The sequence below is a fragment of the Netta rufina genome, assembly GCF_964035555.1.
Source record: "Netta rufina genome assembly, chromosome: 11".
Taxonomy (NCBI): Eukaryota; Metazoa; Chordata; class Aves; order Anseriformes; family Anatidae; genus Netta; species Netta rufina.
The window spans coordinates 6,568,893-6,700,249 of NC_140134.1; the positions used below are offsets into that span (position 1 = coordinate 6,568,893).

At 39.7% G+C, this 131,357-nt stretch overlaps 1 protein-coding gene across 1 annotated transcript; it reads right to left on the reverse strand.

Moving 5' to 3' along the window:
* Positions 1 to 7,169: 7,169 nt before the first annotated feature.
* TRPM1 (transient receptor potential cation channel subfamily M member 1) lies at positions 7,170 to 82,733 on the reverse strand (the record flags this gene model as incomplete). The annotated part of the gene is made up of 26 exons (XM_084293513.1): positions 7,170 to 8,445; positions 10,109 to 10,241; positions 11,258 to 11,457; positions 13,614 to 13,758; positions 16,597 to 16,771; positions 17,422 to 17,673; positions 18,133 to 18,261; positions 19,395 to 19,526; positions 19,878 to 20,000; positions 21,500 to 21,728; positions 22,280 to 22,569; positions 25,088 to 25,117; positions 26,273 to 26,413; positions 27,946 to 27,996; positions 28,792 to 28,926; positions 30,093 to 30,266; positions 32,468 to 32,568; positions 33,410 to 33,482; positions 37,262 to 37,385; positions 39,561 to 39,735; positions 42,648 to 42,819; positions 43,545 to 43,669; positions 45,328 to 45,541; positions 46,708 to 46,903; positions 47,294 to 47,373; positions 82,677 to 82,733. 26 exons carry the CDS (start codon positions 82,731 to 82,733, stop codon positions 7,170 to 7,172), a joined length of 4,932 nt encoding a protein of 1,643 aa, XP_084149639.1.
* Positions 82,734 to 131,357: the final 48,624 nt, after the last annotated feature.

Here is a 131,357-nt window from a genome sequence, read left to right on the forward strand (position 1 = left end):
AAGCAACGGTGGGGGTGGGGGGAGGCAGAATCAGTACAAATCAGCTAGGCTTGAAATTACATATACCAAATTTGCCTGTGTCATTAAAAATGACTATTTATGTCACATCAGAATTACAAGAGTGATTCTGCATCAGCACAGAGCCTTCTGAGAAGTCGCTGCAAATGCAATCTGAATCTTGAGGGAATGAGCAAGGGATAGCACGAATTTCCATTAGGACTGGACTGACATTCAAATTGCAATGCTGTTCTGAAAATGAACAAACAAAAACTCAGTGAACACAGGGTCACAAGATTTGTGAGGGTGTTTGTTGGAAACGGTCACAAGTTGCCAATGGAAGAGTTTTATGCCAGTGGGAGGAGAAAGCTGGTTTCACAAAAGTGAGCATTTCAGAGGAGCAACTTAATTCTGTCACAACTTGCAGCGCAATAGAAGCTGGCAGGACAGGGCAAGGCAGGCAGAGCCAAGCAGGGCAGACAGGCAGAGCAGGTAGGGCAGGCTGGGCTGGCAGGGCAAAGCAGGCAGATGAAGTGGTCAGGGAGGGCAGGGCAAGCAGGACAGGAGGGAAGACCCCTGAATCCTGCTGTTTGGCAATGCATTAAAGTGCCTGCCCATCTCCAACCACCCCAGCTTGACTCACTTGCTCGCTATTTTCAAGCAGTTCTACTAAGCCAGTGGTTTCTGAAAACGCCTTTGTTTTATATAAACAACCCCGAAAGAAAAGTGGGAAGCCAGCATAACTAAAAGGAAACAACAGCCCTTCTTTATTCTCGTATCATTATTTTTTTTAAAAGTTGTTTCTGACTCAGTGCAGATATTTTCACTGCTTAAACATTAAGATATCCACAGATCTCTCCTGTGGGCTAGACTGACTGTACCCTTGCACTCGTCCAGCATCCTGGCCCTCCCAGACCTGCCTGGCCAGCTCTCCTGGCGGTATCGGACCCCACATGCTGAGTGGCAGTTTCCTGAGGCTTCTTATCTCATACAGTGTAAGTTGTTTGTAACAGTGAGATACTTATCTGCTTACCTCTGGCTATGGTGCATAACCTGCTGTATTACCAGCACGTCAGATTAGGTACCTTCCTTCAAATTCTGGTGGAGCCTCACAAGACAGCTCTGTGGTTGGGGAAGTACTCTGGCTTGTGCAGTGCTGGAGGTCTAGGGTTAAATCAGAACAGATTTTCATAATGATCCCTTTTGATCTCAGCAGATTAGAGAATGGCTTTCATTAGACACATTCAAGAACAGGTTAGACTACCAGCTGCCACTGATGCTATCGTCACTGCTGAACTCACTTCACTGTTAATGATCTCTCTCTTCCAGGCCTGTATTTCTATGGCAGCTTGTGTGTTTTCATAGCTTTATGAAGAATGCTTCAGTTATGGATTTGAACTCCAGGACACAAAGATGTGTGTTGTGTGATTTCACAGCTTAGCTACATGGTCAGAGCTACAGCAAGTATGTGGCAAGTCTGCTAAGTCAGGGATTCACTGATCAAAGTTTAGTCTATTTTTCATTGAACACATTATGGTTTGTTACTTCAACCTGGACCTGTGCACTCAACAGTTTGCATACCCGAGCTGCCATAGTTTGCATGTAGAAGTGTGGGACTTCTGCTGGGGGCTTGTGACAAAGCCAGCTCTACAGGGCTGTATTAACTCTTGTGGAAGATCACCATTACACCTTAATTTACTTTTTTTTAAGCAGCTGAAATAAAATCTCTTTCCTCAGTATCATTGACGAAGATCCAGCAGAAGAATATAAATGTGATTATTTACACAAAACAGCCACGTTGATAGTCTTGGCTAAGATATGCAAAATACATAAAAACCATGAAGGTTTTAGATTCTTGAAGTACCCCAGGGGGAAGAAAAAAATAAAAAAAGCATCTCCTTCTAAAGGCACATATGCAAATAGGGATAGTATTCTTAGTGTGGGAATTTAATGATGCTGAATTTTGCTCCGTTACATAAACGTACTTTCCTTGTTAATCATTACATAGATATTACTTGCCTAGAGTTATTTGGAGCTATTCTTTGCTACAATGTTCCACCTCTGCTTGCGCTATTTTACATAGGTAATGTGATCATGACTCTCAGATTACCAGTGCTTCCAAACTAGAAGCCAGCCTTTTCTCCATGGTCATTTTTGAAGTCTGCTGGTCTGATCAGATAATAGCATGTCCATCCAGTTAGTGCTAGAGAAGGGAGATGCTGGCATCTCGAATCATGCAGGATGATGCACTGCAGTTTCAGAGGGGTTTTAATGTTGTAGAGACAAATGAGGAGCGGAGCAGGCAGACGAAATTATGCAATTCCTTTTTCATTAAATTTCACACCAAGCAAATGGTGGATATGGACGATTAATTATTTTGGCTGAGGAACTGCAAATATGACTTTATTTAAAGCCTGTTTTGAAGACTTACCTTACATCCATTGTGAAGATACAGGGCATCAACCATAAAGTACCACTTCACCATATCAAATTTCTCCTCATTAGGCTCAAAGTTGAAAGAAGCCAAAGAAGACTGCAGTTTTAAGAGAATTTGTAGTTTGTGTCTCATTTCTCCTAAGGTCTGTGTTTTGTCAGCCTGCAATGCAAAGTACTGCTGCCTACTGGTTTTTGACTGCCCAACCGCTCTGTCCCTGGCACCAGATGAAACGGGCATTAAATAGCCCAGGCAGCCCACCTGCTCCTTATACCTGTTTTGCTTTTCTGTTTGATGCTGGATCCCATTGGTTTATCAAAATCCACAACAGGCTGAAATAACCAGCTGAGGTGACCACTTCGTTCAGTGAAATGTTTATCTGCAATGCCTGTAGGGAGAGGAAAGCACCTCCTGGACTAGAGTTGTCTGGCAGCCCAGTTTCTAGAAAGTATTGTCACTGCTAGTAACAGGCCACAGGCTTTATGCTGACTTTGCAAGGCCTCAGGACTGAGGCTTGTCAGGACTGCTTTGTCTGAACTTGTCTCAACCTGCCCGGAGCTGTGCCTTGGCTTGTTTGTTTATCTGAGAAAGCAATTCTTACAGTGACTAGAAAACTCGGGTGTAATACAGAGTAGTAGGCCAGCGAAGAAAAATGGAGATGTTAAGTTTTTTTAGCAAACATAAAAATGTCTCCAAGAAAGCAAACAGTAAAGAAAAAGACACCATCAACATCATGCTCATCCTAGCAAAGGAACTGGGATCCTGACACCTGGCAATGTTTCCTCCCTGCCCTCACTGCAGCCTGAAGCCACTGACTCAGAGGATCAGCGCAATTGTGAGCATAACACCCGAGAAAAAGGGGTGGATACTAGGAAGTGCATATATATAAATTTTACCTTATTTTTTCCCTGTAGTAGTGTAGTAGTATTCTTTTCTCTCCTCTCATCTCTCCTCTTTTTTTCTTTCCTCCTCAGTAATAATTACATCTAGACTAATAATAATTCATATATTAGACTGCTAGTACTTCTGTTATGCTAACAATAAATTCATGACTTTTTATATAAGGTAAATCTCCTTTTTGCTTGTAACAACTTTTTGAGTGTAACATGAGTACAACCAGAGTGACCAGTGGTACAGAAGTAATAAGCTGACAACGATGTTAGCAGGTGAGACCCCTGCAATGTGTCCAAGTGCTGCTGTTCCCTCTGAAAACTCACCTCTCCCATGACAAGTGCTCAGCAGCAAACTGGCTTTGTGTCAGTGTATTAACTGTCCAGAGCACCCAGTGCAGCGCAGTCCCGGGGATCATGCGGATCTAGTCCTGTTGACATCCTTGGTCATGTGCCCTCCTTGCTTTCCTTGTTTTCTGACAAGGCTTTGCAGATCCTTGTAATTCTTTTAATTTTTATTTAGAAAGACAGATAGATATACATCTTGCCAAATATGACAGTCAAGCCCAGAACCTAGAAAAGGGTCCAAAGAAGCAGTATGAAGAGACCATGCCTGGACGGATTCAGTGATTATTTGAATTCACTACTTAATATTATGGACTTTTGATTTTCTTGGTTCCCAGGTATCTAAATCCAACATTTCAAATGGAAATGGTGATGCGTTGGTGCAATAGAATAGGGCTTGCAAGAGCAAAGTCAGGCTAGTCCCAGAATGATGCAATGTAAAATGGAGGAATTGGACTCAGCCATTATAGTTAAGAACCTGCTTACATTAATGTAACAATTGGTCACCATGTTTGAAATACTTGCCTTGAGGGAAGAGGGAAATGTCTGTATTGCAAGATACTAGAAGGTGAATTCACCCCAATTACCTCAGTGTAATGCCTCTGCATACAACACAGCCTTAGACTGCACACTCTTTAGGACTTGACCTGGTTCAGTACAGGTCAAGTACAGAATAAAACAAACAGTAAGCAGAATTCACTATGACACTGCTGTGGAGTCGCCACATCCTTCGTAGCGGGAGGGATGCATCTTCTTAAAAGGCAACATTAAGCATGTATCTTCAGAAATACCAGTTCTGCACTTTCGTCCTTTCACCCAGTATTCAAGAAAGAAGGAAGGCAGGCATGCAGACATGTTGCTCATTATTCTATTTAGTATGTTCCGATTCTAGTATCAGTCTTTTATGTACATACAGAGCCATATTTAAATCTTACTAAAATGGCCATACGTCTAAACTAATTCTGCCGAAGGTCAGTGTAGTTAGATCATATTTAATGGCAGAGGAGTTATCATCACATATTTGTGCTATCCAAGAGCACAGAAAGCATCCAAGCCTTATGAAGTCATAAATGGATACAGAACTTTATGGAAAATTACTGACAAATGTTAAAAAAGAAACTTCACTTAGAAAATGTTCAGCCCACTCACTGCGTAAGAAGAAACAGGTAAATAAAGAATTGATATCCTTATCGTGGCCACTTTGGTATACTGAATTCATTTCACATCTTTTTCATAAGATTTCTTTATAAATGATTTACACAAAGTAAGAAAATAAATACAAAGGTAAAATGTTTTTGTTTGAAAACTACATGTCACCTAGTAACTTTGTAATGCAAATGCTAAAAAAAAGACTGGTTAAGCACAGCATGATTTAACTCAAATTTTATAAACACAATGTAACAAGAGACATGCAACACACTGTACTGTGTTCCACAATGCATACTGCTTGGTTAGCAAAGTGCTGAAAAGCTGCATCCCTTTGTTTGATGATGAATCAGTTCCCGGTGAGTGTGCAGGCAAACAATAAAAGGCATTGGCAAATTGCAGGATACTTGAACCACGCATACAAAATGGCTGTGTAGTTGCATAGAAAGGTAACACAGAAGTAAACAAGGAAGTGAAACGATTTCAAATGTCATTCTGTTTTTACAGAATGTCATGTTCCCTAAAGCTGGATAAAAAAGAAGCCCTCATGAAAAGCAAAATGTCAACACTGTTCTGCAACAGTGAAACCAGTAAACATGCTCATAAGACCAAGCTGGCAAAAAGCTATAGTAAATGATGACTGAACCTTCAGCAATATCTATGCAGTTACCATGATTGTGCAGTATGGTAACAATACTTCACAGTGTAATTGTGGAGTGTGAAAATATAATACAAATAGTAAAAAATGATGCCATCAATGCATTCTAAAGTCTTCCATCAATCTCTGTGTTTCAAAACAGAAAAGCATTACCAAAGAGCAGACAGAGACGTACACACCGAGGAGCTGATGGTGGGGGACAAAAAGAAATTCTGTTTTTTCAAAGTAGTGTACGAGTAAGTACTAACTGTTAATGAATTAAGCATAAACTTTGGACTAGTATTCTGTGAACAGGTAACATAGCCTTAACTCATTTTCTTTCCTGTCTGTTCAACGGCATGCCTCCCCTGAAGAAAGAGGTGCTGAGTATTTGGGAAAATGAAATTCCTAAAAGGTAACAGAGAAGAATGAGGCAAGTAAAAAATCATGCTATTATGAAGAAAACTATCAAAACCTAGTAAGTAGGTTTTTCAACCTACTGTTGAAACTGTAACTACAGATGTGGATTTCCACTCCTAGTTGTTGACGGATAGAAAACGCTCTGCAGAGAGAGCTATTTCCTTTGAACTTTCTTTTTGAAATTGACTCAAGAAAATATATGGAATTTCTCTTCTCATCTGTAGAATTTATTTTTTGTTTAGACTGACCCCTAGGAACTCTTGTTCTTCGTGCACTTTCATATTGAATTTGCAAAATTAAATACTAATTTGTCACAGTAGATTTGCTTCCAACATAGATTGGCTACATTTTGATGTCACCTAATCAGACTACCTTTCCTGTTTTTTCTCCAGTGCAGGCATTTTAACAAAGTCACTTTTTTCTCTACATGGGATGCCATTGTAATCCCTGCTTATACAAAACACTAATGCAGATCTTGGATTCACATTAATAAAATCTCCCTACACTTTTTATACTTAAAATCTCCCCAAACATTTTGAAACAATAATCACTGTTTTTCAACAGTTTAAGGCTGCCAGCATGCTTTGGGGCAGGGACAGATATGATCCTGAAAGCAGACCATGGCAACTGAAGTTCAAAGATGGGTCAAGAATATGTTTACACATAGCTTTCCAGGTCAGGTTTTTCAAAACACGACTGTATTTTTCCATTCAGCTCTATTTTATCGGATAGAAACTGCTATGTTTTGCCTTTCTGAAAGAGTTGCTAAGAAGCATGCAAGAAATCAGAAGTGAAAGGGAACTGCATAATATTTCCATGCAGTCAACAATTTTGTTTTGATCTGGAAAACATAATGGCCAGAAAGAAACCAGCTGCATAAATCAGGATAAAAACTAAGGCTGGTTAAAAATTTGTGCAATTTAAGAAGTCTTCTGATAAAGAAGAAAAAATATTTTCTACATTATTTCATGATAGTATTGTCCTTTCAAGAGCTTTTATAAAAAGTCTATCAGCAAATAAGCTTATGAGGGAAGTAGAAATGGAAAAAAGGAAGATCTAAGCTGTCAGCATCTGTGGACTGTGCCTACTTTTACATCTGCCCCTGAGAGAGTACGTATCTCCCCTTCACCTGACCCAGTGCACTTACTTAAGAACAGAACATGTATCAAGCAAGTCTAAAATGAAAAGAAACAAACATATGCAAAATTCTTCTGTAAAAATTCATTAAAAAAAATCATAATTTGTTCAATTAGCCATACTCCTTTCTTGACTGTCAATAAAACAGGGGCCATAAACCATTTCAACACTCAGTTTCTGTGGATGCATTTTCTTGCCTAGCTTTCTGTTCTTCTGTTGCACTGCCAAATGCTACCACTAAGTTAGTTACGCTACTGGCATGTCCTGGTCTGTTTAATTTGTCCTTTACAGACTTGGCTTTCCGAGAATGGCTGTGCAAACTCTTGGACCGTACTGATGGGAACCCCGAAGTCCTGTCCGGCTTTACTGATAGTAAGTTCTCCTTCTGAGCCTTGACAGTGGCAGGTGCAGACGTGTAAGAGGCACTAATACCTGCTTCACCAACATCACTGTCATCATCCGTGTCCATCTGTAACTGTTTCTGCTCTGCGTGCCTTTCTGCTTCAGAGACAAAACCAGGGTACTCTGGAGGATGTTCTTGAGAAAGTTGCTGCTCAACTTCATATTTCCATTCTGTGGCCCACTGCTCAATTGTAGATGGGCACACCTGATCCATGATGGTACTATACTCAGTGGTCCAGTTGTTAACTCCTCCAACCACCTTTCCGCCTTTTGCAAATATAAAGCTCCTCGACTTCATCATAGTGGTTTGACAAGCACTGAACGTTTCAGGAGGAAAATAGCGCATTGCTTTTGATTTGTCTAAGGGATAAGAGATTGTTGCTTCTAACTTAGTCCGTTCTACTTTTAACTGAGTGTTCTGAAAATCTGGTTTGGGTACCGACTGTCTGCTGATAACATCCATCTGGTTTATACTTCGAGGAACCATTTCATCATTCTTGAAAATCCCTTGGTTTTCATCCTCCAAAATACCCGAACCAGAATGGGGTCTGGAAACATTTTGTTCAGTTTCTAATGTAGATCTACTGTAATCTGACGGGTTGACTGCATTAGGATTAGAGGTGTAATGGAGACTGGTCTGGTTCTCTGGAACCAGCATCCTTGGGTCTGCTCCATCTTCTTTTGTACCAATGGAATGGGCTTTTTTACGCAAACCTATGGCTGGTGACATCGGAGTGGTACTGTCATCGTAAGTTAACTCATCCCCACCAACGTGGTATCTATACATGCTGTAGCCGTCAGAGCTGTTGACACTGCTTTGCCTCAGGAGATACGCAGCATCACACTCAGATGAAGCCCGTGAACGCGTATATGTCAGCTCAGACTTGTCAATACCTGCCAGCTTCTCCAGAGCATTCACCATCCGACCAGAGAGTTCTTCCAGTTGAGAGAGTCGAAGGTCAACTGTTTGAAGAGAGGCTTTCATAAAATGTTCTCTTTCATTCACTTCTTCTAGCCTCATAGACATGTTTTCAACTCTGTTGGGTACAAAAGAGGAAGCATAAAATAGAAAGGGTGGGATAGTGCAGTAACCTGTTATAGGCCCCCAGATACTGATTTTTTCCTAAGACAGAATTTTGTGCTACGTATCATTATACATCATTATTTTTTCCTGTGTGTAGCATAGTACTTGTTCATTTTCTTTTTATCCATGCTTTCCTTATACCGTATTAGAGGGCTACTTGAATTTTCCCTTATTTACATGCCAGGAGAGTACAAGAGTTGCAGCCCTTTTGGGAGAGACTACCATTATATTCCTCTTTGAGTGTGCCATCCTCTTCACATTCAGTTGTGAATGCATCAATTAATTATATGAAAAATACCTTCTAATAACATGTTCACAGAATGACTTAAAACAGCATCAAGGCATGTTGTAAAACTGGTTTTGTGGCTGTGGAAGAGGGAACATGCACTAGTGTTTATGGGGTTACTTTCTTTCTTGAAATACCTTTCACTTACGTATCAGTGCAGAAGGGAGTAGAATTACTGTCTAGCTCAATTTAAAAATTTCAATTAAAAAAAACACATTTTTTTCCATTTTCTTTTATCATTTATATCGTAATGGAAATTACGGTTCCAGAAGAATTAATAAAAAAGCCAGGTGTTAGAATGTGACTTAGAGATCATATACTAGTAAATCAACTGTGGAAATGAAATTAACATTCTTTTGCTCTTACACACAAAAGATGATGAAGCATCTGGAGCAAGAAGCCATGAGAAATACACAAATCTGCTTTGTGACTATACACCATAGTGAATCAGTGAGGCTTAGCAACCACGCTTTATTCTCTGGTACAATACCTAGGATTTTGACAAATTGCCATGGAGAAATAGTGCAACAGAAATGACTTGATAACACGTAGCAGATTTCATTTACTTCTCTATTCTCAAACTTCACAAATAATATTGCAAGATATAAATTGCCTCCCTTCAACAAAAAGATATTTAGCCGTTAGGGAATTAAACGTCTCAGAGATCACTTAGGAAGCATGGACAGCAGGTTGAGGGAGGTGATTCTGCCTCTCAATTCTGCTCTCATGAGACCCCATTCAGAGTACTGCATTCAGCTCTGGGGCCCCCAGCACAAGAAAGACATGAATGTATTAGATCAAGTCCAAAGGAACACCACAAAGATGATCAAAGGGCTGGAACTCCTCTCCTATGAAGACAGGCTGAGAGAGCTGGGGATGTTCAGCCTGGAGAAGAGAAAGCTCCAGGGAAACCTCATTGCAGCCTTCCAGTACCTAAAGAGGGCCTACAGGAAAGCAGGAGAAGGTTCTCACCGTCAGGGAACGTAGCGTAGAAAGTTTAACAAGTACTGATTTTCTCAAGTGGAATCTGAGGTGTAACTGTGATCTTCAGATGGGTAAGAGGGAAAAAAACACCTTGGACAGAAACGTTCTTACAACGAAGCTAACCAAACCAGCAGCCTTAGTGACACGCCATCAGAACAACAAAAAACTTGTTCTTGTGAGAGATGCATCTGCATTGACATTTACCTAGGATTCAGATCAGCTTCTGAATGGCGGGGGTTTCTCCAAGATCGTAAGTCTACTTTATCTAAACTTCAGTTATAATGAGGACACAAAAAGCAATACATTGTTCCAGGTAAGTGGTTTGGTTTCTTTTCTTAATAGGTACCTTTCAGAGGTAACTCTGATGCGTTCATCATTAGATGACTGCTGCTCATCCTCTTTTTCCTGGAAGTATTCTTCTACGCACTGCTCTTCAAACTCATACAGTTTTTTTAGCTCTTCATCATTCAGAAATAACTCTGCATAAAACAGAAGAAAGAAATGTGTTTTTAACACCTTTAACTTTTCCTCTACTAAAAGAGCAGATGACTTTGTAAACAGGGAATGAGCACTTCGCCAAGGATGGCTATAGCCCTGAAGGCAACGTAATGCATTGTGACTATTATCTGCTTCTACAACCATCCACTAAGGGCTGAATTTTCTTAGTGACCTTTACCCTTTCTAATAATAGTGCTACATGTTAAACAAAGTCAACAGATTTTACAGGCTGAGACTAGAGCAATCTCTGCCAGTTTGACTGTTCCTTAATTCAAGTATCATTCATAAAGAATGACAGTTAAAGGCAACAGGTAACGTGACATAACATTGTTTTCCAAACATTCTTTGGATAAGAGCTTCAAAAACTTAAAATCATGTAGGAAAATCCAATGGAAACATAAGTTTGTGGGAACATTTTATCCTTTATTCAGATTTGTTTCTTTTTATCTGTAGTGACTGTTACGTTTACTCTTTTTTCTGCCCTTATTTCCTTTCTTTTAAATCAAAAGCATACTGTGCAAAAGATAATTACTTAATAATTGCAGAGTGAGTTAGTAGAAGAATCCTCACTGTTCTCCTGTGAAATAGCAGGTACGTAACATGGAGAAAGTGGGTATGCTCTTGGACACAGATTGCTCACAGTCACGAAGTTGACACTACAGATGACATTTGAAACTGTAATCCCTTTCTCTCAGTTTCCTATTTCCCCTTTCCATTGTATGAACTTTACTAGAACTTGGTAAAACCAGATTAAGTGGATGCCAGATATGCTGAAGTATGTTAAAGAAAGCATTCATTACCAGCATAGCATCTAATAATCTTAAAAGCCCAAGGAACTCAACGGCTGTTAACCTCATATCAATTTTGTCCCATGCTGTCCTCTGCAAATACACTGGACAGTCAATGTGAACAAAATTAATAGGTCAGCATTGGAAAAGCTACTGCTTTCTGTTAATATGGTGCTAAGAGCTAAATTTAGAGAAGATTCTTCGCATACTCAGTCCCCTGTCACGCTCATCCTGGTCTCCTTCACGCTTCTTGCAGCGACAGCAGACTCTCTTGATGATTATGTAGAGGTGGCTGAAGATAATCATCGGCGGTGGGAGGACAGGTCTGTCATGGAATGTCATAATCAGCTGGTACCGCTGGAACTTCCAGACTTGGTTGGATATTGATTTTACCTCAAAGAAGGTATTGCTGAAAGGGAACGTAGGTACGTTTTCTATTAGGCCCCTAAGTTTACTTATCATTAAGCAAGAATAACAATGAAAAATAAATAACAACATGAGACCACATGACTTGCTTGGTTCACTTCTTAGTTGATGCAACTGAACTTGCTGAACTAATGATGAACCTGAACTCATGATTTTATTACTCCTTTGGTAGCAGAACAGAAGGTGCTCTGTAACTCTTATGCACCACCCAAAATAGTCATCATCTTAGACAGACTATTTGCTTCTACTGTAAAGTGCTTTATCTGTCAGTGAAAATAAACTTACACAATTTTATTAGCAATTTTATTTATTAATGTGTTAATTCTATTAACACATTCCAGTATTTGATATTGTACGAAGTATTAAAACCATGAAAGGTATTTTGTATGCTAAACCCAAAGAACCACAGTTTTCTTTTAACATGCTAATCAGCTTGACCTACATAGAACACTTCTCAAGTTTTCACAAAATGTTCTAAATTCAAACTTTGTTCATTCAGACTTCTGATTTGAAAACACTGTGCATATTCTTTTAAAGCATGTTGTTCTTGGAAGCTACAGCTTCATCATTTCTACACGAAAATGGGGTGCATTATAAAGACATTCTGTTTTGTAATTCAGGGGATATGAAGGAGTAGAAAGTGGACACTGTTCAATCCAGAGACAACAACATTAAAGGTTATAAAATGCCAACTACGAGAGAGAAGATTTGGATGTTCTGTGTCTTACACAAAGCTTTTCAAGGTATTTTAGAATATACTAGGACAGTTCACATCTATGAGGATGATATTGACGCTTCCTATTTTTATGTGTTCGTCCAATTCTTTTCTTTCTGTGCTTTAGAAAATTTACCTTCACAAAAACAGTTAAAAAATCTCTTCAAAAACAGAGAATTCTTGAGTACACGTAGCTCCTAGTTTCTTTTGGCTAAGAATACATGAGATTACTTACACTGGTAATTGACAACCTGACTTCATTCTGTCTCTCTAGCATAGCAGGAATTCCCCAGTTAGGTCTCACCCCCCTGTAACCATGCTAGGATGGCAGGAGTTAACAGCATGACCTACTTCCCAAACTGCTGATTCCTTGGTCTCTTCAGCCAATAATAGCTACCATTGTAAGATACTTCCCCTTCCCCCTAGCAATGTGACTGGCATTTCAGCACTTTAAAATTCATGACCTTTTAAGCTACATACATCAAATGAAAGACGGGCTTTGTGAGCTGTAGATTTCTGAGCACAAAATTAACTATTTTTGTGATTGTGACACCCATCACCTACGCCAGCAAGCCCTGCAACACTGCGTATTTATGGACATCCAAATGGAATCACCTGCTTTTCTCAGTTGGTGTTATGGGAAAACGTTAGTAGCAAGTACATGTTTCAATTGTTCCTATTTTTTTTAATCCCTAGATGATGATAGGAAAAGCATGCAACATAACTGTTGGCAGAAAGCACAGGCTGTAGAAACGCATTTAGTTTTACTCCTGCAAATTCTAAGTATGGATTTTATGGATTCATGGAATAATATTAAGAATTTGCACAGTTGCATGTTGCTTGTACTGGCCACACATGTAGCCACAGATCTTGGTAATGTGTAGCCATCTTTTTTCTCTTGGTTCAAGGCAATATACACTGCAGTCATGGGTGGTACAGGAACTCTGCAAAACCCTCTCTTCTTTTTGTTCCTAAGTTACAAGAAGCAAAGCAAGCAGAAAAAAGAAGGCAGATGATGCAGTGATAGTAGAAATGCCTTCTGCTTTTGATACTTGCATTTTCATTCTGCAGAACTATGGTAGAATCATGTTTGCTAATGGTTGTATGGGCTTCCATCACAGATGTAGCAGGTTTCATGGATTCAGTTTTCATCTTTACTAAGCAATCTTGAGGCCTGACATTATCCATTAGGCAGTGACTGATGATAGCCAGACTCTTGCATATCGACTACTGCAGTTGCTGGCAAATTTGCAGTAACCTGTCCTGTGCTCTTTCCTAGTGTATGAACCATTCCGAACATTTGCCAGTCATGTTCATAGATTCTGAGTGCAAATGCAAACCCTTGCAAAATCAGTTGATGGACTCCCACTGAAATTTGACCTTGGCAATAAGAAAGTAAAGATAGTACATGATCATTTACATACTTGAAGACAGCAATCAGCAGGTTTACCAGGAGGATATTTGCCACCAAGAGGTAACAGGCCATAATAGCTGGAGTGAGCCAGGCCCCTGGTATGCATGGAGGGAGGCGTTTACCATCCTCATCGTAAAGATTGTCTCCACAAGGAGCTGAATTAAAAACAGGAAAGATATTTAAATTGCCTGACAGTTGAGAAAATAATTCACATTTATTTAATAATGACACACACATAAAATTTACCAAACTAAATAAATTTTGCCAATTTATTTCCAGTAGAAAGTATGTATAATTTCTATTCCAAAGTCTGCTTCTAACTACACCATGCAAAAAAAAAAGTCCTGTAATAGTGAACATGGGAGTGACCTCAAGTTTACTGTGTAGCGTTGCTTCCTTTCCAAATGGATATTTTTTCCTCACAAAATACATAGACTCTCTGGAGTAAGGGCTTTTTTTTTTAGAGTTTGGGTAAATGCAGCAAGTTTGTTCTGTCTTTAAGTGCAGGGGCAGCCTATCTAATTTCAAATGCAAGGCTAAACTCTTTTTTGGAACCATTTTGTATTAGGTAGAGTGTTTATCAACCACAGGTTCCTTAGCTGAAATCCGTTAATGGATACTAAGTCTGACAGTAAGTTCATTACACTTTTTATTTATGTGACTAGGCAAAAACAGCTTTTTGAAGCTTTCTGAAAGTGGAAAAAAAAAATCCAACGTCCCCTGAAAAATACTTTCAAATATTTGACAACAGTTTATTCTTACTTACTGTGGAAGAAAATAGATATTTAGTCTATGATTAATCCCAACATATTTTACTTGCTTTTCAAAGATCAGACCTACATTTTTCCTGTTTATCACAAGGAAAGTATAAAAGGGAAGTCAAATGAACCATAGTATTATTTACATGGATCAGTGAAAGAGCTGCTAAAGAAACACTAATATATAGGTAATCAAAAGTAATTATTTATAACATGATATTAATTACAAAAGCTTGGCCAAAACTTCTGATCTGCAACATATATTAAAATATTTTTCCTCTGCTTCTTTTCAGATGAAACTATTTCAGTAGAAAAACAATTGACATGTGAATATTGGGTAAGCCCTATAATTATGATATCTACTGAATACCTAGGATCTAGTGAAGAAAAAGATTAATGAACGTGTTCTGCTAAATGAGATCATCAGCTCTCCACAGAGACTTACGATTGATTTCCATGGCATAGACTGAATGGCATTCCAAAGGAACGAAATAAGAAAGGAGGCAGGGAGAGAAGGAAAGAGAACAATAGAATAATATAAGGAAAACAGAAACCAAGAAAGATGATTGAAAATACAGTTTTGTCACCAAGAAAAGATAAACAACTTAGATGTTGTAACAGTGGAGACACATGGTTAGAAACAATGTCTTAGTTAAAACTGCACGGCATTCTGCCATTTCCTTTTCACTTTGTGTTCTCCAAATGTTACACAAGGCAGCAAATCCATGATATTAAAATAAATCACAAAATGCTGATGGCAGATGATCATGCAAACTTACAAGATATTTCAGGCAACTAACAAAACTGGCGGTCACCACAAACACAAAACAACTCAAAGTTACCACACAAGATCATTCTTTCAGCTATTATGGAACATTTCCTCCTGATTTTTTATTATTATTTTAAGAATCACCCTGGCTTTGAGTCTGCCAGCTGTTTCTGTTGAATAGCTCTCTTTCCATTAATAGCCACGATACTGCTGTTATTAAAGTACAGTATTACTAAAGCCCATTTTAATGGCTGTATAGATACCTGCTCGCCAACCCCTAAATGGTGAGCATAAGAAAAATCACACTTTTGAAAGAAACTCAGCCAGTCTTTCCTATTGCTAAAGAATATGTTGCTGTTGAATACCACTGATTTCTTGCCCATGGGCATCTTCTAAATGGAGCGAACCAGACTGAAAAGCTTCCTGGGCTGCATTAGGAAAAGAGTTACCAGCAAGTTGAGGAAGGTAGTTGTTCTCCTCTATTCAGCCCTGGTGGAAGCACATCTGGACTGGTGTGTCAAGTTCCAGGCTCCCCAGAACTGGAAAGTATCCAGCAAAGGGCCACAGAAATGTTTAAGGTGACTGGAGCACTTGACAAATGAAGCAAGGCTGGGAACTGGAACTATTCAGCCTGGAGAAGAGAAGGCTCAGGAGAGATCTTACGAAGGAGAGATTACACCCAGCAGTGGTGGGGAGTAAAGAAGACAGCCAAACTCTTCTAATATATACTAAAGGAAGCCAGCTCCATGTTTAACCATCTGTACAAATTTTGAATATTAACAAAAAACTATCAGTAACATGACAGTGTCCATCTCCTCTAAGACAGATTTTATTTTCATCTGTGCAGCTTTTGTGTAAGAAATGCTATTTCCACACCCAAAGCCAATCAAGCAGCTTTTCTTTATTGTTTCATTTTTCCAAAGATGTAGAAAAGAACATGAGTGATTTATGAAAGTGAAAGATTTCTGGAAAGTAGATATATGTATCAGTATTAGTAAAAATGTATTAGCTCGTTGTTTGTGCTGTGAGCTGGAGATAAAAAGGCATGTATACTTTTGTCTCCTGTAAAAGGTATTTATTTTTTTTTCTTCTTCTGTTGGAATTGTCTATTAGTAAAACATTGGTTCAAAGAAAAGATTAAGAATGATCTCTGCTGATTCCTGAAAGTAAACAGAACATTTAATGCTGTTATACTCTCTGACAGGTGAGTATTCCAGACTATATCGCTCTCACTGTTAACTGAATTGAGTCATACAATGAGACACAGGACATGCAGGCAGGGAACAGGAAGTTCCTAGTCTCCTGAGTTTGTCACAAGAAAACCCTCAAGACAAGAATAATTTATCATACAGACAGAACCACTCTAACTCCAAATTAAAAAAAATAAGAAACAACAACATTAATTTGGATCTGATCATCTGCCTCATAAACAGGAAACAGAATCTTACTATGAATTCTACTCTTACGGTCTATCTGGTCTGCGAACACCTCTCCATAGATCATCCAGTAGGGCATATAGAAGATGTTGCGAGCTAGTCTCCAAGAAGGTTCTTCATCTGGATGCAGGATAGCTTGGCGGGCTACTCCAAAACTCATTAGAACCACAAGCATGATCACCACAAAGTAGAGCATGTCAATCATCTGCAGAGAGACCACACAGAGGGGTTCTTATCATCACAAGCTAGGACAGGGCCATCGGCATGTCTGTTTGCCAACATGCAGTAAAATGATCAAGTCTCACACATTTTCCTAGATAATCTTCCTAATATTATTCTTTAACTACTCCTCACGAATGAACATACATAAAAATACAGGAAAAAGTCTGAATTTATATTTAAAAAAGACTTAAAACAGTAAAAGGTTTGTTATCCCTATTCTCTTTTGTATCATGTATCACGGCATTACTATGCTGTGCTTCCAACACAGAGTTTTTCTGTGGTCGCAAAGAGATGACAATCATTGTTGTATCATTTGTCCGCAACTGATGGTTTTGTGGATGATTCCTATGTATCAGCAATCTGTTATTGCTATGCCTTTGGAAGGCAGAAGGCAGGCAAAGTGAACAAGCTTCTGAATTTTTTTGAACCAATTTCAAAAGTATCTCCCTCTTGAATCAAGCAATTATTAGCGAGAGTATTCAATCTCATGTGTGTGCAAAATTTACAAGGCAATTTTTTTCACAGCCCTTACTCAGAGTCCTACACAGATAGAAAAACTTCGTCAGGGTTGTTATTTAAAATCAGAACTGAATTTTGTTCCCTACAAAGTTCTGAAATATGTAACTTACTAACCATCTTTCCAATCATCATGACGTAAGGTCCCAGATACTTGTTCACACCAAAGATATCCAGTACTCTAATGTACCAGAAAATTATATCTACACAGTAAATCACTCTTCCATAACCCATGTAAGGCTGGTTCTGTAGGCGAAGAATTGCTCCTATCATAAATACTGAAATGGCCACCAGGTCAGTAATATTCCAGTATTCCTGGAGCCAAACTTTCACTTTTTGGCTCAGCTTTCCTGGCTCTGACATCAGAATCTAAAATAAAAAATTAACAAAGACATAATTAGGAGAAATGCCAAACTACATTTCTGAAGTAACAGTCATGAAAAAAGAACAACCTTTCCACATTTAATATGTGGCTGGGACCCCCTCCCATTGGCAGCACAATTTCTCTTAGGCAGCAATATTTTAAGTGCCTAGCTGCAACATTTTCTTTTAATCTTTCTTTCTATTTTGGCTTAATTAAGCCTTTGTTGCTGTTGTTGAAATTTATCAATAACATTCAAACTAGAAGATTTACCCAGCAAGGGAAAGATTTAGGATATGGGTCATAAATGAAACTCTCTCCAATGATGGGCATTTTGGGACTCTGTGGATAAGACAATCTTCTCTCATGCACGGCTTCTCACATTCTGCATAAGTCAATGCCATTATTACCTCTACAAAAGAGCTTCGTTTTGAAGATTATGTGATGTTAGTATGATCAGACTTTACCTCTCTTACTTTCTCTAAAGCCAGTGTCACAATGTAGGAGATGACAATCCATTCCTGGACTGACGGCCACCGTTCCATCCGCACCAAGATGATATAATTAAATAGCATTAAGTAACCCAGGTATGATATCTACAAAAAGGAAATCCTTTATGGACTTTTGTGACATTCATATTAACACATATGAACACATATTTTGAGGCTGTGTGTGACAGATTCAGGTGCTGAAGACTTACTTGTGCAAGGAAAAAGCTTTTATTTTGTGAAGGAAGTGTGCTTGCTCTTGCTACTACAGCTGTTGCACACAGTGGCAGAGGCCATGGGCCTCCAGCAGATGGATATGATCCACACAGCTAAATTATCTCATTTGTTGAAATAAGCAGGACAATGCCAAAGCATTTTAAATCAGGTCCTTTGTGCCTGTGGCTTTTTTAATCTACAACAATGTAACTCCTTTACACTATGAAACCATGTTGAATACTTATATTTGAAATTAAATGGGACTTTTCCTTTTAAATTACTATTACAGGCAGCAGAAAGATCAGATCAGTATAGTGCTTTGTGATGATGTGCTGAAACTAAAAACCTACATAATATTATAGCATCCTAACTCAGAATAAAAAAGAAACCAGTATCCTTCATGCAGGGAACGCATGAAATTCATGAGCAGCAGCATGAATATTTCTTTCCATTTTATTAAAGTAGAGTTTGGCACCAGATAATTCTTGATGCACTAAAGAGAAAATGAGATAGCTGTAGTTTAGATTGTTTTTAATTATTTAAAAAGTAAAAAAAAGCATCCATTAAGTCTTAGGGATCTGTGCTTCTGTTGAGGTTGCACTCACCTGAGCCTAACTTGACACAGTGAATGGCAAGCACTCATACTGCAGCATTTCTTGTTTGGTATTAAAGTGCATTTCAAAGCAGAACACGATCCAGATGGCTTTAAAAAGCAAGGGAATCCAGTCTAGCACAGACTGAGTGACTGGACTATGCAGCTCGCATGGTCTGGCATATGTTTAGCTAGCCAGAGCCTCCTTCAAAGTGTGTAGGAGCTTTAGAGGGTGACAGCATAAGCTACAGTTGCTTGTTCTGTTTCACTGTCTAAGCATTTTTCTCTGAATAAAAAGAGTGCTTTACTCATCAGATTCCATGAAAATCACTATTATGTATGTATTATGTAGTTATTATTTTTACATGACAATCCTTCAAGTTTCATAGGCGTGAGAAAAACAATCACTGTCAGCTTAATCACCATGACTTACTGTGTAGAACCAAAATTTGACAATAGGTGCATTATAGAACTCGTAGATCTTTGTTCCAATTGGAAGGCTGTTTTGTTTTTTATTTCCATTCTCTTCATCTCCTTTTCGGGAGCCTGTATCCGCATTTGCATCCTGAAAAAAATGAAGTTGTCAGTTTTCACTGATACACACATAAAAAATAGTAGCTTTTCTCATTTATAATCCCAGCCAACTGTTAGCTTCAAAATGCCTCCTCTGAGCAACAGAGGAGTCTTTTGCTCAGTTGTCTTTTCTTAAAACACAAAATCTCAGCTATAGTAAATCTATACATCTCTACAGACAATTTACATGCCCTGAGAATACAGCCTGTATACTTCCAAAACCCTTCACTGATTCTTCACAGAGGCAGTTGCGATTTTAACCTCAATGACCTACAGCACAGAGAACTTAGAATACTGAGCACTTTTGAAGTGTTAGAACTTCCTGATAAGCTCCAGTACTGACCACATTTTCATCCTCTTTTTCTTTGCCTTCTTCATTTTCTCTTGATGTCTGGTAAGAATAATCGTCGTAACTGCGAAACTCTAGGAAAAGGATGGTAGGAGGGAAGAGAATCCCCATTATAACCTGTACAACAAAAAAGAATTCAATTCAGACTGCAATACTTGTTTAAACTAATAGTTTTCATAAAAAAGGCTAATCCCATAAAAAAGCCTTTTCTTTTGCATAATATTCAAGATACTCTGCTATCCTTAGGCCTAGTAATAAATGTATAGCACTTAAATATTTTCAATAAGCTATTTTATGAAAGGATGACACTGGAAGACTTTCCATCTCTATGAATATACAGCATTTAAAAAAAACACCTGTGCTCCAGAATTAGAGTGGAGCAGAGAAATTCCATGGAATGACATGGTGGCAGTGGGAGGAGGGCTTTAGATTTCTTATTGGACTTTATAGTTACTTTACTCAACCACTGTAATTAGTTTTTAATAGTTAAAAAAAATGTGAAAGATAAAGGAAATGTTTCAGACAGTACCTGGGGAATTCTTTTACTGTACGAGAATACAGAGATACAGCAACACAGTCATGAGTTGCCAAAGCACAGAAAAAGAGTAAAACAAGAGAGGAATGCAGGTAACAAAACTAGAACTTTAGCAGGTTGATTAATGCTTTGGAGAAAAGAAGGGAAATCAGTGAACAGATTTAGAAATCACCATGATGAAATCTGAAAGGCAGATGCAGGCCTGAAGATTTTAAATGGCTTTAAGTGGCAGATGGGGGAAAGCAGAAAGAAGTTGAAAATGACAGAGGGAGTGCAACGTGTGTGAGTGACCTCAGGAGCATGACCTGGGAAGGGTGGCAAGGCACTTTGACATGGGGGGATTAAGAAAATAAGGAGGTAAGAATGAAGGCGACATCATCATGATGGGCCTTCACATGGAGGACAGCATCTGCATTATATAACGAAGAAAAGATTATATTCACCTAAAAACAGAAAAAAAAAAAGCACAACACAAACACTGCTCTGTTTCCTTATGATTGGCTCACTCATGTTTCTCTTTGTGGCAGCTTCCTCACATTGCTTTTGTGTGTTTTTTTTTTCAAACCCAATAATCAGGAAATATAAAAATCAGTACAAGGGATACAAGCATCAAATTGTAGAAGAAAGGAATAAAGATCACATTATTTTACACAATACAATTGCACAGATTTCAATCTTGACTCTGCGTCTTCCGGTGCAACACTAATAAGAATCTGTCCAAGATTCCTTTTCTATCTGTCTTCGTTGTGTGGACCCCTGGAGACCTTTTTGCTTTTATCCAATTGATTTTTAATCTCATGTTTTACATGAACAGATCTCAATATGTATTGAAAGCCACAACTTTGCTCTCAGGTTCCAATCACATCAAGCCTTTTATAGGTCATTGTCATGTCATTTTCCTTTGTCACGGGATAATGTTCCTTAGACTTCCTGAGTTTAGAAACAAAAAATAGGATATTCCAAACAGGTATGTTCTGAAACCATCTTTAATTAGCATGCTAATTTGTTCTATGTATACACTATATGTAATGTAGTACTATTTGCAACCATATATTTGAAAGTAAATGCAGAACAGAAATACCTTAAGACCTGGGTTTTTCCGCATACGTAGTCGCCCCATCCACATATCTGTTAAGAGCATCTGACTGCATGTGTGAGCAATGAAGTCCCTGTGTTTAGCTGCCACAGCCAATTTCAAGCAGGTAGAATTACTCCAATTTTTCAGTTCATAGGTCAGCAGTTTCATGGCAATCTGCTCATCATGTTTGTAGGACTGATCCAAGAGCTCAACTGCCAGTTGGCCAAAATCTCTGGAAGATACAAGGTATGTCTAGTGAAGTTTGATTTAGTAATCAGTATTTGCTTGCATTTGGGATTTTCATTCTATTCATATGGGGTTATATCTTCCCATGCACAAAAATAAGAACAACCGAGTCTTGAACTTGAATTGGGACAGTCTACAAAAACTCCAATCAAATTTTTAATGTCTGCAGACTATTGGTATAAGCTTATACCAATAACATCTTTAGACCAGTTTAACTATATCATCAGATAGCCCTTAATTTATGCGATCATATCTTGAAAATAACATTGTGAAATACAACTAGCTGGTTTACAGAGAAAAAAGCTGAAGAAAGAATGTGCGCCATCAGAAAAAATGCAAGTCTTCTCCTTGCTAGCACTGCCTTTGGACTCTGAGAACAAATTTTGGCTTGTTTACGGTTGATAACTAGGCTCCAAGTCATACTCAATGAACCTACAGTCTAGAAATGAATTGTACTCTACTAAAAATCTAGCTTTTCAGCAGGTCCAACAACCCTCTCTATCAGGTAGACACATACTTTGCACCAGGTCTACTAACTTTGAGTTGTTGTCCAGATCCTGAGAGATGTCATCCACTAGTTCACTCTCAGAAGACTCATGGGCCATAGATTTGTAGAGCTTACAGGCAACAAGTGCCTTGGCCATGGTTTCCTCTCCTCGTTGCCAAAGGAAGAGTGCCATCTTTTGCCGTTTCATCAGCACGGCCCATATCATAAGTTCATGAAATGGATACTGAAAGCGGCTGACTTCTGGGTCATCCACATCAATATCAATCTCTTCCTCCTTTTTCTTCTTCTTCTTCTTCCCTTTTGTGGGAGGCTCATCATCCTGGGAAGAAAAGAGAAATTCTTCCTATCAATCTTTAACAGCTAATCTGACAATGGCACCATGCACAGGACACATATTGAGAGGATATGATATTGTTACTTTTTTTTTTTTCTTTTTGCTAAAGCAAATGATAAAAAAAAACCTACGGAGAACATGCGAAAGAGCATGCACTGGGCTAGCACACGTGTTAATGCTTTATTCAGAGAACCATTTCTTGCATGCTTAACTACAAGTCATGGTTAATGTTTTATTCAGAGAACCATTTCTTGCATGCTTAACTACAAGTCACCATTTTGGATAAGTACAGTAGAATCCTGTTGTTCTGAAGCCATCACTTTACACTGCATTGTAAGTGGATCTCTACCATATGTGTAATTGCACCAGTTGATTTGCAGTGAATTAATATTTAATACATTGTACTGCAGTGTAAATGGAGCTTTAGCAAACCTGACTTCGCTGTGAACGTTCCACTCTAAGTTTATTTGCTACGTCTGTATCTATTCCGGAAGAACAGTGCTGCATATCTTACAGGTGTCAAAGCAGTCTGCAGGTTGACATACAGGTGGAGAGAGTGGTTAACATGCAAACAGAAAAGACAGGCAGATAGTGTCCTTAAGAACAGCAAGATACTAAAGGGAGTGTTCACCTTTGAATAAGCAATCTCCTCTTATGTATGCTGGGCAAACGGAAGGTTTAAGTATGCCGTTTCTTAAAGGGATAGAGAGGATAGGCCATTACTACAGGAACCAACATGGAAGTAACTGAAGGGAAGTACTGACAATGAAGCAGGATCCTGAAGGGAAAAAAGCCATGATTGGGTAAATTAAGGTTTAAATAATGGAGGAAGAACATTGCATATATAGGTGTAGACAGAGATTATCATCATTGTAGGCTTTGATTCCAATCTCAGAATAGGATTGCAAGTAAAAGCAGTTACCATCCTACAGAATCAACTTCTGTTCATACAAGCAGTCTCAGCCTAAAGCACCTCTTTATGACAATTACAAAATTAAACCCAAATTCAGGGTTCAGCCTTACACCCCAGGTTTCCAAAAAACCTTCTTCAGTTCAACAATGAAGCATGCATTTCTCTTTCAGCGGTTCTAAGAACTGCAAGTGGTGACCTTGGTCTCCTACAGAAAATTTGGGGGTCCTTAACTGCGTGAATAAATTGCACGTGAATAAATTGTAGAGAATCTTTGAAGCACAAAGCATAAAATCTCAGATGGAGAAACAAAAATCAGGTACTCCTCACACTCTGAAAGGCAAATTAAAACAAAACCCTGGGTAGGAAAGAAAGTGCCAAGGAGCCTAAACTTCTTGTTTTAAAGCTGCTAACACTGGAAGTGAAAATAAAAATTGGAGATGCATCAAATTACTGACCACTTCAGTAAATGAAAAGATCATTTTTCATTTCAACATTTTCTTTTAGAAAGGAGTGAGCTACACCCACTATCAAGTGCAGAGAACGCTTCAGTTTGTGCCACATAAACCACTTCCCACTGGAAGAAAGAGGAAAAATCAAAATTTACATTTGGAGAAGCATTAAGTAACCTACATGTGATCAAAACTGATCAAACAAGGCTGCACCTCTGAGTGGCTGAGCTTTTGGCTTTGATCCATCAGAAAATATGAAGCTGAGCACAGAAATTAAATTCAACTTGAACTTTTCTTTGTGGAGAAGAAAGCTGCTTATCTGCTGGGGGAAACAGAAGCTTTCGTGTGTGGGTAGAGTTCACATCAAATTTAACACTAGCAAAAGGTACATATATAGTGTTCAAATACTATCACAGCACTAATAAAGGCACACTTCATAGAGAAATGTCCTTAACCTCTTTAGGTAAATGCTCTCCTGCTGTGTATAAACATATTTTTCAGAAACAAAAGCAACTGCCTCTAGAACAGAGTGAGCACTTAGGCACCATCCCAGACTTGATCTTGATCAACTCGAAATTTCTGCAGACTGACAGGTAATTGAGGCAGGTTTTGGACTGAAATTCTGGTTCAGTTCCATCTCATATTTACAAAGCATGGCGTCATCAATGGTAGCAAGCATCTTTTGTAGTGGAAGACAGCACTTAACATGCCATAAAACCTTGTTTTCTCACTCCACTTAAATGTTTTGTCTATGATAAAACCTCATTTTTGCATTAATTGTTACTTCATGGTTTAAAGAGATTTGACTATAAGTAGCACTGTTGGACTACACTTCCTCTTCAACATCATCGGTGTTCACATCTGAATGATTTAATCTACAGTACATTCCAGCATGAAATGTGTTATTACATAACAATGCTGAAAACTGCCCGTGGATTACTATGCAAAGCTTTAAGCAGCTCTCAAGACCCTACCCATGAAAAAGTCAGAAGTATTTCATAGGCTGTTCGCAAAACACAAGATCCTCTCTAGTTACAATTTACTTTAAGCCACAATAATAGTGAAAAAGCTAAGAGCAAGAGCAGATTTGTACCAAGAAATGCACTGATAAAACCAGTATTTTACAATAAATCCAACTTACCTCCATCCCTAGTAGTTTAAGAGCTTTCGGCTGAATATTAAAATAGAAAAGAAAATTAGTTAGATAGGAGGAAAAATTCAAATACCAAAAAATACCAAGGAAAAACACATTTTTGTTAGAATTACTCTTCTAAATAATTGTATCAATAATGGCGCAATTAATTAATCTCCCACTTAATTGTATTTGCAGGAAGGCAATGGGTTAGAAAATGTTTTCCATCCTGCACCCCAGTGAAATCTTTTGATTCAGACAAAATAGTTAAATATAATTCAATAACCAACTACTTTGAGAATTAAAATCATAACACGTTCATGTTCACAAAAAAAAAAATGTCTAAGCAGACAAAGGGTAATGAACTGACAGCAAACAGTAAAAAGAAAAACAGGTCTTAATATAAAACAGGTCCCATAACAATATTCCCTCTATTGTATTATGAAATATCTCTGTTTTACATTTTCTGTAAAAGGCTTATTTGTAAGTTCAATCAGATAGTACTACACTATACATATGTACACACTATATCTTGGCTACGGTATAGTTTACTTGGGGTATGAGTGGCCTTCTGACCATCTGAAGCAATTGCTTTTTGTAATTACTTTAGGAAGCTTCACTTGATCTTCAAACCTGAACCAAACAAACAAATAAGTTAACAAAAAGAGTTATTCTACTTGCTCAGAACAGAATTTTAACAAAGCAAGGCCTGTGCTTGATATTCTCAAAATTGATCCGTAACTACAAAATGCTTTACAGAGACTATGTTGGTTTCTGCAGGGTAAGATTTATGCTCAGAGCAGTTCCTTAGAGGACTCATTTAATTACTTGGCAAACAGACCTGAAAGTTTATTTTATATAGTTTACAGTTCAAGCTAAAAGGTCAAGCTACATCTTAAAGTAAGAGTAAGTACATATGCAGACAGGACAGATAGAAATCCGTGGATTGTAAACTACTGAAATAGGAGGAAATTTACCTTCAGGTCAATTTATTTATCACCTTTTGGGCCTTCCTATCCTTTAATGTGGATGTGTTATAGGATCCTTACATAGCTTCACTATCAGAGTTTCAACATCACTCTTACAGCATTTTTTAGCATTGGACGTGCAATGTTTCACAATGATAAAGGAACAAAGTACTACCTATTTTTACCATCAGCACAACAGCCACATCCAGAATTAACTCATTCTTACCCTTTTTGGTCCAAATAAATTATTATAAAGAGTCCGAAAACTTTTTCGAGTATAGTTGCAGCGATAAGCTCCACCCATGAGATATTCAAGTACAAGACCAATATCTATTAGGCTGATATGATAATCTGGTGGAAGATTTCCCTACCAAAAACAAGCAAAATAAAATAAAAAAACAAAAACAAAATAAGGACTTGGGATAAGAAAAGATAATGTACATTAAATTGCCTGACTAGACATATCATTTCATGTTTATACTGGTACAGTGGTAATATTTATAGCCACTGGTCTCAATCTCTCAATATTTGTACAAAATTGATGATAACCAATTCACATCATGAAAATTTTGGGGGCCAGATTTTTTTTTTTTTTTTCTGGCAGTATTTACAGTTGAGGACAAATTTTCATTTGTGATTTACTTGTACAACTTGTCAGTGTCCATATAAGCACAAGTGGTTTGCAAGAATTAAATTGGTGAATTTAAATAACTTTGTACTGACCATTATTAATCCAGTATAAAAGCATGACTCACTTATTTTCATAGTGAATATCAGGCACACACTATATTTTACAGAAACTTGTATTTTGAAGTAATATTATCTACAGAGTTGACTACAATGCAGAATGATTTAGATTAATATGTAGCCCAGAATCAAAGAAAAAGGCTATAATTTCCACCATTGCACTTAAGAACTGTATAGTTGTATTAATTCTCCTAGAACCACAAGCTGAAAACTTTGTTGCTCAAGCTATATCCTACAACATTAAATGCTTCTACAATGCCACTGAGTAGCTGCTACAATGAAAGGACTATAACCTAAGCAAACACATCACCTCCATGTTAACCCAACTGAATCCCCGAGACTGTCGCTGAATGAGTGAGCCACGACAATGCAATGAGAAGGAGAGACAGACAGAAAGCAGAATGCAGAAGAGCATTAGTGACACTCAAAAAGACAAACACTGAATGAGATAAAGTAAACTAGGAAGCAGATCACTACAAATTACACAGTAAGCCAGTACTGCGTAATTCCCACACTCAAGCCTCCCCAGAATAAATGGGAGTTTTCCTTCCAAAAAGGAAGACCATTCATTGTAGTTACATTTTACTGAATAAAAACTCCAGAATCTCAAAGAGAGTAAATAAGTAACAACAGATTTTATAATTACCCTGTTAATGAACTAATTTGTGTGTAATGGAAAAATATAACATGTTTAGGACTTGTAGCACTTAGAAACAGAACAGATTTTCTCCCAAGGACTACTTGTGAGAAAAATAACTGTGTAACATACAGTGAAACAAACAAAAGGGAAGAAGTTATGTTCTGGGAAGTGGGGCTTTCAGTAAACTTGGCAAGCCTTTCCTTTCACTCCTCCTTTGTAACACCCTATTGGGAGCTTCTTGTGGAGAAGAAACAGTATCAAACCTCAAATGATACAATATTAGGAGCTTTACTTTTACTTTCCTCTCCATTGTTTTTAAGTTACTAGTAATGCAATACAGCCATATCCAAATTAGACTGACACCATTATTTGCCCCAAGAAATTATCTGACTTTCCTTAACAGCTACCATCTCAATTTTAAATGTCTGTTTTCCCCCATGCTGTGGTTGCTTTTACAGTTGACTCATATTGTTAATGTAATCATGCAAACGTAGTGCAGCTGTTAAGCTTACCTTTTTCACATCTCTAACTAGCAAATGCAGCGTATTTGGAGGCCCCAATCTCTGAAACAAAAATTATTCACTATCCATTAGAGCTTTAATAATTCATATTTTTCACAAACACAAATAGCCCTGTAAGAAGAACTTTAGGCAATTATGTTCATCACATTTTACAGGGGTGAAAAGAAGGAACTGGGCTACAGTGACAAACACAGTATTAACTAAGAGTTGTATAGTCCCTTTCTCATAATACTTTATGTGGTAGTTCAATGATCTTGATTCAAGTCACAGCAGTTTTTGGTACTGTCTGAACTTATGCTTTCCAACAGGAGCCATAAGGGATTAGAGGACTAGACTTAAGTTGTATGTTGTATGAGTGCTGCCCTGGACTACCTGCCACTTAAACAACAGCGAGAAAAACGCTCTAGAAGTAGTCATGTTCTTGCAGAATTTGCTGTGGTTTGGGTAGGGGAGAATTTAAATAAAGAAGCATGAAGTCCTACAGTTTAGGGAAAAACATTCTGTTTTTCTGGGCCACAAAGAAAAATGATACTGACTTATTGTTTCTTTAAAAGTTCTTAACATGCACTTTAAACACGTCATTACATAACAAAGTATAACAGCTTCTAAAAGCTGCTACAAGCTCAGGCATCAGGAATGCGTATATATAGGGAAACCTCAGGACACTGTGTAAGAGCAATGGCTCCCTCTACTGCTATCCAACTTCTCTGTACTGTTACGGCTCAGCTTTTTAGAGACCAATTTTTGGATCATATATCACAAGGAGAAGAGGAAAAAGGACATCCCTATACAGTAGCAAAGATACCACATGGCATTTTGTTACTTCTGCTCACTCACAGTATTATAAAGTTCTTCCAGTCGAGGAATAGTGAGGAAGTGTTGCATGTTCACTCCATTCTCAATCAGCAGTTTCACAAAGTCCACTCGATCCAGAACCAGTGCATCCAGCATAGCCTGCTCCAGAGAATTCACCTGAATTGCAGAATGGAAAACATGGGACTATACAGGCACAGATGATGTGGCTGGCCAACAACCACAAACATTTTCATTACTTAGGAGATCCCCAAGTTCCCAAATACACTGATTAATCTCTAAGTGAGAAGGAATTTAGAAAGTGACATTTACCCTTGCACAAGTCAATACAGATGGTACAGCTTACAGGTGATTTTTTGAGAGACAAGACAGCAGTGAAACGAACCTCTGGCAAATAAGGCTATAACTTTCCAGTCATCTATTTTAGTATTTTTATCTAAACCAGGCTTGCCATACTGGATATATTATGTGAAAGACAGATTTACTTGCTTTAACATGGTAGGAAGAAGTTAAAATAAAAAAAATAAAATGATAGTATAGACATTTAGTAAGAGGTTGACATAATTTACCTGGTAACTCACTTATGTATCATCCACTCACTGTCACTCACAGAAAAAAGGCAACATTTAATGCTTGAGAGGCTCAAATCATTCAGGAAGAAGCACTTCCTTTTCCTTCAACAACTCAACTTTGGGCTTTGGAAAATGGTCAGAAAGTCTAAAGGATCTTCTCTTAGCGCGGTCTAAAGGCTTAGAACCCACTGGGAGAGGGGAAAAGCCCTTGAGCAGCAATCCTTTAGACACATGAACTTGAATTTAGACAACAAAATGCTTTAACCTGCTGCAAATGGAAAATAAAGCACTTAGAAAAGGCAACGTTTAAGCTGCCTTCATTTGATAAATAATGTATACAGAGGAGGATGAAGTTGTTCACTGATGTCCTCATTTCCTTCTGACAAGTGCAGGGAAGAAGATTCAGTAGACAGGCACTGCCTTGTACTGTTGTGGTGTGGTTGTATGTAGTGCACACTGGATGAGAAATGTTCCTGTCTCCAAGACTGAACAGCACCCCTGCACAATTCTATTGCTGATCCTACAGAAACGTGCAAATGAGTGTTCTGTAGAATAAAAGTGTTTATTTGCCCTCTCTCTTTGTTCCTGAGAATGGCTTAAGCACTTTAAAAACTAGTAGTCTGGATTATTCAGTCTCTCATACAGTTTTACAAACGGTTAAGTCCCACCTGCATAAACTAATAGAAAGGCATACAAAGAGGTTAAAAAAAATAATACTCTTGAACAGTTTTAATACAAGTACTTCCACCTCACCCAGTTCAGGAGTTCAAGCTTTCTTGGATCTGTTTCTTCTTCTGGCTCTTCTTTTGCTTTTCCTCCTTTTTTCTTCCCTTTTCCTTTCCCCCTGGCTGCTTTAGTCTGAGCTGCTGGAGATTTCTTTTCCTTCTCAGGGGCTGTACCCTCAGTAGCTGTTAGGCTTCCCAAAGGCTGGATTTAAAAATGCACAAGTATTAGAAATCTAATTGTTCGTGCAGTGATTATGTCACTGAATATACTCCTATTGAACTCGCTTGCCAGTCACCTCTTTTCCTATGCAGTCAACTTAAAATTATCATTTCCTGAAGTACAAAGAACTTTTGCTTTACTTTTTTATTAAAACTATTATCTCTAATGCAGTCAGTAATACTGCAAGTCAAAGTAGTGAAGTAGATAGCCTGTGGTGGGATTTAACATAGATTTTTCTCTCAAAGCAAAATCAGTGTGAGGGGACTGGGAATAGACAGTACTCAATCAGGGGACCCTTCAGCTTCTCTGCTCTCATGTAAAGCACTGGTTTTTGAAATAAATAGCAGCAAGCAGGGCAGGAGCTGGATAGAAAGACAACGAAGATGTTGCATGATGCCATAAAGTATCCATACTGCAGAGGCTGAAAAGGGGATGAAATATAGTCCTAACTAGTTAATTTATGTTCTGCAAATAATATTTATGCTTATGCCTTTTCAGACACATCTACTCTTTGCTAATGGTTTCCTCTTTCTAACCTGCCTACCCAAGACAGTTAAGGACACATGCAAGTATTTTGACACTACTTGTCTGTGACTTGGAGGCTTAAATTGCTCCAGCTAATGCTTAGGTTACATAACCTCTATGTACATGAAAACCAGATTAAAACAATCCGTGCTGTGCAGAGAAAACTAGAAAACCAAGCCTATTTTTTTGTTGCTGTTGCTTTTTAACAAGGCTTGTTTCCTGTGTTTTTGTTCATCTTAAAAAATCTTCTCTGCTTGGCTACCATGAAACCATTTGTGAGTCTGGATAAAATTGCATCTGTCACCTCACAGCATGCAAAAGCTGAATCTTCATGACTGAAAGCAATCTTCATGAATTAGAAATTACAATGCATCAAAATTGGCTAGCAGTTTCCACAAATTGTTGCACAGTATGATTATGAAATAGGACAAACAATAACTGGATTCAGTTCCTACATGGTAGTTCTGAATCTAAGTGCAATAATTGGGAGATTGGGGCATTCCCTCCAAAAAATGTTTTATAGTAATAACACTTTATAATATTTAGGATCATTAAATCTTCTCTGTATAAGCATTTTAATGAACCTTGAACACTAGAAACAACGCATTACTATAAGTAAAGGAATAAAACAGCATGTACAGTTAGAGCTTTAATGATACAGGCTTCTAAATTAAATAATTGTCAACATTATATATAGCATCTACATGAATAGTGTTCCTTTGAGAACCACTTTATTGTATAGTTTCTGGAAAGACATCTAATTAACAAACAAACCACCTTGTACTTCACTCCATCTCTTTCTTTCATGCTGTTTCCTCATGACACTTTATAGTAATTTGATAAAAGGTGGTTCAAGCAGTAGAGTAAAAAGCATCAATGCAGTGTAACATAAAAGTGGCTTAAATAGAAAATTTTAGTAACACCAATAAACAAGGGCACCACACTGATTCACCATTAACTTCAACCAGTGCAACACCAGTTCTAATATTGTGAGAGAGACCTAAATTTCAGGACCTGAAGTTTTACTAAGGGTCTGCTTCTTAGTTCATTTGGCACAGCACTACCTACCAGAGGCCTGTTTTCAGCAATGATTTATTTTGGTCATCAGCATTAATCCAATTTGAGATTTTCACAGCTGTTAATGAACTGAGACACACAATTCCTTCTAAGCAGCTCCATGAATTTCAGCTTTGCTGCACATTCTAACAGTTAGCTGGGGACTCTGACAACTGCTAGCACATATCATCAAGACAGTCTGAAGTCCAAAAAATGCCTTTTTTTATTTTTTTCCCCTTTTCTTTCAAATCTCACATGGAATCTAACTTAAGGTTATTCTTCTCCTTGTTAGTAAACTGTTTTTCTTTTTTTTCACAGAGTTTAAATTATTACTATTTTATTCAAGTGGCAATGCAAAGAAGTTTCAAAACAAACAGATGATTCTTAATGAACGAGATGTCTTACATCAGCATCAGCTTGTCATAAACCAGAATTCAATACTCTTCCTTCTGCCAATAAAATTCAGGGAGTGAATATGTGGCTACTTATCTTCAATTGTTAGCAAATAGGGTTAATGGTTGGACTTGATGATATTAGAGGTCTTTTCCAACCAAAACGATTCTTGATTTTACGATAATATGGTGAGGAAAACTTTGTCTTACTGGCCAGTGGTGTCCGAAGACAAAGATTTGGCTGCGTGCAATGTCAACGCGATTCCAGGCCAAAGCCAAGCTGAGCTGGTCTGGAGCGGATGCATTGGTACCTAAAGAGAAACACGCACCAATGTTTGGCATTTCATGCACAATGAAACAATGTTGGATAACATTCTGCAATTCACTTCCTCAAGAATTAGAAAACAACAGGCCTGACTCCATAGCCTATTACCATAAGAATGATTCTACTAGAAAGTAGTAAATGCATCAAACCAATTTACAACATTTGACCCCATAATCCTAATTTCAAAAGGATTAACCAGACCATCCCCCTGTTTCCATTACAGCTCCAATTTTGACTTTGTATTTTGTTGCTAAAGATAGACATTAAACTCTTCTAATAGACTCCTCCTCTCAGCTCCACTGGCTGATGCTGTATATATTAGTAAAATAATTCTTGTTTCATCTCTCACTTAGCATTAGTGTTCCCATAATGAGACTGTTATCAACTACTATAAATATGCAGACAGAAAACAGATGCTGTTTCTTCAAACATAACAGGCTCAAAATAAATTGGGAGCTAATCCTAAATTTGCCCTAAGGCTTAAAGAGCACAATCTGAGGTCTGAAAAAACCCACACTGTCTTTTAATCTTCCCACCATTTCTTCTAGCCTTATTAATATACGCCAGACTTGCACTACGATGTGTTGAAATATCAATACAGCTGTTGCAGCATTCCCATTCCAGGCCTTCAAGTGAGGGAAGCCACACAAAAATTTCTATCTAGATTTTATACTTTGAGCTAATCTGAATTTTCAGTCAAGGATTTTCAAGTTAGTACTTTGAGCCCAAGCAAATAAATCAGTCTTCAATATTAAGAGTGAACCTCAGGCAGTGCATAGGAGTGTCTCTAGGGAATCAAATTGTGCATCGTTCCTTGCAAAACCCACCTTTGAGGAGAGCAGTTAAGATAGACATCTCAATGTCCTGTTGCCCTTCAGACCCCATACGGAACACAGTGATCTAAAGGACAGCACCAAACACACAGAATTACAACACATAGAAGAGAGACACTAAACATGTAAATACAAAAAAAAAGAGCAGAATGCTGAAGCTTTATTTTCTAAGGCTTGAAAATTTTCAAAATATACAGTTCCACTCATTTTTTCTTTGAAATCGCAATTTTACAGAAACAGCGAATTAAACTTTTTCAATAAAGTTATTGTAAAAAATTCTTATATTGGTAAATGTGGCAAGCATGATGAAATTCTTCACCAAATCCCTGATTTTTCACAAGTGGAGACAAAACTGTCATACTCAACTGATCATTTTCTGAAAGTTCTACTACTTTTCAGTAGAACTGGAAATGCCAGCTTGGAAATGGAAACACTACTTATACGAGAAAACTATCATAGCATTAATTTTATTGACTATAATACTCAAGTATTTCTGAGTTCTGTGATATGCTGCACATTGACAAACAAAAATCCAGAAACAATAAGAAAAAGCTCCTCTTGGGTGGCCTAGAGAACAAGTCCTACGAGGAGTGGCTGAAGGAGCTGGGCTTGTTCAGCCTGGAGAAAAGGAGGCTCAGGGGCGACCTTATCGCTCTCTACAGGTACCTTAAAGGAGGCTGTAGCGAGGTGGGGGTTGGCCTGTTCTCCCACGTGCCTGGTGCCAGGACGAGGGGGAATGGGCTGAAGTTGTGCCAGGGGAGTTTTAGGTTGGATGTTAGGAAGAACTTCTTTACCAAAAGTGTTGTTAGGCATTGGAATGGGCTGCCCAGGGAGGTGGTGGAGTCACCATCCCTGGAAGTCTTTAAAAGACGTTTAGATGTAGAGCTTAGGGATATGGTTTAGTGGGGACTGTTAGTGTTAGGTCAGAGGTTGGACTCGATGATCTTGAGGTCTCTTCCAACCTAGAAATTCTGTGTGATTCTGTGATTCTGTGTGATTCTATGTTTGCTTAGATGAGTGCATTACAGTTCACTGCCTTTAAAAACAGTAATTCATATAAAACTTAGCCATTGAAGGAACTAAATATTAAACAATCATAAATGCCAAAGCAGAATAACCTAATATTCTATGTTAATTTAATTAATTCTAAATACAGGCAAAAAGTAAAAAAATATTCATTTTCAAAAAACGTTGGTTCAGAGTAGATGCCAGTATTAAATAGTGGGACTGGCAATCTTCTTGAAACTTTGAATAGATTTGGCACACACATGAAGATAAACGTTTGCCACAGTGACATCAAGAGAGAAAAGAACTAAAGTAAAAGTTATATCAATGAGCAAAAAAAAATCAGACTATATTTTGAAAGGTAAATCATAAGCCTGCTTCAGTCGGTGTCTGAATTTTGCTGAGTAGACCAGGCCTGCTCTAAAGAACATTTTAAAATTTGAAGCAGTTTGGCTAAGGCAGCTATCGGCTCTCCTTCCTCAATCAATTCTTCTAAAAAGGCTGGCTCTTACAGTCAGCTTAGCATAATCATGCCTACTACCAACGTGACTTCTGATGAAGGCATAAGTAGGGAAGCAATCTTGGCACCATATAAATATAAATATATCAATAGTATATTTACATTACTCAGACAATCTAAAGACTTCATATTTGGAGCCCTTAAGAAAGACTTCATGTAATAATCAGCTGAGCTAATCAATGCTAATCAAACTTCTGAATGCATAAGTAAAATATGAACAGATGGGCATCTATTTGATTGTAGCACAGAGTTACATTACTAGAAAAGATGGTATTTGTCATATTCTATTCCAAGTAGCATTTGCAGCTAGATTAATCCTTAGAGAATTTAGTTTTGACAAAGGTATTTAAATGTATCCTGCAAAATTGCATGATCTGGCTTTTACGAACCCAAGAATTAAGTAGTATCAAAGTATGACAAAATCAAGGAAAAGATATATAACTCAAATGGACCTTCTCTTCTTCCAAAAATTCCCCCCATGCTGAAGAGAATACAGCATCAGATGTAATGAACCTTGGCGAGAAAAGCATTGGGGAGAATGGGGGAAGAAGGGAAGCACAATTAGAACAGACTGCTATGACGCTGTACAGGATATGGGAAATCACTCGTTGGCATTTCAGAGTTTTGTTACCTTGAAATGTATAGATATCTAAGCAAGTATCCCTTGGCAGCTGAAATGAACATTACAAAGAAAAGCTGGAGAGCATGAGACAATACCAAGCATAATCTCAGGAGAAATGACAGCTTTATGAAGAGAGCGGAGAACATGAAACTGGTAGAAAGTCTGCAAAGCACCTGGTGATTGCTTGATGAAAATTCCCACCCCAATCCTACATCATTTCAGTTGTCATAGAACAGCTTCCTGAAAGGGGTCAAGAATGGCTTTGTAGATTAATCCTGAGAGAACCTGATCATGTTTTTTTCATGTGTTTCTTGACTCAGCTAACAGACACCCCACTGAAAAGATTATGAACTATAAGGAATGCTGCATTCAGTTTACTGGTTTATTGAAGATTGTAAAGAAAAAAATTCACATTATCTTTAGGGACAGTATTAAACTTGGAAAGACGTGAGGAGTTAATGGTTTGTCTGTGAGCTGACCAGAGATAAAAAGCATGGGCTCTGTGGAAGGAAAACATACTTAGATATAAGGGAGCATGAAATACCATTTCCCAGAGAAGTTAGAAAAATATTTTCTCAGCTTCATGAAAAAAGTTATATTACTTAATTCTAATATTTTTTTTTATAGTTGCTTGTGCTATAGGCATCACTCCTCAGTGACAGAATTAGGCATCTCAAAGAATAAAACTGCCCCACATTTCATGCTTAAATTCAATAGCAGGTTGTTTGATTCCTGAAACATCTGAGTCTGAGAAGGCTGTGGTAATTCTGTTGTATCTACAGAAATATGCAACTTTTTTTTTTTTTTTTTTTTCAAAAGAAAAAAATACCAGCTATACCAGTTCTAATTGTAATAAAAAAAAATCCATTATACTATTCACGTGCTATTAAAGCACTTGCTTAAGGTTTGTATAAAGGCATGAAATGGAATTCTACCAGGACTCGAGGGAAAGGTCATATTGACATTTATTCACCAATTAGTCAAAGGAAAACACTCAAAGACCTACTTCGCCTGTAAAGGCACAGGCACAGTGAACACTATTTCAAGGCACTGTTCACAGATGACAGATGTGAATACTGAAGATTTTCTTTTCCTGAGCGCACTTTTTTTCTGCAGCTGGGTTACTGGCAGGAGTCTGAGTGGTACAGTACATAGAACAGGCCTTGTAGCAAACCAGGATCAAGCACAGCTGGGATCTTCAGGAACACTTCATGTTTCAGTTGTTTTTAAAGACTCGAATAGCCCATTTTATTGGCATGAAATGCTTTTAAAAAGTAACTACAGTTGAGGACCAAAGCTGTGCTGATGTACCCTGAATGCTTATTGCTCCTAGGAATCCTTTTTTCAATGATCTTTCCTCTACTTTCTGAAGTTGATGCTTTTTTAATGCATTTATCTAAGTGTTGTAGTCTGCCTTTTGGATGTCTATACTTGGTCTCATAGAAAAAGACTCCTATCACCTTACACAGGAGAAGAATCTGAAATTGGTTTCAGATTCTGGTTTCAGAGGCTTTCCAGAAGATAAAATCCCTTTCTAAGTCCAGGTGTCTAGATTTATGGATGAGTGATTGTGTATATTTATGAGCCTATATGAAGGAAAAAAAAACCAAACTGTAGCCCTGTGAGAATGACACTTGAAAGTACTTTACAAAAATTGGTCAAGGAAATTATCTCTGTGAACTACTTTTGTAACACTTACAAGTTCCTTTTTTTTCATGCATTCCATAAGAATGACAAACAGCTGATGAGCTTGATTCCTGCTGTAGTTGAAGGTTTTCTGGATTGTAACTAGTAGCTGGTCCCTGAGGGATTCACTTATTACCCTAAATGAAAAAGGAGGCATAAAACATTGACAGAATTAATATACATGTATGTTATGAAGGTCTATGCTTGAGAAATATTTTTTCATGCACCAGTGCAGTGACTTCATTTTGAAAATAAATGAAAATACACAGGATCTCTGCATTCAGTACGGGTAAGGCTGATGATTTCATGAAAAATTAACAGTAATCAGGAGATTTATACCCAGCCTGGCACTTATGCATCCCAGCACCTCAATATTGATTGAAAAATCAGCAGGGAACTTGAACTATCATTTTGCCCTTGAATATTGTATCTGTATTACAAGGTAGCTATTATTCTTCCTGTTTATGTATATATACACTTTCGTTAAGAAGTTCGGCCTTCAGAATTTCAGCAGTACACTTAACTGGACCCCTACCTTTGTCTCTAAACACTTCAAGGCCCTTTGAGTATAGCCAGAAAACCCAAACTATTTCAACACTACTGGTATGTCACCTTGGTTATTCTTTATTTCTTAAACATAGAATTTATTTGCTAGAGTATGTGAAACCTTGTAATATCAATTGGGAAACATATAAACCAAAGGTGATTAAAAAAGATAGATTGAAAACATTCCAGAAAAGGTCAGAAACGATTGATCTCATAAAACAGTCTGAAATAGAGCTCTTCAATTTCACTCATTTCCTAATAAAACACACATATTTTCAGATGATAGCAAACAACACCAGAAGGCATTCAAAACAATGACACAGCTGAGCCTGCCAAGTGCAGAAAAATTCAAAGTTTATTGTTAAAAATGATTTTTTGTAATTTGACAGAAGGGATGCCAGAAATTTCTCATTATAGACTTGCCTTACCAGGTGAACACATTTATCTCATCATCATTATTGGAAAGGAAAACTGGACACTGCATTATGTGTACTGGGAAATAAAGTCATGCAGTGAGCAGATCTTGTACAGATTGATCCTAATAATCTCTTTCAATTACCTGTGAGCTGATGGGAAAGATGGACGAGAAAGAAAAAAAAAAAAAAGGCAAATTTGATCTAAGCTAAGGAGGCTTGTTCAATAGAAAGAAAGGTGCTGAATCATAAATAGCTGGTAGGATTAAAGCTGTACTATATGCGTACATCCAGCAGAACTGTTTTTCCAATTCAGCACATGACATCTGCACTGCTCGACAGTAATAGTTGTCTGCTTAATATTTCATCCAATCTAAGTTTCAGTGAAAAAAATTGAAAGTATGTCTCTGTCAAAGAAACAGAGACTGTTTCTTCAGTGTAAGGAGGGTGTGCTGTACCCTAGGGAAGAAAATACATTACATTTTTCCCTGAATCTTAATATCAGGATTCTATCTTCAGTAGCAACAGTGGAAACGGGGAACGTGTTCATTTGACTGGAAGAAGCAATACTGAAATAAGAAAATGCAATACTCTGCTTCTGCTTGGAGTATTTGTCAGGAGAGATCTTTTACTCTGCAATGCAATGAGCTTTCTGCTGCAAATACAGGTTTCAAATCTTCTTTAAACAAACTGTATTCTACCAACCAAAAGGACAAACAGCCAATCATAAAAATTACAGCTTCCAGAAAACACTGCATTAGAAGCAACTGTTACAGCAGACAGGAGGGCTGTGAAGCAGAATGTTCCAGACAGCACCCTCCACTCTGTGGCACCAAGCAGCACTAACTGCCATGAGCAGCTGTCAAAGAAGCAAGAAACAAAGGAAGAAAGCCCAACATCTGGTCAGTTGGTCTGGCAATCTTGGAGCATCAATGTCATTCATACAACACGCTAGGCGCCGGCAGTACACATTTTGAAAAGATGTGAACTAATTAATCACAGTCCCGGCCTGAGAAAAGGAATAATTCTTGGGAACCGCTTGTTTCTCACTTTTAAAGCACCCAACCCAGCAGCAAGGACAGTGCAGCAAACTTTGGTGGAGCTTGTATGACAGTGTACTGCACTGAGACCAAGCTTATTTTAATGGACCACCAAATACATTCCAAGTGCTAACAACTTCCACTCATTAACACCAGGACTAAGAGCAAACAGGCATCAAAAGCTGACTAATAGCAGAATACTTCTGTTAGAAGCATTTTGTCCCTGAGCTTTGTTTTTACGAAGCTTTTAGAAGAGCAAGGCATTGCGCCCCCTGAGCAAGATGTAGCTTTGGTGAAGATCTCACAATCTTACCCTCCTTCTTCTGAATACTTGTGTGCAAATGACAGAATATCAGATGCTCGTCCACTACCATCACATATCACAACAGGAAGAGGAGGTTCTTCTCGTAGACACTCCAGGACAATGGAGATAACATTAGGACCACCTTCCACGATAAGTCCAACTACAGGAACACCTTGTCCCAGCCCTGAAAAAACAGAACAGAAACAAAAAAGAAGTGTCGATAAAACCAAGGTTAAGAGGTTGATATGTTATGAAGGGATGTGATTTGGAGATACCCTTACAGAAAGATGTCCGTACACTGTTTCATAACCCCAAATAGAAAAGTCTAAGATATCTCTTTGCCCTTGTAGTTTAACCTGGCAGGCAGCTAAGTACCATGTAGCCATTTGCTCACTTCCTGCCAGTGGCATGGGGGAGAGAACTGGGGGAAAAAAAAAAAAAAAAAAAAAAAAAAAAAAAAAAAAAGTAGAACTCATGAGTTGAGATAAAGACAATTTAATAGGAATGAAAATGGAAAAAAAAAATACAAAAAACAAGTGATGGACAACGGTTGCTCACCACCAGCCAGTCCCCAAACAACAGCAGCTCCTCTGGCCAACTCCCCCAGTTTTATGGTCGAACAGAACATCATATGGTATGGAAAATCCCTTTGGACAACTTGGGTCAGCTGTCCTGGCTCTGTCCCCTCCCACCTTCTTGTGAACCCCCAGCCTCCTTGCTGGCAGGGCAGTATGAGAAGCTGAAAAGTCCTTGACTTAGTGTCTGAAATGTCATTGTGTTATCAACATTATTTTCTTCCTAAATCCAAAACATGGAACCATACCAGCCACTATGAAGAAAATTCACTCTATCCCAGATGACGCAGGACACCTTGCTTTTCCGTCAGGTTCATATTGTTCATTTGTTCACTCAGTGATGGTGAAATGTTTGTAATCTCTTTCAACAGACACCATGCAGAGATAAAACAGCTAAACATGATTCTGCTATTACTTCATTATCTTCACTATGACTTAGATGGCTCCTAAACCACTGTGCCTTTGATGCTTTAAGTCTTCATTGGTTACCTACAGGAAGTCTTCAGTAAGGTGACATACACCTATGCTTTCTCATAAGATAAAGAATAGGAATTTAGTCTCTTTATCATGAAGCTGAAATGGCTGGCCGATGGAAGAGACGACAGCTGAGCATCCCTTTGCTGTCCCTGCCTCACTGTGATCTCCAGGCATAGGATGACAAAGGGAAGCCCACAGGTCACAGGGTCTCAGTAGCCTCGGTCACAAGATCACTTGGGGAAATGAGGGACAAAACATTACCTGAAGGCTCACTAATCCCACTATTATAAGCATTTGAATTCAGTTCTTAATCTGTGAAATGACCAGTGTTTTGTAAAGATGTACTTTTTTGTACTGCTGAGTTCGCAGTTTTAGCCTTCATTCCTTTCCGAAGAACAGGAACATCATGGACAGTAACAGCAGAAGCTTCCTGACATCCTCCTGTCAATATACCCCAGCTCTGATAAGGAGTCACAGAGCCTGGGCCGGCCTCTGTGTCCATGAAATCCTTAGTGATTGCTGCTGAGATTTCCAGAAGAGGTGCCTGTGCTTGAAGCGACTAAAAAGAAACAAAACAACTCCCTGTATGTTGTTACTGGCAAGTGTACTGCAAAGCTTCACAGAACTCAAAATTTCTACACGTATTCCCAAGTAAGCCCCTTTTGTGACAAGAATCACCAAACAAACACTATTTAAATTAGAACCAATACTCCCAGCCCCAAGTGGTATTAGAAGAAATTATACAGAATATCTTGCCTCTGGGCCCTGACTTCCTTATCTTCCAAGCCAGTGCTCTCTTTTATAATGTTACAACTCTCCCAGCATTTCTGCAGATGACAAAGATGAAAAAAGCAAAGCCATGTTAGCCATTTCCAATGTCTGTCCATGGGCAACAGTGCGTGACGCTGTCTCCATGCTTGAAGGCAATAGGCATTATTTTAGTGAGTTTAGTTTCTTAAGCCAACTGTAAGCAAAAAGCAGTATTTGAAGACTTTCGAGAATGCTTCAATATCTTTTGGCAGATCTCTTAATGCATCTTTAGTCTGTAAACCAGGTCTTTACTTCACTTTTCTGCTCTACTGTAAAGGGCACTTAAACCCTATTGAAGACTATTATACAGTCCAAATGCAATTGGCATTCTGAATGTTTTGTTTTTCTTATTTTTATAGGCATGCACAGCTTCTAAGGACATCTCTCAGAAGTCGGAAGGCTAGCTGGCAGAACTGATGTCTATTTTCCTGCACTTTTTAATTGAAGTCGAGAATCCAAGACTAATATATTTTTTGACTGTTTCTAATTATTTGTTTAACTTGCTGGAAAGCCACAGCTATTAGCACTTCTTATTTATTTAACATTTTTTTTTAAGTATCTATTTTAAAGTATCTATTTTTAAAGTATCTATTAGATTAGTATTTTAAAGTATCAATTAGATTTTAAAGTATCTATTTTTTTTTCTAAATAGTGACAAAAACAAATCTAGAAAGTTGCTTTAGAGAGGATGTAACAACTAGCAAAAAATTTAAAACTGCGTGGAACTCTAAATATAGAGGCACTGATGAGAAATTATCTTAGTAACTGCTTCGATAAAAATCAAAATTCAAACTGAGTTTATCCGGAAGACCACAGACTTTTGAGTGTGGTGTTTTAAAAGAAAAATTCATATAAAAGAGAAAAAAAAGTTAGTATAAACATAAAGTTAGTATAACATCGCCCCATTCTGTGTATTTACAGATGCTTAAAATTCTTGCTAGAACTGCAAAAATACTTTGCATTGTCTTTTCCTTAAATTCTTACAGCTTTGAACCTTCACCTCACTTATTTTTCAACTTTTCTTCTTTTTTTACGTGATCCTTACTTTTCTGGGTTTTCTATGATGTTAGATGTGGGCTCTTTCATCTAGTTTAGTCACATAGTCCTGATCAAATTCCTGCTAGGAAGAGTTAGAAGAAACGTTTAATTCCAATACCCTGAAGTATTTCAAGTATTTCCCTCTACCCTCCCTTCTTTAACACATTATTTTTACAGTTTGCCCCACTGTACTTACGTGTATTAATTTTCTGGAGGGATATGTGTTTTTCCAACTGACGTCGTAGCTTTACTTCAGCTCCGTATTTACCTAGTGTACCATTGTCTGCCAGAATGAAATGGGTATGGGAACTGTTGAGCACAGAGAGCTTACTTAGAGGGTTTGACATTGTTTGGTAAACACGTGTTACCTGTCAAAAGGAGAGGTGCACCTACATTAGAGCTACCAAATAAACACGAAAATCCTCCACAACATTCAACAGAAGCACACACTTTATGAGGAAAGAAATCAACCAGATGTTTGTAACTGAAAACAGAGGAGAATTAGAAAAGGAGCTAGCCTTTACACTCAAAACTTGAACTCTTCACAGCAGTGTTTTCACTGGAGAATCAGTAATATCTGTGCATTCTCCTGCATGTTCACCTACGCTCATTGATGTACTCTGCTTGATCACATACTGTCTTATGTATGTATTCCTATCACTGCATTAGAAAATACATTCTCACTTGGAGTCACTACTGGTTAATAAGCCACTCCTGAGTACCCACCTACGATGAAGTTCTAGAAGCAAAAAGGCACTTCCATGATTTATAAAACTCGGCACTTCCATGATTTATAAAACTCAGCATAACCGCGCTGAAGGTAGAACCTAAAACCAGCTCACACCAGAGAGGTCTCTACTAGTGAAAGTAATGGAAACCTAACTAGCTCCTTACGCACTCTGTGGTCATACATGACATCCTGTCGTATTTAAACAACAGCCTTTTTTCAATAAATTGTCCAATTTCAGCTCTTAAGCAATGCTTTAGAAACAGTGAAAATAGTGAAAATACTAATACTACAAATAGATGAACTGTGTATTTTGCTACAGAACGAACATTACTAATTACAAAGGAATTTCCTTAAAACACTTACATCTTTTCCTATCAGATCTTCCTTGTTTTCTACAATGCCCCATGGTGCAATTCCTATGGCACAGATTCGTCCTCTGGATTTTGAAGAATGATCTTTCAAGGCATCTCCCACATGACGAATGACACCTATAGATACAAATCATTGAATTAATTCTTGGCACTTTTAAGAGATTACCAAATAACAGAATTTTCTTCTTGCTTCTCACTGAACTCCCTAATTTTCTGCATTACTTTCACTACCTAAACTGTTCTTTATGATAAAATATGCAATGCAGACAAACACATGCTTATATTTTGTTTAAATCTTATTTTTTTTTCACATCCTTGTTCTGAATTCACTCAAGCATTTGGAAAACTTATCCAGTTACTTAACTTACCACAGTGTAATCTGTACCAGTAAATGGAATTACACCATTCATTGCACACAATGCTGAACACATATGGAATGCTATCAGTTTACAAACTTGGGGTCTAAGCAAGCAAAAAGCATGCGGGTTATCTAATAGATGTTTTTCCACTCCAAAATTACTCTGATCAACAGTCATTACCTTCCCTTAAAGACATATCTTTCTTGTAAAAGTAAAGTCAAAGGAGCTCACTTTTATCTTGCGTAGCTTTCTGAGAGGTAATACCAAGATTTATTTCATGAGGATAATGGCCTAGAAATATTATAATGAAAATCTGCACCTGATTGTTCTTTGAAGGTCACTTTCAATCCATATTAAAGAGAAATGAATTAGAAACCAACTGGTCTCCAAACATAATAGTATATAACGAGTCAGCTATCTTTCAACACATCTTTCAAATTCTGGACATCAAATCAACGCCACATTTTTCAGAGACTCCATGAGAAATACTAAAAACCTCCGGTGGGGTTATCTGGAGTTACGCTACACATGATGTTTAAGATATGGTCAAAAAGGAAACAAAGACACAGAACTTTTTCAGGTGGCCTGAAGACTGGAAGAAAACACAAACAGGAGATCACAGTGTCTCCAACTACTGTGGCATCATTTACACCCAACTTACAGATTTGTGTTTCAAGATCATTAATTTACAGTAATTCCTTTAAGAATAAATACCTCATATAATTACAAGTCAGAGTGTAGGTATTCATAGCAATAGGTGATCCAGGGAGACAGTGACTCAGGGACAGGGCATTTAGGATGGATAATCAGCTGATCACTAACTCTCAGACAGATCACACAGCCTAACGGCTCAGTCCTTGGCTGCATGAACAAGGAAGTGTCAAATGGAAGATGACAGTGTGTTAAGCATGTTTCACTCCAGAGATTAAAAGCTTCATCAAGCACTGTACCAAAAATTGCAGCATTTAAAATTTAAGAAAACTGTTAAATAAATAAATAAAAGGAGAGTTCAAGGCAGAGGTGTGATAAAGACTGAAGGACTGGAAAAATGTGACAGTCTTAAGGAACTCAGCCTTTGTAGTTTGATAAAAACACTGTGTATAAAAACAGGCACAGGAAATAGACTTCTAGTAAGAGAAAAACCTATGCAAAAATAATAATAATAATTAAAAAAAAAAAAAACAGTGAAAGAAGTTAAAACTAGGCCAATTCAAAGTTGAAGATTTCTTAACTATGAGGAGAATTGACAAAATATCACATCTAGTCGTAGATTCCTTGCTACAGCGTTCCTTTTTTTGGTCTAGTGGCTAATAACTCATTCATGTAGACTTAAATCTTCTGCCTTTGGGAAAGAATAGTAGCTGAAAATGAATGAATGAATTCTTAAGTAAACTAAAAGTTCTGGGAATAGTTTACCTGTACTAACACCTCCAGTGAAAATCCAGGCTCCAGTGGTCATGGCAGCCTTTATCAGACCTTTTCCAAACACTTGCTTCAGTTTTGGTTGCATTTCAAAGTTCTGGAGCCCCCCATGGACAGAGATTAAGAGTTTGGGCAATTCTAGTTGCCAGTCTTTCACCATGAGATGCAGCAGAGAATCTGGTTTGGTGTCATATGACACACGGATATACTGCAAAGACCAACACATAATATTATCCCCCTGTCAGCCGCATAAACTGTCCATTGACTAAGCACAGAATGGTTACATTAAGCCACCCATCCTGACAAAGAGTTTTACAATTATTAAGCAGCACCTTAAACTTACCTACTGCTTATGATTAAAAGAAATAGGTTGAAAACTTTCATTTTGCTATTCAGAATTTACCATTCACTTCATGATTTAAAAGCACCACTTTCCTCTCCCTCCCTTCAAAACTGACTGCAAGTGAGTGATCCTAAGCTCTTACTACAAATCTGCCCTGTTGGAAGTTACCAATTTAAAATGTCTGGAAGGTGTCATTCCTAAAATCTTGGTTTGACTGCCAAAGAGAAGCAATGATCTTCATAAGAATAGGAAACCTATGCTACATTTATCCCATTCACTGCTGACATCCATTTCCATGTCTGCAGCAATGATTTTTAGTCTCAGTTTAGTTCTGCCTTTCTGATTTCCTTTCAAACTACTACTCTATGAAACAAAGCTATGAAACAGACTTGGGCTTATTTCTGTTTTAAAAATAACTACTACCAAAAATCATCAAGCTCTCCCATATATTTTAGATAAGCTCTTGCGGTATGACTGTTTCAACTGGCAGTCTCAGTAGAGATATAAGAAAGCAAATAGGCAAAGGAACAAATCCAGGTTTGGATCTGAGATGCAAAACAGGAAGATATTTTTTGTAAAAGCTTGAATTGCTGTTACCCATTGCTAAGGAAACTGAGAAGTCCATTTTCCAGCTCCATGAAGCCTCTTCTCTCAGGAAAGCTAAATTAACTTCTGATTTTATTAGACCTCAAACCTTAAAACAACTTCTATATCCATTCTGGGTTATTTGGCCCACAAGCTAACAAATCTAACACAAACAGATAGAACCTTGGGCACTAAGGTGCATCCCCAGCTGATATTTACTGACAGTAACTTCAGTGACAGTGTTTCCCCAAGACACTATAAGGTGCTTTCTAGAACAGTATTATTTTTCTTCCCTCTTCTCTTTTTCTCTTTTTGAGCATCCTCTCCACACCTTTCTTGGGCAATAGAGACTCCCTCTGTTTTCAACGAAGTATGTACTATGTGAGCTGAAATCTTATTAAGCTAGCATATGAAATGAGTATCTTAGAGTAGCCTGTGCTCCTTACCATGGCCTTATTTGAATGTCCTCCTCCCTGGAATTCAAGGTTTCCATAGGCATCAGTTGGGTATGTCTGGGTGTGTTTGCTGACAGACCATTTCTCTGGTTGAGCTTCCACTTGCTTTGTTTCTTCTCCATTTTTATTAGCTGCTATACTTGGAGGAGGTGGAATATGCTGGTTAATGAGTTGTCCACAGCAGCACCTGAAAGTTACAATTTGAAGCAAATTTGAACACAGTATCCACACTACAGGTTTGTGACTAAAAAGCAAATAAATCAGAAATGGCATTTTCAGTTTATCATGCCTTGCTCTACTTGACTCACAGAAACAGGTCTAGGTCATATCTTCAATGCTAGGAACTAACAACTCACTGCCTCCCCTTACTGCACAGCCTTATCTTGTCTGTACAGTACATCCCGTAGCTCTGTGCTGACCGGAACGCAATCACGTCTTGCACTTCTGTTGCCCTTTAACATGTCCTTAAGGGCAATGAGTAAACCTGGTCTCACTTTCACCTGTATCAACCCAAACAGAGCCCAGTTTCCTTAGTATTAACTTCTCTGTTGGCTATTGCAAAAACTTCAAAGGTTACCTGCTAATGTCTTTGCTGTTGGCAATTACATAGATGCATTCTCTTTTTGAAAAGGTTTTCTCTATCCAAGCCTTTTGACCCTTAAAGGGAAAAAATAAGAAACATAATGAAACAGTTCTGGGGCAAATATAGTAATATTTTCATCCTGTTCTGAAATACAAGCATTTAATTCAATAAATCACCTTAAAACACCATATATATCTACCCACAAAGCAATTAAGTGATGTGAATTTTCTATGATTTGGGTAAAAATCAAAGCTAGAATATATGTAAAAACCTTTATGTACAAACACGTTGGTCTTGCAAGTACAATGCTCATCTAAAGCTCTACCGAAAATACATTTGCTTCTTATTTTAGCAAATAGCAAGTGGACACCAAGTAGTACAGAAAAACAGCATAAGTTGTGACATAAACAGATCAACAGTATTTAATCCAAACAACGCTTTAATACTGTTCCTTGTATGAAGAAATTACTTCCTAAAAAACTTTCCCAGTTTGATGATTTATCTTCTCAAACTCATTTTGTCCTGTTTTAAATCACGTTCCAATCATTCCAAAGGCATTTAACTCTGAAATGAGACATGTCTAGAGGAGAAAAGTGAAAGAACATTTAGCAGAAAAAGGACAAACTCTTCAGGCATGGTGTTACCTGTGAAATGGGAAAATGACCTTGAAGACAAAATAGGATCATATTGGCTGGGTCTGCAAACCAGATTTAATTAGACCAAGCTCACAACCGTTAAAAAAAAAAAAAAAAAAAAAAAAAGAAAGAAAACAAGCTGTAGGCAAGCTAGAACAGAACCACGGATCTGCAATGCTGTTAGAAAGCTTATTCTGAAAGCGCAGTCCACTTAGGCCTGGGAATGCTGAAGGGAGTGAGTTCAGAAACGGCTACAAGCCAATGTTTCCCATACTTTCTTACTTGCAAACTCTAGGGCTTGTCCTTGCAATCATCAACAAGGCAAAGTATCATCATGATGGCAATACTAAACAATATTTAGTAGTGAATTTGAAAAAATAAACTCAAAAGCAGCTCCCCTTACATTTTAAAGGAATAAAAAATGTTAAAGTACACTCACAATTTGATGGCATGGATAACTTTGCCTTGATGATGAAAGATGCTTCTTCTAAGTTTGGATTAGGGAATTAGAGTCTGAATTCATTTTTCAAGGAGCAAGCAAATGCCAAGTGCATTGCTTTAGTTTCCTCTATGAAAGTGAAATGAAACTTTTGCAGAGGCAAAAGCTAAAAATGCCATGTAAACTTTAAAGTCATCTGCAGATTTCTGTCAGCAGAAAACTCCGTCAGGCTGTCTGGTAATAGAGGGCCACTCCATCCCTGGACTAACTGCTGCACAGACTACAGCGTGATGAATAGAGGGGTGTGGCAGTTTCTCATTTTTTCTTGTCTGAGGCTGTCTCTGAAGTTCCTTTGTTCGCTGACTTGTTGGGTCCTGTCCGGCTTCTTCATTTCCTCCATTATGTCTGAAATAATAGATTATTGAAGTTCCCTCACTGTAAATAAGTTGCAAACCCAATTCCATGATTGCTGATAAAAGCTTTTGCTCCACGAAAAAGCTGCCCATAATGTGTCCAGGTAAGCTAATATTTGCCTCTCTCAGGTGCCTCTCAGCCTGAATGCCTCAACAGCCAGTGGTCTAGGAGATCTTGCACTTCTGCTCTCCACTTGAAATAGTTACTGATTTACCAAGACAGAACTGCCTCGTTTCACGTGAAAAGGAATTGTTCACCCGAGAGGAAAGAGTTAAGAACTTATTAGAAAAAAAATAAAAATATGTAGCTTACAACGTTACTTGTTTCCTAAATGACGAGGCATATATTTCAGGCATTTAGCATAAAGATCTTGATCACAAGCAAATTTTGAAGCCAAGAGGATATTAGATTTAGTATCTAAAGGCAGCGTGACATGGTCAGCTGTCTTGACTCAATCCAATCTCTCTTCAAATGAGCCTAAAAAGCCTTTGTTCCCAAAAATATTTCAAAGGTTCTTTTTACACACTTTCTGGACAGGTTCGTACAAGATGACAAATTTTAGTGATAACATTATTAGAAACAGCTGAGAAAACATTTTAATTTTATAGCATTAGAGTCAAGTTATCAAGGTGCAGTTCTAGCAAGGCAGAGAAGTAAGCACCCAAGAGAGGGAGATCCACGAGGCTCTGTGATAGCAGGAGGTGGATGGCTAGAGCAAACACTTGCAGTTTTCCTCTCTGGAACCAGATTTGGCTAATTCACAGGCATTCGGGCAATTCAAAATATTCAGACGGCCCAAACCACTTTGTATGACAGGAATTACATTAGTTTTTAAAAATGGATCCCAAACCACACAGTATCCAAATTCACTGCCCTTTTACAACTCTGCCCAAGGATGTCACATGTGCTTACGCCCACTGTACTAGCTTATGGTCTTTAACGTTATAAAATGAGCTTAGCAGGATCCTGTTACAGAGGTCGCATCATTTATCTCCCTTTTTTTTGCCTTGTTAAATATATTCATTTTTTGTCTGAATAAAATTTTAGACTTCTGTGTGGTCTTTATTAACTCCTTGACTGAGGGACACAAATGCCCAAAGCAATCCCACCTTGGGAGAAGCACTCTTCAGTATACCACTCGTCACAGATTGATTTAACCGGTTTGTGCAGAATACTGGAAAATGTAAGCTAGAAATACCAAAACAACTTGGATTTTTACACCACGTCATTGATTATCATTTTACCTCACAGCTTGTCAAAGAACAAACTTTCCTATTTCATGTGTTTCATGTAAAAACAATTCATTAGCCACTGGATTAAATCACAGACTTAATACGTGTTTGGAAAGGAGCTTTCGCATCTTGGTATCAAAAATGAGCTCTACAGTACAGCTGAGCATTCATTGTTAAAAACCCTGCCACAGGAAGTCTATTATCTATGGCTACACTGAAAAAAAAACAACACATTTTATTCTCACACCTAAAAACCCCGTTAAGCTCAGTCACTATAGGCTCTCCAGTTGGACAATACACTATGCTCCACTGGCTTATTTTTTCAGTGCTAATGAGAAGTAGGCAAAAGCAGGCATTACAGATCAGGGGAAATAAAAACTCAGCACATTTGGTCAGCCTTTGAAGTTTCACTGCCTTTGTCTGTTTAATCTGCTTAACCAAAGCTTGATTATAATCCGATGCAAATACTTGAGCAGACATTCAGCGTCAGAAAACGGGCAATTTCCCCACTTGTTTGATACAGATTCTGTACTTTTTTTTTCTCTGGAATGAAATTTGTTTGTTTGCTTGAGGGAAAATGTAATTACACATACTGTCTCTTGTGAGCTTGAAAAAACTAGAGCATTTTTTTAACAGCCTTGGAATGGATGAATTCTGAAAGGGCTACGGCAGATCAGCTACAGTTTTCAGGCCAGTGGGAGTATTAGGCTGGCAGACAAATGGGTGCTGCCAGCAAGATAATGGCACCAACAATACTGCGGGTTTTCCACTAACCTCTAAGAAACACAAAAAAAGCAAGATCCCAAGTTGCTGATAGTAGCGAAGTTCAAACCTGCTTATTACTGCAAATCCTGAATGTATTTATCAGGGTACCTGATCTTGAAAAAATGCGTACTTCAGATGTTCAGTGGCATGTTTGTTCTCCTTTATGAAAACTGACAACAGGTCTCCTAAAACAAAAAACAAACCACTGCTAATTCTTCGTCGTCAGCCTAGAAATCAATATATTGCCAGGAAACAGTATTAAATAATTCTGTGTTTTATTACCCTCCTCATGGATTCTTTTGGTCCTCTTAGCGTTAAAAGAGGGCATTTGTCTCCTGTAGAAGAGACTGGAAATTATTGTTAGTTTGTAAATAAGTTAATAAATGAGTTAATAAAAATCAAGACCCTAAACAAACAATCTCCTTTCAAGCACTGCCATTAATAAACAAAATAATTAGTTCCACTACGACCAGCTGTCCTGGGAATACCACAAACAAACTGTTTGGTGAGAAACATGCATACATCAGGTTGCAGACACACAGGAACTCAACTGAGGGAAATAATCTTTACCACCACATACAGACAACTCCAGTTTGCTGCTGAAGTAACACGGAATTGTGTGTATTTGGCTTCGTATATAAGCAGCCATTCAATGAACCAGCAGTGGGCCTGAATTTCAGGCTACACTGAGGCAGAGCTGCAGGCTCTGTTTCACTGCGGCTTCATGCAAGAGCACAGGGCGGGCTCTGGACCAATGCCCCTCCGGAAAAAATGCAGGGTGGGAATTAATACAGGAGAGCAAACTCACTGGAAATGGTGTGAGACAAATGTATGCTCCATTGGGACACCAGAACCTGTGAAGCTCATTTGCCACGTAAACCTGCAGGACAGCAGGAGTATTTAGGGTCTCTGCAAAATCAGAACGATAACATTATTATCGCAGGAAGTAGAAGAATTTGTGGACCTGAACGTGGTCAGGGATGAGAGCTGTAGTGTCGCTGGAGCACATCCAAAGCCTAAACCCAACCAGACCTGAAACCAAACTGGTCAGACCTCTCATCTGTCATGTTCCCCAAAAAGCAAAGCTCCTTGCAACAGGGACATGCCCTTGCTGGACAGGCTGACATGACTGAATTGCTGCTCACAGCACAGGGTGGGACTTTGGCCCTATCTGGCCGTTAGAGAGCACTTGTAGGAAAGCTCCTTGGCAGCTGGGGCCCTATTAAAGAGCACACGCTCCCCAGCTGCTGCACACCAGAGAGGCTTTGCCTGTACCAGGCACAGCTGGGCAGCAGACAAGGAGGCAGGCCGACAGCAGTGCGTGCTGCGCAGCGCCACGGGCACAGATGCAATGGGGGAGTAGGCAGGGGAACCAAATGTGTTCTGCATAATATGGGGCAGGCTAAATCAAGCACAGAATAATACAAAACTGGAGCTGGCTGGGCAGCAGCATTCACATCTGCTGCAGCAATACAAATTATTTTCACCAATGTTTCGTTATGATGTGGACTGATGACTGCCAGTTATAGGAACACACAGCTGTAACCCTTTTCACATCACCTTACCAACATTTTTTGGTAATCCAGCTTGCAGCATGCTGCAAAAGGTGGCACCACCAGGGAAGTCAAATCTCAACTCTGTTCCCCAATTATTTAATTAGAACGACCTACAGAATTAAACTGGAATATTCATGCTGCATTTCAGCAGAGATGTTTGCGTTGGTGAGACAGTGAGAAAGAAATAACTGGAGATGGAATGAAATTCATGCTGTGAGCACGTGTAAGCACAATTCTACGCATGGTGGAAACAACTCCTTTTGTAAATGCCATTCAGGTAATCACATTCAGTTGCCTTTACTTGAGAAAAAACAAAACAAAACAAAACAAAACAAAAACCCAACAACAATAACAAATGAGAACTCCCCCAAATAAACAATTAGGAAAAAAAAGGAAAATAAACCACTATCAGCAGAGACTCTGTTACCTAGGCCTTAGAAATTGATCCTAGAAAGGTTTCTACTTTAAGCTTCTGTAAACTGCAACCTGTCAATTATGCTATCCATCATTTTTTTTCACTTTGAAGGGATACTTTTCCCAAGTACCCAACTAGTCACCCTTTAAAGTGATCGGGTTATCCTGTGATGGCAGCTCCACTCTTCTGGGGACACAGGTCCTTTTCAGGGGGTCATAAATGGGAATTCTGAAAGCACCAGCCCTTCACTAGCTTATATGCAGTGCCACGTACACACAGCTTCTCAGCTTCCAAGGCAGACTTGACTCATGTCTGGCCAGCAGTACTTGCATTTGTTCTCATTTACATATATTGATGCATCACCCCTAGATTGATTCTTCTGTAGTTCTCCCTTTTGCCAGAAATAAACATCTTGATTTCTTTGTAGCTGAAGAAATCTTCAAGTTGGTGTATCTGTGGTGTATTTCCAAAGCCTACAAACCATCCTTCCATTTCAGATCCATCTCAGAAATCTGTGAGGGCTCTCCTATGCAGCCAGTCTGCACAGGATCCTGACAAATTTGCACCAGACTCTGCTCTCCAAGGCTGTTGGCGTCAGTTTCTTTTCTTACCATATCTCTTCATTGCTCATTAGGATGTTACTGGTGGGCCAAAAACTGTTAAAAACGTGGGTTGGTATCACATTCTGGAACTGGACTCCAATCACAAATGAGGGAAATAAAAATGTTATGGGAGATACCCTTCCTGTTCTAGGAAAAGTGTGAAATAAATGCAGCCCTACCCAGAAGAGCTGTCTTTCCAGTAACAATGCTCTTGCTTGGAGAAATATACTGCAAATTATGTGATGAATGCCAATAGCCAATGTTGTAGATATACACAAACTGATAAACCTTCACTGAAAAGTTGATCATTGCTGAGAAAAGACAGGACATAAAACCACAATAATGTTCTTAATTTGTCGTATGTCACTAGGGAACCAGACATAAATAATGTGCCCAACTGTGAAACAGTTACGGCCTGAGAAACAAAGCTAAGTTTCCAAAACCCTGCTCTGCATGAATTCTATCAAAAGCAGTGACAAATACAACAAACCAGAGTTTTAGCAGTTACTGAGTAACTGCTGAATGTGAAGTAACAAACAATATTCTGCAACAAAGAGGATTCCCTATCTTGTTTGCTAATAAGCAAAGCATTAAAAAAGGAGTTATGACAGTTTTAAGATTCTTTCAAAGGAATGACTATTTCCTTTGTCAGGATTCTTATTCTCATCCCACTCACCCATGCTCTTCCAGCAGCCTTGTCAGGGAACCCACTGATTGCTCTGTGGATAAGACAAACACAGCACAGGCAGGACGGCAAAGCCACTTAGCCATATGGTATTTCAAACTCAGGCCAGAAAACACTCCTGCTGCTGATGTGGAAAGCAGTAAACAGTGCTTCGTGTCTTCATTATGCTTTGTGGTCCTGACCCGCTGGTGAGGCAGGCAGCAAACGTTTGCTGGAACAAGAGCAATCATTTTCTCTCCCCTTGGATTAGCTTAGGGATACAGACTACAAAAGGAAGTAACAAGCTCTCTTTTCCCAAAGTTACACAATTCTGCCACGTCTCCTACAGATGCAGCTCCTTCCCAGAGGCTTGAAATGAGTAACGACTACAGCCTCACCATCACCGCAGACCTGGGTTGCTCTGACACGACTGGATACACCCAACTCTGGCACAACGTCCACAGAGGCACATCAGAGCAATGTGCTGGCTGAGCACTGGTGCCCTACTGCGAGACAGACGCAGCTGCTCGGGCACAAAACCATACAGCCAGCACAGCTAGCACCAAGCGACCAACCAACCATTTGGAGAACAAAGCTGGAAGGCTCAGCTCAGTGCTTGCCTGCAGAGAACATACCTCATATAGTTGTTTTTTTTAAATTTCCTTTGCAAAATGCAACAAAAGTCTCAGTGACCAGGTTACACACCATACCTACCACATTGTAAGACAGCAAAAGAATTCCTGCAACAGCTCTGTCCTACCCTGTACTGTGACACATCTCAAGGACGAGATTTTCTAGGAAATGGTACCTATAGTACTCAATTTATTACCTACTGCAGTTCCTTCACTAACTTGTGAAGTCCTCCTGTTCTAGATGCTGGGGAGATGAGGAACACTTGTACCTGTACTTAACTGCCTTTCTGAGATCTGGTTTGGATTTTTCTGTTCCCAAAAAACCTTCAGGCTGAGGCAGACACTCCAGTTTTACTCCAAGCACCTCAGTAGCAGAACTATAAGGAACACAAACCAAGATGCTAGTCTGTGGGAAGAGGAGTCAGCCCTGTCTACAAAAAAACATTCTGAAGAGGCCCCATATAGCTCAGTGGATGAGTAAGGAGAGAGGGCAAGCAGCCTCTGACATTACACAAGCCTAAGTAGCCTGGCAATTACTATTTTCCACTATAATTCTTCAGTAATCCTTGTTTGAAGATAAAAGACAACACTGGTATTTAGATTTGCAGAGGCTCAGGAATTGCTTCTGTACAGCAGTACTTACCTGCCCTAACATAAAGACTCTTTGCTAGGCATATTTTTAAAGAAAGTTAGGACACACAACGGATATGTATGTGGGACATGGTAAAGAGGTTAAAAATACAATTATTCCTTTGCTCTTTGTAAGAGTTTACAGGTTACTAATTCAAAGAGAACTTCTGTAAAATTTCTGATAAACCAGTTAAGAGTGCTGATTTTTCACACGTGATGTAATGGTATGGTTTGAAATCCTTTTATTGTTCTCAGTTAAATACTGGAAACCATGAGAAGAAAAAATATTTTCAGGAGAACGACTTCCTGAAGTGTGAGATCCTTCTGTATCTCACTGCGTGTCTCTGAAGAGCGTGTTCTAAGTGCCCCGTCCCAATCAGCGCTACTTCAAATGCACAGCGCACTAAACGTGTAGACTTGGAGACTTTATTATATTAACATTTTTCAGATGTGGTAAAATAAAGCCATTGTTTAAGGCATACTGCTAAGCATGTTAATAAAATACTTTAAAATGACTACTACGTAAAATTTCTATAATTGCAATATAACACAATATATGCATATCCCAGATGTCCCTAAAATCTGGACATGCTGGTAACAAATATTTACCTCCACCTTTTGCTTTCTGTGAATATGCACACTCTTATATATGTAATAGAATAAAAAAAAAAACAACAGTCCATCCATTAAGAAATTAATACCATTTTGCAGCACATAAGGCTTTCCTGAAAGCAAGATTCCACAGGTAGAAATTTGTTAAATAGTTTGAACTGTTGAAAATGTTCGACTTGCTGTGGGCAATTTTACACTCAGTGAAGCAATTACTTTCCAGGCACTGGCTAGCATGGAAGCTTTAACAGAATATGCCACAGCGCAATCAGCCACATTTTGCACCCTGTTGCTTTCTGTAATTTTCAAAAAGAAAGTATTTCCAACTACTGTAACTCTTGGGCTGCAGGATCTGTACAGAATTATTCTTTGTAATCTTTTAGAAATCATTACGGAAAAACTGGAACTCAAAGGTTGAATTCTTCCTAGAGAGGATAAATACGTATGTTTCAAACACTTGCTGTATTATATACACCCGAGAGTTGCCAAGATTCACCAGGAACTTTCTGAAAACTTGAGTACTCTAGGACTGAAAAAAATCACAAAAGGCAAGAGAGCAAAAGGAGATCTCAAATGAGTCTGTAGCTGTTTATAGATAAGAACAGTTTTCTGAAAATGGGGTCAACTTTCTGTCCAGTCCTTATACCATGTAAAACCACCAAACCTGGGAGTGAAAAGAATTCAGTGGTACAACAGAACCAGAGAGCAGTATCTCCAGTGATGTTCCTCGATGGTTTTGTACGGTATGTAACACAGAGTTTGTCTCTAAAGAGAGAGAAGATCACACTTCAACAGCTACGATCCAGCAAACACAGGAGATACTCTGCCTTTACGGATACACAGTGTCATTTATGGATCTCAAATATTACGTGTAACTCAGCAATGGATTTGTCTTTAGAGCATTAACTGCAACGTACCATTTGAATTAATCTCAAACTATTACCATCAAATTTCAAACATGATAATAAATGGATTTATTTTCTTCCAGAAATACATCTTAAAATTTTGTAGTTCATGCCTAAAACTTCTAAAAGGACTCCTACATTTCAAATTTTCTCTGAGAGCAACTGATAAACATATGCACCTACATGTCCTTACACCACGCACAGATTTTGACTGGTGTCAAGAAATAAGCCAGACAGCGGTTTCTTAGCTTGGGTGATACAAAATGCACGGGGTAAAGATTCCTCTATATGCAGAGTTAAATTTGATTCTCTGATTCTGAGGTAAAGAGCCAAGCCAAGTCCACATCATGTGAATGTACCAGAATTGTAAAGCCTGAATTGGGTGCGTTAAAGGAGACTCAGACAGGCCAGGACCTCTGTTCATAGCTGCTTCTGGTTCCACAGGGGACTAGGAGGATACATCTTCTTGGAGCTCCTGCTACCCTGAGAGGTCCCTCCCCAAGCACCCCAGTGCCCTCCAGCAAAAGGGCTGGAATGCCAGAAGGGCAGGTGGGAGCAGCCTTCTTCGGGATTGGGATTTGAAGAGCTAGGCTTACACGGGCCAGGACTTCTCAGGCTCCTCGGTCATTTGAACAATTGGGATGTGAAGAGCAAGGGAGAACGTGTAGGTTGGATCTTGGTGAGGAAGTTCGGAGACTTCTGCTTTCAGAGCCCAACATGCTTTACAGCCAAAAAGCCTGACTTCAAATGAAAGCAGCAGCATTGCTGATACAAACATGATGTTGCTGCTGATAAATGTATGGTAAATACTTTTCACTGGGTGCCCTTACTGGTGTAAGAAAAAACACCAAAACCCATTCCCTCTTCTGTTCGAAGACTTTCGTAATACCTGACCTAACATCAGCCCCTGAGAAATCAAATTAGAAACAAACACACACAGAAAGAAGCTTATCAGAAGGCTTGTTGCCAACTGGGAGCTCCAAAGAGCATTACTGGCAAATTTTGATATCTGAAGAATACAAAAACAAATCAAAGACTCAACCTACAAAACAAGTAAACCAGAACTCCATCCCATTTGCTGCAGAGTAGCTCTAAGGCACCAAAATATGTAAGATGTTTCCACCCAATCTCTCTTTTCCGGCATTTCTACTTCTTATTACAGTCATACCAAAGCAATTTCCTACTTTTAAAATGTTATGAAACACCTTTCTTTGAACCTGAAAACTCGTTTTGCCTTCTTGCCATTAGTAGTTCAGCTTCTATGTCTTTCAAAACAATGAGAAATCTACGAAGTAGTCTAGTCAGAGTACTATTATTTCAACTGAGTTATCTTCCTCCAATCAATCACAGCTTGCTATATACAGTTCTTCAGCGCAAAATTAAATTATGCACAATGATGCTAAAAAGGTAGCAAGGCAGAAAATGATCAGGAATGAAACAAAAAAAAACATTTTAAATTACGTCCTACCTGCTTGCCACTGGAAGTGCTTCAGAGTTTGGAAAGATGATTCACATCTAGAATAAATAAATTGCATTTATCTCTGAGCTTGTCCCATCTTTCTGTTTATTGTTCAGACTCCTCACTCATCTCACTGGTAGGACTTCCAGTCTCTCTGAAGTTCATGAGAATTCCCAAGGAGATGGGTTTCCACCACTTTAAGAAGAGAATCTCATATGATAAGCATGTGAGCAGCTTCTTTGTTCAAACCAATCTCATGACTCCCTTTGAAGGTAATCCTTTAGAAGTCTCATGACCCATCTCCCTGCCCAGAGGGTATTTTCATCTCATGGTGGAACAAGGCACAACAAATCTACTTTGATAGTGCCCAAATCTCCAATTTGTTAAACCTCCTTTCCTCTCTTCAAACATTGGATATACTCACTGTAAAAATGCCAGCACTGCAGAAAGGCTAAAGCAGGAGCCGAAACTTTTAATTTGAAGTATCCCCTCCCTTCTGCTAAAATATCAATGTTATTTGCATAATTGAGACAATTGGACATAATAGTCCTTTCAGGGGTCCTCATTAGATGTACAGCTCTACATTCTTTGAAAAAAAAAAAGAAAAAAGAAAAAAGGAGGTCATACAGCATTAATTATACCTAATCCTTTTTAGAACAATTTGAAGTTAGGAAAAATGTTGTACTAAACCAGCTGAAGTTGTAAATAACCCATTCATTTTGTAACTTTACATATCACATGCATTTTCATACTCTGTTGCTTTTGTCAATTTAATTAATTCCTTTGCTGCAAAGGACTTCTGCAACTTCTACTTTAAAACTATCAATGGCAAAGGACATAATGCATTGCAGGTAGTTATTTATTCTGCTCTAACTTTCCAATATCCACCTTGCTGTGCAGAGTGCCAACACTGCAAATAGATGAGCACTGCACCTAGGACCGCATGTAAGAATTACACTGTTTAGACCCAAATGCAGTTTCACTCCTTGTTCTGCTGCACTGCATTGTGCAGCCGGAAAGTCTGCTTGACTGATCTTACTTCACTGTTCCTACATCCAATCACCACACTAACCATAAATCCCGTTGTGACTGACAAATAAGTATTTTAGAGATACAACTTCAACTTCTGCCCTGCCCCAAGCACCAAAGCATGCAGCTGTAACAGCTTTGTTTTAGGACCAGATCCTGCTCTTCCTAACGAGACAAAATTCCTTCTGACTTCATGAGGGACAACAATGTCAGTACAGAAGAGTTAGACAAACCTCTGGAAAACCACAATGCAAATCAATTTTGCATTCATTTCTGTTTAAGGAACTGATACATTTTGGAGAAGGCAACAGACATGATTAGCAGCATGAAGTCAAAAAAGGCAAGCATAAATCCGTGTGGGATACAGCACTCCACAAATAATGGAAGTACAGATTATTCCTTTAGTTAGGGAATTTCCTACTTAAAGCCTTCATCCAGAAGACTGGATCAGACTCTGTCACTGTTGTTCAACAGGCACCTAACCAGGGCATATCACAGCTATACTCTGCAGCTACTTAAGTTTCCTTTTCTACAGTTTCAAAATCAAGTTGAAATTGCTAGCTCTCATCTCTGAAATTGCATTGAGCTTAAATTCCTGTTGTACCAGCAGCTGTCTGGTATCCTGTTCAAGCGAAGGAGGGGGCTCAAAGCCATTGCCCACAATCCTTAAAAGCTGAGCACAGACATGGAGGATAAGTCAACAGATGTTCTTTCAGTGAAAACCACATTTCAGACATCCTGGCTTTATGGATGACCCTTCTGTCTGGAGCACATTGTCCTCTGTGAGAGGGAAAAAGTTGACCTACTGGACTAACAGCAAGAAATATTTATTATCAAAAATATCTAAGTCAGAAAACATAGTAAAAACAGTAACTGGGCACTTGAACTCCCTTCTAGAAGTGGAGTTCAGACACACAGCACAGTAAGTTTCTCTGCCTGGGTTCTCTATAGCGATGGAGGATAAAAAGGAACAAATTCCTTTTTGCTAATGAACGAGTTCTCCTTAGAGAACTGCAAAAATGTGAGTTATATCTATACAAATAAAATGCTTTGTCTTCAAAATGCGGTTAAGAATTAATATTCAAGACATCACACCTGTACCTTTTGTTCTTCCACATGTTAAGCTCAAGCAGAAGTGATAGAAATGTACACCTAAGAAAGTGCAGTATTTTTAAAAATCAAAATACAATGTTCACTGAATCTTCACATAACGCCAATTCAATAGTTTTACAGCACCGTAACTGCCCTGGCACTGCAGTTTAAGTAATGAGACTGATGAAAACAAGTAAGCAAGCCATGTCCACTGAGACAAAAGAAAAAAACTGCAGCTGTTACCGTGTTCAGATTAAGGTGACTGACATCAAGGACACCTTCTAAGGGCAGTACGAATATTTTCCTCACTTGCTATTGAGAAGAGAAAACAATTCATGTAAATTTTGAAGCACAAATTTTAGATTGATTCTTTTAAGCAGAGCCAAAGCTTGACAGGATGCCTACCGTCTAATGAGAATGTTCTGAACAGTATTTCAGGTAACACAAGATGTGATTATATATATATATACATACATACAGCACAATAGTATTATAATAATTATATTAGTTAATTCCTCTTATGTGTTGCATGTGTGTATGCATGGAAAACTGCCACTTAAAGCAAAGGAACTTGTACACTGTAAAATAAAGCACCAAGTCTGCTAAAATCTAATAAAAGTGCACTTCCAGTGTGAAGAGCAAACAGCCTACCGTTTGCTGTGCTTCCTGTCTCAAAGGCCTACGAGCACATTCTGCATGGGAAGAGGAAGAACTCACGGGCATTTAATTTCTCATATATAATACTGTCAACTTCAGCCAAAGTGTTCATTCAGATTTCAAAGGAATAACACACATGAGTGAAAAAAATGACATTCTCAGAGAAAACGCCACTACACAAAAGATCATTTTCATGGATGCCTGCACTCATACTATGGGAAGGCTTACAGCCCTTGGAGTTTGTTTTGTGGCATGGCTTGATATAAATGCACTGTGAAGGAAAGGGATAAAGATATGCATCTCTCTGCTGTCCTCACTGTGACTGTCTCAGAAAAAAGTACCCTTGGTTTCCAGTGGTACTGGGTAACCACATGCTTTCAGAGAAGAAGTAAGAATGTCAAACAGATGAGTTTGTTTTTATCCTTTTAAACAGTATCTTCACATAAGCTATAGAGGCATTAGTCCATGCCAAAAAAACAGTTTGATTTACATCCTTCACTGTCAACATATGTTCTTATTACCACCCCCAAAATAAAATATATTTGCTCCACTGATAGCAAACAACCTATTTATCTTCAAAGAGCACTGAGTTCTTACGGTTTTATTTCAACCGATGTCAATCTAGATCTATCAGGGTAATCAATTACATTTATGCATGAATAATTGAGACCACAGTAAAAATAAACATTTTTCTCAGTTATAAACATAGGCTGGCATAATTAATTGCTCATTTAATGAATGTAGCTAATAGTATTTTCTTACAAAAAGGTAAAAAATAAAATACATTACCCTTTTCTCAGATCTGATGTGCCTGCTGGTAACTCCCAAAGGCGTCTGTATCAGTGGAATCAACAGGCAGATGGACAACATAACAAGTTTCACTGACTGCATTTCATATCGGATGCTTACTGGTCTTGAAATACTCCTCTAATAAAAGCAAATTAATACATCTAGTACAAGAGAAATATTTTTCCCCTTGTTTTCTTCTTCTGTATTTCTTGGAAGCATTCTGTAAGCTCTAACAGATTTTTTAAAAGTTTCAGGTAGTGACTAGTGCATTCATATATCAAAATGAAATTTACAGATAGGAAATGTGGGAACTGGACTTAGAAATGCCAAAATGCATTGTAAAATGATGTAACATTTCAGATTTTTTCCACAAAACATTAATATAAAGGGGTACATAGACAGGAACTGAGCAAAACTACAGGCAAAATGCCTGAAGATTATCATCTTCCTCACAGTCCGGCAGACCAAATACAACTCTGAAAAGTTCCAGTAAACTATAAACGTTAAAGTCATAAAGGAATGAACAATAATTACAATGCAACATAACTAAGAAAACTTTGAAGGAATAAAGAAAAGAAAAGCAATATCAAAATCTCCTCAGGACCTGAATTTTGAGCTTTGAGAGGAACCAAATGCTATTTACCAGCCCAGCCTGTTATCATAACCTAGACAAACTGCAGCTCAGAGGAGCCTGTATTTTTTCACAGCTGAATTAAATCCTGAACCAATGACTAGTATTTCACAGGATGTGACACCATTGAACCACTGAAACTTGGGATGAGCATTAATACAAATGTCACAGATACAGATGTCAGCACAGATGAGAAATGACACGATAGCAATCTGCCCGCGAGGAAACAGAAGCTCACTGAGACTCGGTCAGGAATGGACAAAGAAGAAAGGATGGATTACTCATGACAAGCTTGTTCACATGAAAACAGAATAGTTTTTTTTTTATAACCTGCCTAATAATTCTGTTCTGTAGCCACAAAATTCATGACCACTCACTGCAAGGCTTCGATTGACCACATAAAACTCATCCTGCGAAGCAGCAGCACTTACAAAAAGACAAAAATCAACCCTGGAAACACAGGTCTCTTACTTATTCAAAAATGTAATCATTTTAAAAAGTGTATTTCCCAAGAGACTCTGATCCAACAGATACCACCTGATGCCACTATCACATCTGCAACTAAGTGGACTATTTGACGCCCTCCCCCCAAGGCAAAACAAACAGAAGAGCAGAGGATTTGAGTGTCTTGGCCTCAGAGCACTGTGCAGGACTGAAGGGGTGAACTAGATTTGAAGTAGCCTTAGGTCTATTTATTTTTTCTTGGAGGCAGGGGTAGCATTTGGTCCAGATATATGCTACCTGGCACAGCTGAAAGGCATAAATGACATGATCTGATAAGCTCAAATACACAGCTGCAGTCAGTGACTAAATCCCCAAGACAGAACACCATCCTCACCCGAAGCAACAAGGATTTTCATGTACTGAGGAGAAGAGCTCCAGAGGAACACTTGGCTTCTTTCCCCTTCCAAGCCCATGGCCTTGCTGCAATAGGGAACGTGCTGGTGCACGGAAGGCAGGGCAAAGCCCTGACCGTAGCCTCTAGAGCTCCAATAACACCTGAGTTCATATAAGCAAAAAACAACCACCCCTAAAAGGAAAGAAATGGCGTGACTACAAAGCGACCAGAAATCCTCTCGATACCAGGGAAGAATTACCCAGGTATTGCGGTGTCAAGCAGCGAATACAAACAACTCGAAAGGTAATTTACAATCAATTAGCCCAGGAACAGCAGTGATGGGGAACGGCTTAGTTCTCAGCCTAATTCCTATAAAGCAAGCTACAGGTTTTGAAATGCAATAATCCCTGCACAAAATAGGTCTGGATGTGCAACGGAGTTACCTGCCTAATCTGCAGTACAGCCTATTACCCCCAGTATTTATTTATTATAACCTTGAGTAGGATCTGATGAAATCATGCAGTACAGCAGTAAGAAGCATTCCCCTTAACTCCCTCCTGTGTAGAAATTCCCAATCTGCACTCCACTGAAAACGCAGAGCTCCTGTTAAAAGAATATACTGCCAGGGAACGAATGCTTTTATATGGGCAGGACTGTAAAATCTATTTGATAGCTTCTTTCAACTTTGGTGTATTACCACAGCACTTTCTCTCTGGATGACACACATGTACACCTCCGATAACAGCCTGCTTTACTTCATCTCTGAACTCATCTGCAGCATCCCTCTAGAGCTTGTCAAGTGGTTAGAATTTAAAAGAGTATTTTTAAAGTGGAACACAGGCAAACTGACACAGCTTCTTTTATCCGACGCTAATGCCACATCTGCTGCATCCTGTGAGAAGCGTGAGGGAAATGAGTTATTTTTGGCAAGATTTCACTGATAAGTGTTTTTGTAATTCAGTCAAGTGCCATAAGTACAACTCCTCCCTCATGGAAACTCTTTTAGACTTCGCATAGCAACAGTGGCAATGGTGTATGTTGCACAGTTCTCTCTCCCTCCTTTGTGTGTGTATGTTTGAAGGGGCTTTGCACAGCAAAACCAGCAATGAATCGTGTGTTCTACTGAAGCACAACTGACATCAAAGGCGAGTAGAACAATGAAGAAAAAAGTGCTGACCGCTGGAAGCAGCAACGTACCAGCACCAGCTCCGGGCCAGCCCTGCTGCAAGGTACCGAGCTGCTGAATTCCTCTCCTGCCTGGACTACTCACAGCCAGGTTTTACCATGAAGAAGTCTGCTTAACTCCTGATTCTGCAACCTCTTAGGTACACGCGTAAGTTTATAGCCATCAACAGCCCCACTGACTGCCATGAAACAGCAGCATCCACACAAAGCTGTTCAAATGAAGTCAACAGGACTGAAACTCGGTGTACACACTTAGCACACAACTGAGAGTTTTAAAATGGTGTAAAACAGCGTCTTCTGCAATAAACAGAGTGATCATTCTGTGTTTCTCTGGCAGTGTTTGTCTGAATAGTTTAATACATAGACACAGATTAGTCTTACGGTTAGTAAGACTTACATTTCAGTCCTATTTAGTCTTACACAGCAAACAGCTATTTTACCTGCTCATAAAAAGTTTTGTGAAGTCTGTATTACTCCCAAGCCACGCAGCTCGTACGCGTTCATTTGGATGGAGATCTACTGTCAGAAATGTGGGTCCTGCTGATCAATCCAGGGGTTAAAAGAAATTAAAAGCACAGTAAGTTGCTGAAACAGTATGAGGCACTGCAGCTTTCAGCTTTGTCAAACTCATTATGTTCCTCCCACTAATTAAAACAGAAATGCAAGCAAGCAGTAAATACATGTTAGAGTGATTCTGAAGTTAATAATTCTAAGAACTACTGGGGAAAAAAAAAAACTCCAAATCGTATTTACTTTCAGTAATCTTCAGCTGTACAACTGCTAAAACACAGTTTAGGAATTTTCTCCCCAGTATATTTAAAGTTTTATGCAAATATTTTCTACACTAACAACAGCATGGTAGTGACTGAAGAAACACAAGCATTTCTTAATAAACATTCTATTTTGTTATATTTCATGAGACATATGTGAATAATTCATCCTTTAAACTTGCACTTCTAACCACCTCCTAACACTTAGATAAAAGAAACACAGGCTATAACGTCATTATTTCACCTTGAAAAGTTGTAGAGTTTGAAAGTCATTATGAAAATGTATATAGGGGACCTTCTGTTTTTCTATTCAAGACGTTCTTATATAAAGTTCTCTATCACAGAGGGGAGTTCATGTTTTGAATATGGCAGCCCCAAGTTTTATTCATTTCTTCTTTTTGGAAAGACTGGGGAAACTTAATGTATTTGGTGATTCTGTACATCATCAGAAACACAGAGTAACAACCCAAGCCTAACTGTTACCAACAGTCTAAGCATGTAATAATACTCTAAGCTTAACCTTCACTACCAGTCTGTCACAGAAGTGTGCAGGAGAACCATACAGCCCCAGGCAACATCACAAAAGTAGCTGAAAATGAACTGTAGGTTGGTGGCAAACAGAGCAGCAGCACAAGCTCCAAGCTGCTTCAGGAGAAGGCACTGAGAATACGGTGTCAGACAGCCTCTGCAGCACGGAAACCTACACAGCCAGACTCCAGTTAGGAGCAGGACAAAGGAGAAAGAATGTGTCGATGTGTTTGTTTGTTATCACCTCCACCTCCAAATGAGAAAGCCGGGTCTCATTCCAGCAGTGACAGTGAAGTCTTTGTGTGACTGTGAGTGTGGAGAAAGCATGTAAAGGGTCGGGGCAGGAGGTCCTGCTGGAACAGAGCACAACGTGCAGTCATTACTGAGACCTTCAGGGTCAGGCACACAAACAGCACATTCCTTCAAACAGGTCTGGTACTGGTTTTGGCACAAAATGCAACCAAACTGTGCTCTACAAAGCACCTGTCAGAAGCAGCAACGTCAATAAACAGCGATCACCTCCATTTCCTTCACGTTTGTGATGGGACACTTGTACAGCCAACCACGTCAGCCTTTATCTGGATTCTTCAGAAGGGAAATTCAAAACCTAGTAATTAAGCAGCAGCAGCTGAGAATAATGGCAAAGTTTTCCAAGTAACCCTTTTGTGGTCTGCAGAAAATCAGCACGTGTTCAGTTGTGGTTTATTTACAAAGGATAGGGTCAAAGCACCTGAGGTTTGTTGGAAGATATCCCTCACCTCACCAACACTCTTAGGATACGAACTGAGGATTACATTTACATTTCTATTTTGATAGTTGTGTGCCATTACAGCAGCTACTAAAAGATTTACCTACTATTCAGGCACAGTGCAATAGTTGTTTTCTTAACAGGTACAAATCAAAATTGGAACTGGATTTTTTTGTGTGTGTTTGTAAAGCACAAAGCATAAATATGGACCACATATATGTATGTACATGTACATATATATATATGAAATAAAGTGCATGTGCAATATATTATACAGACCTTTTAAAAACATTAAAAATCCTCTGCTAATCTAGCTGTAGCAATCACATCTATGCTGCTTTCATGTGGCAGACTGAAAGCTAGGGCATTACCTCCTTTCCAAGACCTGTTCTGTAATAATCCTGCTGGAATGTACAGCATGTATTGACCTTCTTAGTCCACCTTATGAGAGTGAGTGTTGCTCATATTTCACCAAAGTTACCTCACAACAAGTTACACTTACAGAATTGCAGTGCTCTGATTAATCAATTTATTTGGAGCACATTTCTCTCGTGTAACTGTATTCTTTTGCTAGAACTCACAGAAAAGTCTGCCAAATGTCTTTCCTGCTTATTTCACTTTCATTCGGGAGCTTGTAGGTGCGCTCCATTTGGACCAGTTCTTGTTAATGCAGTTATATTAACTGCTGTGCTACTTGTTCATACAATGAAGATTTGTAACATTCCTGCTAGTTGTTACTTTTTCCCTCCCTTTTCTTTAGAAGTAAAAAAGAAATGAGGAAAAGCCTAATACTGATCTAAACTTTCTGGTACCTGAGCCTGCTTAGAACTCATCTCTTCTTTGACAGAGCATGACATTGGTTGTCTTTTACTGAAAGTCATGCAGAAGTTCTGTACATCAGGTTCTTGTTAGACTCGATACATGCAGGAAGGCTTCAGCATGAGCTTTCTTAGCTTGGAGCTATGAGAAACAAAAAGAATTTTAAGTGTACTTCTATACATCCTGCTGCATTTATCTCAGTGTCCTCTAAAGAGCCTGCCACTGTTTTCCTACCTTGTCTGGCATTAAGACAGTGGCTTGGGAGATACAGGCTCATGTCCTTTCTTGTCTTGAATCCTTCTTCTAGCCCCAAACTACCTATCATAGTTCTGAAAAATCATGAAATGATACACTCTTTTACTTCTTGAATGGGTTGCTGAATAGGGCCGAGAGAATACTAGATCATGGAGGGACATGCAGTGTGTGCGTCTCTCCACACACTGCAGAGTTTAACAAAAGTCAGTGTAAATGAAGGCACTGTGATACTGGCAAATCTTAGTGCATACAGCAGAGCCATCATCAGCCAATCCATGGCTAGATACAATACAGGCATTCCTTATCAGCTTTACTTGCAGTAACTTAAGTTTTTATTTATGTCAGTATTTTACTGTAAAGGAAAGACACTCATGGCTAAGTATTTAAAGACAGAGTTTTAAAAACAAAAATCAAACAAAAAAATTAAAAACAAAACCCCATTTATAGATGCATTCTGTTGCAATCAATCACCACATGCTCTTCCTTCATCATGTCTTATCATCTGCTCTGCACAGAATGCCTTGCCTACTGTTTTAGTTCATAAAGGCATTATTTACCACACAGATTGATTCAGATTCTTCCTCATGTTGTGTACCTCTCTTTGCTATATGTATTATTTTGTTCACACTTATGAGAGACACATCAATATAAAATTATACAGTTATACACTTTAAACTATGCCAAAGGGAAAAAAAAAAAAAAGAAAAGCCCTTCTCGTTAGAAAGCATCAGTATACGCATTTGATTGGCTTTGAATGCTGGACATTCCCATGAGCGATTAGGTAAAATGATTTGCCTTTTAGCTGAAAAGCTCAAGCTAAGCTGGACGCTCTCAAGATACATTCTCAGCACTGTTCAACTTTGCTGAATGTGCAGTTCCACGAAGCTCTGATTACTGCAGAATTACAGCTCACTGGCATAAAGCATTAGCATGAGATTTTACATTTCTACCCCCCAGCAGTCACTTGAGAAGCACAGAGGGGAAAGAAAACAGTATTCTGAAACAAATACAATATAGAAAATAGGCACATGTTATTTAAAACACTGCCAGTAATCTTCATTTTATTTTGTCATAATGCTATTTCAGGCCTATCAGTGAACAAACTTGTGCACAACAGTGTGGGTTTGTTTTGACAAGGAAAAGACCATGAAACATCCAGGACTTTTTTTTTTTTTTTTCCTTTTTTTCTCTCTCTTTTTTTTTTTTTAAACAGGAAAACAAGATATGCTTGATTTAGTTACCTGCTGCAGTTTACATGAGTTCTTCAAAAAGAAGTGGAGTACGAACAATGTTTCCAAGCACTGAAATGCAAGACCTTAAAAACCTTATAAAACAAAAGTAGATGCAAAGCTACAAGCAAGAGTTGATGAAAGTGCACTGTAACTCAACACACTCTGATAAACAGCTAAGTTATAGAGATCAGACACCTCCTTTACTTTTCCAAGGCTAAAAGGTGGGACTTGTAATGCTTCTTTTCAGTTTTTGCCTTTGAATAGCTTTACTGTCTAAGCCATTATGTGCTTCTGTAGCATGTTGTTTGCCTTCAAGACTGCCAGTTACTGGTCTGTATTGCTGCAGATGTCAAGAGGAATAAAAGTTATCTATGGAATGAACAATCAGTTGAACGTGATACAAGATTCACTAGTGGAGGGTAGGCTTCCTACAGGGAAAATTTACAGATAAAATCAGAGTACCAAAATGAGCAATATACTGTAATAAATTATCTGCCTATCGGCTCAAATTATTGCATTTTTAAGCATTACCAAGCAAACCTTTCAAGAAACGTAAATGTTTGTGACAGAGCAAAAATACTCAAACCAGTATAAAGTAAATCATACAACTAAGTATTGTTGTTCTGAGTTTTTGCTTTGGAAACTGATGAAACACCACTTTTAAGTGATTTCTGATATGAGGATACATGAATTATGAACTATAGCTTACAATACAATATTTCCTTGTAGATTCAAAGACTGAAAAGCAGGGGAATCACATGTTAACTGCAAGGAAAGCCATTTCATTGTGCATGCTGAGCTGCGATATGGGACACGAAAATGGAGTAACTAAGCAGGTGATAATCGTGCTGCCTTGACGGCTTTTCACCTACAGCGCCCAGGAGAGTTTACAAAGCTTTCCAGTCATTTGCCAGCCTCTCATATTTTGGTCCGATCAACACTGTAGGTCTCAGTAGCTCAAGGGTTCAACTCTTCCTCATGCAAGCCTCTTTATATCACTCCCCTTGTCAATTTTTAGCTGACTTATTTCCTGAAGAAATGAGTTTCTTCTGACAGGTTTTACATTCCTCTTCTTTAGGTACCAGGCCATTTAAGCTTCAAATCAAGAACTGAGACAGCAGGTGGTATCCTATAAGCCAAACATCAATGATCCTATCTCATATTAACAGCAAAAATATAAAAATAAAATAATAAAGGGGTGTTTTTTGTTAAATGATCAATAAAATAGTTATCACCGAAAGAAGGTGGGATGTATGTGCTGAATGTTCTCCAAAATTCACAGTAGCTGCCAGTGCTTATCTAAATAAATATCAATTTGCAAATAATCCCAAATAGCCCAAGACCTACTTATACCAGGGATCATCTAACCTTTGCTGAACACTATCTCAAATGTCTTCAGACAGAAAGATTAGTTCGCTGCCCCAGAGACGAGTGCTGAGGCCACTAAGGAAGACCGATATAGTGGGATGCTCCCTAAGAGAATCTTTTCTCTCTCAGATGCCCTGCACAGTTAAGATGCAGCCCCAGACTGGTATCCAGCCTGACAATGAACTACCATGTCTCAGGAGATGTGCTTTTTGATAGAAGTTGCGTGCAAGTATCTGAATAAAAATGCCCCAGTTTCCAGACCTGCAGAGCCTTTTAAACTAACACTCCCCGCTCTGAGAGAAAGAAGGATTCACACCTTCTAAAAAGAAGTTTTTTTAATAGGGTCCTCCACAGGGATTTCAAAGTTTAGATGCAAGAACCTGTTTTGTAAATTGTAGGTGTTAAAATTTCTGAGTCATTAAAGGCACAATGTAGCCATGTAGTCATATGCTGTATACTGTAAACTTTATGGTTACCTGCATTTCAACAACCTGCTAGTGCAAAGATCAGGAGCATTTCACTGATAGCTTAAAAACCAGCTTCACTCTAGTGAGTTGGACTCCTTAAACATGAACAAGCTGTAATTTGGAAAACTAAGAACATCTCTTTAATTTTTTTTATTTTTTTTTTTATTTTTTTTTTTGTAAAGAGCCATTTGAACTATGCTTGTTTGCTCAGACTCATTAACAAAACTTGGTGACAGATGAAGTTCACTATTGAACAAGAACAAATTCCCAGAAAAAGGGGAGAAAAAGTAGGATTTATTTAGAGAAGGACATCAAAAATGGAAAAAAAAAAAAAAAAAAAAAAAAAAAGTGCCAAAACCACTTGGCATGAAGAACATACCAGCTGTACCTCACTAATCCATGGCTGATCCTCGGAGAGAATCGCAAATCCACTCAACCGAGAGGCTGAGTGCCATTTTACTGGCAAGAAGCAAGAACAAAATGGAATCAAATACTCATAATACTGGCTATTTAAAAGTTTGCTTGGGTCTGATAAAACAGAAGTCTTAATACATATTTCAACATTACAGAAAATGAAAAAGTGAAAACAGAAAAACTAAACGTAGGAATTTTCTAGAAAAATATTTCATTACTATGGCCTCATTTTTGTAAGACACACACCCGCTGTACTGGACTCGAGTACTGCACATTGCAACTGTTTCTATGAGAGCTAAGAACTGAACATGTCGCTAAGAAATCTGCAGAAGTACTTGTTTCTGTTCCTTGCCAGAATGGAATAATCCATACTGTCACTGTCTGTGCCATGCCTGTACCTGCTGAAAGCCACACGATATCACCGATATCACTGATAGCCACTTGGGGGAATTTTCTGGGGGGTGAGGTGGGGTGGGATAGGGTAGGGTGGTGGTGTTTTTGTCCTTTTCCTGCAGCAGGATTTATTGCCAGATCCACACATTTTGCACCCCCCTGTAACTTCTGCACATCTCTGTCTGAATCACACTGTATTCTGCAGCATCATGGATTTAGTGTAGCTTTTGTACCAGCTCAGTACAACTCTTGCGAACAAAATCCTAGACAGTCAAAAGATCCCATCATTAGCTGTTTTACTAGCGAGATTTTATAATAAACCTCTCCAGCTCTAAGTCAAAAGTAAATTTACCGCTATAAATGAGATGAGCTGTAAAAAAAAAAATAATCCAGAAATCATTAAATAGAACAATCTTGTGTTGGTACAGAGGTATGTTAGATACTAACATAGATACTACAGATACAATACGTAATTCCTTTTTCTTATGGTTATGAACCTTTGATCAATATGTGAGCAATGTTCAGCACCAGAACGATGAAATAAAAGAGAACACAAGGTAATAAGACTTTTACTTTCAAGGTTCCCATCTACAGTGATGATAAAGTAGCTCTATGATGACTGCTTGATTAAAAATTAATTGGTGTGGTAATTTAAAAAATACAGCTTATTTAATAATTAATGTATAGGAATTATATTGGACTATTCACTGAAGACTTTCTTTAAGGTATACTCAGAAAAAGATCCATGATTTTTGCTGTATTATTAAAAGGGGGTGAGATTTTATAATATCTTGAAGAAAACTCTTCTTCATCATACCTGTCCTGTGCAATAACTGGTCCTTACTTTGGTTTAGGACTAGGGAAAACATCATCTTCAGCATAAAACTATATAGCAAGGTCCTTTCTGTTTAGCATAGCTCTATCTAGTGGTTGATTAATCCAAGTGCATCTGACGATTTAGAGAAAACTAAATCACGAGTTTGATGAAAACCAACAAAGCCTCAGGAAGGTGACGCATTTTCTGATGTACATACTGTCATTCGTCTTGTGTAAATCTGGAAATACACTAGGAAAGGTTGTATTACCAATTAAATCCTACCTTTACACACATGGGTGAATGTGATTCCATAGACATGAGCACTTTTTTCCCCCAGTATAATCTGCAGGAACAAACCAGGTGTCCCAATCCTTATTCAAGGATACCTATATATCAGTGTGATGGCTAATCCCATCAAAGTAAGCTGGGCAGCTCCCATGTTTAATATATACATGCTTTTCCCCACCAATGGGTATCTGAAGTTGTTGTGGGTGCATTTGAGCTATATGGAGTATGTGGCTGGGAAGCTTCTCCCTGATACTTCAACCACGGCAGGAGACAGAAAGGCTTACAGCTAACCACACAGTGCTGAGGCTGGGGAACAGAAACACTGCCCCGAATGCTAAGAGTGAAACAACTGCCTTGATTATTTTGGAAGCAGCATGATCTCCATGCATCCCATGGGGCTAATTCAGTGTTTTGTCGCAGTACTGAGCTGGGTACCGCCCCGTACACTCAGTGCTGGGCAGGAGATGTGCTATGGGAGAAATGCCTTGGTGCAGAAGACTTCACAGATCAAGCTGGCATGCTGAATCCCCAAACACCATGAACCTTTGAAACCTGATTCAAAAAAATACAAATGGCTGCTCCATTTTTTCCTAATCCCATCCTCCATCCAGGGGATATAGGAGATTCTGATCTCTGTCAGCTTCTTATGGAACATAGCAGGGGAGAGCTGGTAAATTCTGGCCCACATAACTGAGCAATGGATTTCATGAGCGCAGGGAAAGGTCACTAGTTTTTGCTGGTAATCCCAAAAGCTCCACAGAAGTTTAGTTTTTGTGCTTGCATTTCTCCCAAGCTTATTGCAGCCCTTTATTCAAGAGAGGCTTAATGAAACAAAGGGCATTCAGATAGAAGTTACTTGATTAATGCTCTAATAAATGACAATTTTGGTAAATACTTGTATAAATAATACATTGTTAATTAAACTATAACGATCCTGCTACACATCTCAGGATAGTAAAATTAAAAGAATGACGTAGAAGCAACGCAACCGGTGAAAAAACCTGCCTGCTGCATATGGCCAACACCAAAACATAATGTGTAATTTTAAAGACAGCTTAAGGTTATGCCAACAGAATGCTTCTAGGAAATTAGCTTTGAATGTTATATAACTTCTTTCTCGAAAGCCTGGAAACCACCTCTCCTTTAGCACAATTAGGGCACATGAATAGGGGGCCTGTTAAGACTCCTGGCACTGAGATCAGGTCACTGATCACTAAAAGCTTCCACCACAAACAGTCCCTCTCATTCAAGCTCCATCAGCACACATCGTTCCAGAACGCAACTTGAACTTCACTGTTTTGTGCAAAAGAACAAAACAGGTTCACAGCCCAATTTCCCCATCCTTTTCAACTCCTGTTTTCTCTTGCATTCCTGTAACAATTACACAGATGATACAGACAACTTTTACTACTTATGTTTTCATCATAAAATACTTAAAACTGCTCTAACGTATCTTGTATCCTAGCAAATCAGTAAAACACATTGATGTTTGTGTGTGCCTGCACACAGAAAACAAAAGCACCTCCCTTTTTAACACTTTGAAGAGCAGTAACGAGTAGTTTCATACTGACACATTAACTAACAAAATATGTTAGTAGAATACTTTACCTTAGCATGACAATTATTTGAAATCCAAAGCAAAATGATTTAACCATGCAAACCAGCTCCACCTCCCAATTCTCAAGCCATGAAAATTTCACGGCTTCTGTTCTGCTTTCAGAGAAGAAATTCATGCTGACAGCTACCTCCACTGACTTGCCCTTGTTCTTGATGCAAGCACAGTTTGTTAATGAACTAGGCCCATATGACTACCAGAGGCTACTATGGATCATTTCACATTGGTTTCTACTGAATAAGGGATGAAACCATTCAGTTTTCTAAACGCCCAATGATATTGAAAATGAAGTCAGGTGCCTGAACACAAGACTCTGGCACCAATTCAAGTGCATGGTGCATCAAAGGCATCCTCCCAGGACAAGCAACCCTCAAGCCTAACATCCCCCAGGCTCTGCAGAAGACCTTCTCTGGAGCTAGAGACCAGATGGGCCTGGAAATGGCACCAACTGGTTAAGTTCAGGTACCTTATTTGTGTCCTTGTGCGTTCCCAATAATACTGCTTTTTTCTTAGAGGAAAAGACTCAGTTACAGAAAACAGAGACAACATAGCTCTTCCTCAGTGCTAGGGAAAAGAAAAGGAAAAAAAAAAACCTTCAGAACATAATAACTGAAAATGTAAAATATTTTAAAATGCTACTAAGTGACACAGGTAGGCAAATGTCAGAAAGGTCAGGGACTGCATTAGGGCTTTTGCTTTTTCCATCTACTGAAGTCTTACCACCAGCAAAGTGTCAATACCGTAGGATTTATTTGGGGAAGGCAATTAATCATAATTAATCATAATTAATTAGGCCACAGACTGGAGTTGGGCACTAGTGACCACTGTAGCGAAGCAGCCACTTTTAACAGTCCTTTATTTCCCTGCACCAGAAGATGCTTTGCAAATGCAACACTGATGCAGCGCACCTAAAGACAGCCGCTCCCCTGCTCTACTCCCCGTGCTGCCTCTTGCCATGGGTTTGTGTTCCCAAATGCCCATGTGCACCAGGTCCCGTGTACACTTAAGGCTCAATCTCCATTCAGAAAGTCCCTCGGCAGCTCACAACCCGCAGTCATGCAGATAACAAGAGGAAAGACCAAGTGTCTGACCATACACAAGATAAGGCCTTCTGGGCCACCGGAACCATGGCTGCGTGCACGTGCAGGAAAACAACAAGAAAACCACTTTCAGATAAGATTACAGAGCCTGGCCACCCCTGGGTCATGCTACAGGGCTTTCCTCCTCCCACTCTTCTGATTTACTAGAAGAAGATCTACGAGCAGAAACTAGTTAATTGCAACACCACATTTCAAACTGAATAAGAAGTACTGTTACTTGATGGCAAGATCCTGCTGAGATGGTGGAGGCACTTTTCAGGAAAATTACCTATTTTGAAGACAGAAAGCTGATAAAAGAGTTTGGGATTCTCTGTGATGAGAAATTCTCCTGAAGACACAGATTTGTTATTGTTTGGTGAAGTCATGCCATAATGACAGTGTTTTGACACCAGTACCAGGAAAACAAACTGACCTTCCACCATTTCATCCCTCTGTTCAGACCTGGGCCTGACAAATACGCAAATATGTCTCATGCAGTTCTGGGAACCAGGGGAAAAAGGATTTTTTTTAAAGAAGGCTCAAAAATGTTTAAGTGAAATGAGAACCAAATACCAAAATGAGGACAAAATTCAATGGTAAAATTAAAAGATTCTCAGCCTTGGATGCTAGTTATCAGGTTGAAGAACACTTCTCCAAACATCAAAGACTGTTTTCCAGAACAAATGAGCTCAAGCTGCCATACAACTTGCAGATAAGCTGCAGAACCGCTGGTGTAAGGTGCTGTGGATACTGAAAGGCAGCAGCAGCATTTCACAGCATCACCTCTGGTCTAGGCAATCCCTACCTTTCAGATCACTGGCGCAAGGAACACGCTGTTGGACAGTAACTGCTGCATGTCCTCTGCTTACAGCACTCCCCAGACTGCGCTCCTCCTGCAGTGAGCAACCCAGCTTTCTGCTCTGACCCAGCTGGTGCAGCTGCTCTTACAGCTTGTACTTTACCTCTGGATTTAACAGGGCATTAAACAGAAAAGGCTTACCAGCTTGCAAGCAGTATTCTTGATTCTCACCTGTATTGTTGATCAGTTTTAGGAGCAAGTTCATCTCCATAGTAGGAAAATATATGGGGGAAATCGAACTTTGATAGAACTGAAGTCAGATTTAAGTCAATGACTCAGATATAATTTCCAAACAGCACACGCTGCACCATGAGCACTGATCCAGCTAATCGCATGCTGAGCCAATCTTTTAAAAAGCTTTGGAATTTAACTTCTGCTCTTCAGTTTCAAACTGATGAAGTTTTTGCTTTTGTACAACATAATATAAAACAAATACAAAAATCACTACCAAAAATGCAGCACTGGAAGAAGATATTTACTATACTTAATGTGAACATCAAGACAGAAACCCAATGCATTGCTGTTCACCCATCAATCTCTGTATAAAGCCTCAATAAATGAACCAACATAGTTTTGGGTACTGTGAATCAGAAATGAGAGGACAAACCCTTGGACAAATAAACATTTGTAATACGTGACTTGTGACAGAAAAATTGGGAAGGGGGAAATAAAAAACACCTAGGACCTCTGGAAACAAAAAAGAAAACACGTAACTTTTAAATGTCTGTTCTGTTTAAAAAAAATCACAACCAGTACATTTAGGAGAGCTTAGTAACCACTGTTTGCTTTCCGCTGGTAGAGGCTTAAGCCATACAGCTATTAATCACATCAAAGCAGATATTAAGGAATATTAATCCATACCAGCTGTTACATCTTTTACTGTGCTATTATTAGAGATTAATCTTTATACCACAAGGCTGCCTTTTCATGTCATTTCCAAGAGGACATCATTAAAGCTGATACTGTTTCACAACACATCTGCATAAAGAGGTAGAAAAAAGCTGGATATAATGGTGAAATTACATTCATCTTCATCCTTCAAATCTGAGGCACTTACATTAAGAAATGACACTGTCTATTAAGGTACTCAGTTGATTAGTTCATTTTTATTATGACTGTAATAATGCTTTTATAGCTTGCTATTTACTTCAAAAGAAAAAGGACATTCTCTTAGTGGTACTGGGTGTAGGCCATGTCATTTCTTTCCTCTTGCAACAGAGATTGAACCCAGTTAAAAACAGTAAATATGATCTAATTGATGGAATGCAAGTGAGGAATTTTTAGGATTGTAACAGCATTTTAACAAACCAGAATCAACACGGAACAGAACATTTGCCAGTGCAGTATAAAAACGCCGTTAAGTGAGCCAGGAATTTAGAGAACACTTGTTTTCGCTGTTGCATATACTTCATAGCCAACTACAACTGCAGGCTCTAGAAAGTCCTGCTGGATCGCATGTCAGAGGAATGCTATTAAAATCACAGAAAGTATCACCCTGTTCAGAAATAGTAAGATTACTGAAAAAAAAGCCACTGTTACCCATTAAAGATTATGAAATTACCATTAAAAATAAGCTTCTAATCAGTTTCTTGAGTTTTGGATGAGACTCTGGATGCACTAGGGAAATCAGTTGTCATAGTTACAAAAAAAAAATCTACATTCTCTATACCTGCAGTCTCCTCATTTTGCTAAATGTGACGTTAATTCAGCTTCGTCTCTAATCACGTTGCAACTGTTCATCAGGGTTCCTTTGTTTTTTACTCATTTGGACACCAGTTAAACTTTAGAGATTATATATGCACTAGTTTTACAGCCTAAATGGTGGGGAAGAAGCTTTTTAGTCCAGGGTTGCACGACTCACTGTCCTCCCACTCTTCCTTGCAATTCACATATCTTTTCAGCAGCCCCTGCCTTTTTACTTTCCCCAAATTTGCAAGTTTTTCAGTGGCTTCCTTCTCCACAGTCTGCCTGCACTCCATCTGGGCAACCTGACCTGTTTCAGCTGGAGATGCTGCTAAGCTAGGACTGTCAAGTGTAGCGTGAACCAAACATCCAGGGCAGGATTATTATTTTAAAACAGAGTAGGAGTGATTGCTGCTGGGAAACTCTCAGTGAAGCACATTTACGAGAGACAGATGCATGTGAATCCTACAGTTGCCAGGACTGTATATAAACAGCTGGTCAGAAGAGCATCAAATTGCTAAAAAGCAAACAACGTTACTCTGTAAGTGACGAGGAGATTCTGACATTCAGTACGCGACATGACTTCTGGGGAAGGATTTTGTTCTCTCCACTTCTGAAGTGCCACTCTTATTTTCATCATTGCCGTAAGTTCAAGTCAAACATTAAGGAACATTTCAAACACGCCACCCCTTAAAAGTAGCTCCTCTGTACACATAATTTGTACACTGTTTCAATGTAAAAGGAGGGTGAAAGGTGTTAGGTATGAACACAATTCTTAGGTGCTAGACACCAGGCCAAGCCTACCATGACACTTGCGATTCACAAGACATGTACATGTTCTGCTGGACAGTCTGTATTTGCCATACATTGTGGGGTTCACACAGTATTTGGCCAGACATACCGGTGTTTTGACACAGGAACATTTCTTAAGTAACAGCTAGCATCAGTTTTTAAAATGTGCCAAAGCTTTAGGCTCAAACACACTGAACACTGCCAAAAACCTCCAGCAAAGCCCATGGCGTTTCCAGTGCTGGATGTCGTAATGGCACAATGGTTGTACATGGGCATGGTTGTGGGCAGAGGCACACAGAGCTTTACCAGCTAATGCAGGGCAAGAAGTGCTGTCTCTGACTCCATGCTGGCACCCTATCCTGAACAGCAGAACAAACAGTAAGCTGCCATGCCTTTGTGGTAACCTTTCCTTCATGCTACGGATCACACATTACTCACCGTATGCACACACCATCTGCTCCTGCTGGATGTCTGCAGGGTACTGACTTGTAGAGAAGGGGCTTACTGCAATGCTGCACGCCCAGCCATGCCGTGACTCAGGCCTGCAGAGCACAGCCACCTCCTTACCAACAATTCCTGACAACAAATAAGAGAGACTCCTAAAAGCTGTACCTAACAGTATTGGTCTGGAGAAGAAATGTACAGGACATCAGGAAACACGCCTAGAGGAACCCTTTTGTCCTGTATTTCAAACTGCATAAATCCTCTACTCTAGTGATATTCTTCCATTGGACTGCGGGTCATAGCGAAACAAAAGCCTTATAATTCCCTTGGCCAACTGTGCATCCTGCTTAGAGGGTTAAAAGATTTATTTCCAACTCTTGTTGAGATGAGCTGGTACTGATCTCACATCTCTAACACATACTCTATTACAGACTATGTTTTACAATGCTCTCATCCAATTTGGAGAAGAACATTAAGACAACAAATCAACTCTAAATTGATTCAGTGCTGGTTCAGCAAGGCAGTTCAGTAAAAGAGCCAGCAGACTCCCCTCTGTAAAACAGCATAAGAATGAATCAAAAATTTCACAGAATCAGACTCAAACATTGCATTTTTTTAGTTTCTTCTAAGAACACAGATACAGTATTGATACTGTGATAGCTGTAGATTATTCTAATTTTACATTTCCTTCTTTCGTGGGACTGAAGAGTACAGGACGTGCTGCTGCCTCTGAGTTCACGAGTCTGTCCCAGCGATCACGTACGGCTAAGTACACATTTGGATACTTTGAGAAGGAGCAACTGATGGCCTGTTCTCCATACACAAGCCTGCCTATATTATTCTCTAGGGCCATAAAAGTCTACCCGAAATAAATTATTATACCTAAACATTTTCTTACTTCCCTCACTCATCTGACTCCCCAAACTGAAAAAAAAAAAAAACCACAGCAGTTACTTCTTGAGTCATTGAGACACTGGCCAGAATGTTTGTGGAAAGAGCAGTTCTTATTCACAGCAGAATTTTTTTTTGGGGGAAAAAAAAAAAAAAAAAAAAAGAAGAGGTTTGAAATACTCTAAAGGAGTGCAAATGAAACCAATTCCACTCTTACCAAGCGGTCTGTCTAATCAGAACTGTCAAGTTAAACAGTTGCACATCACTGTTCCAAATAAACCCATGATGCTTTATTTTTATTTTTAAAAAGACCTGTCAATAGGTATGGTAATTTGAAGGAAATAACAGTTTCTTGGTGAACAGTTTAGGAGCAGAAAATAAATTCATCCCACTAATCCTTTTTTTTTTTCCTGTTGGAAGTTTACTATTACCGTAACAAGCACACAAAACATATACTTTAAGATTAACAAAGTACTACATTCCTGCAAAACACACACATTCAAGACTATTTTCAATTCCTCTTTTCAGCTGTACCATTAGCAAAAGTTTACATTCAATGCAAAACCTTCTCCCCAAAGCACAAAATCATTCAAATTTCCTTCAAGGTGTCAGCTCCTGAAGATGACGACTTTGTCTTGCATTTATGCTGATATCATACCATTAATCTCAGAGACAACATCCATCATTTCTCAGAAGTACACTCCCAGCCTACTACATACACATAAAATATTCTTCTCACAAAAGTTATTTTTTTATTCCTAAAATGAGCTCTAAAGCAACAGGCACCAAAAGATTTAGGAAGACTACAGCAAGTAAGACATGAAGATTTTTCACCTTTTTAAACATTCCTTTTTAAAAAAATCACAAATCAAACCTCATTATGAAAATGAAAATCTGCATTGTGTTCTTCCACCTTCCTTTTCTTGCCTTTCCTATGTGAATGATGGGAAAAGATTAAACAAGTTTAATCACGTATTTCACTCTGACTTACTCCATTCAGGAGGTAGAATTCTATCTTCTTGCAGTATCAAGATAGGATTGTGGACAGAAAAAAAGCTGCCTGCACCTGGGGCACTACACATGTGTTACAGACTTCCTATTCTGCCCTGTCATATTCAAGTGATGCTGCATATAGAAAACAACATTTTGAAGGAGAAACCCTGACATTCCTTATCACTATTTCTTTGTATTCCTCAATAAAGTTAACATTGCCAGTCTAAGAAACTACTGCTGACATCTGAAGTCTTCTGGTTGGCAAAGCAAGCACTAAGCAGCTGTTTGTGAGAATGGGAGTGCCTTGGAGGACAGCCTGTTTGTCCACACTCTTTGCACACAGCCATGAGGTATTTTAAGAATTCACTGTGCAAGTAATGGGAAGTGTAACACACAGTGACTCTGTTACTAGGTATTAGCTGACGTTCTAATATGCCACTATGCTCTTACGCCTCTCAGCAGAGAAAAAAGCTGAGCCCATTAAAATGGTTAGAACATTTTCTTGTTCTGATTGTTCCAGGGGCCTGGGAACATGGCCATTATAGCTGAAATATGCACTTTTTTTTCTGCTAGCACTCAACATTTGTAATATGGCTTATATTATGGCATCACATGCAACTTGATGTCAATCTCTTTAGCAGACAAAGAAGCCAGGTTCCCTAGTTACTTTATATAAGACACTGCTGTAAATGACTTTATCCGTACACGGTGCCTACTATTCATCTGGTGATGCCCATGACCATCAATCTCTGTTGAAGTCCCCCAAAACTAGACACAGTCATTCTTGCTTTCACAGATGACCATGGCTAATACTTCATATAGTATAGAACAGATTATTTTTTAAGGAAACATTTTAATAGATTCTACTTGCCTCTGTATCAATAAACAATTTCCTCCATGATACTGCCAGATGTTTTTTTCTCTCAATTTTGTTCTTTTAGACTCACTTTTATTATAATCTGACACTTGAACGTTATGAATACCAACAGCAGTTAGAGGCAAGAGGGCTGGCGGGTAAGAAGAGAAGAGAAATCTATTTCGCATTATTTGAATGGAGTCAGTTTGAGAACGGTCAGTGGAGATAAAATTTACATAATCCTGAGTTGAAGTCTGTATATTGTTACAAATGGACAATCCGTAAGATATATTCAAAATCATTTCACATTTAAAATCTAATAGTTCATTGGTTACTAAAAAGCCTTAACTTGCATCTACAACTTGCGAGCTTGTGACAACCGCGTGAGTTTACACGTTAGAAAGCAATCTCCTGTCTTCTTTCTCCCTCACTTACTTTTTCATTCGTATATTGCACAGCACACGAACTAACCACAAAGTGTACTTCTCATAAAATGTGCCTGCTGCAGACGTTCAGTGAATCACGTCAGAACCTGTTACAGATCCTATCAGTCTTCTCATTGATTGCATCTGAATTTCGCATGAACACTAAGTATCAACAGTCATCAAAATACGATTTTAACTACGTACAGGATTACAGTCTAGCCCTGTTTGGTGATATTTATCCGAAGACAGCGTGCGTGTGAAAGAACTCCCCAAACAGGGCTAAGATTCATTGTCAGAACCAGTGCAATGAACACAGCCAATACCCTCGGGATTTAACAGAGCACAAAAGGAAATAGAATCACTTTCATTTAAATTAGTACCAGCTATTAAAAATACAAAGGGCAAACAGACAGCCTCCATCTGCTTCCTTCACGTCGTGTTATTTGGGTAACTGCAGACTTACCTTTTGTGATCCAGATGCAGAGCCCTTAAATGAAGTGCGTTTGAAGGAGCCGCTCATCCTCCGTAAGGAACCTGTGAACTTTCCTCCTCTTCCTTTCATAGTTCCCTGGCCCTTACCCTCCATAAGGAACCTAGTACCCCACCACCAAAGAAAACTCTGATTTTAGTCATACAGTCTGAGCCTGAAACCAACAATCATTGAAGTACAGCTTAAATAAAGTCTCACAGATGCATAAAACAAATTCAGAGCCAAGTAATGAGACCCCTGTTCTGATATGCACCCTGTCACAAGTGTTACCAGCCAGCGAGGCAAGTAGAAAAACAAGGCAATGCACTGATACAAACTGCTGTCCCCCTCCCTCTCCTCTCTACCGACTCTATAATCAGGCTTAATGCACACAGCTTCTGCAAGCTATGGTTTTTAATGGACAGAGATTTAATAAATGGTGATTGAAGGTAAATCTACTTTAGAAGCGGCAGCCCGAAAGGTTTTTATTCGTGCAAAGCACAGGGCAGTCAGATGGAAATTATTTTGGTATCAGTAGAAAGGCACATGAGAAGAGCAGATGGTCCTCAGCAGACTATGGGTTAGAGGCTTGGTGGGACACTAAAAGGTAACTGCTGATGGAGAACGTGATGACAGTAGACCTAAGGATGAACGAGGCGAGGTTTTAAAAGCAAGCCACCCATAAGAACACAAGTTAGATTCTAATTAATTAGGGCATATGGGTTGTAACAAACAAGGTGTGGCATGTATTATTTTCATAAATGCCTATGGATATCCCAATTCACCTATCTTGTACTATTCAGCCTAAATATGCAGAGTGAAAGCAAAAGGAGGTAATTAGGAAAGATTAAAGAAGGAACAAGGATGGGACAAGGTACTTTAAAAGGCCAGTGAAATTCTTATTGACTAGGAAATCCCTAGCCAGCTCCAGAAAGACTTGCCTTCTCAGACATGAGCGAGGGATCTGTCAGAGAGTATGGTTTGAGAAAGATGAGAGATGAGAGCACAGAGCAACAAGAGAGGCATTTCAGAAACACACAAGGACTGCTGATCTGGCGGTTGTGTCTGTGAACTAAGTAGGAAATATCCATAACCTACAGGAGTTAGTCAAACAGTTACACTAGTGATTTATTCTGTTTTTCTAGGTTTAAGTCCTTTGTCTCTCTATAAAGATGAAATGGGTACCAGACAATGCCTCCAGCTGGTTAGAGGAGACAAAGAAAATTGTGTTGAAAACGTAAACCAAAACTAAGTAAAACTGGAAGAGGATGACGGACTGAGATGCATCAATTTTTCCTGTTCTTGTCAGTTCTGCCATAATCAGGAATCTGAAATGGGATGTCCCAGGCCAGGAAAAAAAAAGTAGCTGTGTTGGGAAATGGGAGAGTGCAAGTTCCATTCTTTGCACGTAGATTACATTAGTGCAAATAGTTTGGGGGATCTGATTGGTGGAATGTTGAGTTGAAGGCATGGATGCTAAAAAGGAAGACCTCTTTTGTTATCCTTTAACAATTCTTTAAACTATGCAAAAACAAGGAAGGTAAAATGAGTATTTTCAATAAGACTTTTGTCAGCAGCTTGTACATGTCATTGTTTTAAGACACAGCTTGGCTTAAGCAAACAAGACAGGCGTAGAAGCTGACACATGGAATATAAAAACCTGGTAAGGACAGTAAACTGACAGAGCATAGACCAAAGAACCTTACAGGAAGTAGTGATCAGAGAAGCTACTTTACAAAATAATGCCTTGTAAGTTCCATGTACACCTGCTCTCCAAAATGGCCTCTCCATTATATCTGGTCACTTAGCAGCAAAGCGTTGAAATCACCTTAAGTTCTATCAAATCTGACAGGTTTCATGAGCTGACAATATGCCCCTCTTGGATCTAGCATCTCACTCGATGATTATAAACAAAACTGAAAGACATTCAGGTAATAGCTCATGCTTGAAGTCATGGTAGAGAGCACATTTTTATTTTGCATTGTAGTTTCAACAATTCCATCATGAATGGTGTCATGGAACACACACACAAAAAATAAAATAGTATTTCCTTACAAGTAGCAAGAAGATCTGTCCTGGGATAGGCAACATCTTGTCACACACAGGAACGCGACCCCACTGCTGTTTGGAGCACAAGGACAGTGCTCCGTTTTGTCTTCCTCACTTGGAAAAGCAGGATTTGAAGTTGTTGGAGCAATTCATTTCAGACTGAATTCTACAAGTTCCTGGGTATACCAGCTTGATTGTGTACAAACATTACCTTCAAATCCTACTGAAAATGTATTTCAGGGAGCTACCAGTTCTCAAACAATCCTTTTATACTCAGAAATCTCAGAAGTGTAGATCTCTCAGCCTCTCCTCATTCTGTCTTATTTTCATGAGCTTAGCATAATTGCATTCCATTTTAAGAAGTCCCTAAGTGCTGGAAGTTAAAATTCACTGGACATTTTTTGCTATAAGTAGACATCATCAGTGTCAAAATAATTTGTAACCCTTCTACTTAGTTTCTTAATGTTCTTCCATTTTCTCACACACTTTTCAGGAAGCAGAAAATCAGAATACGATCCTGTTCTCCCAGATACAATGTAGAATGAAAATAGAGAATTCATTCATTCATTCATTTGGCTGTATTGGATCTGTGATTCTAAGACTTGTCTGAGCTCCCTGTATACTGTTCGTGGTTTATTTTAAGGACCACACTGGATTTTCACATGTTATCAGTACCCAGGAGACCTCCCAAGAGCCTGGTGAAAGCCTACCAACAATCAGTGCAATGCAAGCTGCTGAATACTAACCCCAGCAGAAAAATCAGGCAACTAAGTTCTGCTGATGTTCTTGTCCCTGCTGTGCTTATGTAACTCTTTGGGGGCTGATCCCACTATACTAAGGGAAGAGAAACACGCACCATGCTGGCATTTTCATCAACTCCCGTATTTTAGAAGCACAAGTTTAATTGATTTTCCAAAACAGCTAAGGAAGGCAGTCGCACATCAGGGATCCTGCTAAACACTGTTACCAAAGGTTCCCGTTTCTCCTTGGAGTTTTCCACTTCATCAGTTGAGCTGATTTAATGGTTTGCGTAGTCTAAATCAGATCTGTGTAATGATCTGGTTTAAATTAGCACTGAGGGAGGAAAGAGTGTTAATCTCTTGCAACAGGATGTGGCTGGCAACGAATGAGAATCTGGCACAGTGGGGAAGTGAAAGACCCTTAAACTGGCTCTGTATCTGAACAATCCATGACAGGAAAGCACGCATTTGTCTGTCACCATCAATCTGTCTTTTGAAAAAAAATGGCAAAAAGATTATGAAAAATCCTAAATCGTATGTTCTCACAAGAGAAAAAATTGAGTGCAGGCACTCACAATTTGCAAGACCCTTCACCTTCAAGGTCCTTGGCAGCCTGCTCCCTGGCAAGAGCAGTATGCATCCACTCTAAGTACACAAAAGTAACACTCTGTTAAGACATGTACCTACATATCCTACAGATACTGCACCATGGAAATTTAACCTGTGTACTCATGGATCAAGATCCATCCTTCAAATTCCCTATCACCACGTGTTTTTAAAAACGTGAATGGTTTGGTTAAAGAGACCTGCGATTGTCTCAGCCTACAGAAAATCTGTAAGGGACTAAAACATTCCCAGTCAGAGTTCATCTATGACATCACATCTGAGAGACGGTTTAAAGAAATGTGATAGATGTAAGGCTTTGACCCACAGTCTACCATAGCAGCTGAAATGTTTCCACTGACTTTGGTAGTCCAACTCTTAATACGGAAAGCAGTAGTGCATAATCCGATGAATGTTATTTACATAAACAGACTGGGGTAAGATAGATTGATACAGATTATATCTGTATCAAGACTTAAATGTAAAAGGACTAATAGAATTAGGCCTTGATTTTGTATTTAATACGAGTATTAAAGTAAACGTAAGCTTCTTCCACAGACAATGGGTTCTAAAACAAAACCTAAAAGGATGCCTACTTTTTTTTTTGGCATGTGAAATCTTAGGAGTATTCTCTGAAAATAAAAAAGAAAAGGTACTGGTATCCTTTGACATGACTGATACAATGAGAAAATTCAAACAGTCATCTTGAACTAAAAACCAAAACCAAAACCTACATTCCATTAAGGATGTTCAGTAATTAGGCTAAGAACAAGAGCTGCCGGTATTATGCTCATTGCTGCATAAACGCTGTTTCAAAAGTGTTTACTCCAGGATAGTCATAATTAGTTGCGTCTTTCTACCAAAACCTCCAGACATGGGTCCCCACAAGCAAATCCATTTTCTACTTCAACAGGAGTTTTCCTGCAAAAGGACATGAGCACATGCCAGGATTGTCTGAAATCACACTGTGGTGCTGCAAGCTACCTATTATTATTTTGAAGCCTTTCAGGGTCTCAGAAGCCCACCTGTTATTCTGTTACAAGGAAGATAAACCTGCTACTCTCCCAATCTGAAAACAAATGGAAACATCAAAATTACTCTTCAAGATGATTTAATTCTGTTAATCCATTTATATATTCCCTGAAAGTTGTCTGGCTTCAGAGAGACAATTCAGTCATTTAAAGTATTTTTGACTTTAAAATTCAGCCTCTTCCAATCTGTTGTTGTTTGTGTGTTCCCCTCCATCACCTCCCTCATCGTAGTACATAAAAAAGCTGCCCAGAAATCAGACTAGCTTCTCAGAGTTTTGCACAATGAACTCCAAAGCAGATGATGGAGAGCCCATTTGGGAAGAGCTGAGCAGAATGAAAGTGGAAAATACTTTATAGCCAAGCTAAAGGAAAGAAGCAAGAAGTTTCTTGGATACTAATGAAGCGCTTTGCTTTCCAAATCAGACATCTTTGCCCCTGCAGATTCACTTTTGAAGGACAAACATGAAAACAAAACTGTAAGTAATAAACACACCTTGTTCTGGAGCCTTGCATACTTCAAACAGTAACAAAATGTTTAAAATTTGAAAAACCATTATTGCTTAGTTACTCAGGTTTCTCAGTGGACTACTACTGAGACCACATCGCACTACTTTCCCCCACCCCCCCTACACATTCAGATGCACTGGCTGGGTGGAAACCACACAGACCAAAGAAGTAGTACATTACTTTCATGTCATGAAGGGAAAGCTGTGGAACAACTTCTAGGTCTCATTATCAGCCAAAAGAAAAAACATATCCCACTACAACATCATGGTCCATTATAAAATCCACTGGTTTTAGAAAAAACACATTTTCTTCTCCTAAGATTTTTTTTTACCTTTCCTCTCTCTCTTCATTAAAAACTAAAGAATTTGCTTAAAAAATATTACTTCTTCTTTTGAGAAATGCAGAATCTAATGATCGTAAATGCAGCATTGTCCAACATAAATGCAGAACAGGCAGCAGTAACACTCCATAGTAGGGTACAACAAATTAATACCAAACTAAATAGAAATATTTTGAAGTCCAAATGTGAGAGAGATGCTAGGAGATCAAAAATAAATAAATAAATCTTGAACAACTGCTTTTATCATAGAGCAACTGGTGTCATTCAGTTTCAAAATCTTTTTCTTTTTTCTTTTTAAACAAAAATCGTCTTTGGACAGTCGATAACATCAGGTGCAGAATATAAAGGTGTTTTTCCCCACTATATTCAGGGATATAATTTCTTGTCTTACTATAAAACTGAGCAAGACCTAAATGAGGGGTGAGTTTGCAGAGTTGAGGGGCAGGTGGAAACTAAATATCAAAGAAGCCAAACAAAAAATTCCACAGATGTACATTTCTATAGATAAGGGACAAAATACAAAGGTTCTACATTTTCAAGTTCTGAAGAAATTTCAACAATTCATGAAATTATGATGTTTTTGCTTGGAAGCATAATTTTTTTCTAGGCAAAGTGCATTTCTTATTTACAACAAAAACAATCATTATTTCGCAAAACAGAGCTTGACATCTTTCTTAGATCAGGGTAACTCCAGCTCAAATAATGAGGAGCATATAGAGAACTATACATGGTTTTTAATTTGTTTTTATAATTTTTTTTACAGAACTCTAAAACTTTCTGTGCACAACATAAGCCATAGTGGGAGCACACTGTCTTTGATTCCTTTTGACAGTTCCCACTCTAGTTATATACTGAGATACCTAATTATTTTATCTCATTTATAGTTCTTATCTGTTACGCACTTGATTACTACTCTTGATGCTTTTGTTTCTATCCCTGAAATGAAGCACAGACAGAGCATTACTGTTCAGTACTGGTTACCTACCATGAGAATGAGCACACTGTAGGTTCCTGGGGGCTCTTATCTGCTGGGTGAAGAAAATTCAACGTCTTTTTCTGTGAACTACATCTCCTCATAGAAATGCTGTAGTAACCTAGGCAAAAACATATTTGGTTTTAAAATGTCACAATTTACACAATAAAATTCAGACAGCATGTAACTGACACGTGACATACATAGCCCAGAAGTTCCATTCAGTCATTTCCATACTTCAAAAGCTCAGAGGAAGACTGTGAGCTACTTTGTAGCATTCTTCCTTCAGCTTTGTCTTATTACCCATTCCAAGAGTCCTTGTTATTTATCAGCTCCATCCTCCTCCTCTTGCAAGAAGAAACCATGTTTAAGGTGAAATGAAGGAGATCATGGGACATGTGGAGGAAAGGTAAAGAGACAACCTCTTCCTGTGCCTGCAACATGGTACCTGCATTACCACCCTATTGCTCACAAATTAGAAATAGCCTAAGAACAGACCATCTAAACAACCAAATATATTTCAGTAACCTCACTTCCATAATCTGCCTAGGGAGTAAAACCCACAGAAACCTACCAGTTCTCTTTGTCATGCCGCCCTTGGGCACTGACTCATAGAATCACAGAATGGTTTGGGTTAGAAGGAACCTTAAAGAACATGAAGTTCCAACTTACCTACCCGCCAAAAAAAAAAGATTTATGACGCAACAGGTGAATATTCTGATAAGGAAAAAATATGAACACAAAATAAATTCCATAAAAGTTTCTGTAACAGCAACATTTCTGGTAAAACTACAGGGTTTAACTTTTGTGAGGAAAATAGGAATGTTTTCAAAAAGAGGTTTCAACAGATATGGAAGCTCTTTCTGTGGAAAAAAAATAAAAATAAAAAAGTGCACTTACATACAATACTTCTCTATCTAGTACACCACCTTCTTCAATGCTATGCTGTGGTCTCAAAGAAAGCTAGCGACGTAAATCTGCAACGTTTCACTGCCCACCAGCACCTAAAGTAAAGGCTGAAAAAGAGATTTTTTCTCACCTAATAACGGAGCACTCAAAAAGATAGACGAAGAAAATAAACCATAAAACTAAGGAAATTAAATACAAGTAAGCTTTGAAGCCTTGAACCTGCATCACTAGGTAGTAGCCCACAAAACTCCACTGATCTGAGGACTGAACAAATAAGCCCGTAACCCAGGCAGGAAGAAGCGTACTGCTTCCCACCTCAAGACGGTACCTATAGCTGGTGACAAAAGCCCACTCCTTGCCCAGGTAAGCAAGGAGGGTCTGCACAGCAGGCAAGCTGGAAATCTGCTCATCTGCAACATACTACCTGATGAAACAAGGCTTTCTAATGTGCTCCATCATTCCTGTGATGAAGGAAGCAATGCCATCAGTTCTACAAAGAGGAAAGGACAGACTGTCATTAGATGCTAATGTTCTCTCATTTGCATTTGGCATTCACTGTGGAATGCCAAAGAACTATTTAAAAGTGCCACATCCATTTGGTACCTTTAATGGTAAATATTTCTCAGAGCTCCATCACTGGCAAGCAACACTTTTTTTTTTTTTTTTTTTTTTAAAAGTTACCATCAGCTCCATCTGGTGGGTATTCTGCAGAGTATGTTTTCCTGAACAGAAAGCATAGCATTTTCTGGTATTTTGTGTGTCCTCCCTTTGGAAAGCATTAAAATGTCTAATATTTAATGAATTATATGTTACATTAGCATGGGAAAAAAGTCACAGATCTTCTGAAACTTCCATCTTTATTTGATGTAACACCGTAAGAAAAGGAATTTAATTGGAAACCATAATGTACTGGTATACATAATGAGGTTGGCTGTGATTGTGAAAATCGCTTTTCAAATAAGAAAAATAAATGGAATACATAAGATATATTTGGACTAAATAACAATGGAAACTAATCTAGAGAAGACCTGAAATCTGGATATGCAAAACGGTTTGATATAAAAATAATAAGAATATGAAATAGAGCTTAGCTGCGCAATAGGAGCAAATATAAAATACAGAATAGCTTTAGAAGTTATCTGATTCTCAGTTCCTCTCTTCCTGGCCCTGGCCCCAATCTTCTACGGGACTGATGCCCCAGTTTCTCCATCTGAATAAAAGAAGCAATCATATAAATCTATGCAAAAGCTCCTAACTCCGTGATATCTGTAAAATTATTTGGAGTTCTTGGATAAAGTATGATTCGTGTATGCAAAATGCTTGAGCAAACAGTCCATACACTTTCACAAGAACATTCTCAACTATACTGACAAGTCTACAGTTCTTCACAGTAATGAGTTTTAAAATGGTGATAAATTTGATCAGAAGTACCTAGCCAACATTAATGAGACTTACTGAAGGGGAAAAAAAAGTGGTGGTGGGGAACCTCAGTTGAATTGTCAAGGGTGCTTACTTAAGAGAGTCAGCAGTAGTCTATACAAACCAAATGTTTCATTTCAGAATTCATCTAGCACCAGAGGTAAGAACAACAACAGAAGATGAATACAAATACAACAGAATCCATCCTACCTCTGCGTTCTAACTCTAGCACTTAAAGGTCTCTACTGCTGCTAAATTTACAGCTGATACAGTTAGGTAGCACAGCTCTGTAATCTCTCACACGTCAGTGAGCAGTGAATCAGCATCTCCTAGACAGTCTTGTCTGGCAGAGCTTAGCACCTCTCATTTATTGCTGATCCTCATTTATTCTCATTGCTTAACCCACTGAAGCCTGTGACATTGGCCTCAAAGCTCCCAAGTTGCAGCTTTACCCTGGGCATTTTCTGACTGTGGTGTTTTACCTTCTGCTGACAGAAATTTGTTAGGAAAAGAAACGTACTTCAAAGTAGTGGAATCTAATAAAGAGAGATTGCACAAAGCTACGCAGGAAAAAATCCATTGCTCTCATCTGCCTGCCAAGTGCGAGATAATAAATGTGGCCGTGCTCTTTGCTGTCAATCTGTGGAGAATAATGGGGCAAAATCCGTAAGGTTTTTCCCGATTTCCTGGGATAGGCAACGGGAGTCAGTGTAATGCAAACACTGGAGGAAGACAGAATCAGGCATTCTCACAGGCACCTCATCCCTTTTATCTGCTGCTTAGGACATTAGATCCCGTTCCTTCTCCACAGCGAGTGGTGCCAGGCTAATCACTGGAAACAAAAAACTTCTGGACAGCAACCAACCACTACCAGTAGCATCTGGACCTAACAGCCACCAGCCTGCTATGCCCTCTTACGGTGAGAGACAAATGCAAGTTAGGTGTGACAAATCCACGTCCTGTCTCTCTGGTCAGCAGCAATTACAGAGTTCCCACCTTTACCAGCTCCTTCAGGTTCATGTTCTCTGTCTCTACTAGGAACACTTCTCACAGTCATATATTCCATCTGAACAACTCACGTCACAGGTATCTCCAGAAATCTAACAGAAGAAGGTGGATTTTCATTGCTACTTCCTGAATTTCAATGTTACGTTTGTAAGGGGATACATAATGGAGAGGGGACTTCTCTTTTTTATCTTCCCCTTTCATTGTCAATCTCCTAACATTTTTGTGGTTGGGATCACGAGTTAGTCATCTCTTTTTCTCCTGACTACAAAGCCTCAGAGACAGACAAAGACAAAAACTGCTCCGAAAGACATGTGCTAGAGTCAAATGAGCAAACCTAGAAAATCAAAAACTAACAAAATCCAACCTGACCTTGCAGTAATAGGATCACATCAGGATTAGTCTATGTCATAGATTAAGCCCACTGAAGTAAACTAATCTTTCTCCAGTCAGCTAAGACTGTATGTTTACTCGCTAAGCTGGGAAAAACTCATGAGTGCAAAAAGCATATCTGTTGGAATAGACCATCGAGACTGTGCCTACATCAACAATTAGTGCACTTACTGCTGCACCACTGAACTGACCTTAAAGTGGCTTCAGAGAGCAAGATCTCTTTACACAGTTGCTAAACTACATTGTGTGCATTCACCAAAAAAGCATATCCAAGTCAGCAGAGCACTGTTATATTGAAGGCTCTTACAGACTCTACGAATTCACATTTCAGCAGTCAAACTTTCTGAGCAAAGCAAGCGATTCTGTCCGTCAGCACAAAGCTGTCTTGCAGGCAGTGGAACATCTTCCCTTTGGCTGGCAGAGAAATATTCCATTCAGCCTGCAAGCAACAGGAAGCTCTGAACTGGGGCAGCTCTGAGAAGGAACAGTACACCCACTGTGCTTCTCTGCCCATGAATACAGCAGCTGGTGGCTCTGCTTACATGTAACTGCAGATGTACTAGCCCACTCCTCTCCTGCCATTAGTCCCTTTGCACTGAGATCCCCAGAGCACCACACCACAAAATGGGCATTTGTTCCCTGCTCGGTGTCATCAAACTACTTCGTTCCCAGTCAGTAAGAGTAATGGCTTTTGTGTGTCTGGGGAATCAGGTACCTCTTCCTCACAGGAATGCCTTTTTCAGTGCATGCACCGCTTCTCCAGAAGTCTCTACACATCTTTGGGAGCTGTCCACTTATCATCTCAGTCCAGGCTGCTTACCATCCTTTTGAATACTTCCTTTTCTCCTTCACTTCTGCTAATTAAAATATTTTCCAGGATCTTTATTTTGAATTCTCATCAAAACATCAACATCCGACTGAAAGTGGGCACGGGGAATTAAGACAGAAAGTAAATCCTTTTTTTTTTTTTTTTTTTTTTTTGGGGGGGGGGCAGTATTTCCTCACATGCCTATGGTTTCCTTCTTGTAGGAATGATCACAGCCCGATGCCTCCACATAATATGGCTAGCAGAGTTGTGCCTGTGAAAACACACTAACCAAGATGCTGATCTGACATCAGAGATACTGTTTCACTGAAGATAAACTCTAAGTGGGAGCAAAACAAGATTGTGCAAACCACTGGACAGTCACTACCACAGAAGCACCAGACTGGGTCCCTGCATGGGAGAGTAACCAACTGCCTTTGTGGCGGCACCACCCTACTGCTGCCTGCTTACCCTACACAGCTGGTCTACTTTAACATCCAATTGTTAAAGAGCTCCTGACTCAGAGATAAAGTGAGAAAGCAAACACACCCAGTCAGTGTTAGTATACATACACATATCCCGTCAATAAATTCCTGCTTTCCAGTCTACTCAGAAAAAACTTTTCCCACCTCTCCTCAAGGAACTTCATCTTCACATGCTACAGGGCAACAGAAGCGCAACAAAAGAAAGTCTTCCATGCTCTATGACTAGAAGGTATCTTGAGAGAAAATTCATAAATAATGAAGTCCAAGATAAATTTGACAGAAGATGAAGAAAACATCTTGAATACCAGAGAGTCGTAGTTCACCAGGAAGCAGTGTGTTTTGTGCTGTGCAACAGAACATGTTGATTTTTTTATTTTTTCCTTAGCAAGTATCAACAACCTTCTGGGCCCAATCCTACATACCTTACGAGGGTGGAATTTCCCAAGTAAAATTCACCATCGTTCAGAAACAAAAGCAGTGCATATTTTAGGACTTAGAGAAGAGTTAAGCATAGACTGGCATTATGCCAGTCCTCAGCATTAGGCTGAATTCCACCTTTAATGAAGTTGGTCTGAACCAGGCTTTTCCAGGATTGGGAGGATTGGGCCCACTGTTAAATTAGAAACTGTTGTTATAGCGATTCATTACAGCTAAGGAATTCTCAGCACACGGACATTTTAAATGAGAACTAACATGGACAAAAGGACAAAATAATGCAAATATGACATGGTTGCATACCTGTGATGCAGATCCAGTCAAATGACTCCAGTTAGCACTTTGCATGCACTTACAGAGATCATCTTTGTACTGTGTATGTATAGTACCTAGCTCAACAGGGGCCATGCCTGAGCTTTCTCAGATGTCAAGAATTATTAAATCGGGAACACCACGTGTTGAATTTTTTTTAAAACTAAATCAATTTAGAAATTAAGTGTACATTGCCATCTGACTTCCTACAAGATTCTACTAAAAATACTCATAATAAAAGGAGAAAACATTTACAGCAGTAAATGTATTTTTGCATCCATGAACAAGAGTCAAGTTTCCCTAATAAGATTCAGGAAACCAAACACCAAGACCTATCTACTTGTAACTGAAAAAAAAAAAAAAATCCCAAACGGAAACTCAGTGATACAGGAACCTTAGTCATCAGCATTTTTGCAATTAAAACGTGGTCTTAACTTGATGTAGAGGGTTTTAAACTAGCTGTGATGGAAGCCTGACTACCAGACTGAAATGGGAACAAGACTGAAAGCAGCCATTTGTAGCTTTGAACGTGTACATATGCTATTACTTCTAATGATTACATCCCTGACTGACCCCATTTTCAGATACTCATCCTGAAGATAGGTGACTCTTTCTTCCTTTGCTTAACCCTTGTTTTATCCCAAATATCCATGTTAAATGGATTCTCACAGGAACTATGTTTGCCCACAACTTATTTTTGAATTTTAATTTCCAAACTTGTGCTGAGGAAAGGATAACTGCACATCTTGATAACCTTCAAACTTGTGTTATGAGCAGAAAACTGTAAAACAAGCAACATTTCTGCCGCAAAATCAACATGAAGTTTCAAGTAGAAAGACAATTTGAAGAATTTCCCTTAAACACCCCTGAAACGGGCAGCTAGGGCCACAGAGCGGATATCTGAGCTGTTAGTTATGACATACATGGCTGCATTAATACTCAGCAAGAGTCCTCACAACTGAAACAGATGTACCCATCGTAGACTAAGGTTTTATCACTGCCACTGAGGTGTTTGGTTTCTATGCATGCTGATAAGCAGGCAGCTGGTGGGGCCATATTCACTTCCTGACTGCTGTGTTTTGTGAGTTATCCAAAACTTCTAAGTTCTCACCTCCGCAGCAGAAACAGCAAGGTGTAGGCTGTTTCTTGTCTCAGAGCCACTCAAGGCCTGGCTGGTGGTGGAGCCTGCTGCCAAGTTCCATTTCAGCAGTCACCTAATCAATAAGGAAAACTACTGCGTTGATGTAATTTGATTTTCTGTTATGTATTCATCTTAAAAACAGCGTGACAATCTGCTCCTCAGAACAGTACAGCTAACACACCATACCTTACAAAGGCATGGCTGACCTTTCTTGTTTATTTAGGGAGGGGTAATTCTCCGTAGAACTTCCAGGGATGAGTTAGTAGGATCATTGCTAGCATTCTTTGTTTCTAAATTGCCAAAACAGAGGAAGTTCGCATTTTTAATGAAAGCTATTTTGCAATACAACGTTTTAAGCAGCTGAGTGGTGTTTAAATCCATACCTACTGCGAGGTACTAGAAAAGTAACAATTTTTAGATGAAACTTTTAGAACTTAATAGTTTGAGAGTTTTGGAGGTGGGCAGCAAGGTGGTGATCTATATTGCCTTCAGCAAATTTGTATGACCGCCCAAATCTGCTCTGCCGGGACACTTTCAAGCACAAACTGGCAAAAGAGTGTCTCTTAATTCGCAGTTCCTAAAACAAACACACTAGAGAACTGCAGAATTCTTCTCCTTTCCAAAATTATTTGACTATAGATTCCCAGTGTGGTTGGTAAAGTGAGATGAACTGCAAAATGTTCAGAAATCCATCCCTTTTGTTCAGGTCAAGGAAGACTGAAGACATCATCACGACAGTGCAACAAAAGGAACACCTGTTAGTTCGTTTCAAATCTTTGCCCTACATTCTGCTTATAAAATGTCATTTTTTATTCATATTTTTTATTTCTTTCACTGTCCTGCTTACAAGCAATGTCTAGTCTACAATACAGCTGGTACTAAAGAAACCTGAACTTTGTGTAGCATTTAGCAAGTACATATCAAAAGATACATATGTACGTCTGTACTCTTTCCTCAAGCACATTTCAGATGGCTAAAAATTTACTTTCATTATTCATTTTGAAGCCATGAAAATTAATCCCTCTGTTCTGACAAAAAATTTAAGAAAGAAAGAGAATGTCTTTATTTAGTTAACAAATTCCAGGTATGTAAGATGCTATTGCATTAAAAGCTCAGATTAAAACTACTTAAGATGAATTCAAGTTCAAGTTTCAGAAGACTGAAGAATTGCAGCTAGCACTATACCATTTGGGAAAAAAAAAAAAAAAAAAAAAAGGCAGTTTTTATCTCACTTAAACGCAGAGCCATAAAATGAGCCATTTTAGCATCCTGCTTTGCAGAAGACCTTTGACACAAGCAAATGGGCAGTGAAACAATGGTAAAAAAAGAATACCACAGTTCTTTTCTTAGTTGCATACAATCTGTTCATTTTATCTTACAGTTTTGCTTAAAATGAGAAGCACCTACCTTGTCAGATGTCGTGAAAGCACCATATCCTTGGGACGTTAGTCAGACATAGCAACATAACGTTTAGTTTAAAATCAAAGTGTTCTCCATAGCCCTTAGCATGCAGAGGTTCTTTTAGCTCTGCTGGAGGATGTGCAAACGTCTACTCAGGGTATTAGAAAAGGCTAATTCCTAATTCCCTCTACTAAGCCTGCTTGCTGCTATGGACTACTAGTGGCTTTATTCTTATTAGAGACTTACTGGTTGCCCAAGGTGACAGTGCTGTGTCACAGGTAATCATGAAAGTGATATGGCAAAGGGTTTCTGAAACTCTAGATTTGAGTAAAAAGATTAAACGATTATGCATGTATGTAGCTTTCTAAGACTAAATTAACAAACAGATAGTAGTGCTTTACTTTTCTAATACCAGCTACCATGCAATAACGTCATATTCCCTTCCCATTCATGTGTCACAACATGTCATTTGAAGAATCAACAGCAGCAGATTGGAGCAGGCTGACACTATGCCCCATATGGTAGCAATTATAAAAAGAGAAGAAGGTCAAGCCATGTCAGAAAAGGGAGAGTGCTTACGCTTGTTTTTAGATTTTGGGTGTAAGCCAATAAATCTTTTCTAACCATTTAACTTAGAACCAGGCTACTTACCAAACAATAGAACAAATCCTTAGAGGGGTTAACACCTGTGACTTCCATCTGCAGCAGGAACAAGAACAATGGTACTGGTTGGAGACATTTTGTTTGACATTCCTTGCTAGTTTAAGAAGAAACAAATAACTAGCAACATAGCTGTAATTGCAACAAATTCTGATGACACAGCTGCAAATGTCATTACTCAGTAACACATTTTCCAAGGCACAGGTGAACACAGACATTGAGTTTAATGGATTTCTCTGATTTCTCTGTCACAAGTTGTTTGTGTTTCTGCAAGTGTAATTAGGTATTTTACGCAAATTTTCACAAACATCTGAATGAGGCATTTTTTGTTTAGATGTACCTGTACCATACTGAAGCATGTTATTTAAACAAACTATATCGAGGCATTTGGCATCAGGTACGGTTGACTAATATGCACTCACTTGAACTGCCCCATTTCATTCCAGGAGTTGCAGTTGGCTGCCTATCTGCCTTTTCTCCTTGGTGGCCTGTGCTATGCATCTCACATAATATAGTTTCTCATCTGGCTGAATTCATAGGATGCCTTCTAGAAGTCACAAGATCACAGTGTGACTTGGGTTCTCCATGAAGCCAGTTCTGGAGAACAGGCACATATAAAGCTTTTCAGTCCATGACAGACTTCACTACTTCAACTTTGAGATCCTAAAAATGATTTCTTGAACTGCCTGTTTACAGGGCTTTACACTCCTGCTTAAGCTCAAATTCGAATAGCCTGTTAGGGTATTAAGCTAATAGGGGATGATAATGCTGACAGGTAGAACAGGACTTAACAGTTCACTGGTCTTTTGCCCTCATCCCGTCACAGTAGACTGATCAGTTTCTAATTCCATTTTCTGGTATACAGTTCAGGTAGATTGTCTTTTGTATTTAATAAGACCTTGGTCCCTCTCTGGTACTTTTGGCTAATATCTGATTAGAAAATGAAATAATAATTAACATACTGCAAATGGACATAATTGCATCACAGACTGCAGACAAAGAATTCCATGTAGGAAACGCTTCTTAATTTCAGTACGTCTGGTGTTTCAACATCTTCCAGAAAATTAGATGATTATGCAAAACCTGTAACTCACAAACCCTACAGCAAAACCTGTAACTCACAGTTAACCACCTTCAGTTAGTCCACAGCATTCAACTATTTACTTTTGAAAGTCATAACTACTAGAGTGCGCAGCAATTCTGTGTACTGATGTTAACCTTGAGATATTCTCCAATACTTGAATTCCTTACGGTTCCATTAAAGAATACACTCATGTCGTAGAAAAACTTGGATGATGTTGATTAAAATGTCATGATGACATTTTAAAATAAGTTTTCTTCCAATTATTCCAAGCAAGAGTCTTGGCAAAAGATTCTAATTCTAAACCATGGCAAAAGAAATAAAGGAAAAAAAACAACTGTTCTCATCTTAGTCACTCTTCCCATGGCTTTTCAGTTCCTCCTTCTGGTGTTTTAGAATACTGAAGAGCTCTCAGATATGGAGACCTCTGTGTCATAACAGCAGTAAAGGCCCTTTTCTGTGGAAAGTACCACCATTACTATGAACTACAGTTCCCCTTTTTTGCTTCTTTTTTTCCCTAACAATGTCTCTCAAGGATTTGGTTAAAAACAAGGACTTTATTACACATACTGAGCACCTGAGCCAAAAAAATCATGTTCCGAACTGTAGATATGTGATTACTTAAAGAAATCTGTGCAGGACAGAGTGCCAGATAAGAAGCGGCCTCATAAGTAAGCCTTTGCCTTACAAAAAGGCAAAAGAAAAGATCAAGTTAATGGACAGATGAATTTTCACAAAGGTGGCAACACAGTTGTAGGGAAAGTCCTTGAAGTCTATCAGGTGTGACACTGTCAGTAGCCATTGAGCTGTGGTCTGAAACGTACAGAAAACATACTTTAAGTCTGAAATTACTCTCTGGTCTGCTACTTATGAAGCAATCCTTTTGTTTCCATATCTGGGAAACCACTTACGAGTTTTATGTATAATTCATCAACTTTGTATTTATCAGACTCAGATAAACTATCTTCAGTCCCTTTTCTTGTGCAGTAGAATATGTCAAAGTAAAAGCCAACATAATACAGATTTGTATACTGTTCTTCTAAATTTATGTGGTTTTGGTTGTTCTCTCTGCCCTAAAGTAACTACAAAAGTAATAATGAATGCAACCAGAAACAAATTTTGAATTAGTTTTTACATTTACACATTCTGGAGATGGCTGTCCCCATCTGGTTCCTCACCGTCTTCATAACATGCACGGAGTGCTTCAATTTTCAGCACATTTCTTCTCTGTGCATCCAGCCAAGCTTCACTGCACTGTTCACTTCATCAGGGTCCAGCAGATGGAGCTAGCAAGACACTTGTTTGGCATGGACATGGGAAAGAAACAGCATTTTAACGAGTCATTAGACTAGACCACACTATTTACTTAACCGTACTGAGAAACTAGCTGGTAATAGCTTATCTTGTGCAAATCCAATATCCCCCCACCATTTGTTCTTCCCAAAGCAAGATAAAAAGCAGTTTCTTCTCAACACTCCCACTTTAGATCACTGATTGTATCTCAGTATTTAGCCTATTCCTTTTTCACAGAAGCATGGAAGACAGTGGCAGACTAGAAAAATGCAAGGTGGCTCAGTACTTCAGGCATTTTTTGTTTTCCTGACTAAAGTCACAGTTTACCAGGGTCACAAATTCCCTGCTTAAGCAGTTACCGGTCGCAGATATCAAACTGCAAAAACATGGATCTATCTTCAACTGAAAGGAAAAACAAATTAATGCATTTCATCTAGACCAATCTGACAGCAACTTAAAAAGTAACAGACCTTCAAAGTCAAAGCACATCTTGTTGGCACCCCAAAACAAGACTCAAAGACAACATTAAAATTGTAAGAGGAGAAGAAGATTATCAAACTGAACTTGCAAGGAATCCTGATCTGCCTACTGCGGAATGAGACAAAGCTTCTATCGCTGAAGAAGCAGCAGCATGTTTTCTGCAAGCTCTTGTTCCCTGGCTGTATCCACAGCTACATTAATCACTTTCTTAGAACGCTGGCTCCCAGCACACTATGTTCCAAAGCAACGGTAGTATCATCTACACTGGTCTTCCACAGAGCTGTTATTAAAGATCATACAGTTTAAAAAAAATATAAAATCCTGCTGGATCACTGACCTTTTGCAGTGAGTCTCTACAGATTGGAGATGCAAGCATTCAAAAATATTACTTCCCTCTACCTAACTCAAGTAGGGTTGAGAATGTGTAATAGGTTCAGACAGATAATGCAATCCACACAGATGTATTTCCATCTCCCTATGCAGAGCTGACTATAGCCCTGCTCTTCACACTGTTGGATCTTACTGCCTTTTTGACCTATTCAGCCATATGCCTAGACAGCAGCTACCAAAGTGCAACTATACTAACAAAGGCTGGAAGACCCAGAGCAAGAATATGCACTGACTGCATGGTCAACTGACTATACATGACTTGCCTCCGGAATTCTTATGACTGCATACAGATAGTGACTGATCCTGACACAGAAGTTTATTTATCACTGAAGCAAAGAAGTGAAAGAATCTTATGGAGATTTTTTTAAGAATAATTTTCACATAAAATGTTTTAGAAATTGTGCTTTTAGTACAATCAAAATTTTATCAGTTAGTGCAGTGCTTCTTCCACCAAGTGAAACAAGAATAATGTAGTTCTGATCAGCTGAGACATAGCTTTTGGATACTCATCTGCTTGAGCTGTATGCTGTTAGGCTGTCAGTAATGTAAGAGGAATTGATGTAGCAAAATCTAGACTATAATAAATGAAGAAGGCATGCAAATGCTATGGAGAACAAGCTGCCGTTCCAACAAAACTTCATTTTACAGGACCAAAACAAAAATTCTGGCTAGGAACCCACTGTCCCCCTGAGGGGGGCCCTGAGACAAAGAGAACTGCTGAAGCCAGAAAAATACCATTAGCAGTATCTTGTTAGAAAATCAGACTTACAGCTGGTAGTAAGAAACTCTTAAAATTATTAATGTTATTACATTATATTCTGGAAAATACATAAGGATATTTATAGCTACTATAAGAGCTGATTGCTTCACTGCTAACATAAGAAGTATCCAAAATGGGAATTACATAATGTTGAAATAGAACTAAGTTAGGGATTTTAAGATTTTGACTGAGGCTCTGTTTTTAACTAGCTCAATTAAAAAATAAATACATAAATAAATAAATAAATAAATAAGCTCATTTTTTGGTTTCAGTTAGTGTTCAAAGATTCAGACAATGTCCAGGCACTGCTAGGGATGCTGAACAAAAATAATAATTCAATAGGTTAAAGATCCCTAGGTCCTCAGACTTCTCCCAGAGCATCTGTCAGTTCCCAGGAAGAATGCTCCAGTCCCCAACCTACACCACCAACCCCCCCCCCCCCCCCCAGCTGCTCCTCCTTACCAGAAGGGAAAGCAGGTACCTCATTTCATTTGGACGCAGACTGAGAAGGAAACAGGCGATTCCTAAGCCAAGTACATCTCTAGAGCAAACCTTAGTGGCATAACCACAAGACCTTCTGTCTGAAACCCAGGTCTACCTTTTACTCAGCTAGCCCACATACCAGCTGTGTTTCTCTGTGTTTTTGTTCTTAAGCTCGTACAGGGAAGACAAATTTTGAAGTCACCGCATTCCTCACATGCAGGAACAGTTTGGCTCCTATCTGCTGTAAATAGACCCTTCTGCCGTCTGCGCTGGTTCTCGGTGTTCCAAGCTGAAGGCAGTCAGAGCACGTAGTGCTCCTAACACCTCCACTGTGGCCCTGTTACAGCCCAGTCTGGCAGACACACTGGCACGCAGCCATCAGGTTTTCTACGAGGGTCTAAGGAACAATCGGACAAAGGAAAATACATGCAGTCCTTCTGGAAAGGGTCTTCCTAAGGGACAGATTCCACATGCCTATCCTCTTACGTTGTCAACATGGCACAGAGGGGCCGTGGTTCAAAGGAAAGCTCATCTCAGGAACTCTCAACTATGTTGACAATTTTTTGCTGGCAATGGGGTGAGGTGAGGGTTCTGATATGTCTTGAAGACTTTCAGGGGAGCTGGGCAACGAATGTGGCATTTTTGAAAAAGCTTTAAGAGTCAATTGACACTGGATTTGAATATTGACAGCATGGCCCCTACTGCAGTGAGGCAGCCATACCATCTCAAATGGGTGACTCAAGAACCAGGGAAACACAGCAAAGGCTTTGTTTGCTCCGTTTCCTCCCGGGAGGATCCTTCCCAACCACCCTGTATGGCACTGCTGCAGGGCAACTTTACCTTCCATCCTGAGCACAGTTCTGCAATGTAGGTAAGTCATACAGGATGTACGAGGCAGTGCTTATCCTCGTTCCCTCTAGTCGACAGTTCATGACTGAGCTCAACAGTAAGAGAATAAAGCGGAGAGGAAAAAATAGCTTTGACTCCCACACATTATTTAGCCTTCAGATCTCCACAGAGCATCTATTCTGACATTTCGGGATGGTTTAATCTATGCTAGGAACTAATTAAAGTTATGAGAAAAGATTCTCACCCATACCTTAGGCCATTTACCCAAGGTAGAGGGACCTGAGAAGCCTGAAGTCAGCATGGAAGCAATACGCTGGCAGTTTCCCAGGACCTTAGTGACAGTTCGTGTCTAAGAGGCGTGCCAGGAACAGGGCCACAGGGCACAACGCTGCTGACCTATGTCGGACGTGAGGTACCGTACACATACTGTACAACTTCCTAGATGCTGAAGCTGTTTAGGATCATTAAAATAGGAAAGTCAGCCAAGTCGTCCTCCCCCTTGCTAGGCTGTGAGTCTTGTGCTCTGCTTCTTACAGCTACATCACTGAGTGACCAAAACTGACATTCTAAAGAACATGACTATCAATTAAAAGGCAGGTTGATTCTTATAATAGAGAAAGAAAGAAAATAACTGGCAGCTGGATTCCCAAGCTGACACCTTTGTTCAACAGTGCCAAACTGTAGCTATTGTAATAAAAAGTTCTACCGTGACTGTTACTGGACTTACTAATATGAGAATGAGAGAGATAAAAGCAGCCTCGTTTGAAGCAGCTAGTCTGTTTTATGATTTTAGCTACACAACCATCAGCTGTAGCTTAAATGGGACGTTACCAACGCTGGCAGGCCCACACAAAGGAAACAGACTTCTGCACCTCTTTGTATAGAGCTCGTAACCCAGAAATGAATGGATTACTGTGTGCCAAGTCTGGCTCTCCTGATCCCAGGTCCAGAAGCAACATTTTCTTCATTCAAATTCCTGTAACAGTGGCCTACTTTCCATATTTATATTAAGAACTAAAAATCTGAAAAGAACACTGAAATACTGTACGGCAGGTGTTGTGCAGATCAAGATTGGTGCTCCTACTGGAATAGGTGGGGTTTGTATTTTCACTGTGCTGTTCAGAAGTTAACGTGACTCACTGCCTCTCCTCTTTCCTGCCTTTCTAACGGCCTTGTACTGTACAAACAGGGGTGTGTTTGAAGGGACCATGGGTGTAGTAGAGGGAAACTTAAAGTGTCCCTGCAGAGATATCAATGTACCTGGTGATGTTTCCAATCTTGATTTAGAATAACACGTAAGAAGTCACATCAGTAATAATGTCTGTAAGAGGGAAAAACAGATAATACCAATGAATCCCAAGGAATCCAAACTAGGAACTAAACAAAAAGCACCTACTCTCTTCTGACTGTTGGCACTCCAAAAGTTATTTGATAGCAAGGCAGAATAATAATAATAATAAGCCAAAATAATTTTTGAAAGGAATCTCTTGGGAGGGGGAGGCTGGAAGGGAATGCAAGTTGTCTTTGTGGAATGTTGTCAGATGAGAATTAAAATTCCAGTCTTTACTGAGGCCTCTCCTGGAATGCACGGAACACTGGGTACATTCCCCTCACGCACACACAAACTTTGTGTTTTATTTTCCCATGCCATGCTGCTTATAGGCTTATAGCTGCTTTCCTGCTTGGCTTCTCAGCAATCTTGGTACATAAACACAGTGACACCCAAATCTGCACTCTTCAGCCCTGGTGCCTCAGCTGAAACAGAAGCTATTTCACTCAGGAGCAAGAGACATCTGAAGGTCTATGCTGGGACTAGGAGGGAACTGCTGTACAGGATCATCCTGAGGTTTAGTTCATACCCAGGCTTCACCAAAAGCTTCTCAAAAATCATACCAAAGACACCTTAACAAATCGTTAGCGGTCAGCAGTGGGACAGGCATGAGACCTGGCAAAGCTCTCATTTCCCTTTCAAATGCTTAGAATTTGGCATATGCTCTGAAACACTACTGTTAATATTCATCATCTATCATACTGTTGATTACAGTTGTTACCTAAAGCACTTCCCTTTCATAAGCAATGCAGTACCCTTTCAAAGGACTGAAGAGAAGGAGCAGAACGGAGAGGGGAGCTTTCTTCCATGGTAGTTTTTCAGAAAACGTAATCTGAATACCACTGATGAGGAAAGCCTGCAAAGGGGACCAACATCTCTTCACCAGAATGCCATGTGTATTTACTATTAACAAATAAACAAGTTATGCAGGTCACTTACTGAGGGCAACTATACAATAAAACACAAAATAACAGTCAATGTCGAACTTCCAAGACAAGTATAAATTGAGGCTTGGAGCTGGATTTATTAAACTATTTTTTCAACAGATGCCTTAAGATGCAAGCCAATACTTTAGAAAATGTCACTGTATACCTAATTCCCATTTGCTTCGCTGCAGGTGAGATTTGCAACTCTGAAAATCTCACTAAACATTATCTGAATTTCCAGGAGCTTAAACAGCATTGAAAAGATCCACTCGTGTGACATTCGTCCTCTGCGGGGATAAGAAAAGGATTGCACCAGCTCCACTGGGAGCCATGAGATACAGAGGCCTTTTGATGTGGTGAGTACAGAATCTCATCCTGATCACAGCCTTAAAGGCTGCACACGCCATTTTACAAATTACTGTTAAAGCTGGGAGGCTACAATGCAACTCCCACATGCCAGATGGATATAGCAGATTACAATATGGAGCCAAATTGTACATAACAAACAGCTACTTCTCACAGGCTCTGTCAAAAATTACGTTACTGAATGCCCCACAATGCCACAGGACAACCCCCTACTACAGCAGCTTTCCAAAGATGACAAATAGCATCCAGTTAACAAGGGCTGGCCACACAGAGTTCTGCCCATTTGCCTTGTCACTACCTGGAGCGAGTCATTAGTCACTAACTGAACTTTCTGTTGGACTCCCTGAGAGCAATTAGGCCAACAGTCAGGTTTAATTTTTAACTTATAAATGCAAAATGCTGCTTTTCTATGAGCAGTTCAAGGACTCCTCATGTTCTAGAAGAAAATCCCTGTTTTCCACATCAGAAGAGCTTCGTAGTTCTTGCAGCACTGAGCAAGTTTCAGAGCACTGGGCTCCACGTGACTGCCATCAAAAAAACTCTAAAAACCAATCCATCAATCAATTCCTTGAGCACAGACACTAATGAAGGCTGTTTTCTATGGATTTATATATCATGGCCTCACTGCTGCATAACACTACACAAACTCACGATACAGTCGCCCACTCAGGCAGCTACTGGGACTGTCCCATCCTCTTACCCTATGTAGCCTGTTTTCAGACCCTGCCTCACTGTTAAGGTTAGCCAAAATTAGCTAGGGGAATCCGCTGGAGACAGACAAACAGTAATGTTGCATTAAGTCTCACCGATTTAGTAATCTAGGTTAAAAATAATCTATCCTCTACGTAACTATTGTTAAATTACTACACTGTTGGGAAAGATGGGGAAGAAAAAACTCTTAAAATTTGGACCACTTCTGCTCTTCCTCCTGAATACAGAAATCAGCGTGAATTCTTTTCTGCAGGCTAAACTCCAGTCAGCCTAGGAAAACACAGGAATCCCTGCACCTAAGGCTTCCTAGTGCCAACAGAACACTGCCTGAGTCACTTTCAAAGAACGGTTCCCCAGCCTACATTCCCAAGCGCAAACAAGCCTAGCCTATTACATGGAAAGTTAATATTTAATAGTTCTGACCTCAGCTGTTGTGGCAGCCTGCTAGTTTCCGCCACACAGCATGGAGAAAAACAACTGGTTTCATTGAAAAAGAGAAAGTGGAGTGATGTGACCCTTGTGTCCATAAAATTCACCCAGGTTCTGTTTGACCACGTTTCCACTCAGACCTTTAAAAATAGTCAGCAATGAGGCAAGTATTAAAAATGGTCACGTGTCTAAAACATGCTCACTTTCAACCTCACTATTGAAGACTTTGGTAAAATCATTTTACTTCTCCATCATAATTTGCCTGTTAAATTAGTCAATAGCATATACCATAATTTCCTGTAAGGTATTTTTCAAAGATTATTTGTTTTCCACAGAGTTTTGAACATGCAAGTGGACAGAGTGAACTAAATTATCACATCTTCAAGAACTGAAAACTGAGCACATCTGCCAGGCAATCTGAAGCGTATGTGGGCAGATATTTTGCAGCGTCCATACTCGCTTTCATCATTTATTTTTCTTAATGGTCTAAACAAAACTTTTCTTAAATGTGACGTTCGGCAAGCTATCTATTAAGTTCACAGGAGCCTTAAACTATAAAACTCACACCTGGGAAATCCTTTCTGTTATAACTCGCAAGCCTGATTCTCTACTTTCTCATTACCTGATTAGCTGTTCATTACTTACTGAATACAGCAGTAGTTTTTTTCGTTGCTTTGGATCTGACCCCTGCAAGAATGTAAAGGCCTCAGTTTAAGAAAAAATAGTCCTGATTTACATTAACAAAAGTGAAAGAATACAGATTACAGTTTGACCTAAATTAAGAACAGAAATCTCACCAAGCTTTAACAACAGTCACATCTCTACCTATTACCAGCATGTCTTATAGCTGTGTTGTTCAATACGCTGATGAATGCCAGGCATGTCTATTATTTTCTTTATTTTTTTTTAAGCCAGTATAGTTGATAACATTCTATTACTCTGTTTTTCACCAATATTTAAAGCATGTAACATCCAGTTCATTTAATTACAGCAGCAAAGTGAAAATTAAACAGCCCACAAGATGACACAGCACACTTCTCCAGGTAAGATTATATGGTTGCAAACCACTTGTTCACAGGGTGTCCCAACCCAATTACCATCCCAGCTGTAGTAAAAACAAAAACCACCCACAGTTTGAAGCCAGGCTTTCCAAACTTGTCTAATTAGTTCTATCAAAGAACAAGCGTATGACAAAATTTTACTATCTGCCATACTTGTTTTGCCCATGCAAAACGGGCTAAATGCTGCCATAGAGTGTTAAAACATATCCCCTTCTTCAGTGGTAATAAGCGTGTTTGAAAAAGCAGTCTAAGGCAGATCTTAAGTTATCCCCAGGCTGGGATTAAAAGCGAAAAGGACATGTAGCCCCTTTCACCCTCAGAAGTTATGTTTTCTCTCAACTATTATTTTCTCTTTGTGTTGATTTTTCCATTAGATATTTTTTGGCATGACTCTGAAGAAATTTTGCAGGACCTCAAATGCAACATAAAATGAAGAGTAAAGATTTGGAGTGAAAAATGTATTTAACATCTGATCAACACCAATGAATTTGTGTGAACTCCCATCAAATTCAGTGGGACCACGTGCTTAAGCAAGGACCAGCACAACACACAAAGCTTTGAGTGCTGATGTGTTTAGATTGTCTGCTATATGATGTGTGAAACTTGTCTAGGTGACATTTAAGTATTCTTCATAGTATGCAAAATAATAATAAATTAAATAGTCCAAAATCAAAGAATACAAAATGACCTCAAGAACAAAAAGCGAGAGCTTACGTGTTTGAAAGCAGATTTTGAAAAAAATAGATCTCCTCTGAGTAGTCACAACCTGTTTTACTGTTCGCACTGCTAGTTCACTGAGCACTTCTATCCAGCGTTTAGTTGTGATGGCAGGAGGCTTCCTTCCAATTCACATCACGTTGCAAAGCAAGTCTGTATCTGAGTGATGATCCACACAGTTGCCACCACTACCAGGTCAGTCTTCACAAGAGGCTTTGTCACCATCAAGCCAGCAGTCTAGCCCGAGAGGCCAAACTTCCTGCCTGGCAGCCAGAAGCAGAAGTACCCCAGATCTCTCTCTCAGTGTGACACCAACAGACAGCTGGGCTAAGCCCTAAAAAAGAATGTGCTGTAAATGCTTAGCAAAAGGCAAGGGAAAACTTGCCTTTTTTAGTAGCCTCCCACAGAACGATTTCCGGGGAGCCTAAGTAAAAGACACTGTCGTTCTGCTAAACCCAGAGGCAGAATGTGGGTATGCAACGAGCTGGCAGAACTAACAGTCCTGCAGCAAAGCTGTTCTTATTGCCACCTAAGGCTGAACTAAGCAGCTAAGATCTTTCCACACTCAGAACTACAAGTTTGTATTTCAGTTTTCCAACAGACAGACCACAAACTCCAGACCCAAATTCTCCATGCCTCAGAACAAGCTTCATCAGGGAACTCCTCCTGAGATGACAGGTCTCAGTACAGTGACGGATACTGCCCAGCAAAATACAGGTCTGTGGATATGTAGCACTAGATTTTATTTGGTTCTGCTGTGTTCAATTTGTTAAAGACAAGAAAAGATGATGCTCCAGAACACGTATACACAAACAAGGCTGCCCTTTCATGACTTCCTCATTTTCTCTTTTTTTTTTTTTTTTTTTTTTTTTAAGGACGTATTATGCACACAACTCTCTTACCATTTCCAAGCACCATTGATCTTTACGTCAAGTCTCAGGACTGTGCTTTTTTGTTGTTGTTGTATTTGGTACGGCTCTAGAGACATTTGCTTATTGGAACAAATCCTGTCATGGGATACCATTTGTCTATGACTTTTTAACATGTTGTGACAGAAGTCCATGTTGTAATGCAGTGGGAATTTACTAGCAGGCACTTTTGAGGAATAACATGGTGCCACAGTCTCAGGAGGTTCATAACGTATTCGTAGAGCAATTTACCCCTCCACAGAGCAAAGGGCAAAAGCATTACAAATGCACACTTGAGACTCCTGTTCTAACACTGTGGTTTAAAGTGCTGAGGGCGTTCCTGCACTTAAGAGATTACTTTTGCTCCCTTCACCTCAGACACCCCCAAGGTAAACTCTCTCTGCCACTGGCAGATTTGTTACATGTTAAAGGAGCTGGAATATGGTGGCAAAGGGCATAGGGATGTACACAGCATTTGTTCTGAAAAGCAAGAAAATCCCCTAATACCCAGGAAAGCTCTAAAATGAATGTCTCAAAGACACTCCCAACTCACTCAAATTCAGTGATTCATGCTCACTTGGCTTTGCTGGCATAGGCAACAAACCAACTGGCCTTGTTTTCAATGCACGTCACTACTCGGGCAGTTGCTGATCAGAGAGATATCACTAGTGCCAAGAGCAGTTGGGTGGCAGAGTGCACGCAATCGTGCTCCAGGGTGCTGGAGTAGGGCAGCCATCCTATGCAGTGGAAACAACCTGCTGCTTTTCAGATAAAACTGTAGGAGAGAAAATTGAAAGCATCAAAAGTGAACACCCTTCTCTCCCCCAAACCCTTTATGAACGACAGATACAATGTGTAAATAACTTGGGGGAAGCAGGACTGTTGTCCCACTAACAGACTTGAATTAAAATAAGAACGGCATTTTTTAACGACGTTTTTAATAAGAGGAGTACTACTCATTGTACACAAACAAAAAGGATACAGACACTGAAGTTCCAGGGTACAAACTAACAACTGAAGCAGACACTGCAAGGCTTCTGATCTGCTGGAAGTAAAGGAAAAGGGGAGTTACACATTCCCTTCCTCTGTAATGTCTTCTTCTGGCTAGGTTCACACACGACACTCAAGCAGCTGGCTCTAATCCGGTATGGCAATCCCTATTGCTTGTGCAGCACAGCCTCTCTTTCCTCTGTGATTACAGGGACACACGAACACGTTACACTGTTATACAGCCTTTCCACTAAGACAAAGGCTTTTCACCGCTTTTACAAAGTACGGTCTGTGTGTAGCGAACGGTACCCCTCTGTGGCGGAAGGGAAGCGCTCCATTCCTTTCTCCTCACATCAGAGCGTGGGCGGAGCGCTGCGAGAACACACGTTGGCGTTCTCCTTGCGTGCCTCTCATTTAGCAGAAGGAAGGGAAAGCCTTGCCTTCGCAACTGGAGCAGGTGGCGGTTCAGCGCCTCTCCTCCAACCCGTGGGAGGAGAGCCGCGGGGGGAGGGAGCGCTCTCCCCGCAGGAGACGAGGGCCAGGGCCAGGAGCGAGCCCCGCAGCCCGGCTGGGTTAGGGCGCACCCCATGGGGGGGGGGGGTGGCGGTGTCAGGCCGTGCCCCGGCCCCCCCAGCAGAGGGAGCGGGGCAGGAGGCGGCGGCCCCGCCCCGTGCGCTATTAATAGCGCGCTGCCGCCGGCGGGCGAGGCGCGCGGGGCACGCGAGGACAGCGGCGGCGCCGCCTTAAAGGGGCAACGGCGCCGCCGCCCGCCCCTCCCGGGCTCCCCACGGGGCAGAGCGGAGCCGAGCCCCTCCCGCCGCCCCCAGCCTCTGCCCGGGTCGCGCCCCGCGCGCCTGCCGCCGGCCCGGGGTGGGGCCCACCGACGGCTGGGCCCCGGGCTGCCCGGCCGCGGAGGCGGGGAGAGCTCACCCTGACCTGAGCACCGCAGGATGCACCACGCACATCCAGGCCTGCCAAGCCTTAAGCACGCGTTAAAGCCTCTCGGTTTCTGCTAACCCCAGCAAACCAGCGCTGCCTGTCTTCGGAGCACAGCACAACACGTGCTTTCACCAAGCTGAAACTTTCCTAGACAGAAGGATCTCAGCGCCAGTCACATCCTCGTTAACAGCCGAACGCCTCCTCCAGCTGCCACCGACCACAGCAAGGAAGCAGGACACCTCTGGTGTGCCTCTCCCTGTTCACAGCTCAGCATCAGTTTGAGCAGAGGGGCACTACGAACAAGAAATAGTGTGTGTGTGGATAGGCCCCTGCCAAGAAGCACGGTGAGGTGGTAGGGTTGGTTTGGAGCCATGCACATGTCACTTTAAAGTATCCCAAGCCACTGTTTCTCCTGTCATGGAGAAAATCCATTTCTTCTGGCCAAGAATCTTTTTAAGAGGTCTTTGCCAAGTTATGAACAATGCTTCATCAAAACGCACTATTGTGCAAAGTGTGTAAACATGTGCCATAAAGGTTAGGCTGTTATTCTTTCCAGGCACAGACCACCCTTGTTTCCAGAGATGCTTCAAGAAGAACATCTAATTCAATTAATAGAATTCTTTCATTTTTAAAATCACTTGTGTACATGCTTTTCAGATGCATCACTGAAGTTTAATTTCCACCACGCATGCTGAAAATAATGCCCCAAAGGTCAGTGTGAGAAGTTAGATGCAGATGATTATTTATTGCTGGTGAAACACAGCAGTGAGCGGGCAGACTACCGGCACAGGAAGTCAGAAGCAAGAGAAAATGATATAAGCAACTTAGTGCAAACAAGCTGAGAGAGAAACAAACCTCCTGCCTAGGGGATGATGTGATACTTTTGCATACTAAACCTACAGGTATGAATGGGAAGGGCTAGCAGCACAGAAGCGAGAGTCCTTAACCAGGAACAAAAAGGTAAAGGGCTAAATTCGTAGTTCGTTATTTAGTCTTATTTTCACTTAAATTCATGCTTTTGTGCATGGAGGATATTTACACACCACTCTTCTTTTGTCCAGAGTGGGTCACTTCTAAGACCAACACCATCAGTGGTAACAGTCCGCAATCTATTTAACTGTGTGACATTTTCCAAAACATGTCAAGATCAAGTCTCACACACTGATGAGTTACAAAACCACAGCTTCAGTGCTACAGAAGGAATCTGAGCTCACAGTTGCACTTACTGAAAAGTAAACTTCGTCACTGTGTGGCTGTTCTGACAATTGCACTAAAACACAAAGTAACATACTCAGAGGTTAAACAGCAACAGTGAAAAAAGGCTCTTATCTAGCAAGATTTGTGTAAGGCGGGCCTTTGAGTCCTCCTCAATACATAACTTCCACTGATTTGAGTGAGAGTAAAAGAACAAGTTCTAGTTATGCTAAGAGAAAAACACCGAAGTATATTTTATCCTCAAAGATGAAGAAAAACGAACACAGCAAGTTCCATACTGTAAAAGGGAGTTATCGTGGGTAAAAACGTAGCAAAAAGACTATTATTCAAGACAAACTCCACCAAACTACAGGCCAGGCCAGCGGGTGCCGTGATCGACAAGAAGCATTTAGCATTTCTACTGCAGTTGTTTTGAACAAAGTGGGACTTCGGGCATTCAGGAATGTGCACAGCAACCCTTGTTCTCCTGGTTACTGATCTGCATAAACCAGGCTGCCAGTACCGAACACTGATGGTGTTACACGGCAGCATGGTTCGAACTGCTGCTGCTACTGTCCCACTGGGGGTGAGGCCATGGAGGCAGGGAAAAAAAAGTCTAATGCTCCACAGAGTGCTCCTCAGCTTTACATTGCACAATCTAGGGAACAGTAAACATTGGATTTACAGCCCTCCCCAGGTTCAGATGGAAGCCATAGAAGTTTTGGTCTTGATTTGGCAGCCTCCCACTGGGCACCCAGAATAAAGTCCAAAATTAATGGAAATAATTTGAAAGACTGAGCTGAAGACTTGCCAAGGCCATGCAGAAGATTTGGGATCTCCTGGTTTTACTACCATCTTACTCAGAAAGTAAAGTATATGGCAGGTATACTCTGCAGCACAATCTGATTGTTCCCATGGCATATTTCATAGATTCAAGTAACATCGCAAACAAGGTATGTCTGTGAGTAAAGAGATGAATGCAAATAAGTTAACTGATATGCTTTGAAAAATATTTTTTAAGATGGACAAATTGTCTCCATTCTGAAAACATTCTACACGATGCACCATAAGTACATGCTGCTGGATGTAGGGTTCTCACCATCTCTAACATCTGCATGTTTGCACCAAAGCAGCCTGTTACTCTTCCTGCATAAAGGCCATTTAAAAGGGGAATTTGACATCCAAACCCAAAATAGCAATTCTATTACAATTCCCACAGCACTGTTGCAGCTTTCACACCTCGCAGAGGACTGGCCTTCTTCTTCTACACAAACCAAAACAGAAAGCAAACAACACTGCAGGCAGACTGCTGAGAGAGCCTGCAGTGAGGGTGTGCACCTCCAAACCTCCACCAACCACCAGCTGGAACCTGAACACATCCTCACAGAAGCACGTAGGCAGAAAAACTTACAAACAAACCTGTCACTGTAGGGCTCTGCCTGGCTGCGTAGGAACAGGTTAAGAAGAAATCATGGTTTACGACACAGGAAATCCCACATCGTCAGCAGGATCCATACTTGTACCCCAAAACTTAATTCCAGAGAACAGTAAGATGTTACTTGGAGCTACTGAAAGTATTTGGAAGACATTTTTGCTCTGAAGGCCAATTCCCAGCTCCCCCAGAGGAGATACATCGTTAGGATTCTGCACAGCAGAGGTTAGGGCACTGGAGAGCTATCTAGCTGCTAAATTTAAAATATAATTGGATTGCTTTGTTTTACTTGCAACTTTTTCGCTTCCAGTCTTGTACTTCAGAAGTCTCGCATGATTTAGTCAGTACTTCTCTTTGTTTCACTAACAACCCTTGTTTGGGATTTGGGACAAGGTGAATCAAGGTGAAACACAAGGAAACACACTTCAAGCAGCTTAGTTCATCGGCATCCCTGGGGAATCAGTAGCAGAAGACATACTTGGGGGATTCAAGGCCTGAGCATTGTTTACTTTTGCACTGCACAGGGGCACTGCACACACTGATACTACTGAGGAAAAGCTGTCAAAGAGAACTCCCTTCAACAAGCCCAAACCGGTACCTGTACTGGGAGGAAAACACCTCCGAACTGCAGGCAAACCCTGACTCATGGGCACTGACTCAGGTTCCGTATTTTGCCCAGGCTTTATACCAGTAGAGGTTACACAGACACAAGAGGACACACTTACTCAATATTTCTCAATTTTCATAAAGCTCCATATTCCGTGATATTACAGCCGCATAAAACCTAGATGTGAACCTCATTAGGGTTTCTACGCGTCCTGTGCTATGAAACCCTTGGAAGAACATGTAGACAACCCAACTTCTTTTCTCTAATACACAGCTTCTTTCCCACAAACTCCATGTCCCACAGGGGTTAAACAGTACAGTAAGAGAGTTAAAATAGGTTCAGGAAAGAGCATGAGACTTAAAAATAGATGAGGAATCCAGGCAGCAAAGACACAGGAAGAGGTCTGAGACAAGCTGCAACAAGCCCGTGGAGAGCTTTTAAAAAAGCACATGAACTCCTCTGCCCCACTGAAGTCAACGTGGCTTTTACCAATGCCCTTTTACTGAGCCAGAACTTCATCCTGAGATCAGGCCTGGATTTCATTTCCACATGAATGAAAAGCCAGTGTGGTGGGAGGTAGTGACAGTCACACATATGCCATTGTTAATGTGGAGTGCAGAGCATGGTGGCCCTTGACAGACACAGACTGGCTTCATGTCTGCCTTTCCGCAGTGAAGTCTGGTAACTTCTAAATGAAGGATTCTGATATGCCCTTGTTCTGCAGGGATACAAACAAACACTCCCCGTAATTGTGTTTTTAAGGGAAGTCAAAACTGGATGAAGCTTTACTGGGCTTCAAACCATGGAAGTCATTCACTGACAAACCTTTAATCTTAATGCAACACTGCAGCAGACTTTCAAGGGCTAAGGCAGTACCAATGCATGCTCAGACACAAAGGGCAATGGCACGGCCGAGTTTTCATACATCTCACAGGGAAGTTTTGCAGGCTCTTTAAGCTACAACACACAAGTGCCTGCGTTTAAAAAGAAAAAAGTGTAATCATTACATACAGTAGTAGCAATTCCTCAAACGCATATTTGCATGTGTTGACACTTCTGAAAGGAGGGCTGTTGAGCAGTTATGCTGGGAAATGAAACATTGCCTAACCCCGAGGAGTAACCGCAAGAACAGAAAAACAAGTGTTTCTGCAGCTGGTTTCTTCCTCCCACAGCCCTACTCTCTGATTATAGAAATAAAAAGATTAAAAGTCACCTGAGGATCCAGCTGGTATTCAAGTAACTTTCTTCAAGCTATGTAAGGCTTGCAGCTCAAACATCTAGTAACAACTTCCACTCCGCTACCCTCCACCCTTCCAAATTGTGTGGATAGTGGCAAAACAAAATACACTCTCTCTCAAAAGCTTTTTGCTAGATGCATTTACACGTTTGGCTCAACATGTTTGGCCATGAGATGGCTGATGGGGACATTAAGCACAACATCAGAGTAACTTAGTCTCCCCCAAAGGAACAATATTTTGGATATTTTGGGCGAGTGAGAAGAGGAGGAAACCTACTGAAAGAGAGCCTTCCTCCTTATGCACATGTTCTCATCAAGTAGTAGGACATACACATGGGAAAGGTTGAATTACTGTGCTGCTGCTGCCTAGCCCCCTTCACCAACGAAGCTGCATCCAATCTTGTGGGTTAATTAACTCTTCAAAGAAGCAGGTTAGTTTAACTCACTCTCCATTACAGTTTGCTACCTCCACGCTGATCGCAGAGCTCCTTCTGCAGACTATATTTACAGTCACAAATTGACCACTGACCAAACCACTCTTATATTTATTCAGTTGGGTCAGAAAGTTAGTCTAACCCAAGTCTTACTTAAAATGTGAGTACGATCTCACCAGAGCCAAGCAGATATGACTGCCCATTCTAGTATTTGGGTTCAGGAGCCTGGCAGACACAAAGGCATGGCTGGAAATGGATGGCATCTGGAATCAATTCAGAAAACTCAGATGAAGGTCACGGCATTTTGAAATGGTTTTTCAGAGAAAACCACCATGTCTTCTGCTAGTTAACACATGTTGGCTTGCAGGGATGGGGGTGCAGAAATCAACACCACTTTTCTCGTTGCTCTGATTCAAGCATTGGGCTCAGTTTGACTTTTCAACTTGGTGAATCATCTCTTAAGAATCACCTTCCTTAGGAAGACCACAGGTCATCATGAGGCATCCTGCAAGGATCAAATCTGCCATATGTAGATGGATGATGCACGTACCACATATGAGGATTTACAGAATACACTGAACTCATGGCAAATGTGTGACACTGCTTGAGAACAAAATCTGTTTGAAATTCCTGACTGAGAATAAATAGTAAATATAAGAAATGAGTCTCCCAAGAACTCGCTTCCACCTGAATATTATACAAGCACTTCAGAGAAGAGATTTTCTTTCCCTCAAGCCATACAACAAAATGGTACAAACAAGATTCACCACCAGATCTAGCTTTTAACAATAAAAAAAAAAGGAAGTGAAAACATGTCATGGGCTGAGAAGCTCTTTCATTTATAGCTCTATATTGCTGTCTGGGTAAAAGAACCACCTCCCAAATACTGCCCACAATTTAAATCCCAGCCACCTTCTGGCCAAGAAAAAAAATAAACATCTATGAACATGTCCCCCTCAAAAATCTTTTACAGTGGTTGGATTCATTAAAACCACCACATAATGGTGGCTAGAACAGAAGAACAAAGCTTCTAGAGTCTGAAACAAAGTTTGTGAATGTTTCCTATACCCTTCTACTCTTAAAATGCCCCATATAACAGCAGCAGCCCCAAGCTGGCAAGTTACCCTTTATTAATAGTTAATGAATTGCCATTGCATAGCTCATACATACACAAGATGTAAGCATCCTGAGTGCAACTGACCAGCATGCTTCCAAAATTCAGCACATCAAAAAATTACGTGATGTCAATCCAAGGGGGACTACAATCCTACCTAAGGAGACTGGCCCATGGGAGAAAAAGAAATGTAAAAAAGAGAAACTATGCCATATGTTCAAATTTCAACCAAGAATAAAATTGAAGCAAATGGCAGGAATTATATGCTTGCCATGAGGCATGAAGCCAGAGCTAAAAGAATTGCCTCTATTCAGTGTCTCAGCTTCAGAAAGAAGGAGTGGATAAACAATTAGACAATGCGCTCGGTGTACAATTTCATTGCCCTGAGTCAGAAGCGGTAGGGATGTGTAGACCCGTACTCTTAAACCGATGCTTGCCTTGCATGGGGATGAGATTCAATACTGCCGCTTCTGACCCATGAGAAACAAAGAAACCTGGCGGAGACTGAAGAGCACCCCCTCCCCGTGCCGTGGATGCCACTTACTTCCAAAGCATTCAAACAGCCCAGAATGCCTGCCACGGCTCTCCCAGGCCAGTATCGGCCTAAAGGCACAGTGTAGTAAACAGAGGGAAAACACATTACGAAACCCTTTGATGTGTGCTGGGGTATTTCCACACTTAAGGCCTTCACAAGTACAGTCCTCAGCCAGGACTGAATGTCAGCTGGGCTTGCTACTTTATTCACCTATTTCTCTAGACACTGGCCCTCCTCCAGATACTGCTGGTGCTTTTCAAGCAGACTGTGCTTCCCAGCAATACCCCTCGTGTGCCTCCAGCAGTTGTCCTGGGCCTCCACAACAGCGTGCTGCCTTGGCTGTGAATAGGCTGGCTGCCCTGCCTGGCACAGCGAGGCCAGCTCAGCACCCTTGTAGCAAAATGCCAGGATTTTGGCCTAAGTCTTTAGCTGCTCCTTAAAGAAGCCTCAGCTCCAGGTCTCACCCCCCAGTAACACATGCTATAGAAGACAGCACTCCTTTACGCTGGGCTTTGCAGCATCCGTGGGTTGTTTTCATTCTCCAGGCCCTGGCTGAGCCATAGTGCATGTAGTGGGAAAAGGCCCGTCCAGGTACCACCCACCATCTGCTGTCAGCACCCTTTGGAAGAAGTAGTTCTGGTTCCAAGCTACTTTTTACTAACAGACAACTGGCAATAGTGGATATCCACTGCACGATCTAATCCACCTTCCAGTAACCAGGTCAGCCTACATACTTCTTTACACTGGCCTTCAAAACCAACGTAAACATTAGTGTACAGTCTTACTTATTTACCTGAGACCCTGAATCTTACTTGATACGTTGTTGCTATAGTCTTTCTGGGCAGTGTTACACAAGAGGATTTCACATAGGGTTTCACCATTTCCTAAATTAGATTGTGCTGGGAGTGGAAGTAGGAGACGGGAGGGAAGAATGCAGATGCTTGACAGAATGAATTCAGGGTGGCAGTCAGGGTGATGCATCAGAACATCTGATTCATTTACAAACTCAAAACCAAGGACTGAATACTTGTTTTCCTTGTTTTATACCCCCTATTAGATATTTGCTACTTTAGATGTTTGTCACCTAGTGCTATCGTCTTGGAGGACAGAATGATAAAGAAAGGACAATATATCCTGTTAATATGGCAAAACTCAACCAGTGATCTCCAGACTCCCTTACTTTGCTCATAAAGACATGCCCGACGTTTTCTGCTCCTTCTCTCTTGCCTTTGCTGTTACATGTACTCTCAGTTCTTCATTTACCTTTTATTTTATTCAGTTAGCTTCCTCTCCCAAAAAAACCTTCACCAAACAGCAACCTGGCAAATCCATCATTGCCACAGTGAGTTCAAGAGCCAAACCTACTGCAAGTGAAGCATGCCACAGGTGATGAAAGCACAGCTCTTTGTGACTGGGTGGCACGAAATGCTTTGCACAAAGGCACTGTATTGGCCTGACTGACACACCCCTCCCAACATCTCTTCCTCCTTCCTCTTCCTGCTGCACACGCCGCTTGCCGTGTACTGATAAGGATTACTTATTTTCATTCACTTGTAACAATGGAAACAAAATGCATCACCTGTGGGAAAGAAAATACACAGAGATAATTGTTCTTGGTTTTACTGTTTCTGTGAAGTTTCTGAACCCTAGAAAGGACAGTTTTCCTTCTTAAGACAAATGGCTAACTGCAACTATTCTCTGCCTAAGGACTGCCTAGGCACTCCCCACAAACCTGGGTGAAAATGCAATTAGCAGATTGCAAATGAGAGAAGACAAGAGGAAAGTTAAAGCACAAATTCTATCCTAAGGTGACGGACTCAATTTTTTGCTCCCCATCTCCACTCCACTCTCCTTCCCCTCTTCAAATAAAGAGATTCATCTGAAATGAAATTAGAGACCCACATGTCCAGCTGCCAGGTACAGTCAAGCATAATAGCTCCTCAGCTTCCTCCAGGGTCCTAAAATCAGAGAATAACCACATTTTGTAAGACTGTAGCCCTTCCATAAAATACAGACCTGCCCTTTCTATCATCCACGGTTGAGATCTGGTGTGGGTAGAAGAGAAAAAAAAAAAAGTGAGAAAATCTTCCACCTCACGTTACTGGCTCATGGAGATTTTCTAGTTGTTTTTTTTTTTTCCCCTACGTTATAGACATATGAATATGTAGAGTATTTGGGCAGAACAGTGCCTTAAGAAGAAGAGCAAAGGTATTACGCTACACAGCACCACTGCTCTGATATTACCAGAAATGCTGTACATAAGTTCAGTTACCAGAAATTTTTCCTTTACATTTGGTACCAACTGTGGCCAAGTCATTTTTGCTCAAACAAAGAAAGTAACATGCAACAAAAATATAATTCCTTATTAGCCCTGATGTAAATTAGCCTAGAATAGAAGCTATTTCTGAAAATAACTAGCAACTTGAGTGTTCAAGTTTGTGAGAAGTGCTAAAACAAATATATAACCGTGGAAGTCCCAGGCACTGGTCACTTTTGAAAAGGGAAAGTAAATACCAAGTTGCTTTGGTATTTTTGAAACCCTCACCCTCTATGTAAGTAGGCCCAATTACATAGGCCTCATGCTCCCAGGCTTCCTAAAGGACAAGGAATGCAGGCCCTGTACAGACATCCACAAAATACCGAGTAAGATTATGCTTTATAGTGAAGTGCGTCAATTACAGCAGTATGATGTGAAGTAAAGATGCTGGTCAGCCTTCCAGCTAAACTGGTTCATTTCAGCCTCTCATCCCACAGCTAGCTCTACAAATATTTACCACTTACCATCCTGACAGTGATCACTTGAAGGGGCATTTCCTTGCCCTGGGAAAAATATTCAGAACTACATGAATCATAGTGGTCTTACCTCTACCTGCTTGCCTCAGTAACAGCTCTTGCTTTAATCTATCGTTACTATCCCAGGGACTGTTACACATTTGACTGAGGGCTAAGGAACACCCATGGGACCTCACACCCTAAGGCTCTTCATTAACGCTCATCTGTTGCAAGAGCCGAACGGGCTGGGCTGTCTTTACTGAAGAGTAATTTCTAGAAAATATATTCAAAACCAACTCAAAACTACACAGTGATCCGGAAGACTTTGTAGAGAAACAGCAAGCATGTACACAAAGATAGTTAAGTTTTGCCCTTTACCACTCAGTTCTTTCTTCTTCTCAGCATTTGAATTGGTTGTTTCCTAAAATGCTTAGGGGGAGGCAAACAACTCACAACAAAGTGACTTCCCCTTCCGTTGCCCTCAGAAATGACCATTTTCCTCTCACTGAGACAGCTTACCAGCTAAATTAGGTGAAGTGCAACGCCCAGAAAGTTAATGAAATCAAAGACATTTGTTCAGCCTTTCTGAGCCCTTGACAATTCTCCCCCCCATACACACTGTAGACAAGCAAAGCGCCAGATGCTCTCCTTCCTCTCTTCACCAAAAGCCCAGCCCTAAAGGCAGCAGGACTCCTAGCCCTTCCTCCTCCTCCCCAGCCATCACGACCACACTGGCTGCTCACAAGACAAGTGTTTTCCACTGCCTTCTCTCCTGTCTCTCAGCCTGTGCCTTAGCACCTGCTGAACTGGGAAAACCCTGTGTCTTCTGCTCATTTTAATAGTGAGATCTGTAGCAAGAGGGATTTTCCCGCAGTCCCCAGAGACTGTCAGCACTGCACTGCTTTCAGCCCCAGAAGTGCCATGCTTCCTGGTGGAAGCAGCCCTTGCAGAACCTCAGTTCCCTGGGAAGAGTCTGAAGCCTGCCCAGAAAAGCCCAGCAACGCATCAAGCAGAACAATAATGTAAAAAGATAGTAATAAATTGGTTACTTCTATTAGGCAGAAATATATTAATTAAATGCAGCTAAAAAAAAAAAAAAAGTAAATTTCTTGAAATATACTATACTACTGTATAGCAGTGTAACTTGAATAAGCTGATGAAGACCTAAACACAGGGCAAATGTTAACTCATCACTGCTATGAAGACCTAGGAACACCGAACTATGGATGCTGTAGTGGAGAAAGTGTAGTGTTAAATGGGTCTTAGACAAATGTTATTAAAAAGGTTTCCCAACATCATAATCAGAGAATTAAACAGGAAGTCTTATCCTGTTACTGGGTTATTTATGGAGATCCTATATACCACCAGACACAACAGAATGACAAACTCCATTGTACTAAGAGCTCCTCTTCTGTCTCTGACCTAGAGCCTTGGCTTTTGCAGTAGTTTGCTGGCAAGATGCACCTCTGCAAATATTTATCAGGCCTTAATTAAACAGATTTAAGGCAGAAATGGCAGGGGCATGCAGCTAAAAATGAATAGGAGAGTTAAGGAAAAGTGACGTGGTGATCCTACTCCAGGATGGCAGGAAGTAATAAAGATTCTTGTAAGTTTTCCCACTGAGTACAGAACTGTAGAACTTCCCTATTCCCCACCCTGCATAAACTATGAACAGGAAATATTCCCATGAGGTAAACTGCAATATTTGCTTACGCAAAATTTACAGTCAAGTTTTCAAGCCCTTCCATTTCCTGAGCGTAAAGCTTTTTTGTTCACATGGAACATGCCAGTTAACAGTGTAACGTTTTATTGCTCAAATCCTCTCCGAGACATATTCCATAGGCTTTGTCTGTAATTGTGCCATTGACTTCCTACAGTACATTACATCTCTTGAAATATACATGAACAGTATGTGTGCAGAACACAATGGGGACTTTGTACACTGGAAGTATTCTTTGGGTTATGAGCAGTGAATTCGAGGGTTGGAGGAGAGGGCCCCATTACAATCCTGCATCCTCGCCCCATGCTTCACACCAGCCTCTGAGATGCATTAAAAATGCTCATTGTTCGTGTGCCATTCACCGCTTGCAGAAAGTCTTTCCAGTCTCCTCCATAAAAGATGGAGTAGAGCCTGTAACATGTGTGATGTATCCCCTAAAGCCAGCTTTGGGAAACTCAGAGGTATGGAATAGAAGAGGGTTCTCCAGACTCAAGATGGTGATTAACTGAGCAAGTATTTACTCTCACTATTATTTTTGATGCATTTAGCCTCTCCCTACCCCCATCGTTTCCTTTTATTTCCTTCAGTTTTTCTTCTTAAACATTTTTATTCTCTGGATGCTCACTAACAGCTGTCTGCATGTACACAGCACTTGCTATCTGAGCTGTAACTGGGCAATGCAGACTCATGCCGCTGGTTCATTTAGGACAAGCACCAAGTGGAAAAAGGATAAACAGGAAGGAAGAAAGGAGAGAAACTCTGATCTTCTTTTTGCTTCCCTGTTAAGAACCCCTGTTCCTAACAGATTTTTTTTGCCAGCTGGCACAATTCCCATTGAAAGAGAAATCAGGGGTGCAGTTTGGCTCTTTTCCTACTCTGAAGGCATCTGCATCCTGTTGTCTGATGAGAAGCTGTTAGACACCGATCCTGGGCTCCCTCCTGCATGGAGAAAACCGCAGCTCACCTGCTCTTTCACTGAGGGTATGCTGCTGTTAACTGCCTCCGCATCAAGATGCTTGCTGTTCCCTGATCTGATGGATTTCTCACCTGGGAAATCCCCTAGCCCAAAGAAAATCTGTTGTTCAAAGATGAGCTAGGGTGTCAACCCTCTCCTTATGCAGTTGCTTTGAAATACAAAGGCACCACCTTCACTTCTTGGGGTGCTGTGAGTTCTAGACAGAGCGTGCATGCTCTGAGTCATAATACATGTATTCAAATCTTTCACCCAAACAATTGCATTGTCATATTTAATATTTTCACTAAAGCATTTCCATGTGTTAAGTATCACCACACTCTAAGCTGAGCTGCCTGTACAGTGTTATTTCTGAAAGGTACTGCAGGTTGCAACATTCAAAACACACGCTATGAAAATAAAATCCAACTTAGTTATTAAATGTGGGCTTCTAATTTACAAACAAGTGCCGTCATGACAGTGTACTAATTAGCACAAGTAACTAAACTTGCATCCTCACTTTGCCTGCACAAGACTTCTGTTGCAAGCATCAGCCTTTATAGAGTAACTGAAAAACTACATGTAGACTGTTAGGGGACTTGGGTGACTGAACACGCCTCATTAGTGATGTTGTTTCCCTATTTTGAGGTGCAATGTAGCAGTTCAGCACTAGGGAATAACTATGTTGTGATCAGAAAGGTGGCACTCTTGCTGTTGGAGGCTGCAGAGTATAGCCCACTTAGTTCCCCAAAGAACGTCCCACTCACTGCTGAGATTTATTAGGATTTTCTTTTCCATCCAATTCTTGGAAAACGCATTACATCATGTCATCCCCTCACTGTGCTTTGTTCAACATTTGCGTTACACAGAACGATGGAGAACTGTTAACCAGCCAGAAGTGCCCCGTGGCGCTTTGCTGTCACCAGTGGGACAAGCGCGCCCTTGTTCTGTGCCGTTGATGACCAGAGTCATGGTTCGAATGAACCCTGATGTACTCAGCTGGGCAGAAGAACACTGGCAGCTGTGAGGCCAATGAATGCAACTAACCAGCACCTGCCATGCAGCCCTCCCTCATGACATGAAACTATCCTCTGGAAAGTGAGAAGGCTAAAAACCGAAGAACCGCGTTGGAGAGAATTAGACAAGCAACTGTTGCAATGTCTAGGTATTATTTAGTAAAGCACACTAAAAAGCAGAAAATTACTGTAAGTTCTATGAAGGCAAAAAAACTATCCTTTCTAGCAGGTACAGACAGAACTAGCTGCAGAGACACTGCAGGTGGGGTTCCACTGCAGACATTTGGCAGGAGCTGCTAAGATAGAGTTTGAAGAAGAGCTACTCACAGAACGCACCCAGAAGTTAAGGTGGTTGCTATTACATAGCCCATTAAACCTTTCACCCCTTCTGGTTCCAGCGGGGATCCCAAATTAATTGTCCACTGGGAACCTGCAGGTAAGTCCTCATCCTAAATGCAGATGGCTATCAGCATGTTATATGCTGATTGTCACTGCATCATCTTCTTACTGACCAAGGTCTTCCATTTTTCAATACCCAAACCACCACAGCAAATCAAGCTTCTCAGACAGGCAACGAATGTCGCCAACACTGAATGTATTCAACCACCTACCTGCAGAGAACGCAAGCCAACCGCCTAGTTACCGCTACATTTTTATTCCTGAAAGAAGATAAATGCAAAATAAAGCCAGGTTAAGAGTCAATCAACTAATGCACTTAGGAAACTACCTGTAGTTATATTCTAAATACATTCTTCAGTCAGTTCTGTTTAAGCCCTCTTATGTTTGGTTTCCTTGAACACGTGAGTGAACATATTTGATTCAGATGAATGGTAACGCTCTGAAGAGCTAACTTATACAAACCAACAGATGTGAACTTCAATATATACTCAAAGTAAATTCCAGATTACACAACTAACCTGCAACAATGCAAATTGGGCACTGGAACTCCATGTTGCTGGTGCTTTCCGATGGCAGTTAGAGTCAGGAAATAGAAACTATTGCATGAATTAAGAAACTAACCAATAAAACAAATTGCAAATTTTCACAATTACCTGTCTATAAGCAATTTGCACACCAAGAATAATTCCCTAGTTCAGTGTGCGAATAGTGTTAAACAGCAAACCATGTCTTGTAATATATCCACTGGCGGCTCAAAAATAAGTAGGCAGCTCAGTGAGCACCTAAATTACAAAAAAAAAAAAAAAAAAAAGGATTTCCTAGGGACTTCAGTGTGTAGCCACTGATATCCAAATTGGGAAAAACTGTTGCAGCTTCCCATCAGCCCAGAGAAGGACCTGTCCTCCAGATACACACCTGTTTCCAAGGGACATCTTTGCAGCCAGTTGTTTTTAAATTGCATTGTTGAATTTGGTTGAACTCACAGAACAAGCTCAAAGCCTATTAAGTAGGAAACAGCCACGAAACAACCGAGTAGTCTGGGTTCTATAGAAAAAAAAAAATAAAAATCCAGAGCCATGGTCTTTTTTTTTTTTTTTTAACTCTCTTTTTCCTTGAGCAAAACTTGTATGGTGACTTCATTTTTTCCTCTGTCTTCTAATGAGGTCTAGATCTTCCTTCTTTCTGCTCAAAGACACGTCCTCATATATTTGATGAAACCTCTGAAGTCTTATGGGCCAGGTGCCTTAGATTTCAGCTGAATTAGAAACAGGATGGTATACAGAAAAACACTAAAGGGTTACAAGAACTACAGCAACAATCACACTAATCATTTAAGGACAGAGGAAGAGGTTTAGTGATTCACCCCCTAATGTACAGTTCTATTTGCACCATGAAGCTATTTGTTAGCTCTGCTTTACAGACGGCACGTGCTGTTCCTTAAGGGTGGGACGATCAGCTTGAATGACAAATGGGAAAAAATGCTGTGTAACTCCTAGGGCAAACCATTACTGTGAGAAGTCATTCCCTGATCCTGGCAAAGCCTATTTAAGCCCGAGCCACTGAGATAATCACTGGAAGTAGTGAGCCTTTCCTTAAGGATATTACGTGATTTCAGATGTTTACAGCATGCAGACCAGTAGGTGTGCAAGGAAATCTTCTCTCAGTACATTCATTCCAGGGAGATAAACAGTTCTAGTACTCCCAAAAGAAATTTCTGTCTTACAGCTCGTAGCATGTGTCCCTGCTTTAGAACAAGTTAAACAATTGGTAGTTTATAAGGAAGAAATCACAGCCAAGAATTTACAAAAGCAGTGGTTTAGGTGTCCAAAGCTACATAAAAAGTACCTAAATAAGCAACCCGGTTATCAAAACGTCTGTGTGCCCAAGGGCTCTAAGAAATGGATGGCACTGAAATGACTATGCAGGGATGTACTGGGAGATTCGGAAACTTGTGGTCCAGGGCCATCAGGGCCAACTTGTATAGCTCAGGCTCCTGCGTCGTATGAAACGTACAACTATCCCCCAGTGCTTGGGCTTCTTGGAAGTATCTCTGCAGAAGTTTCTGCAGAATGCTTAGTGCGATTGATCATATCTGTACTTCGCACTACAAACTGAGCCTTCTGGTAGTTTGATTACACATTTCTGCAGTTGCCCTTCTCTGCTTTAGAGCTACAGTACATATTCTGTATCAGGAACTGACTCAGACAGGAGAGGAAAGAATTTTGTCATTTGAAGTAATGTTGTTTTCATCCAGTGTCACTGAAAAAGAACTCCTTTGAAATCTGTCTACATATCACATTTAATGCGATAATTTACTGTGTTTAGATTGCTCCATTTAATGGCATAAAGTTGGCTTTTCAGGTGCCAGCAAAACCTGTACCCTGTGCCTGGGCATTTCTGCAAATGTACAGATCAGACTTCCCAGTAATACAGAAGGGCATCACAGTTCTCATCCTAGAACAATAACTTTGCTTGGCTGGGCTTCTAGTTAATGTTAGCTTGCCACATGGATTAAGTACAGGCATTTGTGAATTGCTGTGGGTAAACACCCCACCTCAGTCAAAATAATCCACGGTTTAGGAAGCTCCAGGGCTGATATTCAGGCTTCAGGATGTAGATATCGAGGCTATTCTGAAGATGAGGAGGAATTCTAACACTGTCATGCAATTGAGAGATGTCAGCATAGCAGCTGAGGAGCAGGACAGGGACCAGATGCAGGTCTTGTACTGATAGTCTGGATTCAGAGCAACATGGGCAACAAATAATCAGAAAGGGAAAGAAAAGCAGAACACAGATTCATAAATGGCTTCTGTTTATATGAAATCATACAAATGCTGCATTTAAGCCAGTACATGTGCTACATACATAGGAGACGCAATGAATCGCAGAATTTACAGTAACACAAGGCAGTGAAGCAATGCACATTCACAGATGGGAAAGAAAGGTTGGCTCAGCTTCTCAGGCCCACTTTCAGGGAGCGGGGTTATCTGCTGGATAAATCTCCTTTGCAGAACTGGCAAAAAAAGTTTGTGGCTGCAAAAGAGCTGATAATGGTGCCAAAGGGGAAAAAAAAATCTGAATTCAAGCAAATCTCCCACCACCAGCAAGAAATCCATATCGAAGCAGAAGTCAATCGGGTAAGACAGTTAATAAGAAAAGGGAAAACCAAATACAAAACAAAAAAAAAAAAAGGAAAAAAAAAGAAAAGAAAGAAAAGGGGGGTGAAACAGCAATTGCTCACCACCAGCTGACGAACAGCAACCCCCGGAAAATTCCCCCCCAGTTTTATTGCAGAGCATGATGTTAGTGGTATGGAACACCCCTTTGGTCAGCCAGGGTCAGCTGTCCCGGTTGTGTCCCCTCCCAGCCTCTTGCCCATCACCGGGAAGGAGCAGAGTGAGAAGCTGAGGAAGTCTTGACACCATGCAAGCACTGTTCAGCAATAGCTAAAGCAGCAGTGTATTGTCAACACCGTTTTGGGCACAAATCCAAACTGCAGCACCATAGAGGCTGCTATGAAGAAAATGAACCCCACGGCAGGTGGACCCAGCTCGGGGACCCACCTGCAGACCGTCCAAACAGAGCGAACCTGCCAACAGCCGCTACCCACAGGACACTCAGACCTCAGCTGCACTGAGTCACTGCATCAAGAGGAGGGGAACCTATGGCTAGGGGGCTTCCTTCTGCTTCAGTGAATCAGTAAAGCATACATTTACTTCTTTTATTTTTTACACAAGAATGAGGGAGCTGATTTAGGCTGACTTACACAGAAAGGTGTGTAAACAAACAATTCCCTACTCAGCTTCCTCAAGTGATCACTCCTCTTAAATCTCCATTACACCCTCACCTTCACGTCCAGGTTCAGACTACAAGTAATGGTTTGTCATGGAAAACAGCCATTTTCTCACCTATGCATACTCCACTGGGATGCACAGCTAGCAGCATTTTACCATCTTATGCAATGTAAAAGATTTTTCTTCATTGCAGGGGCCCAACTTGGAGACATCAGAAAACACACAAGAGAAACCCCCCCAGTCCAGATTTAGTTTTCATTTTAACACAACCATCCATACCAAATTGCAACTAGCAAGCATTACGTCCATTGTACAAAAAATTACATCTCTTCATAATGCTTTCATAAGTACAAAACGCCAATTTTTTGACCATTGATAATTTGACCATTTCAATAGGCCCAACATATTAGCGGTCAGCCTCAAACAGCATATTGTAAAAACATTCAGCTGAATATTTTGCAATGGTATGTGCACCTGCAATTCGTGGCTGGCTTGCAAGCGTAAACATGAATAAAAGTTACACAACATTTGTTGAATAAACTACTAGGTCAATTCACTCATTTGAGAGCTTCCTGGTGACATTTGTCAGTATTTTCTGTGGTTTTGAATGAAAAAATGCTTACCGAAGTGGGAACGTGCAATATTCAACCCACGTAAAAAGCACACATAAGTGAAGTATTAGAAATAATAAATGGGTAAATCATAAGAGACCAAATCAGTATCAAAATCAGTTAAACACAGCTGAAAAGAATGACTCTGTGGACCAAATCCAGTGGAAGTGATTATTTTCAAGGCATGACTACTACTTCATCACTTTGTGTTTTATTGATGGCAAAATCTTACCAAGTCTCAGACTCCTGTTACAAAGACTGAAAATTCAGAATTTTACATTTCACCTTCCCATGTTTTCTTTACCCGAACAGTCTCTTTTCCTCATGTGAGTGTTACTTTACTTTTTGTTTTAAGTTACTGGAAAAAAAAAAAAAAAAAAAAAAAACCAACAGGTTCCTCAAATATAGGCACTAGATTTCAACATTTTAAGTTCTATTAAATATTTATGGCACAGAAGTTACATTTCCCAATATTCTTAAGTTTTGACAGCCCCTATGTGCAGAGGAGTAGAGAAGTGTGCTATGAGGAGAGAAGCCAGAGGTGTCCACATGCACCACTTTTTAGATTTGTCCAGAAAAGTCAAAGGCAAGTCCTGCTTTGTTCTACAGGCATAATTTGTGCACACAGTGGCTGTGATGATAATGTGGACAGACTCACTAAGACTTGCACTAAGGTGTTTTCATCCTACAGCTACTGTGTAGGAATGGGATGGGGAGAGGGCCCACACGGCCTTTCACTTCTTCCATTCTCCTGAACAGCTTCTTGAGACAATGTACAGTAACATAAACTCACTTAAGTCCATACGACTTGAACACTTCACATGTTTTGCAAGTGACTCACAGCATCCAAAGCAGAAGTATAGGAAAACAGAAGAAAGTTTTGAGCAAACTCATGCAGCAAGAGTATTGATGAAATGCCTGTAATATAAAACCGAATGTTTAGAACTTATGTTCTCAGGAATGGGAAATTTTTCCTTGCTGAAAAATTATCATATTTCCCATTCACAAAATTCCTGCTTCAGACTGTCTATATATTAACTTTGCATGTTGCAGACTTACACTATCGTTTACTTTATAAGGTGTGATACTCCAGCATCCTTGTAACGGGTTTTATACCATTAAAATAAATAAATAAATAAATAAAATAAACCTTGCTATTGCTCAATTTCTTTTTCCCTTTTTTGGCCATGCAAAACTAGATATGAGCTGATTTGAAGCATCTGTATCAAGACTTTGTTATATTCTGCTTAAAGTTCTGGTTAACAGAGTTCATAAAACTAGTTTAACTTCACAAAGTATTTCAGAGCTTCTCATTCCCATAATTTAAAACAATGAGCTATTTTGGGAGGTGCAGAACAGGGTGGATTTGATTTAAAATCATTCTGTTGCTATGCATTTGTAGCTAAACAAGACTCTAAACTATTTATTTAGAAAACACTAAAACAAAACAAGCAAAAGACTGACAGGGCCCAGGCTGAATTATTTGAGTAGATGGAAAAACAGTGTCCTAACAGACAGAAAAATTCCCACCTGTCTATGGGACAACTGCCTGCAGCTGAGAACATGTCAACAACAATCCAATAAAGAAAACCGAAGAGGGATTAGAGTATATTTTTATTGATTTTTCACTGATCTAAAATTCAGCTCATTTGGTTGACAAGTCAACAGCTGCAGGATATTCAGCAGAGGTGTATTTAGCATTTATCGTATACTTGGGGAAATTCACTTTTCCACTTGTTCTGAGAAATTAAATGCATAACAAATAATAATAACAGACTTATAGTCAGGTAAATACAGAAATTTACCTGGTTGTAAACTTTTTCTTCTAATGATAATGTAAGATCTTTTCACACCACTGACCTCACGACTGATACATGTTACAAAGGAGCGTCACCACTGCCGTTTGCAGGGAGGCTATCATTTCACACAGAAGCATT